This window comes from Bidens hawaiensis, unplaced genomic scaffold, assembly GCF_021521415.1.
Source record: "Bidens hawaiensis isolate Kalapana, Puna unplaced genomic scaffold, B.hawaiensis_p1.1 tig00004105_1, whole genome shotgun sequence".
Taxonomy (NCBI): domain Eukaryota; kingdom Viridiplantae; phylum Streptophyta; class Magnoliopsida; order Asterales; family Asteraceae; genus Bidens; species Bidens hawaiensis.
Window position 1 is genome coordinate 656,457 of NW_027491242.1, and position 144,179 is coordinate 800,635.

A 144,179-nucleotide genomic window follows, 5' to 3' on the forward strand; every position below is an offset into this window, starting at 1 on the left:
GTCTTATGAAAAGTGTCAATAAAGTTCGGAGTAAAATGGAGTCGGATCTAAACGGGTTGTTTCAAAAATAAGTGTCAATTGGGTTCGGGCCAAAAGTTTGTTCTAAGTAAAAAAATGAGTTCGGGTCAAAATGGGTCATTTTGAAAAAAAGTGTCGCTTTGGTTCGGGTCAAACTGGGTTCCGAGCAAAATGTGCTGTGGTCAAAACGTGGTGGTGGTATGCATTAAAAATGCACCTTGGGTGATTTTTGATCCGTATGAACTTTACCCATTCGACCCGTTTGAGATACAACCCAAATCAACCCATACGCTAGTAAACGGGTCTTTAATATCGAGTACAATCTTGTTGCAGAATCCATCTGATTGCTTTGTGAAGGCTGCAAAAAGTGCGGCTTCTGATAAACTCGAGGGTACTATCGATGCACTGTCATGGGGAAAAGTCCCTGCTCTCGGGACCGGTGGAAGATTCGACATTATTTTTTCCGGGAAGGTAAACATCATGTTATATAACATTAAATACATAAATGCATCATATCCTTAAAATGTTAATTTTTGTAATCATAATATTAATATATACATATCTTGTATGTTAATAATTTGACAGGAACATCAAACTGATAAACCGATAGACGTGTACAGTCTCTTAAGCAAAAGTATCGATACTCAAGAAGAGAAGACAGAGATGGTCGTCGAGTATAGTAATAATAAAAACAGTGATATTGATAATAATAATAACAATAATGTCATAATAAACAAAACTCCTGCCATGTTGTTTCCATATCCTGATATCGCTATAAACGGGAGTACGGATAACCTGAAAACGAAGTTGAAAGAACGTATATCGGCTGAAGATATTAAAAGGTTGTCCAAAGATTTGAAGCATATACTTTACAAGTAAGTTCCCGCTTTTAAACGTATTCATTTCAGCCGTGTTTGGATTTATATTAAACTCAAAAAACCGTTATATTTTTGTTATGATATAGGTATGATGTTAATCACAAGTTAAGCCAAGACGACAAGCTCGTTGCGTGGAAAGCTTTATTTTTTCACCCGCGTAGGGAAGAGAAGATCGGGATTGGACTATACGAAATAAAGGTAATTAAAAAAAAATCTCTTAAATTATTTTTTATTTATTTTTTTCGTGTTTTTATATTTTTATATTATTATAGGTCGGGCACCATGCGGACCATGGAAACACTCGATGTTTTGTGGTGGAGCGAATTGATGGAACAACGGAAGATTTCTCGTATCACAAATGCATACATCACGCATTGAAGTTGGTTGCGCCTTTTGAAGCAACGGTGTACGAGTCGAGGTGGTTGAACGGGAAAGAGTAACGTTTTGCGGGTCGTGTGTTGTTTAGTATCTATTCTTAAGTTTGTTATGTTTTATTATTGATGAATGTTGGAAGCTGGTGTTCTTCAGCTTCTTTTTGCTGCTTCCACTGAAATTTGTTTGCCGTTAAGAAGCCGGCGAGGAACTCTTAGTGGAAGTAGCAACGAGAAGCTTGGAACGATCAATAATTTCCGGTTTTTCTTGTTACCGCATATGTTGTATTTTGTTTTTTTTAAACGTGAACGGTAGTTATTGTCGTCGTTTTCTAGTCTCTATTGTCTCGATGAGCATATGGTTGTGGGCGAGGGGTATATCTGTCCACGTCATAATTACGCACAAAGTTAAATAATTAACCAACTATAAATAAGTAAATTATGTAAAATTTTACACAATGTATATAAAACAGTTAAGCAACTTATGATAGTTACATTACCTATATTTGTAATTGTGCACATTATTGCATAAAATACATTGACGTAATTCGAGTTGGTTCTTGGGTCCAAATATTACACTATGTAATTCTCGTATTTGAACCTGAAAAACCTGAACCCGATAAAAGATAATCTCGAACCCAATTCAAAGTAATTCTGGTTGGTTCTTGGGTCCAAATTCTGGGTTTCGGGTGAACCCGAATAAATTTTTTGTTTTAAAACCATATAATAATATGCCTATATCGAATGTTGTCATTCCACCTATTATGGACAAATTGTTTATTGTTTATTAATGTTTTCGATTTATGAATAAAAGCAACATAATCGAACACCCTAATCATGACATATTGAAGACGATTATATTAGTTTTGTTTATTATGGTTAGACTTTGTAAAATTTTACTAGTTTTTAGATTGTTTTACGATGTTATTTTTGTTTTGATATTGGTTATTTATGTTATGTGTGAAAAAGAGCATGTTAGCTTTTGTTTTTGTGTTGTAGTTTTTTTAATCTTTGTTTGTTTTTAAGGATACTCGAAAACCATTAACCCAACCTGAATAACCGACCCGAAAACTCGAAACCTGAAAAACTAATCCGAAGAGCACCTCCTCTGGCAGAAAGTCTCTGATCAAGATCAAGATATGTAAATATGTATAGGTAGGTACTCTCTACTCTAATTATTTAAATAAGCATGGATCAATATATGTAAATATCAAAATATGTATAGGTAGGTACTCTATACTCTAATTATTTAATTAAGCATGTATCATGTTCTATTAAAGAAATTTATGTTTCAACATATATGATGAAAACATGCAATACCTATTTGTTGATTCCTATTAAATTAAAGCTAATTGTGCCTAAAATTTAGGCAATCATCACCATTACTTGCTGTTTTTATTTCCTATTATGGAATTATAAGATCTTTTAGGTGTATTAGTGTATGATTAAGACAAAAATATTATTATTATTATTATTAATAATATTATTATTATTATTATTATTATTATTATTATTATTATTATTTGCTACAAGTCACATGTATCTTAGATCTTGTGGGTGTGTATAATTGATACCAACCATAGCAGTGCATTATTTCATCACTTCTTTGCCAAAGAGCAAAGGACAACTCACTATTTATTTATTTATTATTTATTTATTTCATGATACTATTATAATGTGATTAATATTGGTATCTTAGTGTTGAGTAGATCTCACTTACTACTAATTTAATTATACTGTACTTGCATGATTTTGTAACCATCAATAATTGCCTCAAGGCATGGGTTGATTACCAATTTGGCAATTTACAATACCATATAAATTGAGAATGCCTCACCCAAAAATATATGTATTACATCATTTATATATTTATTTTTAACTAAAATATAGCCCGTATAATAAACAGATAGTTAAGAAAATTCAATAGAAAAGTTAAATTTGATAATATACACAATAACAAACCTTATGAATTCATAAGATATATATGGTGATAAATAAAATTTTATAAAGGTCTATTTTTAACTTTGTTAGTATTCTATAAATGATAATTGTATTAGTCGGTATCCTGATTGATTACAATAGTTGAATAACATGTGAAATGATGGTTTTGTTTTAGTAGTATAGGTAGAATCTTAAGTTTTATGTATCGTAAGAGATATTAAACTTTAATAATATGCGTGTATTAATGTATTTGACAATGTCACCGTTTATTTCCACACAAACAACCAAGTCATAAAAAAACAACCGGGGTTAGACTCCGCTAGTAAAAAAAGCTTGATGAAGGAAAATAAGTTGAAATTAGAACTATCGTGGCACATTTCTTAACTTGGGCTTAGCGTCGGCCAATGAGTCAGAGCTGAAATTATTAAAATCCAATATTCATTATACTTATCAAATTAACTTACTTATAGTTGAACGTTTTGACGTTTACTTTTCGATCGTTTTAATAGTCCCGCCGCAAAGCATAAATCCAACACCCCCTTCAACACATATGTTCAATACCCCCACCCCCCTCCCCGCTCTTCTTAACACACCAGTTCCTATAAAACGTTTCAACGTTACCTTTTTATGTTTTAACGTTTCCACAGCAACGCGTGGTTTAATTCTAGTTATTAAAAAATACTTGAAAAATACATGAACAAATTTTTTAATTTCTCTAATTATGTGCAAAAAATGTGAAATAAACAAATAATTCAATAACATGACAACCACACAAAAACCCTTAACAAAGAACCACAATTGAGTTCGAAGATGATATCCATTTATGGTGGGGCCCACTCAAATTGTGGACGTACATCAATACCCAAAGTCTAATTGACATGTGTACAATATACTCCACCAAAAGGTGATCGTCTCTCATATGATTGATTACAAAGTCAGGATAATATATATATACTAAGATATATAAACAAGTTAAGATATATGAAATAAGATCTTTAATATATAAAATAAGCATCTTTAATAAATCATTAATTTTTTGTTTTAACGGTAAATATTACACCAGTTTTGTACACATGTTAATAGATATCTTGATATCATATATATATAGGGGAAGGTTAACGTATAAATGAAATTAACGTGCTAAACGTGAGAATCAAGTAGAGTAATTATATATACAAGTAGAGTAATTATGTAATTACATCATAGAGTAATTATTATAGAGTAATTACATAATTACTCTACTTGTATATATAAAAACTCTACTTGATTCTCATGTTTAGCATGTTAATTTCATTTGTATTTGATCCAAACCCTATATATATATATATATGGTTATAGAATTAACTAGACGCTAGTCAAGTTGTATATAAAGAGACTGGTGATTAATTGGATTGGAATATTCTATGGAGTTTTTGAAAAATTATATATAAGAGTTAATATAAATACTTCAAACTTTACATAGTATATATCAAACATAAACAACTATACATATATATAACAAATCGATGAGAAAAATCAATAAATGGGGTTAACGGGTTAAAACCAAGTTTCGGTTGCCTCAAAAAATTTAAAAGTTTTAAAAAATTATTAAAAAATAAAAAGTGTTTGGTTTGGACTGATTTGACCCGATTTGGGTTTGTTTTGGGCCGACTAGGTAAAACTACCGATTAGCTAAAAACTCATTGGCCTAGGGGCGCCTCGATTAATCCCAATCCAGGACCAGTTTTTACAACACTGGTTGCAAGACCTTTGGATGTTACAATAGTAGTATTATAGTCACTCTTGTGTCATTTATATGAGTACTGATTTGTCAGAGTCTGATTACTTCTCAATTTCTTATTTTTTAATACTTTTTTAAGACGATTTCTTAGTTTTTGCTATTTATGGAACTTGACTTTAAGACCTGTTAAACCCTTCTAACTTAAGGTGTTTAAAGGTTTTGTTTTTGTCAATGGATCACCACCCAATTAGTACTCTTTTCATACTCAGGTGTGTTTGGTTTACATTTTTTTTCTTTTTGAAAGGAGTTGGATATTCTCAGGGTGAAATCCTTCACATTTTAAAATGATCGTTGAAACTCTTTAAATAAAGAAATTCGTTGGAATTAATTCTATATCATTTGACATCCAATGCGTTACATAATTGAAATTCTAATTCCAACATAATCCGTGAACCAAACATATAAAGAAATGAATATCGTATTCCAGTTATATTTAACTATGTGAAACAAGCACACCCTTATAATATGTTATAGCACTTGACACAACAAACCCGACCTACTTAACCAAGAGAAACAACCCAACAAGTTGTTGTAAGTTGTAGCGGTCTACACATAATGTCTACGATTATGAATTCATGAGTAATTAGGTAGACGCTCTTCAAGTGAGTTACATAAATAACATGGGTTACGTGATAAGCAATTTAATGATGAGTGACTTCTTAGAACACCCCTTTTTAGTTAAATTAAAACCAAAGCCATATTAATATTAAGTGTCATTCATGCATCGTTCGGGATGGTGGTGTAAACCTCGTCAACGAGTGACATTTAGTCTTTGGGGGTATTTATTACACCAATGCTTTTGAATATATGATTTAAGTGGTGCATAAAGCATGAATTATAGCGTGGCATGTATTATAGGGTTTTGTGTGGCCTTCTTTTAATTTTACATGTTTACACTAAATTATTATTAGTAATGGACTAATGGTGAAAGTTTTGTCACTACATTATCTTTCACATCATCTTATCATTTTCAATATTGTGTCATATGTGCTCATCATGTGTAATTGATTCCTTAAAAGGGTAGAGACAAATTGAATGTGAAGTTAAAATAATTATTATGTAGGAACAATTAATTTTTATCAAATATATTTTTTTTAAACAGTCATTTGTATTACTGACAGGTTATCAACCTATCAGATCGTCCCCATTTTATCTTTAGGAAAAAACCAAACCACTATATATGAGAAAATCTACTGGCCCAACCTGAAATTCTATAATTTTTATAATCATAACTGAGACTTAAACTCAATACATTTTTATTTTCCTTTCTAAATTGAATTATTTAGATGTCTCACCTCAACTACTTTGAGTTAAGGATCATTGACACTTTATCGAGTATTTACATTAACTTCTATTAAAAATATTATTTACATTTACTTATACCATCTCCAACCAAAAACCTCAAAACACTTACAAATATGTTAAGTTAGTTGTCACAACATATTTTTAATCACAAAACAAAAACATTATTTTTCTTGCAAACCCAAACACCCTTATAACTCTTTTACAGTTTCTTATAATGACCACTATTTACATATACCTTTGATAATCAAGTCTTTTTTTTTTAAATATAAAAATCAAATTACTTATAAATAATTTAATCAACTTTAACTTATTATAATAAAAAATACTTTTTAGTAAAATAAGTTATATAAATTGAAGTATTGTACACAAAAAATAAAGCTAGTGTATAAAGTTATATAAACAAATATTTTTAAACATCACTTCATTTAAATGATTTCAAACTAGAACTAATGCAGTGTACAAACCAGTAAACATTTTTTTACAAATCCTGCTCGACCCGTCTCTTGCCCGAAGATGCCTCCTCCACGGGTCTTCATCTCCAATCGAGCTCTTTTATAGACAATGCCATCTAAGGTTGTTCATGGTCCAGTTTCAAATTTACTAAATGTCCTTTTCACGTTAAAATTTTAATGACTTGTATTTTAATTTGGATGATACCGAAATCTGTAAAAATAATGCAACCATATAAACAACGTGAGTATGGTTACACATGTTTCTATCACCATCTTTATAATATCAAATGAAATCAATATTCTTCAAACTAAGATCAACAAAACATTTGATAACACTAATAATTTCAAACCTGTTTTGGAGATGAATGTTAATTTAGAAAAAAAATAATATTTATCATAACAACTTGATCTTAAAATACTTTAATAATAAAATATAAATGACACATTCATATATTTGTCAAACTATGGAACCTATTCCTCTTCAACATGTTTCAAAGGTTGCAAAAGATTCAATTCAATATTAGGTGTATAAGTTTCAATGGAAGGTAATTTTGGAAAAACAAAAATTGACCGACATGACATCTAATTTTTGTTTTATAGTCTTGTGTTTTAATAATAGAGAATAATGACAATCGACATATGTATATTTTAGGTAAATGTAGCTGTTATTATTATTATTATTATTATTATTATTATTATTATTATTATTATTATTATTATTATTATTATTTTGTTCAAATGAAAGTATGAAACCCCACTTAAATAGTTACATCCACCACGATTGACCGCAGTCATTCAAATAACACGCATAAAATCATTAGACTTCTAAATTTATATGAGACTAACTTTTATTATAAAATTAATAGACTAAATAATTTATTAAATATTAAATTTTCAAAACAATATATAATTTAAATCAAAAGTTTCAGTCGTTGATTAACATAAAGTGAGAAAAGAATAAAAAAAATATATAAACTTAAATAACCAATTAATTGACCCCAAGATGTAGAGGCAAATGACCCTAAATATTATAATTTTATAATCCTAAAAGTTTATGGGCTTCCATGTTCCATGTTCACCAACAGCTTTTGGGTAAATCCCATGAACATAAAATCAAAAAGCATATAATCATGTATCTTCATTTTTCACTAAATATCTTATAAAATTTCAATAACGCTTTATTGTTATAATACTTAAACAAAACAGAACTAGAGATGTAAAAAAACCGGTGGGCAGGTAAACCGGTTTTTGAACCTGCCCACTTCAACAGAAAAAAACCGTTTTGAACGGACCTGACCCGACATAACTCGTTGGTTTGTTATCTCATTCACTCAATCCTGTTTATAATCTGATCCAGTTTGAAAAACACGAAAAAAATATCTTTTTTTGTCCCAAACCTGTTTATAATCCGACTAGTTTTGTACACCTTTAAACAAAACTTGCATAGAGGGGAAAAACCATCAAATAACAGTTCCATGAAGGATTTTAAATAATTTTCAGAACATTGGAAATTATTATAATTAAGTTGCCTTATTATTATTATATTTATTTTAGTTTTATCAAAATTTAATTTTACTAAACAATATATCTTTTTAAATGATCAATAAAATTTTCATTACTCCATAAACAAAACTAGCAAGATGCTAACAACATCAAAATACGACCACCTAACAACACAAAAAACTCATCTAGCGGACATATGCACAAACCGCCCAATTACGTTACAAAACAAAACTAAAATTAACGCCGAACTCTTGGATATATTATTCACATAAAGAAAGCTCAACGCTTTGATATCGGTTAGGATATCATTCATATGCGGCTCTTTACCATCAAACATCACGGAGTTTCTTGCCTTTCAACGACACTAGATTGTTGCAAAACACACCACATGAAATTTTCAATTTTTTTTTTGAACGGCCAACTAAGTAACACCGGGTACCCCGTACGCGGCCCTCATTGGCTAAAGGTAGCCCGAGCCGGCCACTACTCCGGACGGACGGAGCCCCTAGCGGTCCACCTGTTGAGGGATTCACTGGATAAAACCCAGCCCCCACACCCGCCGAACGGCACGACAGCGAGGAGCCGATAAAACCGGGTGAGATCAGGACTCGAACCCTGGCAAGCCAGGGTCATCCCTCATATCTCCCATATAAGTTGGTGATAGTGAGGTTTGATCCCCTACCCCTCACTTGTAAAGTGAATGCTCTCCCATTGAGCCACAACCAACTTATTATTTTCAAATTATAAAAATACAAAATAACTAAGAAAAATATTAATCTAGACCCTAATGCTGCCTAGGGGTGCACAAGCTGGTTTGGATTGAAACCAGTTTGGTTTTGTCAATAAAAGTCAAAACTAGTTTATAACCGGTTTCGGTTCGGGCTGAAACCAACTTCTTGACCAGGTTACGATCGGTTTCGTTTCAGGTTTTGACCGGTTCCGAACCTACGGTTTCAATCGGTTCCAAACTAGTTTCTACATAATCGATTTTAAACGGTTACGCTTTCAATTCGATTTTCACATCACTTTAGTTATTTTTCTTTAGAACGACGACTTTCTTGTATTTAGGCTACCGCACTCTCCAAATTTGGAGAGCCCCGATGCCCCACTCTGGCCAGACTATGTTGTTTTAACCGTGCCCACGCTGGCTTCAGAGTTTAGTTTGAACGTTCTCCCGGGAAATCATACCACCGACTGCCACTTGACAGCCATCGTACCACCACAAGAGCAGGACTCTCTAGCGTAACACACGGTGAGACGAAAACCCAGGTGAGCTCTGGGTTTGAAGTCTTAGCTCAATTCTTCATTGCCAAGATCAGTTTAGTTAACCGATTGTTTTGCCCACCTCACAAAATAATATAATAATAATATAATCTTTTATATATATATATGTTATAATATTAGCCCTAACTATAACAAGCTTAATATGAGACTTGGAGTTAACAAAAAACAATGGAATAAGGAAAATATAAGAATATGAACTTTTACTGATGCCTTAAATCTATCAAGATACATGGTATTTATAATATCAAAAGAACTGTTCCATATACTATTGGGAGGAGGGGACAAGAGTTAATAATTGGTGACAATAATGAAAATGTGTCATACACACAAAAGTGTCGGTGTTCATAACACAAAAGTGTTGGTGTTCATAACACTCCCCCTTGGATGACACTTTTTCAAAACTTCGGGGTCTTGAAGTACCGCCTCATTAAAAACTTTGCTAAAGAAAAACCCAATGGGAAAAAGCTTTAGCTAAGGGAAAAAGAGTGCAGTATATAGCTCCCCCTCAAATTGCAGGTCGTTACATTGTTCGTACATGGCGCATGCCAATATCATGAACATGTTTCCTGAATGTTGCTGTGGGAAGTGCTTTTGTGAAAAGATCAGCTGAGTTGTTGCTGGACTGGACATATCTCATTTCAACCTGATTGTCTTTAATAAGGTCTCGAGTATACTCAAAGTATCTTGGTGGTATATGTTTTGTTCTGTCACTTTTGATATATCCTTCCTTCATTTGCGAGACACAAGCTGCATTATCTTCATAGATAGGAGTTGGAATTCGATCTTTCTCTGGTCCACAAGAAATCAATATGTGTCGTGACATAGATCTTAACCATACACATTCTCTTGAAGCTTCATGCAATGCAATGACTTCAGCATGATTTGAAGAAGTTGCAATGAGTGTTTGTTTCTGAGAACGCCATGAAATCGCAGTTCCTCCATTCTTAAATACATATCCAGTTTGAGATTTTGCTTTATGGGGATCAGATAAATAACCTGCATCTGCATAACCAATTAACCCTTCTTTTGAATCGTTAGGATAAAATAAACCTAAATCAACAGTTCCTTTTAAATACCGAAAAATATGTTTAATGCCATTCCAATGTCTTTTAGTAGGGGATGAACTGAATCTTGCCAATAAATTAACTGCAAAAGAAATGTCAGGTCTTGTACAGTTAGTAAGATACATAAGTGCTCCAATTGCACTGAGGTATGGTACTTCGGGACCAAGAATCTCTTCATTATCTTCGCAAGGACGAAATGGATCATTGTCAACATTGAGTGATCTAACAACCATCGGTGTGCTTAAACGATTTGCTTTGTCCATATTGAAACGTTTTAAGAGTTTCTCAGTATAAGTTGACTGATGCACAAGTATCCCATTATGCATATGCTCAATTTGTAAACCAAGACAATATTTGGTTTTTCCAAGATTTTTCATTTCGAATTCTTTCTTTAAAAGAGCAATTGATTCATTAATTTCTTTTTGTGTCCCAATTAAATTTAGATCGTCAACATACACAGCTATGATCACATATCCTGATGTTGTCTTCTTGATGAAGACACATGGACAAATAAGATTATTTGTGTATCCTTTGCTTATCAAATAATCACTCAAACGATTGTACCACATCCTTCCAGATTGTTTCAGTCCATACAAGGATCTTTGTAATTTGATGGAATACATTTCCTTAGGCTTTGAGCTTATTGCATCGGGGAGTTTAAATCCTTCGGGAATTTTCATATAGATGTCACTATCTAGTGATCCATACAAGTAAGCTGTGACAACATCCATAAGGCGCATCTCTAAATTTTTAGAGACTGCTAAGCTGATTAAATATCTAAACGTAATAGCATCCATGACAGGAGAATACGTTTCTTCATAGTCAATTCCTGGCCTCTGAGAAAAACCTTGAGCTACAAGTCTTGCTTTATATCTTGTAACTTCATTTTTCTCATTTCGTTTTCTCACAAAAACCCATTTATATCCTACAGGTTTCATTGACTTTGGTGTAATGACAATAGGTCCAAAAACCTTTCGATTGTTTAGTGAGTTTAATTCAGCTTGCATAGCATCTTTCCATTTGTTCCAATCTTGTCGATTTTTACAATCATCTACAGATTTTGGTTCAGGGTCATCATTTTCTTCCATGATATCGCTTGCCACAGAATAAGAAAATATATCATCAATATTTTCCATTTCATCTCGATCCCACATTATATGTGATTTACCATAGTTTATTGACAATTCTTTATTGGAATCGTTTATTTCTTCATGAGGAAATGTTATATCATTTATTCTTTCCTGAGGGAAGGTTTTGTCAATCATTCCTTCCTTAGGGTCAGTATCCTTCTCAAAACCCTTTCTTTTTCGAGGATTTTTATCCTTTGAACCGATTGGCCTTCCACGTTTTAAGCGTTTTTGAGATTCATGAGGTGCATTATTATGGTTTTGCTTGCTTGGAATCTCAACTCGAGCTGGAGCATTAGCAGCTGGTATATGAGATTTAGTGACCCTGTTTATATCAGTAAATGCATCAGGTAACTGATTTGCAATTTCTTGTAGATGTATTATTTTTTGAACCTTTGTCTCACTTTGTTTTGATCTTGGGTCTAGGTGTAACAATGATGGCACACACTATGATATATCTCTTTATTGCTTTTTCATTTCTCCCCCTAATGACGGGAACATTGTCTCGTTAAAATGACAATCAGCAAAACGTGCTGTAAATACATCACCTGTTAAAGGTTCAAGGTATCTTATGATGGAAGATGTTTCATATCCAACATATATTCCCAACCTTCTTTGGGGACCCATTTTTGTGCGTTGTGGTGGTGCAATAGGAACATACACGGCACAACCAAAAATTCTAAGATGAGAGATATTTGGCTCATTTCCAGAAACAAGTTGTGTGGGAGAGTATTTATGATTTGCACTTGGTCTCACGCGGATTAATGATCCAGCATGCATAATTGCATGACCCCAAATAGAAACAAGGAGTTTTGTCCTCATTATTAATGGTCTAGCTATTAGTTGTAGGCGTTTGATCAACGACTCGGCTAAGCCATTTTGTGTCTGTACATGAGCAACAGGGTGTTCTACAACAATCCCCACAGACATGCAATAATCATCAAAAGCATGTGATGTAAATTCTCCCGCATTATCAAGCCTTACTCTTTTAATGGTATAATCCGGAAAATGTGCACGTAATTTGATAATTTGAGCAAGAAATTTTGCAAAAGCAACATTACGAGTCGATAATAAAGAGATATTAGACCATCTGCTGGATGCGTCTATTAAGACCATGAAGTATCTAAATGGTCCACATGGTGGATGAATTGGTCCACATATGTCACATTGAATTCTTTCAAGAAACATTGGTGTTTCTTTATCGACTTTTAATGGCGAAGGCCTTGTAATTAATTTTCCAAGAGAACAAGATGTACATTGAGGCATTTTATCTATTTTATGGATCTTTTGACCTTTCAGTGGATGCCCATGTGTATTTTCAATGATCCTTTTCATCATTGTGGATCCTGGATGGCCTAATCTGTCATGCCATAAGTTTATGATACCAGAATCGCAACAATTTTCTTTGACTGCCATATGTGCTTGAGGCACATTTATATATGTATAATGCAAACCAGAATGGATCATTGGCAATTTTTCCAATATTTGATCTTTGCTTATGATATGCAAATATTTTTCATTACTAACAGTCCTTGACTGAGTATCATATCCATTATGAAATATGTTTCTGAAACTCAACAAATTTCTTGTTGATTTTGGGGAAAATAAAGCATTTTATATTTTGAGCTTTGTAGCATTTGGTAATGCTAAATTAGCCTTTCCCACTCCTTCTATCAAGTTTGTAGGACCTGATATTGTATTGATGATCCCTTTTGTTGGTTTCAGTTTATAAAAATATTTTTTAGATCTAAGTATAGTATGCGTGGCTCCACTATCCGCTATACATATATCTTCTTCATTTGTTTGATCTTGTGCTCCGGTGATTTTCATTTTAAATCTTGAAAAATATTAAGAAAAAAAATAAGTGTATAACGAAGACATATGATATTTTAATAAGAACTTTATTTAATTGAAACACAAGTAGTACATGAAAGAGAAACTACATAATTAAAGATAATGAGAACACACTTAATAACTGCATCTAATTATAGTAGTCAAGCAACTTTGTTTCAAAGTTCTACCCCAAAGTCTTCAACGCTCAGCTCAGCATTGATATTATTAAAGTTATCAACATGGTTCACTTCTTTCTCTTTTCCTTTTAGAGAGGCTTGGTACAGTTCACACAGATGTGGAGCTGTGCGACAAGCCTTTGCCCAGTGGTTTGTACTTCCACATCTAAAACATGAAGTGCCATTGTTTTCGGACCTACCAGCTTCATTCCATTTATTTTGGTGGTTGGAATTGGTATTGTGTGGGACATGATAATTATTGGCTCTCTGGTTACGACCACGACCACGGCCACGACCATAAGAGTTATTGTTCCATTTGAATGGATGCTTACGATCATTAAAATGCCTTTTGTCAAAATGACCACGTCCACGTCCACGGCCTCGTCCTTGACTTTGTTCCCATTTATGATCAGAATTTTTATGAGAACTTTTGTGAGCAACATGTGCTTCTGGTATTGCTAATGAACCCGTGGGACGAGATTGATGATTTTTCATCAATAACTCATTATTTTTCTCTGCTACAAGGAGTAATGCATTTAGATCAGAATATCTCCTAAAATTCTGCAAACGATAATGTGTTTGCAAGTTTATATTTGATGCATGAAATGTGGAGAAAGTTTTCTCTAACTTTTCTTCCTCTGTTACGGGATACCCACAAAATTCTAGCTTTGAACAAATTCGGTATAAAGCAGAGGTGTAATCATTTACCCTCTTAAAATCTTGGAACCTAAGACTGTTCCATTCATCTCTAGAAGTAGGAAGTAAAACTTCCTTTAGATGACCGAATCTGCTTTTCAAATCTTCCCATATCATATATGGGTTATCATAATTAAAATACTCATGCTGTAGTAATTCATCAATATGTTTATGGATGAAAACATCAGCTCTTGCTTTATCCTGGTCAGAGCAATCATTGTGTTCTTGGATTGTGTCTAACACATCCATAGATTTTAAATGTCTTTTGACATTTGCTGTCCAAGACATATAATTTTCTCCAGAAATGTTGAGTGCAGGGAATTCGAGTTTTGCTATATTTGACATTTTGTTGCTAAACATAATAGAGCAAATAATAAGATAAATATTAGAATCCATATATATCAATCAACAATGAGATACAATACATTGGTAGAGCTATAAACATATAAAAGAAAAAGAAAATGCCGAAATCTTCAGATGGGAGATTAAAAATTAGAATGAGAAGTAGTATAAGCATTACAGTGACCAACAGCAAAACCGGGTGAATCATTTTGAGAATTTTATCTTGGATAAATTTAATAAGAAGAATGTTTGTTGTAAATGAAATGGGGTTAATGATTGGTTATTTATAGTGAAAATTTATAACCTTTTACAACGGTTATATTACCGTTTATAACGGTAACATTACCGTTTGTGTGTGTGTATATATATAATATATAATATTAATTATTTTAAAGTAAGATAATAAATAAGATATTAAATACAGTTTATTTTATAAAATATATATAATTAGTATGCACAATAATAAGAATAGAATTGTTAGTGTAAATAAATCTAACTTCTAAATGAGATATTAGTGTGCATATATAAATAAAAGTTAGAATAGTTATTAAATTTTAATAACAATGTTTATACACATTATTGCTATTACTCAGTATATTAGTTAGTATATGTATATGCATAGATATATATCTAATGTACATAATTAAAGAAGTGTTTATGATGCTTATGTAGATACCTTTGTGTCTATTACCTTTCTTGGTTAGGATATAAGCGGCTCGTGCTGATAACGTGTTATAATATTAGCCCTAACTATAACAAGCTTAATATGAGACTTGGAGTTAACAAGAAACAATGGAATAAGGAAAATATAAGAATATGAACTTTTACTGATGCCTTAAATCTATCAAGATACATGGTATTTATAATATCAAAAGAACTGTTCCATATACTATTGGGAGGAGGGGACAAGAGTTAATAATTGGTGACAATAATGAAAATGTGTCATACACACAATTGTGTCGGTGTTCATAACAATATATATATATATATATATATATATATATATATATATATATATATATAAATAACTGTATATAGAGTTCCATGAACCACCATCTTATTTTGGTTAAAATCAAAAGGTGAAATTTGAGAAGACAACAAAAAGATCAGCACCACCTCTTCTCTCCCTCCGATCCAACCTTCTGTCCACCTTTATCATTACCCTCCTGTGCCTGTGCACATAACAACACTACCCAAAAACCAGCAAATCTTAGCCTAAATATTTCAAATTACAGTCAAATCTCATCAACCCTTTTTGCGGATGATTAGTTAATAGTCAAATTTCGAATCTTTTTGATACACCCACTTCATCCTCTGTTTTTTAGAGATACCCAAATCATCTTTACCCTTTGTTCATGCTCATTCACTCATAAAGGTTAGGTTTTTATTTATTAATATTTGTTTGTTTGTGTCAAGGAATCATAAAGATTGATTAAAGATCATTGCTTTATTGTGTTTTAGTTAATTTTCTTGGATAAAAGATTTATGGGGTTGAGTGTTTTGTGTTTTAGAAATCATAAATATTGATTAAAGATCATTGCTTTATAATATTTAAACAAAACAAAATAGATTAAAGATCATTGCTTTATTGTGTTCTAGCTAATAATAGTGCAAATTGAGCTTCTGGGATTAATTTTCTTGGATAAAAGATTTATGGGGTTGAGTGTTTTAGAAATCATAAAGATTGATTAAAGATCATTGCTTTATAATATTTAAACAAAACAAAATAGATTAAAGATCATTGCTTTATTGTGTTGTAGCTAATAATAGTGCTAATTGAGCTTCTGGGATTAGTTTTCTTGGATAAAAGATTTATGGGGTTGAGTGTTTTGGGTTGTATTTGAGTTCTTGATTTGAATCAAGAAAATAGAATACTTGAAAAAGATTGTTACTTTGTGTGTGTGATGGATTTATACATAGTTGTAGTCTTTTTTATATTTTTGTATATATTTTTATAAATTTCAATGATTATGGATTAAGATTTTGGTTTTTTCAATCTTAGATAGAGGACAAAAGGCTGGAATTTGTTTATTTGAATCAAGAATTTACAAAAATAGAGTAAAGTTTGCTGCTTGATTGTATTCCAGTTTATTATATCTGAGTTCTTGATTTAAATCAAGAAAATATAATACTTAAAAAATAGTTTTTTGGATTTGGGGTTGTGATTGATTCATAGTTATAGTCTTTTTTTATTTTGCATAAAAATCTTGATTAATTTAATGTTTACTGTGTATGTTAGAAAGAGGACAAAAGGCTGAGGTGGCTTTTTTGGTTGAATTATTGATGTGTTCAAGGGGGTCTGAATGATCCATGTGATTCTTGGAAGCAAGTTGTTTGCTTTATGCAAGTTTTGTTTATTATGTATAAGTAATGGCGGTTTAGAAATCGAATGGATGTTCATTTAATTCTCGAATTGATTTTGCACCGGTTCGAGTTGGGATCTCGAATTGTTTTTATGGTTCAAACTAAATGCCCTTTGGTTTGTGATTATATTAATAATTTTGCTTCCTTATTTGGTTTATTCGCATTGTTCACGCTTAACCATCAATTCACATGAATTGTGTTTTGATATGATGATTACATGCCAGCTATTAAAGTATGCAATCACAACTCATTAAATTCAAGAATCTTATAAACATGCCTTATATGCTGCTAAAAGTGAATTATAAAATGCTAGCATTTTCGGGTCATTTTCTCTTGTAAATTTTATTAAATTTTTGTGCAGTGAAAGATGGTTGCTTTCGGGAAGAAGTTGAAAGACAGACAAATTGAAGAATGGAAAGGGTAAGCATTATGCAACGAGTTTCTTTAGAATATATCTTAACTTAGAAACGAAATAATTATATAAATGACAATGAAAATTGTTAAAATTGTTATGTTGCAGATATTATATCAATTACAAGCTCATGAAGAAAAAGGTAAAGCAGTATGCTCGCCAGATCGAGGCCGGAGGACTTGAACGAAGATATGTTCTCAAAGACTTCTCAAGAATGCTCGATAACCAGGTAAAACTGTAAAACATATCAAAATTTAACTTTATTTCACAAAGATATGTTCTCTCGTGTTTTTTTAATAAAGTTTTGTAATTTATTGTATACAACCTTGACCGTTTCATTCAAAAATGTAAATCTTTGAAAACATAATCTACTTTTTGTAACTTTATTTAACGGACAAACAATCTATAGAAACGTTGTACAAAATACCAACATTCTTATTTTGAACCGTTACCCGACCCGTCTGATCCACCCATTTTCGACCCGTTTGAATGCAGATTGAGAAGATTGTTCTTTTCCTATTGGAGCAACAAGGGCTGCTTGCAAGTCGGTTAGATGAGCTCGGGAAACAACAAGATGCTCTTCAAGAAGAACCCGATTTTGCAAAAATATCTGATTTACGCGAAGCGTATAGAGAAGTCGGAAGAGATTTATTAAAGCTTTTGTATTTTGTTGAGATTAATGCCATTGGATTAAGGAAGATTCTCAAGAAATTTGACAAACGGTTCGGTTATAGATTTACTGATTATTATGTCAAGACCCGAGCTAATCATCCTTATTCCCAACTACAACAAGTCTTCAAGCATGTGGTACTGTCCAGTTGTCCATTATGCCCCTTTCTTTATCTTTTTTTTCAATATTTTTATTTCATCTTTTTTCTTCTAATTAACATCTAACGAATTTGCAGGGTTTAGGGGCGGTGGTGGGGGCCATTTCTCGTAATCTTGCAGAACTTCAGGACCGACAAGGGAGCTACTTATCTATTTATGATCAACCCGCTCTTCCTCTACAGGTTTTAAAAATAGTTGATATATTAAATATAGTTACAAAAATTGTATTTTTTTAAATTATAATATAGGTTATGAATGATGCAATTTAGAAGGTTGTAACCGAAACACGACACAAAAATCCCGTTTATAAAATGGGCCGTGTGTTCTGGTTGACTTGTTTAAATAAACAGTCGTGTTCGGGTTGACCTGATTAACTCACCAACTTGTTTTTGACCTGTTTAACCCATATTTTTACAACACCACCAACTCGTTTATTTAAACCAGTCGGCTCGTTTATTTAAACCAGTCAGCTCGTTTATTATACTGTAAACCATAATATTCTATATTTTAAAAAAAATATCTTTAACTTATTTGCAGGATCCTGTAATCGACATGATAAAAGCAGCGGTGGACCGATTAAGTTACTCAACAAATTTCCTCACGTTTTTGGGTCAACATGCTCTTATTATGCAAGAAGAACTACCCGCGCCTTCAGAAGAGCCCGTTGATGATGAAAGATACCATTTTATGTCACTTTTATTGAACCTTGTAAACACGTTTCTTTACATGGTCAACACTTATATTATAGTCCCGACAGCAGATGATTATTCTATGAGCCTCGGAGCTGCAGCAACGGTTTGTGGGATTGTTATTGGTGCCATGGCGGTTGCACAACTATTCTCATCCGTTTATTTCAGTGCATGGTCTAACCGATCGTATTTCAAACCGTTGGTGTTTAGCAGCATTGTTCTTTTTATAGGGAATGCCATGTATGCAATGGCGTATGATTTTAACTCAATCACAGTGCTTTTGCTCGGTCGTCTATTTTGTGGGTGAGTTTTTTAAATAATTATTATTTTTATATAGTTGATATTATTTGAGGGTAGTTTTGTCATTTGTTATATTGTGATTACGTATATGTTTTTATAGTTTTACAAAATACAAATGACAAAACCACCCTCAGATAATATCAAATATATAAAAAATGTTTTGTGTATTATAATTTATCGTATAAAATGTTTACATACGGCTTTCGACATGTTTGACCCGTGTCTATAAAACTATGTTTTCTTTTTGACCAAAGCAAAAGTAATTTACATTTTTTTTTGTTTTTTTTTGTTATATTTGCAGTCTTGGTTCAGCTAGAGCAGTGAACCGGAGGTATATCAGTGACTGTGTACCTCTAAAAATCCGGATGCAGGCTTCAGCCGGTTTCGTTAGTGCCAGTGCTTTAGGAATGGCGTGTGGGCCCGCAATTGCTGGTTTGATGCAATTTAAATTCAAACTTTGGAACATGACCATTGACCAGAACACGTCACCTGGTTGGCTTATGGCGTTCGCATGGTTGTTTTACCTCATTTGGTTGTGGATCTCGTTTAGAGAACCCGCTCATCCAACCGAGGAGAAACATGTGCCCGAATCTACTTCTGGTATGTATTTGTTTTTTAGATTAAGAACACGTGAGTTTGGTAACGAGCCAAAGGGGGGGGGGGGGTCGGTTTGGACTTTGGATCAGTTTTGGACTCAAATCTTTTTGAAAACCTTGTGATTTCAGTTTTTTCGGTTTTCAGTTTTCGCAATGGGTTTGGTTTCCTTTCGTTTTTTTTTGCCATTTGGGCCGAATTAATGGCCCAAAATAATGAACGCTGGCCCAAAACTTTGAGCCTAATTTTTTTGTTTTGGCTAATTAATGATTTATTGATTATTACATTTTGGGCCTTAACTTTTTGGGCTACACAATTTATTATTTTTTTGAATAAATTAACATTCAAAATTAATTTTTTTTATATAAATTAACATTCAAAAATAAAAAATTATAATCTTTAAATTCAATAACAAAAGTTTTTTTTTTTTTTTTTTTTTTTTTCCGGTTTTTATGGGTTCAGTTGGTTAAAAAAGTCGGTTTGGATTTTGGAAAAAAAAACATAATACCAAACCGTCTGTTTTGGGTTGTGTTCTCTTATTTCGGTTCGGTTATGTCAGTTATTTCGGTTACACGTCAGTTATTTGGGTTTCATCCACACCCGCAATCACACACGCAAACAACACACCTAAAGGTTGACTTTTTCTTCTTGATTTTGACTTCAGGTCAAGCCAACAGTGACGTTCTTGAAAAGGGTGTGACTCAACCGTTGCTAATAAGCTCAGAGGCACACCATGATGAAGAAGATGACCCCGAATACGACGGTAGTGAAGAAACTTCCGAAGATTCACGGGCACCCGTTAACTCCATTGGAGCAGCATACCGACTACTCACACCTTCCGTCAAGGTTTGACTTTTGACACTATGTAAATATTAAGTTGACTTTAATAAGTTCGTTATTTAGCGTTTGACTTTGACTCCACGCGCGTTTCAGGTTCAACTGTTAATCTATTTCATGTTAAAATACGTAATGGAGATTTTATTATCCGAATCGAGCGTTGTTACTACGTATTACTTCCATTGGACTACCGGGAAAGTTGCGATCTTTCTTGCGTGCCTCGGGTTGACTGTTCTTCCGGTCAACGTTGTTGTTGGAAGCTACATTAGTAACATGTTTGAAGACCGGTAAGTTTCTTAGATTATGTTTTTTTTTTTTTTTCTCTTAATTTAAAATAATGTTTAATGTTTGACGTTTGTTTTTCGTTTCAGGCAAATTTTACTCGTATCTGAAATCGTGACTTGTATCGGCATTCTCATGAGCTTTAACGTCTTTTTCCAGTACTCGGTCCCACAATACGTTATTTCGGGCCTCGTTATGTTCGTCTCCGCTGAAGTACTAGAAGGTATATCTTAAATCATTTTATTCATGAAGTTGTATTATCTTATAGTAATAATATACATATAGATTTTAAGTTTTTATTGTCATATTTAACTGGCGGACCCAAGATTTTTTTTCATGGATAGGGATCGGGATTTTCGGGTATAAATATAAATAACACTAAAAGTTTTTTTTTTTTTTTTTTTGTTGTAATATGTTATTTAAACCGACGAATATGTTTTTGTTACATGTGTACTTCGAAAACCGACAAGAACATATTTTAATGTGTGTTTGTTATGATGGACACTAGGTGTGAATTTATCGCTTCTGTCACGTGTGATGTCGTCAAGGCTATCTCGTGGGACGTTTAACGGTGGATTACTATCAACTGAAGCGGGAACAATTGCTCGAGTCATTGCTGACGCTACAATCACGTTGGCGGGCTATTTAGGGGAGAGCAGCCTGTTGAATGTGACATTGCTGCCATCACTTGTGATATGCATAATGTCAATTGTGGCCACTTGTTTCACCTACAACTCTCTCTACTAATGGATGATGAGTATGTATTATTTTTTGACATTTATTTATATTCATTTGTGTGCATTCTTATGGGACTGATTTCTTTGTTATTAAATATGGGATCTTGCAGTTTTTTTTTGGGATTTTTTGTTTTTATTTATTTTTAGTTACATGCTTTAGTTAAGTTCATATTCTTGTGATTATATTAATAAAAACTATATTATATTAATTCTGTTAAATACTACTTTGTTGTTCACTTTGATGATAAGCCATTAAAAAGTAGTTATGTTTTATATTGTGATAAGTAAATAAATTTGTATAATTACTTTGTTTATCAGTTTATCGCCCATTCGCCCCCATCGAAGCTTTAGGAAGTATGAGATTGAGATTAAATCAATGTTTTATTTTGTAGTTACGTATTTTAGACTATGACGTTATTTGTTTTTTAAAACCACTTTAACAAATAAACTTGTAGGGTGGCTCGTTTGATAAGCGTTTGATTTTCAATGAAGTGCTCGTTGAACATATTTTCTTAATAACGCGAACCGATAGTTTAAAGTTTAAACGATATTCATTTGTTTTTATTATAATAGAAACATCAACTCTACTATTCACTTTCTCACTACTCCAAAACTTTACACTAAACACAACATTTATAAAGCCCAAAACATAACCAAAAAAAAAAAAACTATTATAAAAAGTTGACAACCCATATATCTTACCATCTCATAATGTAAATTTTATTTTAAAATTAAGTTCACATGTATATATGATGATACAATAATACAAGGGTACTAGCATAATAAATGTCACCTACATAATGTCTAGTTATCAACCAATCCTCAAAATATTTGGATGTATAAATATAAAAAATAAAATAAAAATTAAAAGTATAAATGTAACAAACAAATTTGGCGAAGGTTGCTTAGGACCCAAGGTGGCCCCGCCCCCTGTTTTTTTACGTATTAGTGTAAATTTACTCATTTTCGTCAAAAATATATTATACGTATTGTAAATTTAGCCGTTTTCGGTCGAGATCTTTTATACGTAGTGTAAAATTTAGCCGTTTTCTGCCGAAAATTTTTATATGTAGTGTAAAATTAGTCGTTTTCGGCCGATTTTTTAACGTAGTGTAAAATTTAGTCATTTTTGGCTGAAAATTTTCATACGTAGTGGAAAATTTAGCCGTTTTGGCTGGGGACATTTTTTTACGTAGTGTAATATTTAGCCGTTTTCAGACGAAATTTTTATACGTGGTATAAATTTTAGCCATTTTTGACCGAATTTTTTTATACGTAGTGTAAAATTTAGCAATTTTTTGCCCAAAATTTTTATATGCAGTGTAAATTTAGCCGTTTTCGACTGAAAATTTGAGCCCGGCCTCCTTCGTTTGTGAAATTTTGTATACATTTTGAGTCTCCCCCCAGGTGTCTTTGATTGGATGCACCCGGCAGATAAGTACACATTAAACATGAGGGCTAAAAGAGACTAGATATATAACAAGCTACTCACACTTCTTGAGTTTTGTTGAAAATATAGGAACTAACACTCAAACTTTTTGGAGTTTAAGATTGCAAATTTGATGTGTATGTGTGCGATCAAGATTCATTTATATAAAATTTATAAAATACAAGAAAATGTGTTTTGTTTTTGTGAGTTGGTGCAAAGATAAAGCCATCAATATTGTTGCTCTTCTTCTCCATAAAAACCCTATTCACTCTTCATCCTTCTACAACTCAACATTTGCATGCTCTCAACACATAAACACACATCTGTCGTGGCGGTTTTAGCGTGGCAAAGATTCGTATACGCTCTTCTTATTGGAGTTTTGCTGTTTCATAGATTGTCTTCTGCTCAAACAGGTTTTGTTTTAGTGTACAATTATATCCATTAGTTACCTAGATGATAACAAATGCTACAATATCATATTTACATTTAGTTATTTATAGATAAGTAAATTTGATCACAATAATCTCATTTTTCACTTCTTAATCTAAGTTAATTTTGTCATAAGTGATATTTTGATAATTTACATAGTAATTTCAGCAATGTGTATAAATAAATAAAATCTTTTTTCAGGATTATATTTATAGTGTTGCATATTTGGAAAGACAAAATATAAAGCAAATATATATACTACTTTCGGTTGTATTAATATAACAATGTGTTAATTTTGGAAATTATATAACTAGTACTAGAATGATTTTTTTTTTTAAAATATTATTTATAATTAAGAAACAATTTTATAGTAAAAAAAATAAGATCTTGGGTCTTACCAAACCCAGATAACTTTTAAACCAGGTTATAACATCTTAGTTATTTGTGAAACCTTTTTTATAATCAAACTCTAAGTATATTATAAATTTCATTACAATAAATAAAATTAAACCCAAAAAAATATATAAATAATAAAAACGAGTATCGTAAAACAGCCCCCGTAATATAGGGATAAAAACTAGTTATAAATAAATGGGTCCATATTTATTTCCAACTGCCTTTCATTTCATATTCAATGAAAGTACTAACCACTTTATTAACACGGTTTTGGGCCTTTCGGCCCTTTATTGTATTTCATCAATATTTAACATATGTTGTAGATTTTCTTGTTACATGTCCTATTATATTTCATTTATTAAAACTTATGAATATAAATCATGTACAAAATATGGGTATTAAAAGTTTTTTTATATAAAATATTCATTGATTAAAATTGTGTCACTATGAAAAACTTATATGAAATTGTAAAAGTAATGATATGTAATTTGTTCAATATGTATATGATCACAGATCCAGGGTACACATTTATGCACCAAGCAACCACATCACCAACAGTCTCATACTATGATTACATAATCATTGGTGGCGGCACCGCGGGCTGCCCGTTAGCCGCCACCCTCTCTCAGAACTTCTCCGTGCTCCTACTCGAACGTGGCGGTTCACCGTACGGAAACACGAACATCACGGACTTGGCCGCCTTCGGGGCCGCTTTATCCGATCTCTCCCCGACTTCGCCCTTTCACCGCTTTGTTTCAGAGGACGGGGTCGTTAGTGCCCGTGCTCGGGTTCTTGGGGGTGGGAGTTGTTTAAATGCCGGGTTTTATTCCCGTGCGGGCCATGATTATGTTCGTCTCGCGGGTTGGGACCCGAGATTGGTCAACGAGTCGTACCAATGGGTGGAAAAGGTGGTGGCGTTTCAACCGCCGTTGAAACAATGGCAATCTGCGGTGAGGGACGGGTTGGTGGAGGCGGGAATACGCCCGTATAACGGGTTCACATATGATCACTTATTCGGTACCAAGATTGGTGGCACAATTTTTGATCAAAATGGTCATAGACATACCGCGGCCGATTTGCTTCGGTATGCTAACCCGAGTGGACTCACCGTGTTGCTTCACGCACCCGTTCACTAAATACTATTCACGAGGCGAGGTACGTTGTTTTACTAAGGGTGTGCATAGGACGGTTCGGTTTGGTAACATCATTTCTTTTTGGGTATGAAATGTTATAAATTAGAAATATTTTTTTTCTAATGTGACATGTAGAAAGTGCAAAGCCCAAGGCCCATGGAGTGATCTTTGTAGATGCAAATGGGCTGAGTCACCGGGCTTACTTAAATAGAGGGTCCAGTAATGAAATCATAGTGTTCTCTGGCGCCCTAGGAAGCCCACAACTTCTAATGTTAAGTGGAATAGGCCCAAGAAGACATCTTCAGGCCCATAACATAACAGTGGTCTTGGACCAGCCCATGGTGGGCCTTGGAATGTCCGATAACCCGATGAATGCGGTTTTTATCCCCTCTCCTCAACCCGTTGAGGTTTCTCTCATTCAAGTCGTTGGAATCACTCACAACGGAACCTATATCGAGGCTGCATTTGGTGAAAACTTTGTGGGTGGAGCTCGAACTCAAGATTATGGAATGTTTTCTCCAAAGGTACAAACATACATATGCATTATTTGGTTCTCTTGATTTTTAACATAATATTGATTATGAAACGAACGTGTATAATTTTAGATTGGACAACTTTCAACGGTACCACCAAAGCAAAGAACACAAGAAGCCATAAACAAGGCGGTAGAGGCAATGCAATCACTCCCACAAAGTGCATTCGTGGGCGGGTTTATTCTAGAGAAAATTATGGGCCCAATCTCAACGGGCCATCTTGAGCTTACATCGCGTAACCCAAATGACAACCCATCGGTTACATTCAACTACTTTAAAGACCCTCGTGACTTGCAAAGATGTGTTGATGGAATGAAAATAATTGAAAATGTCATAGAATCAAACGCATTTTCATCATTCAGATTTGACTCTTTATCTATAGTAACTCTTCTCAACATGACAGAGAATTCACCAATAAATTTACTCGCCAAACACGCCAACGCATCAAGATCTCTAGAACAGTTTTGTAAGGACACTGTAATGACTATATGGCATTTCCACGGTGGGTGCCAAGTGGCTCGAGTGGTGGATCGTGATTATAATGTTATCGGCATAGACTCTCTTAGGGTCATTGACGGGTCAACTTTTCGTAATTCCCCGGGAACCAATCCTCAAGCCAAAGTTATGATGTTAGGAAGGTAATAAAATTAATTATAACATATGTATATAGTTAATATGTAATACCCATACTTATATATATAAATTAAACGAATATCAATAAAGATTAACATATTGTTACGTTTAAAAATATCAATGGATATATTAATAAGTTTTGAAATTTAAGTCAAGATAATATTATACCTAAAACTAATATCCTTCGTTACGAAAATCACGTGCAACAAAGTTAGAGATTGAATGGGATGTTAATCCTTTTGTTACACGCCCTTTTATTGGCCTATTTATACCCATAAAGCCTCCAATTTTCACCGATTAGCCATCTTCGTTCTTCTCCAAGTAAACCACCACACTAACGGTTGTTTTCGGATGCAACCATCACCACCGCAAGACCTAGCGCCACTCATTGGACTTAGCCCCTGCAGCCGCCGCTTGTCGACGACGTGTTGTACGACCACCCTCTCCGTCACCCGACTCGTTCTGTGCGACTGTTGAGGTAAAACTAACAATCCCTGCTTAAATCTTCGACTAAGGCTACGGTGATCATCGGTTCCGCCGACTGAAGTGTAATATGAAACTTTGTTAATAAAGGCAATTAACAATAATTATAAGTTATGAGTATACTAGCATTTAATCACAATAATTAATCTGACTTGCGTGAGTTTGCTATGAATATTGTATAAACTGTAACTACAACCTTAGGTGTTGTTGTTTGAGATAAAGAAGATGATTAAAATTAGAGCTTCATATAATATATAAAAGTATACACTTGTGTTAATACGCAAAGTTTTATGTAATGCATCTTTTGTTCGTACATGGTAATTAAAGAAGAGTCTTTTGACAAACTTCATATTATAAATAATATTTTGTACACAACGATTCGTACTATTTATTATTTTTAGTTCATTAATGAACCAAGTATTTATTATAAATTCTTTATAAAGCTTGGAATAATTAAGTTTAAATGGTATCTAAATTAATACTGGTACTTATTATACGTTATTTTAGTCTAGCCAATAGTATTATTTTATTAGTCATAATTTCATCACTCTTGTTATTCATTCAACATTATTAGGTTTTTGGGAAATAAGTGTCGAATTACCAACTGTTAGTAGTTTGATTATTTTATAAAAAGCCTTTGTCGCCGGAAGCCGATCGGTTAATCACACAATGTAATTTGAGTTCAATAAATCTTATGTGAACTATATACTATAATGTAGATTCTCAATCTAGTTGAAGACAACTTGATCTGTTTTGCTTTGTTTAAGGTACGGATTCTGTTTTTCTTCACTCATAGTATTGGTTCTAGTCCATTTTATATTCGATGTCCGTCACTTCGTAGTGCGGATTTTTGTTATCTAGTTCGGTTTATTCGTATGATATGGTTATATTAATTTTATAGCATGCAATAGGTTATATATATTTTGAATTCATTATTGCATGTTCCTGTTTAAATATCTTTTAGTTATACGACTTTAGTTCAGTACTCTGTTACCCGAGCATTTCTGACTTGTCGTTGGGGCGTCAACGACATGGCACTTATCGTGACAGTGCGTAATCAAAGTTCACGGCGTCTCTGAAAGTACTCATGTAGTACCTTGGCCACTTAGAGGCGTATAGATCGATCTTAGCTCCGACTCCTGACTCCTGACTCCTGACTTCTGTTTGAGATGGAACAATGTGTGCACGCCACCCACACCGTCTCCTTGGTGCATGGACTAGCTAGCTGTGTACCCCTCTGTTTAGGCTCTGGGTGCTTCCGTATTACACGACCTATTTATTTTAACATCATCGTCGTGTATTTTAGTAATTATATTTTGTTTCGCTATATTTCTGGTCCGTTTTGATATGTGTATACGCATTTGGTTAAATTTGAGTATATTCAGATTACGTCCCGATCGTGTGTCGGATTATGTTTCGCATCTAATTATAGTTCGGTCTAAAACGTGGTTTTATATTCGCAATAGTTTCAGTTTTATTTCAGTATGTGTTTTGTCTTATGTATGCCTTTACCTGTACTATTGTTCTCTCCGTTACTGGGCAATTTTTGGCTCAGCCGTATTTTCTTGTTTGTGTCTGTCTTATGTGCTAACAGGTAATTCGGGAAATCGGGGAGATCAGTGATGAGAGTAAAATGAAGCTCAAGAATAAGGACTTGATTTAATTTTTTTTTTTGCATTTGATAAATTTGACTTAGAATTTCTTTCAGTGTTTTTAACTCTTTTGGTTGCCATGGGATTCTTTTCATTTCATTTAAATGGTTTTTGTTTGGTCTATGATATCTGTAATAGTGACACGTCAGCCTGCTCCTGGTTGGGGTGTTACAATTATGGTATCAGAGCCCAGGCTCTTTCTTGTAGAAAACTTACACGAAAATAATTAAAAATGTGAGTTAATGGGTAGACGTCGGGTTAGGATTTTCCTTTTCGTCTTTCGCGTATTCCGTAAATCCTTATCGTTCAATTCATACGTTATCTTACTTTCAGATGCCTCCTAGAAGACGTGTTAACCGCCAAAACGGGAATGATGCTGGAAACGACCCACCTCTTGCGACCCTTGTCGCTAACGCCGTCAATGCGGCTATTGCTGCGGCAGTCCCTAACATCATACAACAGTTGCAGCAGAACAATGCCGGTGGCAACAATGTCGGTGGTAACAACGCCGGTGGCAATAACGCCAGTAGAAACAATGCTGGAGGTAACAATCCTCCTGTTGGTATTCATGTTTGGCTTGAGCGTTTTCAAAAGCAAAAGCCAAAATCCTTTAGTACTGCTAGTTCTCCAGTAGAAGCTGAGAACTGGATCGCGCACATCGAGAAGCTGTTTGAAGTGCTGGGTGTTGAAGATGTGTTTAAGGTTCGATTAGCTACTTACAAGCTCGAAGATGACGCTCACATATGGTGGAAGACACTGAAAGCTGCCCGTGGTGGAGACAATTATGCTGCTACACTTCCTTGGAATGAATTCCGTACTTTGTTTTACCAACAGTATTTCACTGATGCTGATCGCAGTGAATATTTGAGAGAATATTCTTCAATTATTCAGGCTAATGATGAGCCCATCGTTGAGTTTAAAAATCGTTTCAGTCGATTGGTTAGTTTTCTTGGCCCAACTGTAGGCACGCAAGAACAACAGACCAACCATTTCAAGTGGGCCATTTGTGACCGAGATAGGAAGTTTATCTTGAACCTCCGTTTTAATGACATAAATGAGATAGTTGATGCGGTTAAGAACCTTGATAATGATAAGAAACACCGCCAGAAGTCTTTTGATGAAAGTCGTAAGCGGCCAAGAGAAAATAATCAGGGTCAATCTTCTTCTCAGGTTGGAACCGAACAGTCCCTTGTACCCCGAGACCGTAGACAGCGTACTGATAGGAATTTCAACAATCAGCCACGAAATGGGGGAAATCAAAATCAGAATCATAGGCCCGCACAGAATAATATGCAACAACATCATAACCCCACCAGAGCTCAACCACTTAATCAACAAAACCGAAATACTCCTCTGTGTGGCACGTGTGGGAAACGTCATGGAGGTGCTTGTCGTCGAGCTGAAGGTCGTTGTTTTAGATGCGGAGATGCAGGACACATGATCAGAGACTGCCCTCAGCGGGACCCTAGGGCTAATACTAGGGAAGATGCTAGATCTGCTGCAGGAGGACGAGTTTTTACACTTACAGCTAATGATGCAGCTAATGCCCCAGGTATGGTTTCCAGACATTTACAAATTGGTGATCGTGATACGTATGTTTTATTTGATACTGGTGCGACACATTCTGTGGTATCACTCTTATTTGCTAAATATTTAATGACTATGCCTACTGCCTTAGAGTACCCTTTAGTGATATCTACTCCTCTGAGAGACACCACTGTTGTCTCTCACGTTTATAATGAGTGTCCAATCCGAATCAATTCAGTTATCCGTGCCGCAGACTTGTATCCTATGCATATGAGCGACTTTGATGTTATTCTGGGTATGGACTGGTTATCGCAACATAATGTTACGATCGAATGTCAGACTCGTCGTGTTTTATTTGGAAATCCTCAGTGTCCCGAAATTATCTATCAGGGGACCCAGCCTCGAAAATCTTTGAAAATTAATTCTGCGCTTAAGGCTCATAAGTTTCTATCGCACGGTTGTGCGGGATTTCTTGCTTCGGTTAAAGCTACATCTTCTAATGAACCCAAAATCTCTGATTATCCGACTGTTCGTGATTTTCCGGACGTTTTTCCTAAAGAATTGCCTGGACTTCCACCAGATCGCGAGGTAGAGTTTACTATTGATCTTGTCCCTGGTGCCGAGCCGATTTCTAAGGCACCCTATCGTATGGCACCTTTGGAGCTTAAGGAGCTCAAAGAGCAGCTACAAGAATTATTGGAACTGGGTTTTATTAGACCGAGTGTCTCTCCTTGGGGCGCACCGGTCTTATTCGTGAAGAAGAAGGATGGTTCATTAAGACTCTGTATTGACTATCGGGAGTTGAATAAAATCACCATTCGAAATCATTATCCCTTGCCTCGTATCGATGATCTATTCGACCAGCTTCAAGGCGCGAAATGTTTTTCTAAGATTGATTTGAGATCTGGTTACCATCAGCTTAAGATCAAAGATTCAGATGTTTCTAAGTCAGCCTTTCGTACTCGTTATGGCCATTATGAATTCTTGGTGATGCCGTTTGGGTTAACCAATGCCCCCGCCGTTTTCATGGACTTGATGAACCGAGTTTTTCGAGAATTTCTTGATAAGTTCGTGATAGTCTTCATCGACGATATTCTAATTTATTCTAAAAGTAAAGCGGAACATGAGGATCATCTTCGTATCGTACTCGAGATTTTACGTAAAAAGAAGCTTTTTGCAAAATTCTCAAAATGCGAGTTCTGGCTAAGCAAGGTAGCGTTTTTGGGTCACATTGTGTCGCCCGAAGGCATTACAATGGACCCGGCTAAAATCGAGGCAGTCACTAATTGGCCTAGACCTACCTCAGTCTCAGAAGTCCGTAGTTTTCTCGGCCTTGCCGGTTATTATCGCCGATTTGTTGAAGGTTTTTCCGCCATCGCCCTACCCCTCACGCAACTGTTAAGGAAAGGGGTTAAGTTCTCCTGGAATGATGATCGAGAGAAAAGTTTTGAAGAACTAAAGAAGCGATTGGTTTCTAATCCGATTCTTACACTTCCTTTAGGCACGGGTGGATACCAAATTTATAGTGATGCTTCTAAGAAAGGTCTCGGCTGCGTTTTAATGCAGCATGGTAAAGTCATTGCATACGCCTCACGACAGTTGAAACCTTACGAGGTTAACTATCCGACGCATGACCTCGAACTCGCTGCAGTTATTTTCGCGTTGAAAATCTGGCGTCATTATCTTTATGGAGAGACTTGCGATATTTTCACTGATCATAAGAGCTTGAAATATATCTTCACTCAGAAGGAACTGAACATGAGGCAGAGACGTTGGTTAGAACTTCTAAAAGATTACGACGCTATCATACAGTATCATCCGGGGAAGGCAAACGTTGTAGCCGATGCTCTTAGTCGGAAGAGTTCCGGAACGATAAATTCTTTTCAGCTGCAACCTCATATCCTCAATGATCTGGATAGATTGGGTATTGGTCTCCATTTTGGTGATACCAACGGATATCTAGCCAGATTTCAGATTGAGCCTGATCTAATTTCTCGAATCAAGAGTGCGCAATATGAAGACGGAGAAATTTGGGCAATTATACAGAATTTGGAGGTTGGTAAACAGTCAGAATTCAGAGAAGACGAACATGGCGTAGTTTGGTATGGGAAACGGTTATGTGTTCCTAGCGATTCCACCCTACGGGAGTCGTTGTTAGCCGAGGCTCACAGTTCACCGTTCTCAATCCACCCCGGATCCACAAAGATGTATCGGGATCTTCGTCAACATTTTTGGTGGAGCGGTATGAAAGAGGACGTGGCCAGTTATGTCAGCAGATGCCTTACTTGTCAGCAAGTTAAAACTGAGCATCAAAGAGCTGGGGGTTTACTTCAGACACTTGACATTCCGGTATGGAAGTGGGATGATATCTCAATGGATTTTATTACTGGACTACCTAAAACGTTCAAAAGAAATGATGCTATTTGGGTTGTAGTCGATCGTTTGTCAAAATCGGCTCACTTTCTTCCGATTCAAAAAGGATTCTCAGTCAGTAAGTTATCCGATATTTTTACTCGAGAGATTGTGAGACTCCATGGCACCCCCGTCTCTATTGTTTGTGATCGAGACCCACGTTTCACTTCGCGTTTTTGGAAGGGGTTGCAGGCCGCATGGGGTACTAGATTGAGATTCAGTACCGCGTTTCATCCTCAGACTGACGGTCAGTCAGAACGTACCATTCAGACACTCAAAGATATGCTTCGAGCATGTGCTTTAGAGTGGAGTGGAAACTGGGACGAGTATTTAAGTCTGGTTGAGTTTGCCTACAATAATAGTTGGCAGCTAGCATCGGTATGGCGCCATTCGAGCTTTTATATGGTCGTAAGTGTAGAGCCCCTAATTGTTGGGATGAGGTTGGTGAGAAAATTATTGAAGGGCCCGAGTTGGTACAGATTACAAATGAGAAAGTTACCATTGCTCGTGAGAAGCTAAAAGAGGCTCAGAGTCGACAGAAGAGCTATGCAGACCGACATCGTCGAGCTTTGGAATTTAATGTCGGTGATCGGGTATTCTTGCGAGTTTCACCTTGTAGAGGTGTTCAACGTTTTGGAATCAAGGGAAAACTTAGCCCAAGATTCATCGGACCGTTTGAAATTCTTGAAAGAGTTGGCGAAGTCTCTTATCGTTTGGCTTTACCACCTCAGTTATCTCATGTGCATAGGGTCTTTCACGTATCTCTTCTTAGGGGGTATAATTATCACCCGTTACATGTTGTTACCTATCCGCTCCATCAGATTCGCGAGGATTTAACTGTTGAAGAAGAACCTGAAGCCATTCTTGATCGTCAAGAACGCATTATGCGCAAGAAAACTATTCCATTCGTTAAGATTCTTTGGAAGAACCATTCTGAACGAGAAGCTACATGGGAAATGGAGGATACAATTCGTTCCCAATATCCGTATTTGTTTTCGTTTTAGTACCCCGTATTTTAGTTTATTTGGGTTTGATTTCGTACGAATTTGGATTTTGTTAAGTTTCACACTCTGTTTATCTGTCATGTTAGAAGACTCTTATGTTTGGTATGTTTGAAGTTTAGCATATTTGAGTCGTGTTTCGTATCATGATTTTGATCATTTTATACTTAGCAATTTCGAGGACGAAATTTTTTTTAGGGAGGTAGTATTGTAATACCCATACTTATATATATAAATTAAACGAATATCAATAAAGATTAACATATTGTTACGTTTAAAAATATCAATGGATATATTAATAAGTTTTGAAATTTAAGTCAAGATAATATTATACCTAAAACTAATATCCTTTGTTACGAAAATCACGTGCAACAAAGTTAGAGATTGAATGGGATGTTAATCCTTTTGTTACACACCCTTTTATTGGCCTATTTATACCCATAAAGCCTCCAATTTTCACCGATTAGCCATCTTCGTTCTTCTCCAAGTAAACCACCACACTAACGGTTGTTTTCGGATGCAACCATCACCACCGCAAGACCTAGCGCCACTCATTGGACTTAGCCCCTGCAGCCGCCGCTTGTCGACGACGTGTTGTACGACCACTCTCTCCGTCACCCGACTCGTTCTGTGCGACTGTTGAGGTAATACTAACAATCCCTGCTTAAATCTTCGACTAAGGCTACGGTGATCATCGGTTCCGCCGACTGAAGTGTAATATGAAACTTTGTTAATAAAGGCAATTAACAATAATTATAAGTTATGAGTATACTAGCATTTAATCACAATAATTAATCTGACTTGCGTGAGTTTGCTATGAATATTGTATAAACTGTAACTACAACCTTAGGTGTTGTTGTTTGAGATAAAGAAGATGATTAAAATTAGAGCTTCATATAATATATAAAAGTATACACTTGTGTTAATACGCAAAGTTTTATGTAATGCATCTTTTGTTCGTACATGGTAATTAAAGAAGAGTCTTTTGACAAACTTCATATTATAAATAATATTTTGTACACAACGATTCGTACTATTTATTATTTTTAGTTCATTAATGAACCAAGTATTTATTATAAATTCTTTATAAAGCTTGGAATAATTAAGTTTAAATGGTATCTAAATTAATACTGGTACTTATTATACGTTATTTTAGTCTAGCCAATAGTATTATTTTATTAGTCATAATTTCATCACTCTTGTTATTCATTCAACATTATTAGGTTTTTGGGAAATAAGTGTCGAATTACCAACTGTTAGTAGTTTGATTATTTTATAAAAAGCCTTTGTCGCCGGAAGCCGATCGGTTAATCACACAATGTAATTTGAGTTCAATAAATCTTATGTGAACTATATACTATAATGTAGATTCTCAATCTAGTTGAAGACAACTTGATCTGTTTTGCTTTGTTTAAGGTACGGATTCTGTTTTTCTTCACTCATAGTATTGGTTCTAGTCCATTTTATATTCGATGTCCGTCACTTCGTAGTGCGGATTTTTGTTATCTAGTTCGGTTTATTCGTATGATATGGTTATATTAATTTTATAGCATGCAATAGGTTATATATATTTTGAATTCATTATTGCATGTTCCTGTTTAAATATCTTTTAGTTATACGACTTTAGTTCAGTACTCTGTTACCCGAGCATTTCTGACTTGTCGTTGGGGCGTCAACGACATGGCACTTATCGTGACAGTGCGTAATCAAAGTTCACGGCGTCTCTGAAAGTACTCATGTAGTACCTTGGCCACTTAGAGGCGTATAGATCGATCTTAGCTCCGACTCCTGACTCCTGACTCCTGACTTCTGTTTGAGATGGAACAATGTGTGCACGCCACCCACACCGTCTCCTTGGTGCATGGACTAGCTAGCTGTGTACCCCTCTGTTTAGGCTCTGGGTGCTTCCGTATTACACGACCTATTTATTTTAACATCATCGTCGTGTATTTTAGTAATTATATTTTGTTTCGCTATATTTCTGGTCCGTTTTGATATGTGTATACGCATTTGGTTAAATTTGAGTATATTCAGATTACGTCCCGATCGTGTGTCGGATTATGTTTCGCATCTAATTATAGTTCGGACTAAAACGTGGTTTTATATCCGCAATAGTTTCAGTTTTATTTCAGTATGTGTTTTGTCTTATGTATGCCTTTACCTGTACTATTGTTCTCTTCGTTACTGGGCAATTTTTGGCTCAGCCGTATTTTCTTGTTTGTGTCTGTCTTATGTGCTAACAGGTAATTCGGGAAATCGGGGAGATCAGTGATGAGAGTAAAATGAAGCTCAAGAATAAGGATTTGATTTAATTTCTTTTTTTTGCATTTGATAAATTTGACTTAGAATTTCTTTCAGTGTTTTTAACTCTTTTGGTTGCCATGGGATTCTTTTCATTTCATTTAAATGGTTTTTGTTTGGTCTATGATATCTGTAATAGTGACACGTCAGCCTGCTCCGGGTTGGGGTGTTACATAATATGTGTAATGTGGTTTTTTTTAATATGTAGGTACATGGGTGTTAAGATGATGAGGGAGAGACATGACACCAATGGGACCAAATGATATATTGTTTCAAAAATTAAAGTTTACATTGTATTATTATGTGTTGCTTTTGGGCTTCTAAGAATATTGTACAACTTAACATTAATATGGTATAATTTTTATTTCATAGTTTTATAAATATGGTTGTTAAAGTTGTCTTGAAATAAAGGCTCTATAATTGAAAAGTTGTCTTGCCGGCCACCATAGAAAATGCAAGTATGGTTGTTAAAAGTTGTAAATCAAACCTTCAAAACTCAAATTTAAGATCAAGATATAAAGGGTAAAATGGTAATTATACATCAGTCTAACAGAAACATTTAATCCCGTTAGTTATTTAAATCCGTATTTAAAGAGATTGAAACTTGAGGACCGAACATGTAAATATCATACTTCAGAAACGACAGAAAAAATTTGACCCAAATCACATAGACCATTTGTGTAATTTACTTTTATTATTTTCGTTTCATTCGTTACATATCCATTTATCCAATTTGGATCAATACTAGTCTCTTTAGTCTTTATAACTTAAAACCTTGATTACACATATGTCGTGTCTCTCTTGTAACTCTCATCTTTTTATAATGCAAACTTGCTAATCTAATTTCGGTCAAACAGCTTGCTTACGAGCCTCCTCAACTCACCGACTTGTGAATGGGCTTGTCCTTTAAACGAGTATTACCAACAACTCCTACTATTTACTTTTTCATCAAACGTTGATGTGTGTTCTTTATCCGCGCTAACTCTATATATTAAAAAAAAAGTTGCTTGAATAACTCTATTTTAACATGATCTTTTTTGGCTTCAAAATAGTAGTAAAAATATAAAAATATTAAAATCCATTTGTTTTGTATTCATTTGATGGGGGTTAAAAGAGAGGCTTAGTTTTAAGACACATTTGAAAATTTTTAGATCAAAATCATAATATGTTCTTATCAAAATAATATATATAAGAATATAGGATGCCAATAGATCTATCTAATCTATATATTTGACTTAAGAAGACAAAACCACTTTTTGGTAGTTAATATAAACCACTTCATGGGGATAGTGGAGGCCTGCATTTGGGACCATTTCTATGTTAAATACAACCATACATGTTGTTGTCTTCATCGTCCTAATTGCTCAATGAGAATCGGTCAAACAACTTATGTTTTACATGACTAATCAAACCACATACACCTTTAGTTTATAAACTTACTAAGTTAGAATAAAAACCATGTGATTCAAACATTTGTGAATGCTTATTTTTGAAATTTAACATCCATTTTACTCATGACCTACAAAATATATAAAAAAAACACGTTAAAGTAATATGCTTAGTAATAATATCGATGCATTTCATAAATATTTAACATGTAAACACTAGTACCTAAAATGCACCGATCAATGCTTCTTATAAAAACAAATTATTCATATTATACGGGTTAAATAATGTAAAAAAAGTTCAATTTTTAAATATTTTTTTAAAACAAACTTAAAATTTTTAAAATAAAAAAGACATTTAATAGGAGAAAGACAGAAAACAAAAAATAGTAAACAAAATTAACGAAGAGCGACGCCGGAAAAAAGGATAATGATTTACCCACGAATGACATGTGACAAAAAAAAATTACTTTTTGTATTATATAGCATAGAGTATAAATAGATATAGATTTAGACTTTATTTTATAAAATTTTTTTTCATATTTAAACCTTTTATAATATTAAAATAATATTAAAACATAGACTTATAGTTAACGATTAGCTGTACTCATGTGCACAAGTAAAATGATACAAACAATGCAACATTATGATCACTTTATTTATAAGCCAACAACATCTTCATATCAATTACAAATAAACAATGACTTCACCTTGTAGAGAATGTTTTCGACGATGCTGCCCGAACAAATTATTCGGGCAGCCCAACGATCCCAACCCACAATCGACAACTTGTCAATCCAGGTACGATTTCATAGCTGCCACCACGCTTTCCCTAAACCCAAACACGCAATTCACTAACCATGAGTCCATACCACCTCTAGACCAATCATTTTCCAACTTGACACGTGCGTTCCCGAACTACCCGGAAACTGACCGGGCTGACCGGATACGCGAACATGAATATTCCCATCTTATTTTAACTAACCATGTTTGTCTAGATTATAATGGTCATGGGCTTTTTTCATATTCACAACTATTACATTGTGACACACATTTTTTCAATATTATTTACAAGTCAGTTAACTTGTATATGTATATTACACGTGGCGGTCACGGGCCCGAGCCCGAATTCGAAACTATGTTAAAGGAAAGGATCTCTAGATACATGAACATATCATCAAATGAATACTCATTAGTTTTCACTGCTAACCAAATGTTAGCTTGCAAAGTATTGGCTGATGCATACCCTTTTCAAACAAACCGAAACCTTATAACGGTTTACGACCACGAGAACGAAGGTGTGCAAGCCATGATCGAGAGTTGTCGAAGGAGGTCGGGCCGGGCCGAGCCCGCGGGCTTTTCGTGGCTCAATATGAGAATAATGTCGAAAAGATTGAGGAAAATGATTGTTTCCAAGAACAAGAATAAGAAAAAGAAAAAAAGAGGGCTTTTTGTTTTCCCATTACAATCTCGGGTTACCGGGTCGAGATACTCGTATTATTGGATGAGTTTGGCCCGAGAGAACGGGTGGGACGTGTGTCTTGATGCGAATGCGCTTGGAGCGAAAGATATGGATACATTAGGGTTGTCGCTTTTGCAGCCCGATTTCTTGATATGTTCTTTTTATAAGGTGTTTGGGGAAAACCCGTCGGGTTTCGGGTGTCTTTTTATTAAAAAATCGAGATCGTCCGTGGTTAAAAACTCGGCTATGGTCACCGGGTTGGTTAACATTGTTCACGCGGTTAACCGACCGTTATTCCTCCAAGAATCGAGGAGTATCGACCGAGGCAAAACCGTCTTGTTATCGTCATCGTCGTCGTCATCATCGAAACAAGAAATTGAAGAAATTAAAGAAAAAAAGAGGGAAATACGAGAAATCGAAGAAATTAAAGAAGAAAAGACAAAAATACGAGAAATCGAAGAAATTAAAGAAGAAAAGACGGAATTATCGTTTTTCGAAATATGGAAACGCGACGTGTTGGTTGAGATTAAAGAAAAAGCACAAAAAAACGAAGCGAGCACAAGTGGGGCCCACTCAGATATCGAGTTTCGAGGGTTAGATCATGCGGATTCGTTGGGTTTGTTACTAATAAGCACTAGGGCCAGGTACTTGGTGAACTGGTTAGTGAATGCGTTTGGTAATTTAAAGCACCCTCATTCTGAGGACGGGGTTCCTTTGGTTAGGATATATGGGCCGAAAGTGAGGGTGGACCGTGGGCCGGTTGTGGCTTTCAACGTGTTCGATTGGAAAGGCGAGAAAGTCGACCCGACACTTGTACAGAAGTTGGCGGGTAGACACAACATTTCACTTAGTTATGCGGTTTTAAAGAATGTTATGTTTGTGGATAAAAGTAGTGAAGACAAAAATCGGCCATTGACAAAAAAGAAAGAGGGGTTTGAGCTTGGGATACCGGTGGTAATGGCGACACTCGGTTTTTTGACAAATTTTGAAGATGTTTATAGGTTGTGGGCGTTTGTGTCACGATTCTTGGATGCGGATTTTGTGGAGAAAGAGAGGTGGAGATATATGTCGATTAATCAGACAACTGTCGAGGTGTAGGTTTAAGGTTAAAGATTTTATTCATTTTTTGGTTCGTGAGTTTAAACGTTTAAATCATATGTCAATATAACTTACAATTAATAACGAGCAACAAAATGCGCCTCCATTTGTTAATGTAACGAAACGTGTTCACGGTTTAGTTTTTTTTATCAAGAAATACTATGGTTTATAGTTTATACTTGTTAGGTAATTGATCAATATTTTTATACACGTTACTACATATTAATTGTTTATTAAACGTATCAGTATCATTATCATTATCATTATAAAACATTTCACTCACAAAAAAAATGAGTTTAGAGTTCAAATTAAAGATTACTATGGGTGAACATAAATAAGGTAAGATACGCAAAACACACGGGACCCATCACACCCGATCCTGTAAAACCCGTTTATTATCAAATAGTGCCGGTTCTCGAGCATAGCATATGTATTGAATCGGATTCTTGGTCAGGTCCAGTTCTAGAAGCGGATTTGAAGACCCAAGCCCGATTGTATAACAAAACATAAGAACTATCATCTATTCTCATTTCTGGTTCTTTTGTAAAGCTCAAACATCATGTTTAAAGATTAAAGACCCAAATCGACTGCAATACTAACAAACATTTCTAGGACCCGCGAACCGGCCTAGGACCTGAACCAAGTATTAACAGGGTCGGTTTCTGGCTTTTGTCTTTACCATCAACCGGTTCTGGTTCGGCTTTGGTTTCCGATCGGTTTTGACGGGTAAGACCTGTTTTATCACCCCTAAAGATTGTTTGGGCTTGATAAGGGAGCATTGAATTGGGCTGAATTTGTTTTGTGGTAAACCAAAGTGGGCCATGCCAGCCCATTTGCTAGCATGGAAAACGAGCTTCTTGACTCTTAATTATATTATAATTACTATTACATCTCTACAAAAATTTAAACACTAATGATTTTGAAAGTTGTTACCTACATTAACCTATGTGCTTGTTGCAAAGTAATATATACATGATCACAGATCACCCTGTGCATTGCTAGTTAACCTTTAAAAGTCGTTAAAAGACGGTGCCAGATTGTAATGTTAGGTTACGTGCTGATGAATAATTGTGATAACTTGGTGTGCATTGTTACTTTATCGATTAAAGTCCATCATCCGTTGATTTTCCATCATTCTCGTGTGTTGAACAACTATATGTCTATGTAGCATACTAGTGTAGTTGATTAAGCGGAATTACATATTGTACTAGCAAAGATGAATTACGATGAGATTTCTTGTTTCTTGACTCGTATATGGGTAGGTACTATGTTTTTTAATTAAATTTAATTACATATTTACAGTTTAGGTTAGATTCTTGTATTTTCCACAATCAAATGAAAAATGTAATACTAACCACATGCATATCGTGGAAATTAACTGGTTTTTTGAATAAGTTGAAGAAAATAATCAAGAATAAATATGGATATATTATTAGTTGAAAAACACAAGAAATTTGATGATAAATCCCTTACTTTGTCTTTCATCTCCTTATAGTTATCTTTAGATTTGTTTTGTTGTTGGTGACAATAAATGTAAATGTTATACCATTAAAAGATATGCTGAATATTGTTTGCATTTGTACATAAAATATTAATCATTTTTTTCACTTGTTCATTAAAAACTAATGCATTTTTGTTTAGTTATAAATTTTCCTAAGTAGAAAATAGTTACAAAATACGGGCTAACATGAGAGAGTTGTTGTTCAAAGAATACGAGTTTAATATGGGAGAGTTAGAGGGGTTTTAATTTTACCATAATAAAATATAATTCAAAAGTTAATCTGTAATAAAAAGAATAGCGCATAGGCACTCGATTTTCAAAATATATTCCAAAAGTTTACTAGTTTGCCGGTTTAAGCAATATAATATAACAATGTTAGGTTAAAACTTTTCATGTTATAATAAAATAATCCAGTTACAATAGAGAGACATGTAAACGTGCAACAAGCTACGTCGCCACATCGTTTTTAATGGAAAAACTGATCCTACTGAAAAACAAAGTTAAAAGTATTTTTTTTAATATGGGCCGTAAAATATAAAAAATCTCTTGGGCTTAAAACTGGTTTGCCGGTTTAAACTGATATTTTATTAAAAAAAAGCCGATTTGATATTCTAGTAAACCAACCAAAAATATCAGACTTAAAATACTGACCTGATGTGCGAAACCCAGTACCACAAGTTTAGCCGACGTTACAAACCGGTTTAAATTTATTATATTAAGTAGAAAGAAATATATTGGTTGAACACAAGTGGCACATGGACTTGACTTGTCGGCATTATGAGTCCAAACTGTACACTAAAAGAAATAATAAATAATTAAAAGTGAATAGAAAACTCTACAAAAATATCCAGATTAAGGCTAAAGTGACATATATAAATATCCTTAAATCTTTACAATATATAAAAGAATTTATAGGATGAATCATATTACATTTACAAATTAAGATGACTCCCTAAAACATACATTGAACAAACAATACATAAACAATATAATATAACAATTTTAGTATCGCATCTACGTCAACTTCATTATCAAATTCAGTACCACATTCGGTATCGGTTTTAGTATGACTAACCAGATTTATACCCCTTTGAAGAAACACTAACCGGACCCCGGGCAGATTACGGATAACCTGGGGGTTAGATAGATGTTTCCCACGAGGGGTTAGACCCAGAAAAGATGGTTCTTCTGATAACCTGCAAAACAGACACCGTGAGATTGTCACTGAGAAGGGGGGGTTCCTCCTTGTGACCACCCTCCGGCGTGAGAATCAGACTAGATTGCTCTTTAAATATAAATGTATATTAAGAGATTGCTAGAGCAGATATCAGGTATAATATGATGATAATATGATGGTAATGTGATAAGATATGATAAGATGAGATGATCATACCATTTGGGGTATTTATAGCCGAAGGTAGGTTTCCAAGGAGGTGTGGCCGGCTGAATAGTATTCCTGTTCCACCAACTGTGGCCTACGCACGTGCCCTGCTGGTAGTTGGTGGGTAGGCAGCGGCTGACAGTGACCAGGCCTGCTGTGTACTATTCCTTTTCCACCAACTGCCGGCTATGCACGTGGTATGACAGGAGTTGGTGAGTAGGCAGCGGCTAATAGTGACATACAGTACAGGAGCATGCTGCTCGCCATACTGTTGTCAATAAGCTGTCGTATCTTTAGTCAGATCTTTTGCCCATACCTCGTCAGGTACAGTACAGAAGATCTTCCCGTATCGTACGGACTGGCTTTTGGGCGGGAGTATTCCCCCTCCCGCCTTTGTGCGGGATTGTTCCCGGCTTTGCTCATTCCTTCAGGTGACACTGAGTGATTGAGAGCTAAGTGCCTTGTGCGTGTAGCCTTGCTGCGCGGGTGGCCTTCCCTGATGGCTTGTATCCGCAGCTGCGGGAACAGGCAGAGTCCTTCACCATTGGGAGGCATTTCCTGCAGGAACAGCTTGCGTACTGCGCGTAAGGACGTCACGTCTCTGAGCATGGTGGGTCCTGCGGATCCAGTTGGTTTCTGCGCAGACGTCCCTCTTCAAGGTGAGTCTTGCGGGTCCAACTGGGCTGTGCTGGGACCTACCTCTTCAAGTCCCCCCAGTCCAATGTTCTTCTCATGAGTGTTTAATAAAGTGAGGTGAACTTTTGGACTTAAGCAAAGGGTTTTGAAAAGGGTTTAGTTTTAAGGTTTTCCATGGGGATTCTTCCCGCGGAAGTCCTTGTCACTTGCAGAAATTCCCGACTTTCCTGCTTGATCTTTGGGTATGATGCGGGTAGGTCTGTAACCTCCTCGCAAGTCAGGAGCGTTGAGTCCCACTTGTGTGGATTCTCCATGAGGTTTTGGTAGTTTTCAACATAGTGATCAATTATGTTAAAACCACCAATTCCATCCTGGAGCTTCAAACAATGTAGTTCTCGACGTTCCCGCTATGCGGGGATGTTATTTCCGTTTCCGCAAGCATTGCCCAGAAGATCCTTCTTGGTTTCAATTCCCTGCGGAGCGCTAGGTATGTGAAGGGTTTTGCCTTGACACTGTACCCGCGCTCGTCTTACGGTTACTTTACTTCCAAGGTATTCCTGGCGTCAATTCCCTGCGGGTGCTAGGTATGTGAAGGGTTTTGCCTTAACACTGTACCCGCACCCGTCTTATAGTTACTTGGTTGCCAAGGTATTCTTGGCTTCAATTCCCTGCAGGTGCTAAGTATGTGAAGGGTTTTGCCTTAACACTGTACCCGCACCCGTCTTATGGTTACTTGGTTGCCAAGGTATTCCTGGCGTCAATTCCCTGCGGGTGCTAGGTATGTGAAGGGTTTTGCTTTAACACTGTACCCGCACCCGTCTTATAGTTACTTGGTTGCCAAGGTAAGGGGTATTTTCCCGCTTACTTTTGAATCTTTTTGAATTTTGAAATTCGAAGAGTTGGTGAAAGGATAAGAACAGTCCAAACCTCTGAAACGTCGTGCGACGGTTTCTTCTGACTGTGTCAGGACGTGCAGGAAGTTATGGTGACGTGACAGTACATGGTCATTCCAGACGCTTTTTCAGGCGCGTGGGCGCGATTTTTCGGGCGCGTGGCCGCGAAATTAATGGTACGCGTCATTTCAACAGCTGTTGCCAGCTTGCTTTTCGCCACGTGTCATAGTTTCATTGCACCTTCGATTTCTCTCTCTTCCGCATTAAATTCATCGCATTAATTGCGATTAGTATATAAAGGGGGAGAGGGTTCTTTGTAATCCACACTTTCACTCTTCTCTTCATCTTCAAAACGATTTCCGGCAATACTCATCTTTTCAGTCGAGCATTCCCTTGAAATCGTTTTCTTCTTTCATCTGCAAGATGTCTTCACGTGATCCGGTGCCTCGGTCTGACTCAGAGGCCGAGAGCGAGGAGGTGGCGGGGAACCCCGGTGGTGATAAGACCACCGCTCCGGAGGCTGCGACTGTCACCTCCGGAGAGCCCCGGATGACAATGGTGAGCGGCATGAAGAGGCCGGCTCCATCGGGTTCATCCCCGCCTGTCCGTACATTTAGGCTTAAGAAAACCCGTAAGTACAAACTTTCTTTATCTTTAACTTCATAGCTTAATATCATTAACACTTATCTTCTTTGTGCAGGCGTGGATGTTGACGCATTCCAGGGTGGAGCGCAGAGGAGTACCCCTCCGCCCATGACGGTAGGCTTGGTCAGCCTACCTGAGGCGATGACCCAGGCGGCTGCGCCTGCTTCCACTGGTTCAGTTGCTCACTCCGTTGAGCCGACTGTTCCAGCTGTGATGACGTCACCGCCGGCTGTCAGTGCCATTTTTACCGCATCTTTCACTGAGTCGGCGGTTACTTTTGCTGCGGATTCCGCAGCGGCGACCGCGGCGACTGTTACCATGCCGCCTCCGTCATCGGCCACGACGGCCGATCCTTCAGGTATGCCTGGGGCTTATCGCCAACCTCTGCCTCCTTCCCATCTGCCTGACCTCTTGGATGGATTTCCGTTGGGTTCAGGTGATGGGTTTGGCGGCTATCGGCCTGTTATTGACCCTACAGGTGCGTAGGGTTCTTTTGGCCCTTTTCATATTTTTATCATCTTTTCCTAACTGCTTTATGTTTTTTGCAGTGTCGGATTCCAATGAAGTGTATGTTCCACGATGGAACATCCGCCGAGGAACAACTCTTCGCACACCTGTGGAGTGCGTGGAGTGGGCTCGTCACGCTGCTCCCAGTGGTGCGTTGGGGGAAGCCATGGCTAGCTACCAGGAGGGTAGGCTAACCAATGAGCTTCGGGTTCTCCTGGCCCGGATGCAGCCGCGCGTCGAGCTGCTTTGTCGTGAAAACGACAAGTTAAAAGCAGCTCGTCTTCAAGAAGTAGCTCGGGCGTGGGCTGTCCGGGAGGAGAACGTAAAGCTTACCGCAGCTGCTGCGGAAAAGGAGAAGGCCTTCAAGGCCCTCGAGGTTGAAGTTCAGGCCCGGCTCGAGGCCCGTTCCAAGGCTGCCCAAGCTGTTAATGAACAGCTTCGGCTGGCTAAGGAAACTGCAAGGAACGCAACCGAGAGGGCCACCAAGGCTGAAGCTGTTGCTGAGCCTCTACGCGTGGAGAATGAAGAGCTTGAAGCCAAATTAGAGGCTCTCCAGCAGGCTCATGATGCCTTGGCGATGGAAGACGCCAAAAAGCTCCAGGAGATCTTGGACCAGAGGGGGGTGCTTGACCATACTGAGCGGAAGCTAAAGGGCGTCGAAGAGGCTGCGGCTAAAGAAGTGTTGCTTGCCAACCTCAACAAGAGTGAAGCCGAACGCGCCCGTAACGATGCTCAAGCTGCCCTCCAAGAAGCTCTGGTTGCCAAGGAATGGCTTCTTCGAGAAGCGTTGTCTCAGGTATGCTTTTCATGTCTTTACGCTTTTCTTTGTAAATAGAAAAGGTTCTGATACTTGTATATTTTCTTGTAGGTTGTGCATCGGGTCTTTGCTGATACGTCTTATGACGATGCTATGAGCGCAGCCCTCAACGCTTCTCACGAGGATGGGGAAAAGGCCGGCTTCCTGCTTGGTCTAGGGTTCGTTGAGAAAGGCATCCCGCCTTCCAACTTCCCTTTGTATAATGTTGATACTGAAGCTGTTTACGACCAAGCAGTGAATCAGTATGCCGCCTTCCCGCATCCGGTGGTGGAGAAGGTGAACCAAGTTGCTGCTGCTGATGATGGGCTAGCTATCCTTAAAGCTTTCCTTGAACTGCCACGCTCTACTGATGGTGCTGGTCCAAGTGGAAGTGGCCCTGAAGCCTGATCCTGAAGATCCCTTCCCACTGCTAGGATAGATTTAGCTTGTATAGATTTATTTTCTTGTAGGATGGTAGTTACCCGGCCATTCTTGTAATGAATATTATGAAATATAAATCTTTGTGCGGGTAAGACCGCTACTTTCTCTGGATTCCTTGCTTTATAAACGTTATATGACTTGCATACTTTAGTTTAAATTAGCAATTTTCCAAGTGTAGAATAAGTTAACCTTTGAACGTGGTAGATAATAGGTTGAAGTTTTGCTTCCTCTTTCGTGATTGTGCGGGTAGGACCGTCACTTGCACTTAGTAGGATGGCTAAACTTTACCTACGTCTGACCTGCGTGGAGGTTTTCCTCATCTTTTTGAAATTTCTAAGTATTTAGGATAAGTTAACCTTTGAACGTGGTAGATAATAGGTTGAAGTTTTGCTTCCTCTTTCGTGATTGTGCGGGTAGGACCGTCACTTGCACTTAGTAGGATGGCTAAACTTTACCTATATCTGACCTGCGTGTAGGTTTTCCTCATCCTTTTGTTAGAAATTCTCTTGAATAAGTTAACCGTTCGACGCGCGGTTGTCAATAGGTTTGGTTTCCTCTCATGATTTGTGCGGTTAGGACCGGCACTTTCATTTAGTTGACCAAAGTTTACCTATGACTGACCTGCGTGAAGGTTTGCCGTTTTTTGGGTTTATGCGGGTTTTGCCGCCTTCCCCACGCAACAACTTTCCACGTAATTATGCGGTGAAAACCGGCATATCCGTGTTGAATAAATTAACCGTTCGACGCGCGGTTGTTAATAGGTTAGTGTTCAGTTTCCTCTATCATGATTCATGCGGATAGACCAGCACTTTCATTTAGTGGGATGACTGAACTTTTCCCCTTCAACTGACCTGCGTGAAGGTTTGCCGTTTTTTGGGTTTATGCGGGTTTTGCCGCCTTCCCCATGCAACGACTTTCACACTTATGTATGCGGTGAAAACCGGCATCAGTGTTGATAGTTCATAAAGTATAAATGTAAAATCATCAGCGTCGATGTTCTAAGGAGAATCATTTCCATTAGAAGTGGCTCTGGGCCTTTACAAATTTGGAATTGATCTACATGCAAACTGTGTAATTGAGCTCCCTTCCATGTTGTTGGGATGGGAGTGCCATCGAGCCGATACCTGGTTCGGGATCTCGTTCTTTACGCAGCATGTAGTCTCCACATTGAAGCTGCAATTTTATTCGTGTTTTCCCCAGCTGGGGTTCTACACGCATCAGCCTGCTCAGCGTTCATTGCGCCACGAGGTGCGCGAGCGTCCAATCTCTGACAAATGCTTCGACCATATCCTTTACGTCTGTGCATTCTTCAGTGTTGTGGCCTTTTGTCCTGTGAAAGTCACAGTATTTGCTCCGATCAGCGTTGGGACGATGTCGGATTATTGGAGCCTTTGGCCATGGGAGCTCCTCAGTGGCGAATATCTCGGTGACGCTTTTGGTGAGTGGCGTCCATCTGGAGTTCTGGTTCGACCGTACGTTATCCCTTCCGCCTAACCGATGTTGCAAGCCGGATGAGGTGTCAAAGTTTACCCTTGACTGCCAAATGCCTAGCTTCCGCTTTTTGTTTAATCGGGCGGTAAGGACGTTGTCTTCTCTTGTTTTCTGGGTGTAGAGGTTTGTGCTCTGTGGGAGATCTCTACCCAGTTGCTTCTCCGTTTCCGCAAAGCGTTTAGCTGCTGTCATGATGGCATCCCATGTGGATGGCATGCCATCTTTACCCGTTAAGGTGCGGATGAGCTCTGGGTCGTTCGCGCCCTGAATAAAAGCAGCGCGAACAAGATCTTCGCTAATGTTACCCAGACTTAGCTTCTTTGAGTTGAAGCGAGTGATGAAGTCTGGCAAAGATTCATCTTCCTCTCGAATGCATTTCAGGATTGTCCATTGCTCTTCGGTATACTTTCGTTGTTGGCTGAAGTGTTGGCTAAACTTCTGTTGGAAGTCTGCCCAGTCGTAGATGTGGTTGACCGGTAGACGATCGAACCACGCTCTAGCAGCCCCAACAAGCGTCATTTGGAACATATAACACCACGTAGGTTCCGTCCAACTACTGACGGTTGCCCCCGCTATGAATCTGTTCAAATGATCGTCTGGATCAGATATACCATCATAAGTGCCGATGTTGGACATCTGTTTGGCACTTTTTGGGGCGATTGCTTCCGCAATGTCCCTTGCAAATTTGGACGTTCCCGCATTTGCCACAGTTGGTCTGAATGTTTTGGAGAAGTCACGTGGATTTCCACCTGTGTTTTTTGGTTTGAAGGCTTCTCCAAAACGCCTTCTCGGTTGGGAGTCCGTTTCCTTACGCTTCCCTTTTGCCCTATGGCGAGGGTTCGCGTCGGTGTCGGATTCCTCCGAGTCATCGTCCAAGTATTCTTCGAATTCGTCAGCCTGTTGGACGGAACGCAAGCGTTCGTCCAACTCAGCTTGGAATTCCTTCTGACGTGCCTCCGCCCATGCCTTAACTTCATTGAGTGTTTGGCGGGGGAGTCTTGTTCGTTTCTCTAACTGGGTATCGGTGAATCCCAGTGAGCGATTATTTACTGCACTTGCCCCAGCTTGGGTAACTGGGATAGTGTTCGTAAGAAATATATTATATTAAGTAGAAAGAAATATATTGGTTGAACACAAGTGGCACATGGACTTGACTTGTCGGCATTATGAGTCCAAACTGTACACTAAAAGAAATAATAAATAATTAAAAGTGAATAGAAAACTCTACAAAAATATCCAGATTAAGGCTAAAGTGACATATATAAATATCCTTAAATCTTTACAATATATAAAAGAATTTATAGGATGAATCATATTACATTTACAAATTAAGATGACTCCCTAAAACATACATTGAACAAACAATACATAAACAATATAATATAACAATTTTAGTATCGCATCTACGTCAACTTCATTATCAAATTCAGTACCACATTCGGTATCGGTTTCAGTATGACTAACCAGATTTATACCCCTTGATTTACTCATCCATTGTTGGGTGAAATAAAAACTATTAAGATTATGATTGTGTACTAAGATTATTTGTGTAAAATGATAAGGTCGTGCATGATTGACGAAACGATTGCTAAAGTTTTAGAGCTAATGTGGTTTCTAGAATGACGTGGTGCTATAGAGATATTGAATTATCGTGCCCATGTTGGGTTATGGTATATATTTTACAGAAATATTAAAAAAAAACAAAATCTTTTTTTAAGAGAAGTGTGGTTTATTTTAATAAGTTAGGTGAGATTGTCGTCTCAATACTTTATACGAGATGTGTAGCCGCACAAGGCCCACTAATACAAGAGGTCCATAGTTTTTTTTTAAATATATATTATAAATACACTTGAATATGCTTGATTATCTTTAGTATTAGTCTATTACTAATTATATATATGTGCGTATATATATATACTGTTTTTTTTTTACTTGCATAGGATCATGAGGACCCACGCGTTCTTAAAGACGGCCCTGATAACCATAGGAAAATCATGAGAGATAAATTGATGAGATATTACTCTATAAGTTAGGTGTGTAATTTGGGAGATTAATCTATGATATCATTTGGAATGCTTGTAGACCAAAATGAACAAGCTTCTTTCATAATACTGTCTTATGGAGTTTGATAGCTTGATTAATAATTTGATAATTGATAGCTTGACTAATAAACTCATATTATTATTTAATAATAGTTTAGCAATGGAGCTAGATATTTGTACAAGTTATTGTCACTAGATTAAGAACTTGATTGTTACTCCAATCTTGACTTTCTACATTGATATGCCAAATATGGTTGGTATAAAATGATGAAATGAATAAAATTTCGTTTCCAAATTTATAGTAAAAGTAACAGATACTTTCGATCATGTTGTAAAGAATTTATAGGTCCGCCACTATACATAAATATATATTCCAAAAGCATATGAATAGTAAAGGTTAAACAATTAGTTCGGTTTACATGACCGACTCCTAATAATAAACCAGATCAAACCATTAAAGCCTAAGAGTGCATATGAGCCGAGCTCGACCAAGTTTTTTTTTTCTAAAGCTGGAGCCCGATACGTTTAGACGTGTTTCAAGCTCGAGCTTAGCTCGTATCTTATTTATTAAATAATTTATATGCATTTTGAGAAAAACCTTAAACAAATCTAAGTTTGGCTTGAGCTCGGTTATGCACTTTATAAATAATACACAGAAGTCCAAAGGACTTTAAACTTAAAAAAATACACTAGGCTCATGAAGGCTTGACGAGCCTAAACGATTTCCCCATACAAGGCTCGAACTCGATAACTAAACAAACTTTATTTGATTATTTGAGGCTCGGGCTCGATAAGGATCATTTCAATGTTTTAATCGATCTGGTCACAAGTATCATGCAAGCCGTCCCTCTCGTTTGCACCCATACGTTAAACCATTAAACCAAATCATAAACCCAACCTTATGAATCTCTAACCAGCTTATTTGTCTCCATTATAACCGTTCAATCGGTTACAATGGAGATCATTAACACCCCATCTATGACAAATATAGTTAACTAAAGTAGAGGTGAGCAAATAAACCGGTTACCCGAATCTACCAAAAAATCAAACGAAACCGAACCGATTTTAGACTGATTATGTAGAAGCCGGTTTGGAGCCGATTAAAACTGTAGGTTCGGAACCGATTAAAACCATAGGTTCAGAACCGGTTTATAATTTTCTCCACCAAAACCGGTTAACCGAATCGACCGAAAAATCAAACCGAAACCTAATTAATTTGAAACCGATTATGCTGAAGCCGGTTTGGAGCCGATTAAAAACGTAGGTTCGGAACCAGTTTGCAATTTTCTCCACAAAAACCGGTTAACCGAACCGAAATCGACCAAAACTTGACAAAAACCAGTCAAAACCCGAACCAAAACCGATCATAAACCGGTTTTGATTTTTGTTAATCAAACCAAACTGGTTTTAAGTTTTAAACCGAATGATATACTTCAAAGGTTGATTATTAATTATTATTATGTTACTATGTTAACAGTCAACTAATATCTAGAAACGGCCCCCAATAAAGGCATAAACACTTTTAGTAAAATAATAATAATAATAATTCCTAATGGCAAAGATGTAAATAAAGAAAACAATGAGGGCAAAGTATTAAACAAACAGATCCATTGTCAGCAAGTTCTCATGACTGCTGTATATATATGTATCACCAACATGTAACGCCTCCTCATCTCATCTCTCTGATAATAAAAAGATTCTTAAATCAAATCAAACATCATTAACAACAACAGTTAGTAGTTGCTTGTTCCTTGTTTGATCTGTTGTGTTTTCTGTTATATTTGTTGTTTGAAGATTAATAATAATATAATAAACAGATGGCCCCACAAAATGTTGGAATCCTCGCCATTGAAATCTACTTCCCTCCTACTTGTATTCAACAGGTACGATATGACATGATATAATACGACACGGAGTTTGACATGTTATGTTTTTAAATAGTCGATATATTTAAGACATGTTTAAACTTGTTTTTTTTATTTCTTTTTAGTTAAAAATAAAATAAAAATATGTCATGTTTAGTGGATGTTATGATTTGATTTTATAATTTTTTGAACTTTTGATATTTGATATTTATTGTGAATCCTTGTAACGTGTTTCTACATTGGTTTGTGTTTAGAAAAAATGACACGATTGTTGTGTTATTTAAGAGTTTATTATTGTTTAGCATAACATAACATGTACTAGTATTTTATTGTGTCGTATCTGACATGCTATGACAACACTCTGTGTTATGGGAACGGATCGAATTCGTGATTGTATAAGCATAAAATGGTGTTTGCATAACAACGGAAAACGTAATAATTTTGGATTTGTCTAGTTATTGGAGAATTTGTTGTTTGTGTTTGGATTTAGAGGTGCAAATGAACCGAACTGAGCTTGACTGGGAGCTCGGCTCGTGAGTCATTTTTTCAAAATTGAGCTCGGCTCGTTTATTATTTACTAATTTGTATACACTTTTAATTATTTTTATATCATTTAAGAAAAACCTTAAACGAGCCTAAGCTCGGCTCCAGCAATGTGGAATTAATGCATAGAAGCCTGAAAGAGTTAAAATTTTAAAAAATATACTAAGCTCAACGAGCCTAAAAGATCTTCCAAAACAAGGGTCGAGCTCAGGCTTGAAAACTAAACAACTTTATTCGAGGCCCGGGCTTGTTAAGGCTCGGCTCTTTTCAAGCTTTTTATCGATCTGATCTCAAGTTAGCTCACAAGCGACTCAAGTTTGACTTTATTGTATTTGACCTCTTAACAAGTTACAAGTTTGATGTTTGGATCCAATTACAATATAAGTTCATACTTACTTGTGCTCATTTTTTGCATCATAAAATTGTTTTAAATTTTTTTATTTTTTTTCGCGACTTGAGTATTTCAAGCTCGGTTACTAGAAATGAGGTTTTAATTATTATTCGGTGATTAATTTACAGGATGTTTTAGAAAACTTTGATGGAGCAAGTAAAGGAAAGTACACCATCGGTCTCGGACAGGACTGCATGGCGTTTTGTTCAGAGGTTGAAGATGTCATCTCTATGGGGTTCGTTATTCGTACTCGTTTTTTTCGTATCCATGTTTTTTTGCATACATAAAAAAATGCATATTCTTCGGTTCGGTTTTGTTATTTTTTTCATGATTATTGGAAATGGATTTTTTTATTAATATTTAGTAACATGAATGTATATGTCACAAGTACTGATGCACTGATTTTCAGATTGACAGCTGTCAATTCACTACTAGAGAAGTACAAGATTGATCCAAAACAAATCGGACGGTTGGAAGTCGGTAGTGAAACCGTGATCGACAAGAGCAAATCCATCAAAACATTTTTGATGAAAATCTTTGAGAACTGCGGGAACACTGACATTGAAGGCGTTGACTCAACCAACGCGTGTTATGGTGGAACTGCAGCATTGTTTAACTGTGTGAATTGGGTGGAAAGTAGTTCATGGGATGGTCGATACGGGCTCGTTGTCTCCACTGACAGTGCAGTAAGTTTAAAATTTGTAAAAAAGTTTTTTTTTTTTTTTTTTTTTGTAAATGGTCAACTGCTAACTGAAAATCACGTTGACCAGGTGTACGCTGAGGGACCGGCTCGACCAACGGGTGGGGCAGGTGCGGTTGCTATGCTTATAGGTCCGGACGCACCTATTGCATTTGAAAGCAAGTTTAGGGCTAGTCATATGTCTCATGCTTATGACTTTTACAAGCCTGATCTTGCAAGTGAATATCCGGTATTATATTGATATTATCTATTTTTTAGATAAAACGGTTAACCGAATTGTGGATTTAACAACTGGACGTTGTGTCGTGTAGGTTGTTGATGGGAAGTTGTCTCAAACATGTTATCTCATGGCACTTGATTCTTGCTACATGGGATACTGTAAAAAGTAAGGTTTATGTTACTATACAAAATATATACTAATATGCATTCATACGCAATATATATATATAAGGGTAAGGATCCTAAGAGAACCATTTGAAAAATTGAGAGCTTTGAGAACCATTTTGGACCACTAAAAAAACCTCTAAAAAAATTATAAATTAAAAAAAATTAAATTTGAAAAGGTAAAAAAATCAAAATTCTTATATTTCATTCTGGTTTCATAATTAAAAAAAAACTTCGTATTATACACATGTGTATAATTTCATTTAATCTCTAGTTGTGTAATGTACACATATGTACATTATCATTTACCTTAAATTGTACATTTGTGTATAAGAAAACATGTATGTACATATATGTACATATTATACATATATGTATAATTTAGCTAAAAGAGGCGGTTTTTTTTTAATATATGAAACCGGGATGTTAAATAAGAATTTTGTTTTTTTACTTTTTTTTTCATTTTTGCGTTTTTTTTTGTTTTATGATTTGTTTTCATTTTTGGGTTTTTTGTGGTCCAAAATGGTTCTCATGGTTCTCAATTTTCAAATAGTTCTCACATGACCCTGATCCTATATATATATATATATATATTACTAGATGTATGACAAAAACTTTGCTAAGTATAGGTATGAGAAATTGCAAGGCAAGCAATTCTCAATGGCTGATGCTGACTATTTTGTATTTCATAGTCCATATAACAAGGTTAACTATTAAACAATATTCTTAATAAATTTGCAAAAAGTTTAAAAAAAAATATATTTACAACGTTTATTTGAAATTATGCAGCTTGTACAGAAGAGCTTTGCACGCTTGGTGTTCGATGATGTTGCTAGAAACGCCAGGTGACGACCAGATATGCTAGATTATTATTTTCTTTAATAATTCCCATTTACATTGTTATTCATTTATCAAACAAAGGTTGGTTGTTATTTGCAGCTCGGTTGATGAATCTGCCAAAGAGAAGCTAGGACCGTTTACATCTTTAAAAGGTGACGAAAGCTACCAAAGCCGTGATCTTGAAAAGGTGATTTTATAAATTTAGTTAAAGAGTAAATTAATAGTAAGGGGCATTTTGGTCATTTCACACCACTTAATAGAAAAGGTTAACTGTCCGTCCGTGTCAGGGACCATTTGTGTTACGTTTGAACTTGTAGCGTACTTTCTTAGGGACCAAAAGTGAAATATGAGCATACCAAAAGGACCATTTATGTAAATCTAACGAACCGATAATTTTACAGGCATCCCAACAAGTAGCAAAACCCGAGTATGACAAAAAGGTTCAACCGGGAACTTTAGTTCCCAAACAACTTGGAAACATGTACACCGCATCTCTATATGCTGCATTCGCTTCCCTCGTTCACAACAAGTCTACCTCTCTGGTATGTTACCACTTTTGACATATTTACCCTTTTAAAAAATCTCCATTTACCGACTCTCAACCAATAATATTAGGACGGGAAACGTGTAATGATGTTCTCTTACGGAAGTGGATTAACCGCCACAATGTTTTCACTACATCTTACCGAAGGAAAATCGCCTTTTAGTTTGTCAAACATTGCAAAGGTCATGAATATTGACCATAAGTTGAAGACAAGAACCGAGGTATTTGTTTGGTAACGGTCATATTTGATACATTATTATATTAACATGTTAACTGTGTGAATCAAGTAGTGTAACTATATATACAACATACTGTAATTATAGTGTAGTGTAAGATATATAATTACACTGCTTGATTCGTACAGTTAGCACGTTTTTTAGTTTTTACGTTAACTTTCCTCATTAACTATATTTGTGTAGTTTGAGCCTGAAAAGTTTGTGGAGCTAATGCATGTGATGGAGCATAGATACGGTGGTAAGGATTATGTGACGAGTAAGGACACGAGTCAACTTGCTCCGGGCACGTATTATCTTACTCATGTTGACTCGAAGTATAGGAGATATTATGCGAAAAAGGAGGAGATTAAGGTGGCCAACGGTCATTGAAGGTAGCGAGTTAACGCAGTATGGTATGGTTTTGGTTATATGTGATTTGTTGTGTTTTGTTATTTGATTAGTGTTGATGTATTTTTAATCTATATTTATTATTATTATTATTATTATTATTATTATTATTATTATTATTATTATATCCATCGTTGTTGTTCGTGAAATCGTATGGGTTGGTTGGTTTTAGATTAACGGGTTAAAAATCGATGATTTTGAATGTTAATCATATACTTATCCGTGTTAAAGATGTTTATTAAAACGAGATAAATAAATTAAATATGTCAACTCAAACACGACTTGTATATTAAACAAGTTAGACATGACAATTCAAAATTTGATTATACTGGACGGTTTATAACCAACTCATGAAGAGTGTACTTAAATGTTTGATTCTTAAAACTGTTTTATTCACTTATTAACAATAATAACATATATATATTACTTAACATGTTGAAATTAAAATAAATAAATAAAACAGATAACAAAAGGTGTGGTTTTTTAAAGTTAATATAAGAAGACAAAGGTTAATAAAGTTATTAAATTTGATGGTCCTAACCAAGATTGGATCTAAGATTTGTCATGTGCCTAAGGACATTTGTTCTATAAAATAGAGTATAACTTTTATTAATAAATAATGAAAATAGTTCTTTATTATATTTATTTATATAAAATGAAACAAAACAAAAATAAATTTAAACATGGTGATGATTTGAAAAAGATAAATAATTATTAAACAATAAATGGATTATTCGAAAATTCTGCAAATGAAGGTGCTTTTAAACGTTACATGACATGTCTTTGAATGAATACGTGACATACATTGCGCATTTGCGCAGAAGGATTTTAATAATGTTAACATGACTAAAAAAATCAAACCACAATTATCAAACAGGAATGTTTTGAACCATAATTCTTACATGATCATTGGTCAAGATATGGTTTTCATTTAATAAAAAAATAATAATAATAATAATAAAAAAATAAATAAAGTTTTTAAGTACCACACATCACATGGTATATTCTATATACCCTACATGAATAGACCTTATAAAACTAATAATATAAAGATTTACTAATAAGAACAAACACACATCACATAATGCAATCTTTTAATACAATCATACTATCATCAAAATTAACAAACATGAATTTTCTATACAGCACTCATGGATATCAACAAATAACAAAACATAAAAATGTGCTTTTTTTTCAAATTTAAATTTAAAAAATTAAATCAAATTGTGAGGTTTTCTTGAATGGCAACAAAAGTGCCCACAATGTTGCCACCCATATCTGGGAAATTTGGGCAGCCAGGAAGAGGCTTCACCTGACCGGTTCGGTCAACTTCGACTGGATATTTGAGAAGGTGACCCTTCATGTCGGTCACTTCATCGGCTGCATACTGGTTCCAGTTTTGTTCACTCAGTGATCTGACCCGCCACACACAGTCGAGGCTCTCGGGTACCTCAAAACAGCTTTCAAGTCCACCGATATGCTCCGCCCATAGGGACATTCTGTACCCGAATATCTGCACAAAAGTTATGTTATGCTTTAGTAAAAACAAACGAGTAAGACGCAAACTAGGGTTGCTAAACGGGTTGACACAAACACAACTCGTTGAACCAGAAAAAATTGTTATTCGACTTTTTACAATACTTTAAAATTCTAAATTAAAATATTGTTTTTTTTTTAATCTTTTTGAAGCAATCATGTTTAAGCTATGGCAATTCGTTTTTAAAATTTTAAACTTTGGCATAAAAATTGTACAAATAGTTAAAAGTTATTACATAAAGCATATTAAATTTGGCCAGAAACATGTTAAGTGACAATAATGCCCTAACAGTCTTGCAAAATGCAAAATATATTTTACGAGGTGTTAACATGTAATAGGTTTAAACTGTTAATTTTAATAAGAATTCAAGGGCATTTTTGTCATCCGGCATGTATTTGGTCAAATATTGGAATAAAGAGTACTCATTATAAGAAAAAAGTTGAATGCTTTGATGACTTCCTCATAAGTTATCCCTAAATAATAAAATTTTTCTAATCATATGCCAACACGCTAAATAATTTTGACGCTTCTAATTAAAATAAGAGAAAGCAACAATACCTGCCCGCGTGGACTACGACGCCTGTGAGCCCATGTATGAGAAGGCTGATATGCACCCATTGCGATTTCAGTGTCTCGAGAACCTTCTAATGAACGCTGGTTGATGTTTGCAGATCCCATTATCACAAACTCATCGTCCACTATCATTCCTTTCGAGTGTACATATATCATAAACCGTCGATTCTTCTTACTAAGCATCTTTGTAAAAGAAAGAAAAAAACACGTTAGTTGGACAAAAATCAAGAAAACAGTAATATATATAAAACAAATGTGAAAAAATAATATAACTTACTTGAGGGGAATTTGAGACATTAGACCATATTCCATTTGAACTCGGTTTCGAACCATGAGACGACTCGCGAGTGCCAAGACAGAAAAACACCAAATAATCTTGAGGATCATACACAGTTTCAAGCCCAACCTCTTGTAATGCCTTGTAAATCACTTCATACATCATTTGCATTGTCTTACTCTGCCCAAAATAACCATTTTGTTCACTATTGAATTTACATTTTGGTAAATATTAGTTTCAAAAAGACAGTTATATAACTTAAATTACCTGCCAAAACAGAATCCTTTGAGTTGAAATACTTGTCGGACTACCCTCGGGCCACATTGGAATCACAATATATGCAGCAAACCTCTCATGGGCTCTTATTTTACTCGCAATCTTTAAAGCAATTTCCATTGGTATTAAATTGTTTGCACCTGCAAAAACACATTCATTTTTAATAATCTAATAATAATATTATTAGCCTCCATAGATTGGCCTACATAGTTGATATTTCTTACCCAAAGTTTTGTGGTTACTCCAATTAAACGAAGAACCGATGAAGTATTGATTTTCAATATATATAAAATGTTGAGCCGCACGAATTGCCTTCACATATGCGGTATAGAATGTATGCTCATGTCTATTAGCACATTCTTCCCGCATACCAAATTCTGTTGCAGTATAGAAATATATTAATATGCGACCCACGAAAAATTCTAATTAAACATACTTTCTTTAATACCTTGTAATACTTAGTTCAAAAATTTTAATTACGTAGGTTTGTTTAATTTTTTTATGTTGTTGTCTACATTTCGATGTCATTCTATATTGAAAACCGAGCTGTATGCAAAATAAAGTAATGTTTGGTCTTGTAAATAAAAAAAAAGTTACTTTAATTTTTTAATACAATTCGGTTTTCAATAAAACTTACATGAGAACGTAAACAAAAAAAAAACTGAAGAAAACAGCGAATTTAGAATTAAAAAAAAAACTAAATACAAGTTACTGAGAAAAATCAAATCAAAATACAATTTGTTTCCCATCCCTGCGACTTACCTAGCTTTATAATCAGGCTTATAAATCACCTACAAATCTATAAATACATTTAAAAACCCATTTTTCCAGCTCAAAAATATTCAAAACTGCCATACCTTGAATGTGGCCTCCTTCGGGTCTTTAGGAAAACCTTCAACAGAATTGGAGTCAATTGAACGGAAGACCTACATATTGTTGAAAGAAAATACAAAATAAAAAAATTAGTTACACATTATACCTTTTTAAAACTATTTAATTAAAAACACACCTGAACATGCCAACCCTCAGGATCTTGTTCATTTGTACAATGAGCATCATCAATTCCTACAATTTCGGGAATCCGTTCTACTATGAGCAACGCATCATCAACCGTTTTCTTCATTTTACAAATTCCTTGTAGATTTGAAGCCCTCCGCCATCTTTCCTCAAAGTTTTGAAGCACATCGTATGCAGCGGGACCCTCGATTCGACTATGCAAATCATGCCATGGTTGTCTAGGACAACCCTTGGTGGGCCCCTATAACCAAGTAATATGTAGGTGAAACTAAATGGATGTAGAACCAAACAAACACATATGGTAACCGAGTGAAGTGCTTACTGTGTAATTAGGTTGGTGATAATCATCTTTATGCAAAGTTTGTAATGTGCTAAATATGGGATGTGATGGAGTATCATAACGGCCCACGCATAAATCAAGACCTCCAACAAACGCCATTATCCGTCTTCTATTATTACCCGCATCGACGTCCACTATAACCGTTTTCTGATGATGGGTATAGATCTTTTCTGCCTCCTGCAACCCAAAGTCATTCACTTAATTAAAATTTAAAACACAAAATATCAAAGATAATGGGTATGTTATCTTTTATACATATTAATAATATCAAACCTGTTTCTTGGCCCAACTACGCCCCTTTCCCGCAGAGCGAGGGCATAGTAGTACTTTCACAGAAGAATGCTTGAAAAAACGTCTAGTTTCTTCATCGTTGGTGTGCATGACTCCTTCCTGCATTAGTTCAACAAATTATGCAATTTAATATATGGAATGCAAATGTGACCAAATATGCATGACAAAAGAGGAATAAGATCAAACATATTGTCCTTAAAGTTCAAACTTTATATTACTCCTGTTGAATTGCATTATCATTATTGAAATTTTACAACCAAAAGTAGCATTTGTATCCATTTTATGATAAATAGAATAAACTGGTTACTATATAGTTTGAATGCAAATGTGACCAAATAATGCAAGTACGAAAAAAACTAAAAAGGAATTGTTTCATATATATATTCTTCTAAAAGTTCAGTACTTAATACATATCCCGTTAAATTTTATAATATCCGTGTTTACAACACTAAAAGTAGCATATCTACCCATTTTATAATAACTTAAATAAACCAGTCACTTAATAGATGGAATGCAAAAGTGACCAAATATGTAAGTATGACAAAAAATGAAAATAATTTCATATATATTCTTCTAAAAGTTCAAAACTTTATATATATCCTGTTAAATTTCATAATACCATTTTTTTGCGTTTTTACTACACTGAATGTATCATGTCCATCAATGACATAACGAATAAAATAAACCAGTTACTTACTTAACAGATGGAAATCGAATGCAAATGTGACCAAATGTCCAAGAATGACAAAAAAGGAACAATTTCATGTAGATTCTCCAAAAAGTTCAAAGCTTTATATATACATCTGGTTAGATTTCATAATATCATTTTTGCATTCTATCCATTTTATAATAAAAGTAGTATATCTATACATTCTAGTGAGCATAATTATCTGTTTTAATAATAGATAAAATATAATACTCACTTATAAAAGTATGTACCCTAGATAAATGATTAAAAGAACAACGTTATTACTTAAATCATCTCAACAGAATGTTATAAAGTACCGAATATCTTAGAGCCATGAAAGAATATATATGCAATACAAAATTTTGAACCTTTTAGGATAAATATTAAAATTTCCACATAATTGAACGGCACGTACTGTTTTTATTCCCAAAATGCTTCTAGAAGTAGGATCATCCCATACAAGAAGAAGCACTCTTGCACCTTCTGAAGATTTAGCTTTTAAAAGATCCCCTAAATAACTATCTTTCGCACCGTCACCATTACGAACAAGCTGAATGTTAGGATTAAACGCACACACGAAACCGAACACGACACGAAAGCAATAAACGAACACGAGGATTTAACGTGGTTCGGTCTAAACTGACCTACGTCCACGGGTGGCAACTAGGTATATCTTTATTGAGTGACCAATATTACAAGTACATAATGTTGTTTATATAGAGACTGAACTAGGGTTAGTAAATTATTATGCAAGAAATCTAAACCGGGCCGGGCTTGGGCCCGACCGCCCACACCCGTCTCCTCTTTTGACTTCATATAATAAACCGGGCCAACAAGGCCTACGAACCCAACAATCTCCCACTCGGAGGCCTTGAGTACTCTCGTCTGCACTCCTGATTGTACTTCTGTAATCTGAACATTAAACTTCTTCTAGTTGCCACCGCCTTCTCATCAATTAACCAGAAGGCCCGTTGAAGCTCCCCGGAGCTCCAACACGTCAGTCATGGCTGAAACTGCCCCTGACCCGTTCTCTGTCCCTACCGGCTCCCACTGAAACAAACTACCGGATCCCGAGATACTCTGAGAACAAACACTCTCCATATTCAGCAAGTAATTCATTGGAGAGACTTTTACAGCTGGAATACTGGTTTTCTTAATCCACTGTCGACCTGGAACTGTAACTGAAACACGACCTGTGCTCCCACTGTCACGATGTCCCCCAACTGATTTAACCTTCCTAGCTCGTTCATCCTGAATCTTCACTTTGGCTCTGGGTTTGTTACTTGCAAAACGAACCTTCTTCTGCCCACAAGATTCTGTGAACCGGACTTTGTCTTTCACCAAAACTGGATCCACTCCTTTCGGTGACATATCGACCATATACAACGAACCCATTTTCTTGCCACGAGCAACCACGAGATTCCCTTTGACTACTTTCCACTGCCCATTCCCGAACTTAACATCGTGCCCTTGGTCATCCAACTGCCCAACTGAAATCAAACGTTTCTTCAAACTTGGAATAACCCTCACGTCTTTCAAAGTCCAAGAAGTACCGGCTGAAGTTATCAAATCAACGTCTCCCATACCCGTAACCTCTAAAATATCATCATTCGCTAGTCGAACCTTTCCAAAATCCCCAAATTTAAGATTCTTCATCGTTTCACTACAGTGAGTGGCATGAAACGATGCACCAGAATCCATCACCCAAGCATCAACGCTACTCTCAACACTACAAACCAAAGCCTCATCACTACTGACCCCGTCATCTGTGTCGTCTTCTGTAACGTTCACCTCTTTCTTACCATTCGGACACTGATTCCTGAAGTGTCCTTTCTCTTTACAACCCTAACATTCAATATCCTTACGAGTCTTAGACTGACTCCTCTTCCTGCTCCCACTGCCTCGCTGTTTTCCCCTACCTCTACCTTCTGTGACTAACATATTGCCTGATGATTCACCTGAACTTCTGCGTCTTGAATCTTCTCCCAGAATCAGATCTCGAATCCCATCGAAAGTAATATTTGTAGACGAACTACAAACTGCAGTCACTGTTTGCGACCAACTGTCGGGCAAAGAGGATAATAACAAGAGGCCTTGAACTTCATCATCAAACTTAATGTCAACTGACACTAAGCGGGACAAGATCGAATTAAGATTATTGATATGAGTTGTAACTGACCCACCCTCTTTCATTCTTGTTGTCACTAGCTCTCGGATAAGATAGACTTTATTCGCTGCCGAAGGCTTCTCATACATGTTGGATAGTGCGTCCATCATACCACGGGATGTGGTTTCTTTCATGACGTTAAACGCCACATCTTCCGACAACGACAATGTAATACAAGCCCTAGCTTTCTTGTCTAACTTCTTCCAATCTGCTTCTGACAACTTTTCTGGTTTTTCATCCTCAAACACTACATCCAAGTCTTTCTGACAAAGTAGTGCCTCAATCTGCATCTTCCACCAACCGAACTTCTGTCCGTCAAACTTCTGTATCGAAAACTTTCCGTCATCTGCCATGACAATGACTAAAACGAAAAACTGGATAAAACAGAGACAGACACAGCAACACGAGCCTGAACTTAACGACTGTTCTACTGAACTCTGTTAAAAATCAACCTATTTAAACTGCAGCGGAAATACGAACTGTAAATCAGAAACTGAAATTTTAAACTGAAACGATAAAACCTGACAAACGCGGTTGGCAACTGGTTATCCGTTTCTTTAACGCTTCTTCTGACTTGACAACTGTTTTTCAACAAAAAAAGGATCTTGATTCAAACATTCATGTCTCGTACTATGCTTCACCGGAGCTGATCAGCGATAACAGGTAATCAGGCCGGCTTCACTGCTCGGCTACCACACTTATACTTCGACCACAAACCCGTAACGGCAGCTGGTTACTCAGTTCTGTCGGCTAGACTGCCCGACACGACTTTTAGCGGTTGATGCTTCTTGAATGACGATCGAACAAATCGGTAATAGGGTGGCACTACTGCCGGCAAACCCTAATCGAACTGATGACCAACAAGACGAACCCGGTGACCGCTGGGTTAATTTGGCGGCTGCCAAAAAAACGAAACCCTAGATCAACCCTATCTTCTGCAACTCAAAAAACAACAAGCGTTGGCTTACGGTGGTGTATGGCGGTGGATTGAACCCTAGTCGCGATCGTCGGGCTGGGTTTAGTGGCGGCGAAACAGCGGCGGCGTAAACCCTAACGACAATCGGAGAACCGTAGCGGCGGCGGAACCCTAGCGCAGTAGGGTGGCGGCGGCTGGATGGTTTGGCGGTGACTCGGCTGGTTCACGTGTTCTTCGTGTGATCCGAACCTAAGCTCTAGATACCACTTGTTAGGATTAAACGCACACACGAAACCGAACACGACACGAAAGCAATAAACGAACACGAGGATTTAACGTGGTTCGGTCTAAACTGACCTACGTCCACGGGTGGCAACTAGGTATATCTTTATTGAGTGACCAATATTACAAGTACATAATGTTGTTTATATAGAGACTGAACTAGGGTTAGTAAATTATTATGCAAGAAATCTAAACCGGGCCGGGCTTGGGCCCGACCGCCCACACCCGTCTCCTCTTTTGACTTCATATAATAAACCGGGCCAACAAGGCCTACGAACCCAACACTGAACACTGTGAAAAACAGACCACCCCGTAATATAGATCAACCGTCTTGCCTGCTTTATAGCCTCACAAATATCATGCCAACAATCACCGTTTTGATATTTCAAACCATCATCAAGATCCGTACTTGGAAGGTGTCCCTCGTCCACATGAGCATCTTGATAAAGTGTCACTTTACCCCCTCTCCTAAGCGGAAAATAAGTACCCGCCACACCATTAGAGTTATGATCAAGTGGCACTTTCGCCATGGGCGTGTACTGAATCGATAAAGTTAACACCGCGTCACGCTTACACGGTTTTACACTTTCGTTTAAAACCGGGAAAGTACCTTCAACAAGTGACCCGGAAGCCAACTGCTCAACCGGCACACCAACTGCCCCTATGATTTGTGAACCTACAACATCACTATCTTTTACAACAAACTGCACCTCGGCAGAATAATGTGCAACCGGCACATAAAAATGCTGCATCCAAACAGGGTTTTCACTATTACTTATAACAAAGGTTCGTGCGATCACGGCGTTAGCAATCGAAACCGTCACATAAGGGTCACTTGTTTCCTTTACAGGCTTACCATCCTCTGTCTTCTTCCCTCCACCAAAAGTAGGCACTATACCAAACAACTTGTGAAACTTGTCCATGTTTGGCAGGTTTTTGGCCTCTTTCACCCAAATATCCAAATTCCCATGCAGTAACAGAACTGCGAGAGACGAGTTGGAGGTCTTGAATGGAAGAACTTGCACGCTTTGTCCATGTTGTGATCCATCATACCCTACTTCAGCCATATCATTACCCAATTCACAAGATGTGTTAAAATCAAGGTTTTCAAAATCTTGACTTCATTAAGACATTTTATCCAAACTTATATCTCACATAATCCCACCTTTGAAACTAATCAAATTCGATTAAACCGAACCGCTCGAACACAAATTGGACAATCAATAAGCCCTAATCAATACACAGTCCCCAAAACCTGTTAAAAATCAAGATTTTATAAATCTTGACTTCACTTAGACATTTTATCAAACACCTTGTGAGCAGACTTAAATCTCACAAAATCCCACCTTGGAAATGAACCAAACTCAATAAAATCAATACCCAATTTACAAGACTGGTTACACTAAAGTGTTTCGAAATCTTGACTTCAGTTAGACATTTTATCAAACACTTGGTGGGCAGATATAATACTCGCAAAATTGAAGCTTTAAAAGGTGAATTAAATGCGAAGAAGAAGAAGAAGAAGCAGCTAGGTTGCTTCGATTTGTTGCTTACTGAAGACTGATGCATGGTGCAAATTGTTTTGGCTCTGCTCAATTATTCATATACAAACATAATAAAAGATATTATTATTAGGTGGCTGAGAGCAACATGTATATATCAAAGAATTACAAAATGACATAACTACCCCTTTAACTGTTTATTAATATTAACCGTCAACTGAAATTAACCGATGACCCTATAATCGCCAAACCGAATTAACTGATAACTGAGATTTTTAGTTTTATGTACGTCTATGATAAGATACCGAAGATGAGTCTGATATTTAGACGCGATTGAATTGTTTTCAGGAGACAGTAAAATGAGACTCGTACATAAAAAAAACCCTGTTTTTCTAGTTTAGAAGCTAATACAGCGGACAGAAAGAATAAACTACGGTTTTCGTCTTTGTGGTTTATTCAAATTTGTCATTTCAGTCCAAAAGTTTAAAACTTGCTATTTTTGTCCCTAAGGTTCCATTTTTGTTGCAATTTTCGTCCTTTTAGTTGACATGTTTTGGAATGAAATAACATAGTTTTAACAAACCAAATTGATGAAGATCGCAATGAAAACGAAAGCTTATAGACGAAAATTGCAATATAATGTAAATGAAACATTAGGGACGAAAATAACAAATTTTAAACTTTTGGACTGAAGTATCAAATTTAAATAAATCACATGGACGAAAACCAGAGTTTTATCGTAAGAAAGAGTAAGAAATGAAAGAAAAGAAAAAAAACACATATTTAGTTTTCTAACCCAAAATAAATAGAAGTTTATTTATATATATTTGTAAGTTTTATCAATTAGCTCAGTAAATTTCAACTATCACACGGTATATTCTATAATACCCTACATGGTTACATGAATTAAACTTATAAAACAAATAAATAAAGATTTACTAATGCAATCTTTTAATACATTAAAAAAAACACCATAACATTACAAAATACTTTCTACAACAACACCTGATAATCATTATCATCAAAATTATACAACATAAAAATGTGACTTTGTAAATTTTAAATTTAAAATCAAATTGTGAGGTTTACTTCAAAGTCCACAAAAGTGCCCAAAATGTTGCCACCCATATCTGGGAAATTTGGGCAGCCAGGAAGAGGCTTCACCTGACCGGTTCGGTCAACTTCGACTGGATACTTGAGAAGGTGAGCCTTCATGTCGGTCACTTCATCGGCTGCATACTGGTTCCAGTTTTGTTCACTCAATGATCTGACCCGCCTCACACACTCGAGGCTCTCGGGTACCTCAAAACTGCTTTCAAGTCCACCGATATGCTCCGCCCATAGGGACATCCTGTACCCGAATACCTGCACAAAAGTTATGTAATTTTTCGCATAAAAATTATGTAACACATTTTAGAAAACTGAAAAAGAAAACAAATTAAACAAATCAGTTAAACGGGTCAACCTGCAAACCAGTCGGGCTGACACGAACATGACCTTTTATTTTGACACTTCTAATTAAAATAAGAGTGAGCAACTATACCTGCCCGCGTGGACTACGACGCCTGTGAGCCCATGTATGAGAAGGCTGATATGCACCCATTGCGATTTCAGTGTCTCGAGAACCGTCTAATGAACGCTGGTTGATGTTTGCAGATCCCATTATCACAAACTCATCATCCACTATCATTCCTTTCGAGTGTACATATATCATAAACCGTCGATTCTTCTTACTAAGCATCTTTGTTATAATAATAAAAAAACGTTAGCTATACAAAAATCAAGAAAACAGTAAATTATATACAACAGATGGTGAAAAAGATAATATAACTTACTTGAGAGACGTTTGCAGCATTAGGCCCTTCTTCATCTGAAGTCGGTTCCGCACCATGAGACGAATCACGAGTTCCGAGACAGAAAAAAACCAAATAATCTTGAGGCTCGTACACGTTTTCAAGCCCAACCTCTTGCAACGCCTTGTAAATCACTTCATACATCATTTGCATTGTTTTATTCTGTCCGATAATAACCATTTTGTTTATTAATGAAGTTACATTTGAGCAAATACAAGTCTCAAAATGACAGTTATATTAACGTAAATTACCTGCCAAAACAGAATCCCTTGAGCTGGAATAGTACTCGTAGGTTTACCCTCTGGCCACATTGGAATCACAATATACGCCGCAAACCTCTCATTCGCTCTAATTTTATTCGCAATCTTTAAAGCAATTTCCATTGGTATTAAATTGTTTGCACCTGCAATAACACTCATTCATTTTTGCTTCTTATATGGAAATATAGTTTAGGTTTATAGGTTAAAAATAATACTTCTTACCCACAGTTTTATGGTTACACCAATTAAACGAAGAACCGATGAAGTATTGATTTTCAATATATATAAAATGTTGAGCCGCACGAATTGCCTCCACATACGCGGTATGTATGCTCATGTCTATTAGCACATTCTTTCCACATAACAAATTCTGTGGCAGTGTAGTTAACTATTAAATACGGGACCCGCAGAAACTAAAGGCAGCAAACGGGTAAAAAAAACTGAAAGAAAAAGGTCAAGCGGGTTGGAAGTCACCCAAAGTGTACTGTTAATGCATAAAACCCCGTAAATCATTTTATTTAAAAAAAAACTAGTTTATTATTGCGTTAAATATTAATTTTGTAATCATATTTGGCACACTGATTGTTTATAAAAATGTAAAACATTTGGACAAAAAGTGCTTCACGTTAACTCGACTGCACCTATTATTATTTATTTTGATCACACAATAGTAATCAAGTTTTTCAAAGTCGCTCAAAAGTCTTTTTGTTTCTGTGAAGTCACTCAACTTTCATTAGGTGTTCTAATATTGCGTAATCTTTTTATAAATGTTAAAAATAAAGCTAAAAACAGGCATACCTTGCTTGTGGCCTCCATGGGGTCTTTGGGAAAGGCTCCTTTAACGGAGTTGGAGTCAATCGAACGGAATACCTACAAATTGTTGAAACAAATAACATCAGATAAATAACAACTTTTAAAGTTGTTTAATAACTAACATACCTGAACATGCCACCCCTCGGGATCTTGTTCATTTGTACAATGAGCATCATCTATTCCTAAAATGTCAGGAATACTTTCTATTATGAGCAATGAATCATCAACCGATTTCTTCATTTTATGAATTCCATGTTTCTTTATTTTATGAATTCCATGTGGCTTTGAAGCTCTCCGCCATCTTTCCTCAAAGTTTTTAAGCACGTCGTATGCAGCGGGACCTTCAATTCGACTATGCAAATCATGCCAAGGTTGTCTAGGACAACCTGTGGTGGGTCCCTATAACCAAACACCGTGTAATTAATTACAGTTATTCACATATAGGCATGTAAACGAACCGAACGTTCCGTGAACAATTCACGAACCATTAGGCGGGGAAGTTCGTTTATGTTTGCGTGTTTAATAAACAGACGAACATGAATGAAAAAAATAAACATGAACACATGTCTCGTTCGTTCATTTATGTTCATGACTGTTTGTTTACATTTGTTCATTTAAGTTCGTTTATGTTTGTTAGTTTAAGTTTATCTAAGTTCGTTCATATAAGTTTGTTAATATATTAATTTACATTTCTTTGGCCCATTGCAACTTAATCTAGTTTTAACTTTTTTTAGGCACAGCACATTGTTCTTCACATAACTGTAAACTGGTTTAGCTAAGTCATGTTCGTTCATCTATGTTCAGTTATGTTCTTATGTTTACGTTCATGAATCGTTCGTTTATACTATTAACGAACATGGACATGTTTATTTTCTTAACGAATGAACACAAACAACCAAACAAAAAAAACCCGTTCGTTTAGTTGTTCATGTTCAATCGTTTGATATGTTAAAATTAAACAAACAAACATGCTCCGCTCGTGTTCATTCAGTTTGTTTACAAGCTTATCCACATATGGTAACTGAGTGAAGTGCTTACTTTGTAACTAGGTTGGTAATAATCATCTTTATGCAAAGTTTGCAATGTGCTAAAAATGGGCTGTGATGGAGTATCATAACGGCCCACACATAAATCAAGACCTCCAACAAACGCCATTATCTGTCTTCTGTAATTACCTGCATCGGTGTCCACTATAACCGTTTTCTGATGATGCGAGTAGATCTTTCCAGCCTCCTGCCACCCAAGTTCATTCACTTGATTAAAATACAAAATATTAACGACAATGGGTATGTATTCTTTTATACGAATTAATGACATTAAACCTGTTTCTTGAGCCAACTACGTCCCTTTCTAGTAGAGCGAGGACAAAGTAGTATTTTTACAGAAGAATGCTTGAAAAAATGCCGAGTTTCTTCATCATTGGTGTGCATGATTCCTGGCTACATACACATGGAATGCAAATGTGGCAAAAAAAAAAATAAATTCATATATATATATTCTCCTAAAAGTTCAAAATTATATATATCCCGTTAGATTTCATAAGATCATTTTTGCGTTTTTACAACACTAAAAGTAGCATATCTATCCATTTATAATAAAAGTAGCATATGTATTCATTATATAAGGTTGGACCAACTAAGAAACGACGTGTTTCCGGAAAGTTTAGGGGTGGCTATATATCGGATAAGATAAGAGAGGGAAGATTGAGATGGTTTGGACATGTGAAAAGGAGACAGATGGTGGCTCCTGTTAGATCAGTGGAAAATGTTACTATTAATGGGAGCCTGGGAGGAGGGGTAGAGGTAGGCCCAAATTAACTTGGGACGATAGGATTAAGCTTGATTTAGGATAGGACTTCCTGGAGACGTAGGAGTAAACTTTATGTTACTTATGTATGACAAGTTTAAACTTTATGTTTGATGTGATTTTTATTGTATATGGTTGCTTGATTGCACTACAAGAATTCTCGTATTATTATTACCTTTACATATATGTATATACTATTATAACAATTATTATTCTCTTTTATTTTGTTTTTGTTTTTCCTCTATGATATTTTAGAGTTCTTGTAAAAATATATGGGTTTTTCTTATATATATACATATATATATATAGGGTTAAGTTACCGTACAATAATCCTTAACGTACGCAAATTACGCTCAAGCCAAAAACAAAACGCTCAAAGCCAAAAAATACAAAAACGCTCAAAGCCATAATACGCTCAAAATGATTTTCGTGAAGAAAAGTAAAAAATTGATCGATTAACGATCCAAATATGTTTTTTTCGGTGAACCGATGATTAACTGGATATATATTGATGATTTCGAGATCTTGTGATGTGATTTCATGGATCAACATCATGAATATAGGTATTTTTATACGTTAATGTACATTAAGGATCATTGTATTCTATACTGGTTTTTAGAGCTGAGGGTCTCCTTGAAAGCAACCTCTTTGCTCTCTGAAATAGAGGTAAGGTTTGCCTAAATCTCACCCTCCTCAGACCATACTAATGGCAACTTATTGCAATTAGTGGGATTTTTACTGGATATGATTGATTGATTGACCGATCCATAAATAACAAATAAAATAAATCAGTTACTTATAAAAGTATGTAACCTAAACAAATGATTAAGCACGCTATTACTCTAAATCATCTCAACAGAATGTTATAAAGTAGCTAATATCTTAGGCACTTACTGTTTTTTTCCCCAAAATGCATCTGGAAGTAGGATCATCCCATACAAGAAGAAGCACTCTTACACCTTCTGAAGATTTAGCTTTCAAAAGATCACCTAAATAACTATATTTTGCACCGTCGCCATTACGAACGAGTTGAACAGTGTGAAAAACAGACCAACCCGTAATATAGATCAGCCGTCTCGCCTGCTTTATAGCTTCACAAATATCATGCCAACAATCACCGTTTTGATAATTCAAACCACCATCAAGATGCGTACTCGGAAGCTGCCCCTCATCCACATGAGCATCTTGATAAAGTGTAACTTTACCCCCTCTCCTAAGCGGAAAATAAGTACCCGACACACCATTAAAGTTATGATCACGTGGAACTTTTGCCACCGGTGTGTACTGAATCGATAACGTTAACACCGCACCACGCATACAGGGATGGCCACTTGCGTTTAAAACCGGGAAAGTACCTTCAGCAAGTGACCCGGAAGCCAACTGCTCAACCGGCACACCAACCGCCCCTATGATTTCTGACCCTACAACATCACTATCCTTTACGACAAACTGCACCTCAGCAGAATAATGTGCAACAGGCACATAAAAATGCTGCATCCAAACCGGATTCTCATTATCACTTATAACAAAGGTTCTTGCAATCACAGCGTTAGCGATCGAAACCGTCACGTAAGGATCACTTGTATCCTTTACATGCTTACCCTCCTCTGTCTTGTTCTTCCGTCCACCCAATCTACCAAAAACACGACCGAGTTTGTGGTGATGCATGTCCATGTTTGGCAGGTTTTTCGCCTCTTTCACCCAAATATCCAAATTCCATGAAGTAATAAAACTTTAAGAGATTCATTCGACGTCTTGAATGGAAGAACTGGCACACTTTGTCCATGTTCTGATCCATCATACCCCACTTCAGCCATATCATAACAAGATCAAAAACCCCTGATCAATCAATAATATCCAATACACAAATTAAACTGGTTAGAATCAAGTTTCTAAAAATCTTGACTTCACTGAGACATTTTATCAAACAGTTGGTGGGCAGAATAAAATCTTACAAAATTCGATAAACCGAACCCGATAGGAGATATCAAAGACCCCTGATGAATAATGAATACCCAATTGACAAGATTGTTTAAAATCAAGTTTCTTAATTTCTTGAGTTAACTGAGGCATTTTATCAAACAGTTGGTGGGCAGATATTATTCTCCACAAAATTGGACCTTTGAAGGTGAAATGTATGACAATGAAGCAACTTGATTGCTTGCTCACTGAAGACTGATGCATTTTGGGTCTGCAGAATTAATTCATTAATTATTATTATTCATTCAAACATAAATAATAATAGATATTTGTAATTAAGCAGGCGGCTGAGAATAACATGTATGGCTCTGGTTAACAAGGAAGGATTTGAAAAGATGGATAACCAATAATAAAATTCTTAAATGTTCTCCGTAAGTCTCCGTAAAACTTACGGAGACGTGACATTTAGGTACGCTTAATAAATAATGAATGTCATGTGTATGATGTCTGACACGAGACGTGATATTTCAAATTTAATCCGTTAGATTCGTGAAGTTTGTTACTAAAACCGTCTTCTTGAAAATCAATGGTAGGTGTAATTGGATATTCAAACATTTTCAAAATCTCACGGAGAAGATTGTTTTCAAAGAGACGATTTTTGTTTCAATATTCAGGGATCTGATGGATTTTGTTTGAAATCTCACGGCTCGTGTCAGACGTTAGATAGGTGGCATTATTTTATTGGCTACCGAAAGCCATCGGCACGAACCCAAATGTCACGGCTCCGTGAGCTTTGAGTTGATGGAAAAGACTATTTTTCTAGTTTAAAGGTTAATTCAACGGACGGAAAAGAACAAATCCAAAAAGAAAAAATAAAAAAGAAAAAGGACAAGAAAATTAAAAAAATATGATGAAACCATATTTAGTTTTTAAATCCGAAATAAATAAAATTTTACTTTTTTAAGTTTTATCAATTACCTCATCAAATTTCAACTAACACATATCACATGGTATATTCTATATGAGCGGGTACTAGTACCGATTTTCTCAAATTCTTGGTACCAGTACTGATTTTCTCAAATTCTTGATATCGGTACCCATACTTAATCTTTACCCCATGAATAGACATTATATAAAGATTTACTTTAAAGAACAAACCCATGTCACATGATGCAATCTTTTAATACAATAAATGTATATCAAAAATACTCTCCATAGCATTACAAAACACTCTCCACAACAACAGCTGATAATCTAATTCATCAATTTTTATATCAAACACAATCTTTTCTATAGAGCAAATAAAACAATACATAAAAATGTGATTTTTTTTTTCAAATTAAAAATTTAAAATTTAAATCAAATTGTGAGGTTTTCTTGAACGGCCACAAAAGTGCCCACAATGTTGCCACCCATATCTGGGAAATTTGGGCAGCCAGGAAGAGGCTTCACCTGACCGGTTCGGACAACTTCGACGGGATACATGAGAAGGTGAGCCTTCATGTCGGTCACTTCATTGGCTGCATACTGGTTCCAGTTTTGTTCACTCAATGATCTGACCCGTCTCACACACTCGAGGCTCTCGGGTGTCTCGAAACTGCTTTCAAGTCCACCGATATGCTCCGCCCATAGGGACATCCTGTACCCGAATATCTGCACAAAAGTTATGTTTTTATGTGCATGAAACATTAGTAGTGACAATTTCAAACGGTTTACTAACGAATGATTCGATACACAAACACGACACACGTATTCGCGTGTTGATACTAACACGGTTCGTTTAACTAAAAAAAATTAATAATTTAAGTTTTTGCATATTAATACTTTAAAATTTTAAATTTACATATGATTTTTATCTTTTTGAAGCAATTATGTTTAAGCTATGTCACTTTGTTTTTAAAATGTAAAGTTTGGCATAAAAATCGCTCAAATAGTTAGCGTATTATATAACACATTTTAAAAAACTAAAAAACAAACAAATGGGATAAATGGGCCAACCCAAAAAACGGCCGAGCTGACACGGACACGAACCGTTTAGCTAAACATGTTCGAGGGTTCGACCCAAAACTACATACTCACTTGTAAGATAAGAGAAACCAACAATACCTGACCGCGTGGACTACGATGCCTGTGAGCCCATGTATGATACGGCTGATACGCGCCCATTGCAATTTCAGTGTCTCGAGAACCTTCTAATGAGCGCTGGTTGATGTTTGCAGATCCCATTATCACAAACTCATCATCCACTATCATTCCTTTCGAGTGTACATATATCATAAACCGTCGATTCTTCTTACTAAGCATCTTTGGTATAAAAATAAAAAAGAAAAAACGCGTTAATTATACAAAAATCAAGAAAACAGTAATATAAACTATTAGATAGCACAAAAGGTGAAAAAGCTAATATATCTTACTTGAGGGGCATTTACGGCATTAGACCCTTTTTCATCTGAAACAGGTTCCGCACCATGAGACGACTCACGAGTTCCAAGACAAAAGAAAACCAAATAATCTTGAGGCTCGTACACGTTTTCAAGCCCAACCTCTTGTAAAGCCTTGTAAATCACTTCATACATCATTTGCATTGTCTTATTCTGTCCATAATTATTATTATTATTGAAGTTAAATTTAATAAATACAAGTCTCAAAATGACAGTTATATAACTTAATTTACCTGCCAAAACAGAATCCTTTGAGTTGCAATACTTGTAGGGCTACCCTCGGGCCACATTGGAATCACAATATACACAGCAAACCTCTCTTTGGCTCTTATTTTATTCGCAATCTTTAAAGCAATTTCCATTGGTATTAAATTGTTTGCACCTGAAAAAAAAAAGAAAAAAAAAACAGGTTTTTTTTTTTTGCTTTTTATATGTGGAAATATAGTTTTTTATGGTTAGTAATAAATTAATAATATTTCTTACCCAAAGTTTTGTGGTTACTCCAATTAAAAGAAGAACCAAGGAAGTACTGATTTTCAATATATATAAAATGTTGAGCAGCACGGATTGCCTTCACATACGCGGTATGTATGCTCATGTCTATTAGCACATTCTTCCCGCATACCAAATTCTGTTGCATTATAGAAAAATATTAATACAGGTATTGCGAAAAACCGAAAGATGGCAAATTCTGTTGATTTGGTCAAACGGGTAAAATTAAGAAAATAAATTGAAAGAAACATGTCAAGCGGGCTAAAAGTCACCCAAAAGTTCAAAACTGCCATACCTTGCTTGTGGCTTCCTTCGGGTCTTTGGGAAAGCCTCCTTTAACAGAGTTGGAGTCAATCGAGCGGAACACCTACACGTTGTTGAAAGGAAGAAAAAATAAAACATTTAATTACACGTGATAAGTTTTTAAAATTGTTTAATAACAATTAACAAACACACCTGAACATGCCAGCCCTCGGGATCTTGTTCATTTGTAGAAAGAGCATCATCTATTCCTAAAATTTCGGGAATCCGTTCTAGTATGAGCAACGAATCATCAACCGTTTTCTTCATTTTACGAATCCCTTGTGGCTTTGAAGCCCTCCGCCATCTTTCCTCAAAGTTTTGAAGCACATCGTATGCAGCGGGACCCTCAATGCGACTATGCAAATCATGCCATGGTTCTCTAGGACAACCCGTGGTGGGTCCCTATAACCAAGTAAGACGTAAGTGAAACTAAATGCATGTAAACGAGCGGAACGAACACAAACGGAGAATGTTCGTGTTCATTCCTTTAACTTTAACCGAACAACTGTTCGGACACGAACAACGAAATGAACATGGTTTTCTTGTTCATTCGCTAAGAAAATAAACATGTTCGTGTTCCTTTATGTTCGTTCGTTAACAGTATAAACGAACGAACATAACTGAGCTAAAAGTAGTTAAAAGTAATGTGAAAACAACGTGTTGGGCCACATACAAGAACGTAAACAAACGTACAAGCGAATTTGCATGAATGAACGTAAGCAACCATAAATGAACAGACGAGAAATCTGTTCATGTTCGTTCGTTCAACAGATTGACCAAAACTTATTGTTCATGTTCGTTCATTTATCAAATAAACGAACTTCCCACCAAACGGTTCAAGGCCTAAAAGTGAAAGTAACGACAAATTATCCATATATGGTAACTAAGTGAAGTGCTTACTGTGTAATTAGGTTGGTGATAATCATCTTTATGCAAAGTTTGCAATGTGCTAAAAATGGGATGTGATGGAGTATCATAACGGCCCACGCATAAATCAAGACCTCCAACAAACGCCATTATTCGTCTTCTGTAATTACCCGCATCAGCATCCACTATAACCGTTTTCTGATGATGCGTATAGATCTTTTCAGCCTCCTGCAACCCAAATTCATTGACTTGATTAAAATACAAAATATTAAAGATAATTAGTAATTTGGTATGTATTCTTTTATACAAATTAATGACATCAAACCTGTTTCTTGGCCCAACTATGGCCCTTTCCAGCAGAGCGAGGGCATAGTAGTACTTTCACAGAAGAATGCTTGAAAAAACGTCGAGTTTCTTCATCGTTGGTTTGCATGACACCTTGCTGCATTGGTTCAACAAATTTTGCAATTAATATACGGAACACAAATGTGACCAAATATGCGTGACAAAAGAGGAATAATTTCAAACATATTCTTCTTAAAGTTCAAAACTTTATATTAATCCAGTTGAATTGCATTATCATTTTTGATTTTTTACAACACTAAAAGTAGCATTTGTACCCATTTTATAATACATTCATGATGGAATGCAAATGTGACCAAACATGCAAGTATGACAAAAAGGGAATTACTTCATATATGATATATGTATTCTTCTAAAAGTTCAATAATTATACATATCCTGTTACATTTTATAATATCACAACACTAAAAGTAGCATATTTATCCATTTTAGAACAACTTTAAAAAAAATAAAAAAATTAATATATATTCTTCTAAAAGTTCAAAACTTTGTATATATCTAAAGTAGCATATCTCTCCATTTTATAATAAAAGTAGCATAACTATCTGTTTTAATAAATAAAATAAATCACTTACTTATAAAAGTATGCACACTAGAGGTCTAGATTAATGATTAAAAGAACAACGTTATTACTTTAAATCATCTCAACAAAATGTTAAAGTACCTAATATCCTAGTGCTATGAAAAGATGCATACAAATACGAAATTTTGAACCCATTTAGGATAAATATTAAATTTCCCCGTAATTAAACGGCACTTACTGTTTTTATTCCCAAAATGCTTCTAGAGGTAGGATCGTCCCATACAAGAAGAAGCACTCTTACACCTTCTGAAGATTTAGCTTTCAAAAGATCACCTAAATAACTATCTTTTGCACTGTCGCCATTACGAACAAGCTGAACACTGTGAAAAACAGACCACCCCGTAATATAGATCAACCGTCTCGCCTGCTTTATAGCCTCACAAATATCATGCCAACAATCACCATTTTGATACTTCAAACCGCCATCAAGATGCATACTTGGAAGGTGCCCCTCATCCACATGAGCATCTTGATAAAGCGTAACTTTACCCCCTCTCCTAAGCGGAAAATAAGTACCCGCCACACCATTAAAGTTATGATCAAGTGGCACTTTCGCCATGGGCGTGTACTGAATCGATAAAGTTAACACCGCATCACGCTTACACGGTTTGCCACTTTCGTTTAAAACCGGGAAAGTACCTTCAACAAGTGACCCGGAAGCCAACTGCTCAACCGGCACACCAACTGCCCCTATGATTTGTGAACCTACAACATCACTATCTTTTACAACAAACTGCACCTCAGCAGAATAATGTGCAACCGGCACATAAAAATGCTGCATCCAAACAGGGTTTTCACTATTACTTATAACAAAAGTTCGTGCGATCACAGCGTTAGCGATCGAAACCGTCACATAAGGGTCACTTGTAACCTTCACCGGCTTACCATCTTCTGTCTTCTTCCCTCCACCAAAAGTAGGCATTCTACCAAACACTTGACCTAATTTGTTATGAAACATGTCCATGTTTGGTAGGTTTTTCGCCTCTTTCACCCAAATATCCAAATTCCCATGTAGTAATAAAACTTTAAGAGATGCATTGGAGGTTTTAAATGGGATAACTTGCACACTTTGCCCATGTTGTGATCCATCATACCCTACTTCAGCCATATCAAAACAAGATCAAATTCGATCAAAGAGCCCTGAACCTGATCAATATCCAATACACAAAAAAATGGTTAGAATCAAGCTTTTCAAAATGTTAATTTCATTGAGACAATTTATCAAACACTTAATTCTAACAAGATTGCACCTTGTAAATGAATCAAATTTGATAAAACCGAACTTGATCGGAGACGAATAAGACAATCAAAAACCCCTGATCAATACCCAATTCCCAAAATTTGTTAAAACCAAGTTTTTAAAAATATTGACTTCATTGAGACATTTTATTAAATACTTGGTGAACAAAATTAAATCTCATCCCTTGAGAATGAATCAAATTCGATAAAACCGAACTTGATCAAGATGAATTCGACAATCAAAAACCCCTGATCAATACTCAATTCACAAAATTTGTTAAAATCAAGCTATTCAAAACCTTGACTTCATTTGAGACATTTTATCAATTATCAAAGTATCAAACACTTGGTGAGCAAAATTAAACCTCAAAAAACTCCAACTTAGAAATGAATCAAATTCGAAACCGAACAATCAAAAAACCCCTTATCAATACCCAATTCACAAAATTTGTTAAAACCAAGTTAAAAAAATCTTGACTTCATTGAGACATTTTATCAAACAGTTGGTGGGCAGGTTAAATCCTCACAAAATTACACCTTTGAAGAGTGAATCAAACGCAACCCAGATGAGCAAATAGATCTGTATAAAACTGAAATGGGTCAATGTAGTGAAAAAATAGGTTCTTGATAGCAGACACAAGCTGAATTTTGAAAGAATGAAACTTTGTGCTTCCATTTAATGCTTATATTATTATTAATATTAATATTATTGACGTCTGATTGAATCCTGTAGCCAGTCTTTTTGGGTCTGCCGAATTATTAAAGATTAATTATTAAAGTAATAAAGCAGGCAAGACGGCTGAGAAGAACGTGTGTGTGACTGGTTAAAGAAATGAAAAATTGTAAGAAAGTTTGAAAAAAACTGAAAATGAAAAATGAAGACTTTTTGTTTTGTTTTGATGCTTGTTTGTATCGAATAAAATGTGATGTTTATTTTTGTCTTAAGAATCGAAATTCTGGCATAAACGAATCCGAAAAGTACGATGAGATTTACGGGTATAAAAGGGTTTGGTCAGTTTCGGGTTAAACCCGCAAACCTGTTTAGTTTAATAAGTCGGGTTTGATTGATTGGTTTAACCTGACGAGTTTACTGGTTCATTTCTTATCATATTTTTTAAAAATGATTTTTATGTAATAAAGTAATTTGATGAGGTATTTATGTCAAAAGTTAATGATAAGAAGATAATTAACATAATAGTTTATAATTAGAATAAGTGTTCTATATAAATTTGTATTTTTTTAAAATGTAAATATTAGGTATCAATACGTGAAAACAATTAAAATAAAGTAAAATAACTTTCCGGTCAACCGAGTTGTATTCATGCCAACCTGTGAATATTCAGGTCGTGTTTGGATTCGGGCCAAATATCTAGCTTTGGGTCAGGTTGGACCATAACCTTTATGATACACAAATTAGATTTAAAAGTTTTACTTCATGTATCATAAAGCAATTGTCTTTTATCATTGAGGCTTGAGATCTTTATGGTCTCAGGTTTGAAACTTGACTCAATGAGAGTGTTTCTACAGTGATAAGTTTTTTCTTAGCTTGATAGTGTTCGTGATTGAGTCAAACCTGTAATATCAAAATCAGTATGAACGGTTGACATCCTGTGTAAAATAAACCTACATTAAATTTTCTCCTTATTTGGTTTCTTCCTACTTTGATAAATTTTTACACTTTTAAAAAAGGAAAATAATTTAGAAGTTACATTAAATTTCCCTTACTTTTTTAGATTTTATAAATTCATGAACTTTATAAAAATAACATGGATTAAAGTAAATTTACCTTTTAAACTTGTATTATTTAACAAAGATACTCATGTGTCATGTGATTAGTTTAATTTCACTTATTAATTTTCCTTGTTAGCTTCAATAATAAAAAAACATTGCTCATGTTTGACATGTTGACGAAATCAACCAATATATTAACTAATAATAATGACCTACCTATGTAAGTCCTTTGTTTATAGAAGATCGATTAAATCAATGTACAATAGAATGTGATTTATGTATTTTAAGAAGGGTCTTTATCGTGAAAAGTTACAACGCAACAAGACGTGATACGTGTTGTAAAGTAGGGTGCATATAGCAACACCTAATTTGTATACTTTGCGTAATCTATGTTTAAATTACAAATAGAAATAGTTTGACATTGACATAAGGGAAGGCGTTAGCCTCGAGCGAACCTGACTTTTCGTTGTTTGTTTTACTGTGAGCTTATTTAACCAAACAATGTAAACATTGAAAAAATCCGTGACATTTTTAGTTGTAAGATGAAATTTGTTGCTCTTAATGTTTTTGTTTTACTTTCTATCTGTTTATAACTATAACAAATGTTATTAAGTTAACGTACATGTTAAATATAAGTACGTTTTTCTTGTTTTTATTAAAGTGTATTTAATAGTTTGACCCGTAATTAAAAGAATTTGTGGAAATGACAAAATGGCATTGAAAGTGTCAAAGTGGGCCTTTTGTCATGTAAAAAAATATTATTTATTATATTTAATATATACCTTAGACATATGTTGTGATTACGTACGTTATGATCTGTGATCATGGGTAGGGGCGGATGAGGAACCATGGAGCATCGCGTCAGGTATCCGTGGTGTGATTGTGGTGATGGTAGCCGTGGGATTTTCCACGAGCATGAAAGAGAATGTGCGTGAGGGTTTCAAGAAAGGATATCGAACGAGCATCTGGTTTTCAGTTCAGTCCGAAAGTGTTACTAACCAAACCTAACCGAATCGCACACCCTAAAATCAAGAAAGTGTTACTAATAATATCTTATGATGAGAATGATATTATGAAAAAGAACACATAATATTTCATTTATAGATCAAAATATATATACAACTATACAACTATACAAACATCATAATAATTTCCATTTATTGTGTGCTTATTTTACAAAATACAATTTGATATAACCAACATATAATTCAAAAACACACATAAAATCTAAATATGAAGCTTCATATTGTGAGGTTCTCTTGAATAGACACAAAAGAACCTACAATACTCCCACCAACATCTGGAAAATTTGGGCACCCGGGCAGCGGTTTGACCTGCCCGTTTCGGTCAACCTCTACCGGGTACTTAAGCAAATGAGCAGTCATATCTATTACTTTATCACCTGCATAATGTTCCCAGTTCCGCTCTCCCAAAAACCGGATGCGTCTCACACACTCGAGGCTTTGTGGTTGCTCGAAACACCTCTCGAGTTCGCCAATATGTTCTGCCCATAGTGACATTCTGTATCCAAATATCTATACAACATAAAAGTAACCAACTTTGTATCAAAAAATCTTTAATGTATCATATATATATATATATAGCCAGACGAAATTTAAACTATCATATATACCCATTACCCAAGCCAAGTTCAGAATATCGTACATAACATTCTCTAATGATAAAAAACGCCACGTTCGTCAATTTTAACTCATTTCATGAAAATGTTCAAGATACAACAATTCAATCTTTTATTTTTCTCACACCTTAAAATTTTAGTGTACTTATTTTTATTATAATTGTTAGTGCTATATTTATAACTAGTTTGTCCATAGACTTTTGTGATGAAAATTAAATAGTTTTAATAAATGTTATTATCTATTAAAAATATGGAAAATGAGATTACACATTTTTTAATAGAAATATATTAATAATAAAAAAATGATCTAATTATAATAAAAAGGCAGGTAAACAGGCGACAAGCTGCGCCGCAACCTACTTTTGAGTGATAAAACCGATCCTATTGAATACAAAGTTATGGTTCTTCGCCGTCGATGAGTTACTGTGCATATATGATATTTAGTAAGTTTTCTAGGGGTAAATGTGATACTTGGAACTGGATTTGGGTATATATATGATATTTAGGAAATTTTTCAGGGGTATATATGGTATTTTAATTTTGGTTTGGGTATATATATATGAATTTTTTTCATTTGACTGAAAAGTCAAAATGACATTCTCCCATTTGACTTAAAAGTCAAAATGAAATATGAAAAATTATAAGTTAAGTTAAAAGTAAAAGTACAATCTTTTTGTGTAGAGGGACAAGTTACCTGTCCAGCTGGACTAGAACCTTTGTGAGCCCATGTATGATGAGGCTGATATGCACCCATTGCAATCTCGGTGTCTCGGGTGCCTTCTAACGACCGTTGGTTAATGTTTGCAGTGCCCAGTAACACGAACTCGTCATCAACTATCATCCCTTTTGAGTTTACGTGGATCATAAATCGTCGGTTTGCTATACTAAGTGCCTATATAATCCACAAAAATATAAATAAATAATAATAAAAATTCACTTGTAGTAATGTTATATTGTTATGCCTCATAAAGCAGGCGGGCCGGGTCAAATGCAGGTCAGAACGAGCTTTGACCAATATGAGTATGCGTCAGAATGGGCAAAAGTTTTTGGGTAGTGGTTTATCTCAAACGGGTCAAATAAATTTTTTAGCTGAACGAGTCAAATGGATCAAAAAGGTAAAATAAAAGTGACTTGTATTTGACCTGAACCCGTTTTGACCTCTAACCCGATCGGGCCCACCACACGTCTATATGATTATTTTTCAAAAAATTAAGGAAAAAATAAAGTACTTGAGGCGTATTCGTGGCAAACGAGACTTTCCCATTTGAATTTGGCGGCACGCCTTCATACGACTCACGAGTCCCAAGACAGAAAAAGTTCAAGTAATCTTGTGGCTCGTATTCGTTTTCGAGCCCGGTTTCTTGTAAAGCCTTGTAAATGACTTCATACATCATTTTCATTGTGTTATGCTGCAGAAATAAAAATGTTACAACACATTAAATAGTCATAAACTATTAAGATAACAACACAAGATGCATAACAAAATGAACCAACCTGCCATAACAGAATCCTTTGAGTAGCAGAATTTGTTGGAACACCCTCAGGCCACATTGGAATTACGATATATACAGCAAACCGCTCGTTTGCTCGGATTTTACTAGCAATTTTAAGAGCTATTTCCATTGGTATTAAATTGTTTGCACCTACAAAACACATATAACTATATAAGTTCATTTTAATTACAAAAATAACTTTTATAAAAAAATTTGGTTTACTTACCTAATCTTTTGTGTGTAGCCCAGTTATATGATGATCCAAGAAAGTACTGATTTTCGATATATATGAAATGTTGCGCTGTACGAATGGCATTTACGTATGCAGTATGTATACTCATGTCTATTAGCACTTTTTTACCACATATGAGATTCTGTAACAAGTTAAATAACAAATGGATACAAGTCATAAGTTATAACCTTTTATGTATCTTTATTCAGAAAACATAAGTTTTTTAAGGGAAAATTACAAACATAATCAAATTTGACCAATTTTTTTTAAAAAAATAGACCATGAAATTTACTAATTTAGCCTCCAATCCCAATAGACATTCAAATAGAGCCAATCAGGATTTGCCACGCACCTCAAGACGGCTAAAAATATGAAAGGCGGCTAAGCCTTAGCCATCACTCTTTGGACTCTAAAAATCATGAAAAGTAACTTCAGATCAATCGGAAACTGTCACGTGTCTAAAGCAGACTAAACATATACTACAAGTCTAAGCCACCTTCTCCTTTTTTAGCGGCTAAAAAAGGAGACGATGGCTAAGCCATCGTCCATTTTTTAGCCTACAACAAGGCGACTAAGACTTGTAGGCTAAATTTAGTCGGCTTTAGACACGTGGCAGTTTCTGATTGGTCTGAAGTCACTTTTCATGATTTTCAGAGTCCAAAGAGTGACGGCTAAGGTTTAGCCGCCTTTCATATTTTTAGTCGTCTTGGGGTACGTGGCGAATCCTGATTGGCTCTATTTGAATGTCTATTGGGATTAAAGGCTAAATTAATAAATTTCATGGTCTATTTTTTAAAAAAGTTGGTCAAACTTGATTATTTTTGTAATTTTCCCATTTTTTAATCATAGTTTTAAGTAATATTTACCTTGTTTTTAGCATCTTTTGGATCTTTAGGAAAGCCTAAGCCTTTAACCGAGTTTGAATCGATTGAACGAAACACTTGAACATGCCAACCTTCAGGATCTTTTACACTTGTGTAATGAGCATCAGTGATGCCTAATATTTCTGGGATTCTATCAAGTTTAAGTAAAACATCGGAAAACTTGGTTATTTTCGATAGTCCACGTGGCTTTGAAGCCCGTGACCATCTCTCCTCAAAGTTCTGCAGCACGTCGTACGCTGCAGGACCCTCGATTCGACAATGCAAATCATGCCATGGTTCTCTTGGACAGCCAGTTGTAGACCCCTAATGAGAAAATAAAATAAATAATAAGACAATTATCACATTTTTTAGTTAAGTTCGTTTTTCGTTGGTTTGACCATTTTAACCAATTTAGTTCAAAATGCGACATTTAGTCGTATCATCCATCGTGCTCTCGTTTTTTAACCATTTTCGTCCCTGATACCAACTCTGTGTTAACTATAACAAAATGACCAAAATACCCTTCTTTATTAAATAAAAACAATACCTTTCCATAATAAAAAACTTGTCATTGAAGGCTTTTTTAAAAAAAATTATCTAGTTATTTAAAATATAAGTAACTAAGCTTTTTTAGTGTCTTTTAGACTTTTAATTAACTGTTGTTTTATCATTATAAACTAATTAAAAATAAATATTTTAAGGTTTTTATTGTTTTTTATTTACGCATTATTTTTTAATAAACAAGGGTATTTTGATCATTTCATTAAAACTAACAGAGTTAGTGTCAAGGAGTGAATGATTTTAAAAATGAAAGCACAATGGCTGATATGACAAAAATTCTCATTTTGGACTAAACTAGTTAAAACAGTCAAACCACATGAACGAAAAACGAACTTAACTCTTTGATTATAAAGATGATTTATAGAAAGCTTACGGTATAGTTCGGATTATGATAATCATCTTTATGCAAAGTGTTTAATGTGCTAAATAATGAATGTTCCGGAGTATCATAACGCCCGACACACAGATCAAGACCACCAACAAACGCCATGATTCTTCGTTTAATACCAGCATCAGCATCAACTATAACTGTTTTTTGATGATGTGAATATATAGTTTCAGCATCCTGCAAACAAAGGTTAAACATATAGTTGAATATATAAGAAATGTGTTTAAAGATTATTAAAGATAGTAACTAAAATCCAACCTTTTTCGTCCAACTACTCTTTGGTAGCGAACGAGGACAGAGTAATACTTGCACTGATGAATTCTTGAAAAAAGCCCGAGTTTCTTCGTCGTGAGTTTGCATAACACCTTCCTATATTTTGCCAAAAAAAAAAAAAAAAACAACAACAACTGTTTAATATTAACATGTAAAGAAGTAGTAATAAAGTTTATCATGCAAAAAAGAGTGATTCATAGGTTAAACATTTGAAAGGTAAAGATTTAGGTGCAGTTTTTTTTAAGAGATAAAATGTCTGCAAAAGAATATGTGGACCAAAGGTCTGTAGTCTGTAATAAGAAGTTTATTTGTTTTTTAACTTATGCAGGCTGCTAAAATAAACTGAAATTTAAATAATAATTATACAACACTGAAACGATATTTATTAAACCACAATAACATTTTTTTAAATCATTGATTTCGACTTTCAAATACAATAAAACCTAAAGACTAATTTCAATCTCATCGCGAGAAAAATAATGTTGAAAAAATCAGTTTATTTTAGCAGTCTGCAGAAGTTAAAAAAAATAATCTTTTTATTACAGACTGCATACATTTGCTCCATATCTTCTTTTACAGAGGTCTGCAAACAAACTACACGTTATGATGTGAAGAGAGATCCCCAAAATAAACATTTGACAGTCAAAGTCACTAAATAAACTTTGACTTTTCATTTTTCAAAAATAAACTTGTACTTTTTCGTCCAGAACGTGACACAGGGGACGTGACACGTGGATCCTTAAGGCGAAAAAGCAATTTGTCAAAAGTTCATTTTGTGTTTCCCTAAAGTACATGAACTTTATGGTTGACTTTTAAAAGTCAACTTACCGTTTTATACCCGAAAATACTTTTTGAAGTAGGATCATCCCACACGAGAAGCAACACTCGTACACCTTCATCCGACTTACTCTTAAGCAAATCACCCAAAACGCTATCTCTCGCCTTTGCACCATACCGAACAAGTTGAACTTTATGAAAAATAGACCAACCCGCGATATAAATCAACCGTCGCGCTTGCCTAATAGCGTCACAAATATCCCGCCAACAATCTTGTTGCACATACTTCAACCCGCGATCAAGTTTCAAATTCGGTAACATATTATGACTAACATCAACATGTGCATCTTGATAAAGTGTAACTTTCCCACCTCTTCTAAGCGGAAAATAAGTCCCGGGCACGCCTTTAAACTCGCTAGCGGACCCCACACCGTCGCGGTAAATAACCATTTTATCCACTGGTGTATATTTAATAGACAAAGTTAATATTGCACCAGGTTTGCATACTTGACCACTTGCATTCAATATAGGAAATGTACCCTTTATTTCACATTTTTCGACTAATGTTTCGGCTGGGATCCCGACCGCGCCTATAAGTTGTGACCCGACAACATCACTATTGAAGAAACACTAACCGAACCCCGGGCAGGTTACTAGTAACCTGGGGGTTGGAGAGATGTTTCCCACGAGGGGTTAGACCCTTGGAAGATGGTTCTTCTGATAACCTGCAAAACAGACACCGTGAGCTCGTCACTGAGAAGGGGGGGGGTTCCTCCTTGTGACCACCCTCCGGCGTGAGAATCAGACTAGATTGCTCTTTAAATATAAAAGTATATTAAGAGATTGCTAGAGCAGATATCAGGTATAATATGATGATAATGTAGTAAGATATGATAAGATAAGATGATCATACCATTTGTGGTATTTATAGCCGAAGGTAGGTTTCCAAGGGGTTTAGCCGGCCCAACACGCTACCAACTGTAACCTATGCACGTGCCCTGCCTGTGAGTGGTGGATAGGTAGCGGCTGACACAGAGCAGGCGTGTCGTGCACTCTTCCTCTTCTGCCAACTACAGGCTAGGCACGTGGTATGGCAGGAGTTGGTGGGTAGGCGGCGGCTATTGGTCACAGTGCTGTGGCGTGCTGTCTGCCATGCTGCTGTCAGTGAGCTGTCGCATCTCTGATCAGATCTTTTGTCCATACCTCGTCAGGTACAGTAAAAGATCCTTCAGTATACGGACTGGCTTATTTGGGCGGGAGTATTCCCCCTCCCGCCTCTGTGCGGGATTGCTCCCGGCTTGGCTCATTCCTTCAGGTGACACTGAACGATTGAGAGCTAAGTGCCTTGTGCGTGTAGCCATGCTGCGCGGGTGGCCTTCCCTCATGGCTTGTATCCGAGGCTGCGGGAACAGGCGGAGTCCACCATGGGAGGCATTTCCTGCGGGACCAGCTTGCATACTGCGCGTAAGGACGTCACTTCTCTGAGCATGGTTGGTCCTGCGGATCCAGTTGGTCTCTGCGCAGACGTCCCTGTTTAAGGTGAGTCTTGCGGGTCCAACTGGGCTCTGCTGGGACCTACCTCTTCAAGTCCCCCCAGTCCAATGTTCTTCTCATGAGTGTTTAATGAAGTGAGGTGAACTTTTGGACTTGAGCAAAGGGTTTTGAAAAGGGGTTTTGTAAGGTTTTCCATGGGGATTCTTTCCGCGGAAGTCCTTGTCACTTGCAGAAATGCCCGAGTTTCCTGCTTGGTCTTTGGGTATGATGCGGGTAGGTCTGTAACCTCCTCGTAAGTCAGGAGCATTGAGTCCCAGTTGTATGTATTTTCCATGAGGTTTTGGTAGTTTTGAACATAGTGATCAATTATGTTAAGACCACCAATTCCATCCTGGAGCTTCAAACAACGTAGTTCTCGATGTTCCCGCTATGCGGGGATGCTATTTCCGTTTCCGCAAGCATTGCCCAGAAGATCCTTCTTGGTTTCAATTCCCAGCGGAGCGCTAGGTATGTGAAGGGTTTTGCCTTAACACTGTACCTGCGCTCGTCTTACGGTTACTTTACTCTCAAGGTATTCCTGGCGTCAATTCCCTGCGGGTGCTAGGTATGTGAAGGGTTTTGCCTTAACACTGTACCCGCATCCGTCTTACGGTTACTTGTTCACCAAGGTTCTTGGCTTCAATTCCCTGCAGGTGCTAGGTATGTGAAGGGTTTTGCCTTAACACTGTACCCGCAGCCGGCTTACGGTTACTTGTTTGCCAAGGTTTATTTGGCTTCAATTCCCTGCGGGTGCTAGGTATGTGAAGGGTTTTGCCTTTACACTGTACCCGCATCCGTCTTACGGTTACTTGCTTGCCAAGGTTTATTTGGCTTCAATTCCCTGCGGGTGCTAGGTATGTGAAGGGTTTTGCCTTTACACTGTACCCGCATCCGTCTTACGGTTACTTGCTTGCCAAGGGGTAAGGGGTATTTTCCCGCTTACTTTTTAATACTTTCGAAGTTTGAATTTTGAAATTCGAAGAGTTGGTGAAAAGATAAACCTCTGAAACGTCGTGCGACGGTTTCTTCTGACTGTGTCAGGACGTGCAGGAAGTTATGGTGACGTGACAGAACATGGTCATTCCAGTCGCTTTTTCAGGCGCGTGGGAGCGATTTTTCGGGGGCGTGGCCGCGAAATTACTGGCACACGTCCTTTCAACAGCTGTTGCCAGCTTGCTTTTTGCCACGTGTCATAGTTTCATTGCACATTTGATTTCTCTCTCCTCCGCATTAAATTCACCGCATTAATTGCGATTACTATATAAAGGGGGAGAGGGTTATTTGCAATTCACACTTTCCACTTTCATCTCTTCTTCTCAAGTAATTTCCGGCGAATTTTTCTGTTCAGTAAAGCTTTACCCTGAAATCTCTTTTCATCTTTCTTCCACCATGTCTTCTTATGATGCTGATGACCAGAAGACTGCTGGCGAATGCCAGTGCTCTCTTCCTGTCGATCTGTACCAGTATATCGTCAGGAAGTTCATGCTCGAGTCTCTCGAGCCTGAGTTTCCTGAACCCCACCATACTGTGTACGATGCCCCTAGTGGCAAGATCGGGGTTTATGCTGCATTCTTTGTCTACGGGAACCTTAGGTTTCCGTTGACAAAGTTTGTGTACCGTGTCCTAGAGAGGCACGGTGTGCACCTGACAGAGGTGCACCCCATGGCCATTGCCAAGGTCCGGCACTTTGAGTGGGTGTGCCGGATACTGGGCCTTGAGCCCCTCGTTGATCGCCTGATGACCTTCTATACATGGAGGTGCATCCAAGGGTGGTACACTCTTACAACCCGTATCAAGGGTTTAAAGATTTGTACCACCGAGCGGAGTCTTCGCTCATGGAGAAGAGAGTTCTTCTTCATATCCGCTCGCGCCATCCCCATCGCCATGAAGTTCAAGAATGGCCAGGCGCTTCCGAACCTTCCCGCCCTCAACTACGAGGAGGCGGAATGGTTCTCGAAGATTTCCCGGGTCCAGTCCCCGGTTTTCCGTTTTCCGGAGTCGGCGATGGTGATGTTGGGGATGAGCCGGGTGTGGAAGGCGGCGAATGCGGATAAGGTTCCGATCGTCCTTGAATATGGTTCGAACTCTGTCCCTTATGGTACGTCTTGTTTCATTTTGCTGACTTCGATTTTTACTAACTTTCTTGTTGATTTCAGAGGGGAACGATCTTCAGTCGCTCCTGAACCCGCGGGAGGAAGATGGTCCCGCGCGGATGGGTACTCGTGCTCTGGACGAGAACGAGTTGCCCATCTTAGAGCAGACCGCGGGTCGGTTCGTGGAGGTTTACCCGCCAGGCCAAGAGATCCTGAGCCACCGACGGCCAGGTAAGCCTATCTTCTACCCTGAACCTCTCAATGCTGTGCCTGCTGCTGGAGTTCATGACATTTCTTCTTCTGAGGAATCCGCAGAAGGTCCTCCACTGGTGCGGAAGAAAAAGGCTGCCGTCGGGAAGGGCAAGGAGAAGGTGGCCTCTACGGCCGACCCGGTAATCCTATCTGACTCGGAGTCAGATAATGCAGAGGTGGCGGGGAAGCCCGGTGGTGAGGAGACCACCGCTCCGGAGGCTGCAGGTGTTACCTCCGGGGAGGCAGCGACGACGACGGTTACCGGTGTCAAGAGGCCGGCTCCATCGGGTTCGCCCCCGCTCGTCCGTGCGTTCAAGCTCAAGAAACCCCGTGAGTACCCCCATAATTCTTGTCTAGATTTGTTGTTTCAAATAAATTTTTCTAACACTTTTGCTTGTGCAGGTGTGGATGTTGACGCATTCCAGGGTGGAGTTGGAGCAAGTATTCCCCCGCCAATGACGGTAGGCTCGGTCAGCCTTCCCGAGGCGTCGACCCAGGCGTCTACGCCTGCTTCCGCTGGTTCCAGCCTTCCTGAGGCTGTTCCAGCTGAGAAGGTGTCTCCGCCGGCCGTGAGTGCAATTTTTACAGCATCTTTCACGGAGCCGGCGGTTACTGTTGCTGAGAAGGTGGCGCCAAACATGGCTACCACAGCGGCTGCCACTATACCTGCGCCACCGCCACCGACGGCCGGACCATCAGGTATGCGCCAGGCTTCCCGCCGATCTATGCCACCTTCCCGTCTGCCTGACCTGTTGGATGGATTTCCTTTAGGTTCAGGTGATGGGTTTGGCGGCTATCGGCCTGTTATTGACCCTACAGGTACGTAGGGTTATTTTTTTTTTCCTTATATATTTTTATCATCTTTTCCTAACTGCCTTTGTTTCTTTTGCAGTGTCGGATTCCAATGAAGTGTATGTTCCAAGATGGAACATACGCCGAGGAACAACCCTTCGCACCCCTGTGGAGTGCGTGGACTGGGCTCGCCACGCTGCTCCTCCTGGTGCGTTGGGGGAAGCCATGGCTAGCTACCAAGAGGGTAGGCTAACCAATGAGCTTCGGGTTCTCCAGGCCCGGACGCAGCCCCGCGTCGAGCTGCTTTGTCGTGAAAACGACAAGTTAAAAGCAGCTCGCGCCAAAGATGTATCTGAAGCGCGGGCTCTTCGGGAGGAGAACCGGCAGTTGGCCGCTGCCGCAGCCGAGAAGGAGAAGGCATTCAAGGCCCTCGAGGTTGAAGTCCAGGCGCGACTCGAGGCCCGCTCCAAGGCTGCCCAAGCTGTGAATGAACAGCTTCGGCTGGCCAAGGAGACTGCGCGAAACTCAACTGAGAGGGCTGCCAAGGCTGAAGCTGTTGCTGAGCCACTTCGCGAAGAGAATGAGCAGCTTAAATGCAAATTAAAGGCTCTTCAGCATGCTCATGATGCCTTGGCAATGGAAGACGCCAAGAAGCTGCAAGAGATTCTTGACCAGAGGGGGGTGCTTGACCAAACCGAGCGGAAGCTTAAGGGCGTCGAAGAGGCTGCCGCAAAGGAAGTATTACTTGCCAATCTGAACCAAAGCGAAGCCGAACGCGCCCGTGACGAAGTTCAAGCTACCCTCCAATGGCTACTTCGAGAAGCGTTGCCTCAGGTATCCTCTTTTTTTTCTCTTTTCTACTTGTAATTAGAAAATGTTCTAACTTGTAATTTTCTTTTGTAGGTTGTGCGTCGGGTCCTTTCAGAGACCTCTTACGACGATGCAATGAGCGCAGCCCTCAACGCTTCTCATGAGGATGGGGAGAAGACTGGTTTCCTGCTTGGTCTAGGGTTTGCTGAGAGAGGCTTTCCGCCCTCCAACTTCCCTTTATTCAATGTTAATACTGAAGTTGCTTATGACCAAGCTGTGAACCAGTATGCTGCCTTCCCGCATCCAGTGGTGGAGAAGGTGAATGAAGCTGCTGCTGCTGATGATGGGCTAAACATCCTTAAGGCTTTCCTTGGGCAGCCACGCTCAGACGGTGCTGGTCCAAGCGGAGGTGGCCCTGAAGCCTGATCCTGAAGATCTCTTCCCACCGTTAGGATAGACAGCTTTGTATAGATTTCTTTTAGGCGGGTAGTTACCCAGCCACTGTTGTAATACATCATTGAAATATTAATCTTTTTGCGTATAAGACTGTTATTTCCTTCTTTGGGTTCCTTGCTTTATAAACTTTATGACTTGCATACTTAGTTTAAATTAGCAATTTTCCAAGTGTTCAGAATAAGAACCTTTGAACGTGGTTGATAGTGGGTTAAAGTTTCGCTTCCTCCTTCGTGATTGTGCGGGTAGAACCGTCACTTGCACTTAGTAGGATGGCAGAACTTTACCCTTATCTGACCTGCGTGTAGGTTTCTCATCTTTTGAGGATAAGTTAACCTTTGAACGTGGTTGATAATAGGTGTGAAGTTTTGCTTCCTCTTTCGTGATTGTGCGGGTAGAACCGTCACTTGCACTTAGTAGGATGGCAGAACTTTACCCTTATCTGACCTGCGTGTAGGTTTTTCTCATCTTTTGAGGATAAGTTAACCTTTGAACGTGGTTGATAATAGGTGAAGTTTTGCTTCCTCTTTCGTGATTGTGCGGGTAGAACCGTCACTTGCACTTAGTAGGATGGCAGAACTTTACCCTTATCTGACCTGCGTGTAGGTTTTTCTCATCTTTTGAGGATAAGTTAACCTTTGAACGTGGTTGATAATAGGTGAAGTTTTGCTTCCTCTTTCGTGATTGTGCGGGTAGAACCGTCACTTGCACTTAGTAGGATGGCAGAACTTTACCCTTATCTGACCTGCGTGTAGGTTTGCCACGTTATTGGGTTCGTGCGGGTAAGACCGCCTTCCCACGCGACGACTTCACGTAATGTGAATGTCGTCACCAGTGTTGGATAGTTTTAACCGTTCGACGCGCGGTTGTTGACAGGTTATTATTCAGTTTCCTTAATGATTCATGCGGATAGACCGGCACTTTCATTTTTGGGTGCTGAACTTTTTCCCCTTCAACTGAGCTGCGTGAAGGTTTGTCACGTTATTGGGTTCGTGCGGGTAGGACCGCCTTCCCATGCAATGACTTCACGTAATTATGCGGTGAAAACCGGCATATTAGTGTTCAGAAAATTATAAATGTAAAATCATCAGCTTCGATATTCTTAAAGAGAATCATTTCCATTAGAAGTGGCTCTTGGCCTTCTCTTTACAAATTGGAATTGATTACATGCAAACTGTGTAATCGAACTCCCTTCCATGTTGGGATGGGAGTGCCATTGAGCCGATACGCACCTGGTTCGGGATCTCGTTCTTTACGCAGCATGTAGTCTCGATTTTGAAGCTGAAATTGGTTCGTGTTTTCCCCAGCTGGGGTTCTATACGCACTCGCCTGCCTAGCTTTTATTTCGCCACGAGGTGCGCGAGCGTCCCATCTCTGACGAATGTTTCGACCATGTCTTTTACGTCTATGCATTCTTCGGTGTTGTGGCCTTTTGTTCTGTGATAGTCACAGTACTTGCTCCGATCAGCATCGTGACGATGCCGGATTACTGGAGGCTTTGGCCATGGGAGCTCCTCAGTAGCAAATATGTCAGTGACGCTTTTGGTAAGTGGCGTCCACCTGGAGTTCCGGTGCGGCTTTACATTATCCCTTTCACCCAATCGGTGCTGTAAGCCGGATGAGGTGTCAAAGTTTACCCTTGACTGCCAAATGCCTTGCTTCCGTTTTTTGTTCAATCGGGCGGTGAGGACGTTGTCCTCTCTCGTCCTCTGGGTGTAAAGGTTTGTGTTCTGCGGAAGGTCTCTACCCAGTTGCTTCTCCGTTTCCGCATAGCGTTTGGCTGCTGTCATGATGCCATCCCATGTGGATGGCATTCCATCTTTACCCGTTAGGGTGCGGATAAGCTCTGGGTCTTGCGCGCCCTGGATGAAGGCTGCGCGAACAAGATCTTCGCTGATATTGCCCAAACTTAACTTCTTTGAGTTGAAGCGAGTGATGAAGTTTAGCAGAGATTCATCTTCTTCCCGTGTGCATTTGAGGATTGTCCATTGCTCCTCAGTATACTTTCGCTGCTGGCTGAAGTGTTGGCTAAACTTCTGCTGGAAGTCTGCCCAGTCGTAAATGTGGTTAACCGGTAAACGATCGAACCAAGCCCTAGCAGCCCCCACCAGCGTCATTTGGAACATGTAACACCACGTGGGTTCCGTCCAATTGCTAACGGTTGCCCCCGCTATGAACCTGTTCAAATGATCGTCTGGATCAGATATGCCGTCATATGTGCCTATGTTAGGCATTTGTTTAGCACTTTTCGGGGCGATTGCTTCAGCAATGTCCCTTGCAAATTTGGACGTTCCTGCATTTGTAACGTTTGGTCTGAACGTTTTAGAGAAGTCTCGTGGACCTCCATCTATGCTTTTTGGTTTGAAGGCTTGTCCAAAATGCCTTTTCGGTTGGGTTTCCGTTTCTTTACGCTTCCCTTTTGCCTTATGACGAGGGTTCGCGTCGGAGTCGGATTCCTCCGAGTCATCCTCCCAGTATTCGAATTCGTCGGCCTGTTGCACGGAACGCAAGCGTTCGTTCAACTCAGCCTGGAATTCCTTTTGTCGTGCCTCCGCCCATGCCTTGACTTCGTCGAGAGTCTGGCGGGGGAGTCTTCGTTTTTCAAACTGGGTATCGGTGGATCCCAGTAGGCGGTCATTTACTGCACTTGCCCCTGCTTTAGTAAGTGGGGTAGTGTTCGTAAAATTTACTTCACTTGCTCCGGCTTCGGTAGCCGGAGTAGTGTTTGTAAAAACTGTGTTGCCGGTATTCCCCCCAATAGCTGGGGTTGTGGTTACCGGAATTTCTCTAACCATCTTTTGTATAAAGTTTTGAAAAACTGGAGAAAATTGTATTTCTAGCTTTATGCACGGATGACGCCAATGAAGAAACACTAACCGAACCCCGGGCAGGTTACTAGTAACCTGGGGGTTGGAGAGATGTTTCCCACGAGGGGTTAGACCCTTGGAAGATGGTTCTTCTGATAACCTGCAAAACAGACACCGTGAGCTCGTCACTGAGAAGGGGGGGGTTCCTCCTTGTGACCACCCTCCGGCGTGAGAATCAGACTAGATTGCTCTTTAAATATAAAAGTATATTAAGAGATTGCTAGAGCAGATATCAGGTATAATATGATGATAATGTAGTAAGATATGATAAGATAAGATGATCATACCATTTGTGGTATTTATAGCCGAAGGTAGGTTTCCAAGGGGTTTAGCCGGCCCAACACGCTACCAACTGTAACCTATGCACGTGCCCTGCCTGTGAGTGGTGGATAGGTAGCGGCTGACACAGAGCAGGCGTGTCGTGCACTCTTCCTCTTCTGCCAACTACAGGCTAGGCACGTGGTATGGCAGGAGTTGGTGGGTAGGCGGCGGCTATTGGTCACAGTGCTGTGGCGTGCTGTCTGCCATGCTGCTGTCAGTGAGCTGTCGCATCTCTGATCAGATCTTTTGTCCATACCTCGTCAGGTACAGTAAAAGATCCTTCAGTATACGGACTGGCTTATTTGGGCGGGAGTATTCCCCCTCCCGCCTCTGTGCGGGATTGCTCCCGGCTTGGCTCATTCCTTCAGGTGACACTGAACGATTGAGAGCTAAGTGCCTTGTGCGTGTAGCCATGCTGCGCGGGTGGCCTTCCCTCATGGCTTGTATCCGAGGCTGCGGGAACAGGCGGAGTCCACCATGGGAGGCATTTCCTGCGGGACCAGCTTGCATACTGCGCGTAAGGACGTCACTTCTCTGAGCATGGTTGGTCCTGCGGATCCAGTTGGTCTCTGCGCAGACGTCCCTGTTTAAGGTGAGTCTTGCGGGTCCAACTGGGCTCTGCTGGGACCTACCTCTTCAACTATCTTTAACAACAAACAACACTTCAGTTGTGTTATGTGCTACTAGAACATTAAAATCCTGCATCCAAACGGGGTTTTCGCTGTTATTTATAACAAACGTTCGACCAATCACAGCGTCTGATACAGATACTGTCACGTACGGGTCACTCGTGCCAGATAAAGTGAACTTTTTATTAAATGCATCCATGTTAGGTAACTTATTGGCTTCTTTGATGCATATGTCTAAGGTACCGTGGAGTAACACGGGTTTTAACGAGGTACCGGATGTGTTAAACGGAACGACTTGGACGCCTTGCGGATGCCGGGATCCTTCATCAGGTGAAGCAGCCATGTTTAAACTTTAAAGCCAAATATTTTTGTATAATTTTGTATAAGTTTAATTAGGCAAAGATTTGGAATTGAGACAATGGTTGATGGAATATGTGTGTTTAAAATACTTTAAATAGAAATGTGACATTAGGAAAAAGTTAAAATTACGTTGTTTGCAATGCATGTTGGCTACAAAACATTCAAATTCGGAATGTGGTGGATACCGGGATGTGCTTTGGTCGAGTCGGTTTTGGGCTAAAACCGAAATGTTAGTTTTTATTTTGGGTTTGGTTTTTTCTGTTTACCATTTCGGCTTGAAAATATTCATGTAATAAAGAGTTGGGGGAAAATAATTAATTTGGGCGTTAAAATACTTTTGTTAGTTAATAATTAATTGATTATCAAACATTTGACGAAAATGTTTGGGTTAAACTACATATTAAGATATTATAAATTAGATAAATTTTAATATAAAAAAGTCTATGAGTTCGGTTAGTTTTTTCAGTTTTAGTCAACACACAAAGTTCATTTTTACAAACGGTAGATTTTTGTTGGGGGTATTCATGGTTCGATTTGGGTCGATTTTCGACTAAATCCATACCAAAACCGAAACTTTGGTGAATTTGAAAAGAGTTCGGTTTCGTTTTATGTTCAATTATATTCGGTTTCCGTTCATTTGAGCTCAATTTCGGTTTTATCATTTGAGCTTTAAAATTTTGAAACAAAAATTTAATTATGAATTTGAGCCAAAATCACCTTTTTAATTAATAAGTAAAAAAATTTAAGTTACTTAATTATTACTTAAAATTGAAAAACGATAAACATTTATACTTTTCGATATTTTTGGTTTTTATCACATAAAAAATCAAAATCGAACTGTAAGTTTGATTTTTACAAAAATATAAAACTAAACCGTCGGTTTTTAATGGTTTAGTTTTTTCAGTTTCATGCACACCCTAATTATTGTTTCATTCAGTTATATTCTTGGTTTGATTTTTCCAATTTCAGGTTAATTTTTTCAGTTTCTAGCACAACGCTAGAATACGAAAAAAGGATAAAAATTAGTGGGAGCGATTCTATCTACAATAATAATTGAGATGAATGTGCCACGGCTTGGAATATTTTGGTTGGCAATTTGGTTCGAATTTGAAGTGTGTTTATTCTTGGTAATGTCACAAAATAACACGTGGCTCATGGTTATTGGAGGATAGAGATTATACGGTGCTAGAAACAAGGTTTTTATTCGGCACCAAAATAAAAGAAAAACAATAATTCCTTATAAGAAATGTCTACTGTTGTTTCACTTTCAATCCTTAAAAAAGGATATTAGTCTAATACCCGGATGAGTCTTTTTGAAACGAGTTTTTAAACGTTTATACTGATTTTTGACGTTTTAGGTCTGGCTCACTCAAGAACAACATCGAGGAAAATAATCACTGTGAAAAAGCCTCATTGAGTCAAGTGTCAAACTTGAGACATCCCAGTTTTAATCGTCACCCATATGTCATTGAAGTATTGGACCAGGAGGCCAACTGCTTTAAAAAATAGTTGAAATAAGAAAAATAACCAAATTATAACACTAAAGTGATGTTATTCGCATGGAATAAATGAGATCCTCTAAATATTAACTATTTCGCATGGGGTGCGGAGATTGATAGGATCTATAACAAAGAAGCTTTTGGAATTTCGGAGGGTGGAGTTAATAGAAGTAAATTGTCCTAATTGTGATCTAGTGTAGGAATCTTGGTATCGTTTATTGATAACGCGCATGGAGTACGGAGATTGATAGGATCTATGACAACTGCCAAGTGTGTTTGCGGTTAAACATAAAAAGGCGATACAAGCGATGTTCTTGATAAAAATTTGGAGATGTACAAACGATGACATTATATTGGCGTAGATGTCAATATGGTGGAAATGATAAAGGATGATTCTAAGTTCAAGATGCAACATCATATCTTGGTTTTGAAGAAGTTAATGGTCGGTAATTAGTATGCACTTAACATCACACATCGACCATACCTTCCGATCCTTTCATTATCATATCACGCTCTTACGCTTAAAAGTGTATTCGTTGTTCCCTATTAAATCAAAAATATGTTTTATGTCATTAATTATTAATGATTCCTTTTCGATTGTATTCTCATATTTTGGTTTGCCCTTTTAGACTCTCATACGACAGCATTTTCGCCTATGGATATCACAATGTGCCTCTTATAACAAAGAACATAACATATTATTCTTTTTTCACAAGTTCATAAGACATCTCACAAGGTCACTCAAAGAAATTCCATCATCCAAATAACTTTTTACGGTGTTAAATTCTTTGTTGGATATCTGATTTCAACAAATATCGACCCTTTTTATTATAATTTTTGGCACACATTAGATAGCCCTAACCATCTATTTATATTAAGTAACTTTTATAAAATGCAAACACAAGTGGATATATTGAACATCTAATGACTTCATAGACCGGCAACCTAAAGCTTTTAAATAAGAGATGCAAATGCCAAAAATGATTTCGCAGTTCTTACTTAAAGTTACACGAACATATATATAAAGATTCAAATAAGAATCACATAGTTTACCCAAAACAATTTATAGAACTAACTAAAACATATATTCTTAATTTAATATATTTTTACAAAGTTTAGGCTTTACTTAATAAAGATCAACTCATATAAATTAAAGGTTTAGCATTTGCTTTAATACATAGTTGTCAAGTTTTTAGTTTCTTGTGTAATTTCTTATTTGATCATCTTTACTTATCACAAATGACTTTATTTGTTAATATAGCATATGATGTGACACTATACTTGCTATTTTCATTAAAAAGAATAATAATTATATACTAGTAATAAAAATACATACATATATGAAATCAACTAAAGTATATTTGTTAATAACAAAACATTTTAGGATTAATAATAAAGTTATATAATCGAAAACTGTTCATATACAATTTCATAACTTAGTTGTGATTTGGTTATGTTTATATATATGTATATATGAAATTGAATAACTAAACTCTAATTTAAACTCAGTTTTTTTATTCTTATTTTTCATAAATAATAAAAAATATCACCTTTTATTTTCCTTCTCACTTTATAGTTTATTGACAAGTTTATTTGATCCAAATACGTAACTCTTCTAGGGCCCATTATACCCAAACACATTTTTGGTTTCTACATTTGTTGACGGTTCTAGCTAGGGCCCATTCTGCCCGTCTATGACCCGAACCGACCTTAGACAATGGGGCCGGTTAGCGGGTCTTAGACTCACCATTTAAAGGGTGGGTCCGGTTGGTTTTGGTGGGTAGGATATGTTGAACACTTCTACATACAGTTACGTAAAGAACAACTTATCGTAACAAAATAATAAGATATAGTCTAATCATATCGTAATTAAAGTCTTAATTAGCGAAATCACAAATCTTAATCGAAACAAACCAAACCCAAAAAGTTATACAAAGAACAACTCTAATGATCACGACATTAAACGAAGATGTGTTAGAAAATCAATCATATAAGCATTCGTTACGACTAGTTTTGCCCTCCATTGTTTTTGGTCACAATATATTTCATATTAAACCTAATATCATATATCCGCATCAACACATATTTATATCTTTATATATATAAAAAGATTTCGTCATCCGCCTTCTTCTATCGCTTACGCTTGGACTTGAGAGCTGTCATTGAATTGGAGTTGATATGCCAGTTTCTTTTCCTTTGATTGATAAACCAGTTGTTAATTTGCTTTAGTTGTAGCCCCGTCTCTTCCACCAGTTTTGCCTTATCGTCTTCCTGTCAAAACAATAGCATTATAAAATATGTAAGCGCGCATATAACAAACAAAAATTACTCGATTATATACGAGAATATGGTACAAATAGGTACTAACGTGACAAATGTACAAATAGCACCTAAGTTATTTACGCTATAGTATTTCTTAGGTAAAGTAATTATTATTATTATGCTACCACAAAATGAAGTAGCGTAATAAAATTTACTCTAGGTCAAAAAAACTAAAGCGTAAGACCATATAATATAGTGTTAATATAATTACTCTAGTATAATAATGTATATTAAATAGGTAAAATGGAATAGTTATAATTACAGTTGGGTAAGGCCACTTTGCATGTTGTTTCCACCAATCTTTCAAAACAGAAGTAGTGTCCCCGGGTAATTTTCCGGCCCGTCTCTTTCGCAGTATCTCCTCTCTTACATCCTCGATTTTTGACCTGAATCCCTGTAAACAAATATGGTTTAAATGCTTGTATGATGAATAGTTGATCGTAGATGTGACAGATTTAACTTATTTACTTACAAACGAGTTGATTTGCGTTATGTTTTAACATTATGTAACATGTCAAAGACACAAGGTTTTTAATAGTTAATAGTTTAATACCAACCTGTTTAAGTTCAAATTTTAATTCTTGACGGACTCTTTCCATTAGAGACCGTTCAGACTCGGTAGGAAGAAGAGGACCAAAACCCATCATGTCGTGGCTAACGTCAACACCACCCGGTTGATCCAATGAGAAATCCATCGGCATCTCATCCTCGTCATCCGACATTGTCGCTCCCGACCCTTCTCCAAGTGTTATTCCTAGATACAAGTTAAATAAATCAAGTAACTAAATATGCAAAAATATTTAAATTCTTACACATTATTGGTTCTAGATATATATGGGGTTTTTTAGGACATGAAATACTAATGTATGCATATAAAAATAATATTGAATGTACTAGTCTTAGTGAAAGGGAAATTTGTTCATATTCGACACATCTGACAGATCTTTAGTACTAACAACTAAAAGATAATATTTTTTATTATGTGGGAAATAATTAACATCCTTTGGTATAACTGCATGCAGTCTACTCTACATTTGTGCTTTACCAAATAAATCTTTAAGTTGTAAAATATTTTGTAGTTATCTATAAATCAATTGTTTTCATGGATATTAAAAAAACTAAAAATTAATATAACGTTTTACAGACATGCATAACATTTTATATTTCTGTAGGCTTCTTCTAAAAAATAACCTAAAAATAAATTTAGAAATAATACAAGAAGTTAGGTTGATTAAATTCCTGAATTTGTTCATTTGTAATTTTGAAGTTAAATATTTAAAAACTAAATGCTTGAATGATAAAACTAAAAAAGAACAAATTTGCTACCCTTAAACTATTCCTACAAAACATTATCCGGATTCTAATTCTTAAAATAAATAAATAAATATATAAATAAATAACCTTAAAATATTTCTTTGTCATTTAAAAATGACAATTCAAATGATATTCAAGCTTAGATATTATAATATATTCTACTTTGGTGACACATAAATATTCCTAAGACTAAACCCAACCAACATTAAAAACCTTTTCTATTATATTATATAATATATTATATTTGGTTAAAATAATTTAAAAACATATAGGTGGTTAGGTGCTGTTGGTTTTGTTGTCACTCTTTGTTCCAATGTATCCTTCATCAACCAACTAACTCAACGTTCCTTCTACTCCTAACCATTTATGAATTAAAAAATATATAAAAAAATATAAAAATAAATCAATTGTCATCAAAATAATAATAATTGCAACAACAACAACAACAAATTCAATGAACCTCCCAACATTACACCCACCCTATAATATCCTGTTATTTCTATTTATTAATATATTTTCATCAAAGTAGTAACCTTGAAATTTGTATCTTTTTTCATCAAAGTTTACTTTTCACAAGAAAAGAATTAGTACTTCCCGGGACCCAAATCAAAACATATACATACAAACATATAATAATATATTATTATATATGTACAGAGAGAGGTGTATATACCGGTGAGGGCTTGTAAATTGTGTTCAATCTCACGGCTGGCCATGACAGCCTCAACAGCATGAACTCTGACATGTTGTTGAAGTTGTTCTTTGAATGAACATAAAACAACCAAATACTGTGCCTGTTCATAATATTATTATTTAACTAATAATTAATCACCAGAAAGATAAATAAATGAAAAAAACAAGTTTAATATGTTAGAGAAATAGGCTTAACATGTTATTGACATATTGTTACATTATCTCCTTTGATTTCACGCCATCAAACGACCGTCTTGAAAAAAATAAAAAGTTTGAAATATTTTGCAGAACAACCGTTTAAACAATATCTGGACTGTCATTCTGAGTATAGACGGATCAAACTTTGACAATTATTGCTTAGAACAACCGTTCTAACAATATACAGTCAAACTTAATTTGAAACTTTTTTTTTGTTAAAACGGCCTCTCAGAAGCTCGTTTCGACAAAAGAAAAGTCAAACTTTGAAAACTATTGGTCAGAAAGACCGTTTGACAGTATCCAGACGATTATTCTGACCAATAAACTGTCAGAAAACGTTGGATTTTTTTTCTGAAATAGTCGTCCGACCTATATCCAGACAACCGTCGTGTATAAACAACCCACAATAATAGTAAACCAAAAGGCTAAAATCTTGAAATATAAAGATCAAAAACACATACTAAAAAGTGATCAAGTTCTTGGCGATCATGTGGTGACAAAGGCTGGTTATGATGGTCTGCGATATACAACCGGAGAACATTATGCGCCTGTGACAATTGTGCATCAATAATTGGCAGCTGGTCTATAGGAGTAGCAACCCGGAGACAAGCAACATGAGCCGAAAGTAGTTGTTCGTAAAGCGGATGGTTTGTTATCTCCGCCTTGATGTTTCGGGTGATCTGATTACCCGAAACATCACTAAACACTCCTCCAATTCCTCCACTACTACTTCCCATCATGCCTAAACCTTGTTCTTGCATTGTTAATAATAATAATAACAATAATAATAATAATAATGATATTGTTATACAAAGATATTATTAATTTTGTTAGTTTCACTCTCTAGAAATAGAAATATGAAATGTGGGAGTGGATTGAGATGATGTGAAGAAAAGGGTTTAATTTGTTAGGGTTGGGGTGGGTTAACTTGTACTTTGGAGAGAGGTGGCTGGTTTGATGTGTATGATGACAGTCTTTCTCTCACTAGAAAGTGTAGAGAGAGAAGGAAAAAGGAGGGTATGATTGCAGATCTTTTGTAAGAGAGAGAGAGAGATGATCTTATTGGGATCAGAGACAAGAAAACTTTCTGGCCTAGTTATGTGAAGTCACATATATTTAAGCATAAAAAGAATTTATCATTTATTTTATAGATTTTGAGATAAACTAAGGTTGATGGTTGATAATGACTTACTGGTAGAGTGGTCACGTAATGGACGAAGGGCGAAATTCGGCGAACAAGGGCGCAAACACCGCCCCCGCCCCGATGAATTGCGGCGATAGGGGGCGTGGGGTTTTTCTCGCCGGCTTTGTATGTTTGTTGTGTGTGTATATTATTATTATATATGTGTGATATATATATATATATATATATATATATATATATATATATATATATATAAGAGTTCAAATAAAAAATAAGTGTTTTGTGAAAAGTGTGAGAAGAGCTTTAAAATAAAACAAACCATCTAAATATGACAATATACAATGTAAATATGAAACAATATAATTATTTAGAAACTACCAATCTCAACTACTAGATCATAGATCCAAGGGCCTAGATCTATTCTTATTTTTCTCACAAAAATATTGTTTTTTACATTAACCATACCCTATATATATATATATATATATATATGTTACAACACCATTACACCCTAAAAACAAAAACCTACAATTTGCTGACTGGACGCCACATGACGCAATTTGTCTCATTTTGTAGCCGCTCCACTACACATAGCCTAAGAGAAAATTTTGATGTTTCACGTGACTCAGGTTTGGAATTTTGTCCTCCCCTAACATTCGGTGACACCAGGTGATGATGGGAGATTATTAAACTGAACGAATTTTATATCACCGCACTTTTGTGCCTTCGGGCAAGTGTTCACGAGCGTTGGTGCGTTAGATGAGGGTTTTTCCTAGGGGCTGAAAGACAAGTGTATACCGATGTAGTAAAGCGTTAAAATATGAACTGTTGACATTTTGTCTTAAGAATCTAGAATATTGGGTAGTTCCAAATGTTGTTAAAAAGAGAAGGTTTTGAATTGTGATAAAGTGAGAATGAATTATAAAGAAAAAATTATTAACTAAAAAGATAAAAGGCTTTTATTTCGTTTTTTAAGTGATTTTTCTTTTCTTATCAATTTATGTGATTTGATAAAGGAAGAGACAGATGGATGATATTTGTCAAAGAGAGCGGATAATCACTCCATAAAGAATTAAAGATATGTGTATATGTATGGATGTAGGCCCCAAAAATAGTTGTTAATCAAATAAAAGATTGATTTTATAAGTAAAATATAATTGTTTATGTTATATCTAGTTTGCAAAGAAGTTGAACTTTTTTTTTCAAATAGTTATCTTGTAAAGGATAGATATATAATCTTATTAACGTATATAACAGGTAAAAGTATTTAGTGATCAACCAAATTTTATTCATTTTTTAACACATATAAATATTACATGTTACTATATTATCTCTCCAACTAGAAAATAAATCACTATCAAAATTTGGGTTAAAGAGATGAGAGAGATGTGACATGAAGAGGGACCATAACATCAATAAATATTAATAGGTTTATTAAACATCATCAAATCAAACATCAATAGCTTTCATGCTAAAACTTCTACCACAACCAATCTATCAAACTCATAATAGTATTAAATGTTTTTTTTTTCTTTTCCAAAATACACATATTAAGATGTCTTAAAATATACTTCATAATTCATTATCTAAAGATTAGCGAGTTCGATCTTATGAGTGCTTTGATGAACAAAGAACACTTTTCCTCGCATTGGCAAAATTCGTTTGATTTTTTTTAATGTTTTTTTTCTATCTTAATAAGTTAAGGTTTTTTTAACTGATTTAATTTTATGTAGTAAACAAGCTATTTATGAAACTGTAAGACTTCAAAGGTTCATAATATTATGCTCCACGTTTTTATGGTGCGTGGTGGCCATTCTATAAACTTTATTATTATTTTTGGATTAATTTTACAGGTCCTGCATTTTCTTTTACTTCCATTTCTTATATATCATGAGTTATATCAAATGATTTTGTTCAATATTTGGTTGGTAAAAGTAAGTATTAATTCAAGTACTATTGTTACACTTATTATTGTTCTTATGTTTTTTTTTTGAAATTTAAATATCTTCCATTAAAAAAAACAATCAAACGATTACAATGAAGTGACAGGCTGACAGGTAAACGAGCAACAAGTTACGTCGCAACCCACATTTTAGATACCCAATCCTAAAAACTAATTAAGTTTTATGTTACAAAAATATATGAAATCTAATAAGTATTTAACAGAAGACAGGTTAGAGATTTCATTATCAAACTTAGGATATGTCACACTTACTTATTTTATTACCATTTGAATATTTATGTAGGCTTTTTTTTACCTATTTAGATAGGGTACTTGGCAACTCCTGGTCGGGTAGAGTTTAAATAGAAGAGAAGGAGACCTGAGTAGCCGAGTAACAAAGTGGGTACACTGCCGTCGAAAAAAGGATTCCCAATGGGTTCCTTCGAGTATCCATAAGTTGTTGTTTCCCTTTGGTTGGATCTACCTCGGGGGAAAGGGGTGTTCAGCTCCGTGAGCGGCTAGAACACCCCCCCCCCCCCTGCCCCAAACAAAGTACTCAAATAATATATATTTGTTTAAAGTGTTCTTAACACGTGTGAATGTGAAATGCGATAAGTTATTAGCATGTGACACGTGTCTTGGAGCAAGATATACACAAGTTGATATAGATATGCATCATAATTACACATTGATAAATAATTACGACAAAGTTTACTATGGCTTTATAGCCTAGTGGCATCTTGGTGGTGGAATAAGGCTTAGGGACCATAAGGTCCTGGGTTCGAATCCCACAAGGGGGTTTTCCCAAGATTTATTGGGTTTACTTCTGAATTGGTGGTTAGGCATTATTGCCTAGTGGAGATGGATATGATCGCGTGGTTCTGCTGGTGACACGATGATACTCCAGTGGTCCGTGAGTATTATAAACTATTACGACAAAGTTTGTGTTTATTTTTTTAAACAACAAGTTTTTTCTGTCAAAAAATCCTTCGAACTTTACACTTTCAAGGTTTTAAGCCCACAACCTTACATTTATAAGAAGACATCATATCACTATACTTATAGATCAAGAGTACTATATTTAATTGTTATAATGTTCCTTCATTATAATTCACTTTTAAAAATATGGAATTGATGAGGGGCCACATATAATTAAATAAGTTGGCAAGAGGGTTGAGCTGTCACATTGCGCCTCCTTGGTTGGTGCTTCTTATTCCACACATTTTTTATTTATTTCTACGTCACTCAAAAACACTTTTAATTAATTATTTTTCATTTTATTTTTTTTAACTTACCTCTAATGTGTATGAAATAAAGAAACTAAAATTACTCCCTTGCATATTATGATTATGCAATGCTCTCTTCAAGAATTTCTGAAAATTCAAGGGTCCAAGACGAGTAGAAAAAATAAATGGATTTTTTTGTTTGCTTTAATTAACATTCGATAAAATAACTAAAATACCAAATACACGTCAATTTCTTTTTTATGGCATATTACGACTATATTTTATGTGTTTTCTTTCGTTTACTACCACAAATGCACTAAAACCGGTCAAATTCTTGTATGTTGCAACACAAAGATTTAATCTCACTAGTTTATATTAATAATGTTACATAATACTACTTATAAGCCTCGGTATAACAATTTTACTGACTGAACAAGTGACCAGATTTTATAATGAAATGGATAACCACAAACGGCAAAAGAAAACTTCAATCACACAAGCATTTGAAACAAACCAACCAACTGACACCATGAGAGGGTAAGCTTATAAACTAATTAAGTAATAATAATAATAATTAATATTAGTTTATATCCTTATTAATTTCTTAATACTATAATTATATTTTGGCTTGGTAACGTTGCGTTAGGTGCAAGGAAAAAAAGGCATATTTCTGGTGAGGATGTTACTGGTGGCATCAAATGTAACCAGATACACACTTTTTTTTCTTCTTATTAATCTAAAATAAATTAATTAAAGTATAATTCCATGAGATTCTGGATTTTGTCTATAGTTATAAACTTTTATCCTATTTTGATTTTAATATAAATAAATGAGTAAATTACACTTTTAGTCCCATAAAGAAACTACAAGAAACGTCGATCGTTAAAAATCATATGTATGTACTAAGATATTAAATCTTAATAATCATTCTTATCCAAAAAATGAGTCGTAAGTTATAGTAACTCAATGTGTTGATAAAGAAAGCTATCATCTTTGTCAAGAAAGAGATTTTATGTTACATAATTTGTCTTTATAGATAAAAATAAGAGTAGACATTTTTTATATATTGAAAAAAAAAACTTATTTGATTATTCTCCTCGTTATGTATATTCTGTGATCACTTGATATAGACCCTTTTTACACTTGTGCAAAATAATATTAACACTTTTTTTATTTAACAAAATTATCCACAAATAATTGTTTTTAAAGTTAACTGCTTTTAAGTTTTAACCTCAAGACGTGTCAACAAAAATCGGATTTTATAGCTTGATGATGGAATTAGATTTGACGAGTTATTAATATTAAAAAAGATTCATATATCTTTAAAAGCTTCAATGACAACTCAAAACGTCATTTGTCCCACTTACATAAAGGTGAAAACATGATCTAATATGCATAGATATAATATATGGCTCGAATAATGACATCCATAATTGTTGATGTTATCGTTTTCTTAAATAATACTAGTAGCTTATGCGAATCGTATCTAATATAGTATCATTGTGAATTTGTGATCAACTAGTCGAAAAGTTTTGTTTCCATCACTAAATAACTCAACTAGAAATGGATGTTATATTTAGAAGTACACAAGACCCATTTCCCACACACCAATTTGTCATGACCAGTACGACTCGTATAGGCATAGAGATGTCTGACCTATTTCGTTACATGCGTTTATACGAGACGTATAGGCCATTATGTCTCGTATAGAGCCTTATACATATACGAATCTTATAGACACCTAATTTTATATGTTGTCTGAGATTCTTGCCTCGTTATACTTCAAATGATGTTGCCCGATTATCATATAAATAAAAACAAAAATTAGGGTATGTTTTGACTTAAAAGTTATAATATACTTCAAATGATGTAGCCTAGTTTGTTATAAGTTTTTTGACTTGAAATATATATAAACAATAAATGTACGACTCGTATAGACATGACTTGTGTAGGTGCCTATATAACTATATACGGCTCGTATAAGCCTATATACGAGTTGTATGATTTACTGGTCAGCATCTCTTGACACGCTCAACTATCTATAGACCCATATAAACCTATATAAGTCGTATAGATGGGACATTGACATCTTTATAGTGCATACTATTCTTAATAACAAAACCTAAACGTTCATTAATTGCAAAGAGTGTGCGTCATGAAATCGACCATTATCATGATAATAAAATGATATTTTTATTCACATAAATAATTTGTTCAATCAAATCAGATCATACGATTCTTTCTCATTATTGTAAAAAACAAATGATTGATTTGACACTAATACATCACATCTCATGTCACACTCACATCATGATTTAGACATTAACGAACCAAAAAAAAAATAGTAGATAGATATTGTGATGCCAAACAATATATGAGACTAATCACATCTTAAACATCTAGTTTCAAGCTCCTAATTAGAAACAACTATAGCTAATATAATATCTTCATATATGATTTGATTATCTAGGTGCGTAAACCGATCAAGCCGGCAAACCGTGTGACAACTAATCATTCACCTTCGGTTTCAAAACCAACCAATTGTACTAGGGGTGGTTTTTGGCATACTCAAAACTACCCGAGTGACATAACAAGCATTCTTCTTGCGCCGGTGTTAGCAAACAAGCCGATGCAGTAACCCAATAGTGCCCCGAGTATGCTTAAGCTCCGTACAACTAACAATTCTATACACACCATGTTGATTTGATATTATACGGATGTATAGAAAGTGAAACCCAAAAGTTAAATGGCTGTTTAACTAGAATAGTCAAATACTAAACGCGTCATTAAACCGGAATCTCCAAAACTAAACACCCATTTAATTGGATCTAAATGTCCATTTAACTAGAACTATCAAAACTAAACGCTCGTTTAACTAGAATCTTGAAGCCAAAATAACGTATGAGTAAATCAACTAGCTTCCATGAACTGAAAGATTGTGGGTTTTGAGTTCTAAATAGAGCAATTAGCAATATGATCTAAATCTAGAAAGAAGGCTAAAAGCCTAATATAAGCCCATATAGTAGGCCACATAATAGAGAGCCCAATACAATAATGCAAAACTTGTCACAAAAAGGCCCTCTAGGCCTCTAGGATTTATAGGGACATCAAGTATAGGTGTACAAATCGGGTATTTTCACGAACCAGAACCAGATTCTGGTATGCCGGGTATATTACTGGGTTTTTATCTAGTTTTGATCGGGTATTTGTGGAACCGTTTCCAACGGGTCCTAGTCGGGTCTGATTCCGGGTACGATTTTTCTGAGGAACCTAAACTTTGTCCGTACCCGCAGGCTGGGTCGTGTCCAAAACCGGGTTTTTTTTCACCTCTAACATCAAGTGAACTAAAATAACTTATCTTATGATACTTTGTTTTTATAGTTCTATACATAACAAAAAAAAGTAATTTAGGAGCAAGGATAGAAAGTATATAAGTCGTCGTTCTAAAAAAACTGTTAACAAACCGACCCTAGATGCAAAACTTATAACGGTAGGTTTTCAAAAACCTTTAACCAAAAAGTTTTGTTTTGGTTCGGTTGGGGCTCAAAATAGAACAAAACCGCTCCATACACACCCAAAGTTTATCTCGTCACTCTTTTTACAAAGACCATAAACACACCACAGGCAACATTAACTCGGTAAACATGTGATCTAGTAAACCGACCACCGGCCACTATGTCTTCAACCCAAACCCGTTTGTTTAATGTGAGCCATTTTGGTTGTAACCATGATCAAATAGGCCAAAGCCAATTATTAGAAGTGATAAGACCACATTTATTTGATTCTATAAATGTAGTCAACAAAGATAATCCAAAACTGACAAGTGCAAAATAAACCGACCCCCAATGTTACCACTAGTGACACATAAATTATGAGAAGTATGAATAATGCATCCTACTTTTGCTATTTAATCTAAACTACCATTGTTTTTCTCATTTTAACTGGCCTACTTTAGCAGCTAATGCATATTTTTTCAATCATCTATTCTAATAAAATAAAATAATCGTGGACATATAGCAAACTATGGTTACTGATGACACTTTTTAAAAATAAGCTACTTCTTGATCAGTTACTCTTATGTATTGTATCTTTATATAGTATTTTAGTTGTTGCAATTTGATAATAAGGATTAGAGTTATCAACACATGGCCAACAAGAAAGTAGTTACTTTCTTGGCTTACAATTAGTAGTGAGGTTATTTTTGGGCAACAATTAGAAATGAGGTTATTACTCAATAGTTTAATTCATAGCAGTAGAGTAACATGACTAAAAAAGATTAATTTTATATTAGTTTAATAAATTTTCAAAATAAGTTTAGGTCAATGAGTCTTTGGCTCTTTCAGTAAAATGAGTTGGGGTCGATCGTACGAATGTGATCAGAGTACGTACTGTGTTTGGGTTAAAATGAGTTGTTTTAAAAGAGTATCAATTTTGTTCGGGTTAACAGGGGTTATGATTAAAAGGAGCGGGTCAAAATGGTTTCTTTTAAATTAAAGTACTTTCTAACTCGAAAGACAAATTCATTATTCATGTATATTTAGTTTTTATGTTAATGTAAACGAGCCAGTCGAGTTCATATTTAGTTTGAAATAAGTTCAGGACAATGAGATTTTTATTTTCATGTGTTTCCTTTGTCATGGGCGATTTTCTACTACATATGCCCACTTAATAAATTTGTGAGGTACTTTTTTCTATCCACCTTATTATATTTTTCTTAAATAAAAAGCTTTACTTTCTAATTATATTTTCCTTAGGGTGAAATCTATATATTTACGTTTAATTGTGTAATAAAAGGAGTTTATGACTAGCATGTTTGAAAGGACATATTTTAAATTGCTAAAAATTGCTTGTGTATACAAACGCCTTTCGACAACTTGGTGTTAAACTGTTGTTGTAGATGATTGTTTTGGGTAATTTAGCATCACAGGTCTAGAGAATCGATTACAAACAGTTTTAAGTTGCTTGGTTGATGTAGTTTACGGTTGTGCGGATATAACTTTGGTTAAAAGTAAATTGACAGGTCAAATGTTATAGCATAATCAAACATCATTCAAAAGTGTATGTTCATACAATCTCTATAAGGTATGTTTTTGGCTTAACATATACTTTTTTGTGTAGAGAGTTTGATAAACTTTATTACCTAACCTTGATCAAAGTATATTATTTTAATTTTGTAAAATTTAACATTGTGTGCTTTTAAATAGATATAAAATGGCTTTATGACTTTAATTATGAGATTGTTTAATGGCATATTATGACTAGTGCTTATTTAAGGAATCAAACTTAGGAAGTCGATTATACTATTAAAAACTAATTTTCTTTATGTTCATGTTTTGTTGATTTATTACTTATTAGTTGGTATACATGATTATAAGGTAGATTGAAAAATGGCATTTTCTTTAGCTTTTAAATATTATTGACAAATAACATTCTATTAAGTTTTTAAAATTGTTAATTGATGCTAATTATTTATTTCAGATTTAAGTGTGCACAAGTTAGATAAAGATGAAAAATCTATGGATATAACTTTAAATATTGTGTACAAAGATTTTTTTTTAAATTTGTAATTTTTTTTTGAAACGACCAACTAAGTAACGCCGGGTACTTCGTACGCGACCCCCATTGGCTAAAGGTAGTCCGAGCCGGCCACTAGTCCGGACGGATGGAGCCCTTAGCGGTCCACCTATTGAGGGAGGATAAAACCCGACCCCCACACCCGCTAAATGGCACGACAGCGAGCCGGTAAAACCGGGTGAGATCAGGACTCGAACCCTGGCAAGCCAGGGTCATCTCTCATATCTCCCATATAAATTAGTGATAGTGAGGTTTTAACCCTCTATCTCTCACTTGTAAAGTGAGTGCTCTACCATTGAGCCACATCCAATTTATTTTTAAATTGTAAGCACAATTTCATCTTTGTATAAATAGTATAGCTAGCTATTAGTATATACGTGATCCATCTTTTCCACATATACTATGTACTCATTGTTATTTTTCTTATTCTTATTATTTAATATTTGAGTATTTTGGGTATTATGTGGCTTCTAAAGCTAGTAAGTAACACAACAAAACAATAATAAAGTTGGAGTAAGATATACAATTAGGAAAAAAAGAAGAAAAATGGAGTTTGCCATGTATAACCTGACCATCATCAAAAGCTATGTATATAGAATAAATCTTTTTTATTTGATTTTTATTTTTTAACATTTCATTATCAAAAGCATGCCACTTCTCATTTCATTGGAACATATAGGAACAAAAGCTTAGGAAGTACAAGGCAGATGAAAACTTTGTAGAAATATGATCCAATGTTCGAACCATAACCTAAGAGAATTCGAACACTAATTATATCTTTTAAATATCTTAATATCTTTCCAACGAGACTCCATATAGAACGAAGGATGGTCCTGTGTGTAGACTCCGCACTTGAAATAATGCGATGTTCCACCGCGTCCACGTCCCTCATGCTTGAGGACCCCATTTATGTAAACTTTAACGTTGTTTCGTTCGACATCATGGATAACATTTAGACGAAACCATCTATTATATAATTTAGAAAGAATCATAGGATCCTTGTAATAAAAAAGACTGGTATTATACACTCTAAGCATTGCGGTTGTAGCATGTGGGGGTTTCGACCCAAACACTTGCATGATGGACACCCCTCTCGTCCCGCAAGGCACATACCCATATGCTTCGAACTGCCAGACACCCGAAGAGTAGTCATAACCCTTTAAACAAGACCAAAAAAAAATGAAACTATTTATTAGTCTATCTGAAGTGACATGTATACAGGGGCGGGCCCCATAGAACCCATCAGGGTCCCGCACACTAATGTTTTTTAAAAATTACTAAGATGCGGTATATTAAATTTTGTAAGGACCTCTGTAAAAAATATTGTGAACCCATACTATTAAGGCTGAACTGGTTTAATGGAAAGTCCTTTGTTTTTCCTTTGAAATGTTGAAGGTTTAAGCCTCACCATACTCTATTTTTGTTGTTTTTTTATCGCCATACAACATATGTAACGGCAGCATGGGTTTTGCATATTCTTTTATTATTTATTTTGTGTATGCATATTATAATTAACCATTTATCTGTGTTAGAGTTAGTATTCATGTTTGGTCATGTATGTAAGATCATATGTATAGCTTACGTTTATGTTTTTCGGGTATGAATAAAAATGAACTAAAAGTCTACGTTCTATTTAATTTCTAATCAAAATTCTCTCTACTTACACATTTCCAATGACACCATATTTTCGTGTTTTATTATGTTCATTGCCTCGACCCGACACGACCCGAATAACGACCAGCCCGAAAATTTTATAAACCGAAAAAATTGGGACCTCATTGACAAAAAATCTTGGGTCCACCACTGCATGTATATATAGTTAACATGCATATCAAAATAAAGAGAAGATTTACTTGAATGCGAATCTCAGAGCGTGCACGCATGTTGCTGGTTATTGAGTGAGGTTTGTCAGTCTTGATCACCCAAAGCTTGTGAACACCTTTGGAAAAACTATATCTTTGCTCGAGTGGGACATCATAAGGCCTTTGGATTTCGAAATTATAGTGATTAAGTGGGAGTGATACAAACCCTAGGGTGGTGTCAATGGGTTCACACCCTATGGTCATGTATAGAGGTGCACAAATCGGTTTTTTTAAAAAAACCGGTTCGGTTATTAACCGGACCGGTTTTTTGACGTTTACCGGCGTCTTCCCAAATCATGTAGTACATCCCCATTTCAAGGTCGGTTTGGGATTGGGATTGGGCAACAGCTCTTAACGAGTCATGAATTTGGGAAGACGACCCGTATTTTGTAAGGTAAACATCATACATGTTAGACAAGGTGGTGTTGAAAGCATTCTTTAAAGTTTAGTTATAATAGGGGTTTTGATCGTCGTTTAACTCTAGCTCATCACAAATTTTTTCTATTAAAGCTTCAACACCACCAACATTTATGCAAGGGTTTAACGCAGCAGCACATGTCAAAACAGCGGGTAGTTGTTGAAAATATTTTCTAATTTTTTCTTTCATTTTTACACCCATATCAAAATAAGGTGCACCCCTACAATGAAGTTCACTCAACTTTGTGCACATGACAGCAATTTTTGGTAAAGCAATGGGGCTTGTTGGATAGTAAACCCCGGATAAACTAGTTGTGCAAGATTTAAAAATTTGAAGGACCTCCGTAACGATCTCAATCAATAACCAGTTTCTAGGATCGTACGGTGCACATTTACCCCTACTTGACATTATTTGATGAAACGCAATTAGTGATTCTTTTTGTTGGATGGCTTTCTCAAACATATCACAAGTCGAGTTCCATCTTGTTGGACAATCCCAATTGGGCCCCAACCATTGACAATTAGCTTCATCACAAAATTTTTTGTATCTTGAAAACGTTTTATTGTTGCTAAAAACATCTCGTAACATTCTTTTAAAATTGTTTCTTTGCGTTTCGATCACGTTTAACCCATCTTGCACGGCCAAGTTGATAATATGTGCAATGCATCGGCTATGAAAAAACGCTCCATCACAAATAGGTTTATACTTTAATTTTAAATGGCCAACCGCGGCCGTATTGTTGGACGCGTTATCAAACGAAATTGAAAAGATTTTATGTTCAATCTTGTATTGTCGAATGACTTTATCCAAGAGTTTAAAAATATTTCTACCCGTGTGCGGGTAATCAAACAATTGAAACGCAACGGTTCGTTTCATCATTTGCCACGACTCGGGGTCAACCCAATGAGCCGTCACACAAATGTATGAGTCGCGCGAACCATTAGGTACCGACCACACATCCGTTGTTAAGTTTACACCAGTTTGTAAGTTTGAAAAGTATGAAATTAGTTCGGATTTAGCGTTTTTCCAAGCTTTAAGACAATCTCTTCTAAGGGTCGAACGACTTACGTGTTGGTAGCGTGGTTGAACATACTTTTGCATCATCTCCGTGAATTGAGGGTTGTCGAAGTGGTTGAAAGGAAGTGTATTTTGAATCACAAAGTTTGAAAACTTTTGACGTACCGCTTCAAGGTCGTACGTAAACACCGTTCCTTGATTCGTCATCTCCGGCTGCGAACTACTTCCCGATTCGTCCTTCAAGGCCTTGCAAAAGGGCCTTTGTACATGCGCTTTTAAAGTGGAGTTTGCATCTTTGCCATAAAACTTCAAACAATGTTTGCATCGAGCTTTTTGGCTACCGTTAGACATTTCGCATAGGTCGAAATGTTGCCAAACATCTTGGTTTCGTTTCGTGGGGATGACCCGAACGACCGTTTCTCCCGTGTTCGAGGCACCCATGTTGACGGATGAAGTAGCACTTTGGGAGGCCATGATAATCGACTACGAAATAAGAGCGTATGGAGTGGTAATGTGGTATAATAGAGCGTGAGATAACAAAATAATCGCGTATGAAATAAACGTTTAGAGCGTTTGGAGCGTTTGGAGTTGTATAATCGAGTGTGTTCTAACCAATACCCAACCTAAACTATATATAGATGTTTGTGGGGGTAGAATGGTAAATAAAAAAAAAACGGTCAAAAAACTCAAAAAACGGCTATATAGCCGTTTCTCAACGGCATTAAACCGGTTTTTAACCGGTTAACCGGTTACTAAAAAACCGGTTAACCGGTTTTTCTAAAACGGTCATAAACCGGTTTTTTAAAAAAACCGGTTAACCGGTTTTTTAGTAACCGGTTAATTAAAAAAACCGGTTTTTTTATAACCGGTTTCAAAACCGGTTTGGGCTCTAAAAAGTATAACCGATATACAAACCGGCGGTTTGTAAACCGGTCAAACCGGTTTTTAAAATAACCGGTTTCTGGTTTAAACCGGCAAACCGGTTCGGGGACCGGTTTTTTTAAACACCTCTAGTCATGTATATGAAGAGAGAAATACATAAAACACATAGCTCAAAAGATATAGGAGAATACATTTTTTTTCTTAGCTCTTTAGATGGTAATGGTTATGGTGATATATATTGATAGCATTATCATTTAAAACTTTTATTTAGTTTTTATAAAAAAATATTATTCCCCAAGATTGTAATATAGTCATTTACTATCAAACACATATTCTGACAGACAATTAATTAAAATAGTTAAAAGAATCAACTAAAAACTAAAAGGTTAACACCGTCTCTTTTAAAAAATTGTTACTGTTAAATTTTTTGTTGTCCATTTATTGTTTAACTTGACTTGATTTAAAGCAATTAATTTATATATATACACAACTAAGGTTAGACGGTCGTGTACAACACATGTTAGAAACAAATAAATTTATTCAAACTATATAATTCGAAATATAAAAATGTTTTTATATGTGTTTTATGGTATACTAAAGAGTTAAGTATATTTTAGTACATGTAGTTTGTTCAATTACACAACTTTAGAACCGTTTTTGAATTTATTGTAAATAGATACTTCACTTTTCTAAAATTTGTCATTTTAGTACATTTTTTTAACATCATCTATTTTGTCTGTTAAGTCAGGTAATTTGGTAACTGCGTAATTTGGTTACATTTGTTGATTCATGAAGGGCTTAAAAAAGTAAGGAATAGTAGAATTGAAGACAAGTTTAAAAAACAAGTTCGTAAATTTACATTTGTAAGACCCGATATGTGAGTGTCTATATTCCAGTTAATTGCATGTTTAATTATTCAGATTTTAACCCAATATGTGAGTGTAGCTTTGTAACCCGAACTGACAATATGAACTGATATTATTGATAGTGATAGTTGAAGAACATATGGACATGTGCTGTTGTGCGCAAGTAAAGGGTTGCGTACTTGCGTTTAAACCTTTGACCCATTTAAGTTTAACTCATTTTTAATGTAGGTAAGTTTTAAAAGTTTCGGTAATGACAAAACCGAAACCAAACACAAAATCTACTTTTAAGAACCATCAAATCAAATTGTCACATTTTTCGAATTTTTGATTATTACGGTTTCATGCACACTGTAAAGGACGAGATCACAAATAGAATTAAAAACCGACAATTTTGAAAAGAAAAGACCCACAACTGTATGATTAATGGACCCCTAAATAATGAAATTAGATGAATAGAACACAAATAATGAAATAATGCATCCTGCTTTTAATTGGCCTACAGTATGGCACCTAGTGTTGTTTCATATAGAAGGTTATGATTTAATAGATACTTTCTCTACCACACGATCAAATTTTCACTCTGATATATATATATATATATATATATATATATATATATATATATATATATATATATATATATATATATATATATATATATATTATATAACCTTCTCTAAGGTTGTGTTTGTTTTTGCTTATAAGGTCTGCAAGGAGCCTATGTTTGCGGGCGCGCAGACATAAGCTTTTGAAGACTCTTTGTTTAAATAAAAAAAGATTTGAAAACTGTTTTTTTGGTTTTACAAAAATAAGTTTTTTTCACCATCTTCACATTTCTTCACACTTCTTAACATCATACCAAGTACCCACACCCAATGTCCGACACCACCACCTACCCACCGTCCGCCACCACCACCACCACCATCCACCGTCCGTCGCCACCACCACCCACCACCACCTTCCGCCGCCACCACCACCACCACCCACCGTCTGCCGCCACCACCACCGTCCACCACCACCACCACCACCCACTGTCCGCCACCACCACCGTCAACCACTCACCACCACCACCACCGTTAACCACCCACCACCACCGTCCATCACCACCACCACCCCCGTCGGCCACAACCACCGTCCACTACCTCCACCACCACCCACCGTCCGTCGCCACCACCACCACCCGCCACCGCCACCACCCACCGTCCGCCGCCACCACCATCCACCACCACCACCACCACCCTGCCACCACCTTAGTCCACCACCCATTGTCGGCCACCATCACCGTCCACCACCCACCACCACAACCGTCCATCACCACGGTGGTTCACCGCCTACCACAATCGTCTACCACCACCCACTTCCATAGTTCGTACACCACTTCCAATTATTTTAGCAGTCTACAAACGTTAAATGACTTTTATCTATTGTAATATATATGATATGTAACTAATTTTTAGCTTATGCAGACGATATCCAGTTTATAAAACAAACAGTATTATATTTTCAGATTGCAGACCTTTAGACCACATCTTCAGTTGCAGACATTAAATCAGATGAAATCAGATTGCAAACAATTTTTATCTTCAAAAACAAACAACACCTAAAACTAAACAATTGTAATTTTTCTCAAAATACAAGTTTTTAATGTATTATGTTTAGTGCTCTTCAAGTATGCTTTGGAGAATTATGCAATTAGAGAGGGTATATGCCAATTAATATTTCATGATGGAAAATACAAGTCATAACTCTCCAATCTATTCAGTCGATATCGCTGATATATCAGGGATATATTGGTTTATCGGTCATTGGCGATATATAAATCAGAATATCGGTATCGATAAAATCAATGATATTGACCGATATTGGACTAATTTTTGACCGATATATCACCGACACTACCGATTTTAGTGTTTTAACTCTTAATTATCAATTTTTAGTGTTCAATGTTAGTGTTTTAAATCTTAATCAATTCTTGTTTTTCTAAGATTGTTAGTGTTTTGCAATTTGCAAAAGGTTAATTTGTTCATGGTATGAAACTATACTGAATTATTAGTGTTAAATTGCTATATATATATATATGAATTTTACATGATATTAAAATTAACGAAATCCCACCGATATCTCACTGCAATAACCGATATCTCACCGATATCCGATATTTTTCCGCAGTAACTACTTAGTCTTCAACCTTTGTAATCTCAAACCAGTCTCCCTATTTTTTAGCATGCGAAAACCTCATTCTTCCTTTAACGAACCGAATGAAAACGCAATAAATCAATCTCCATTATTGAATGAAAAAACCCAACCCAAACAATGTCTCCATTACTATGGAAAAAACCAAAATTAATTAATAAATAATTGAACCAAAAACTGATTATAATGAACATGTCTAGCGTCCCATTCTCTCCATGAAATGTGGTTGGTTTGGATAATGTGAGTTGTAACTTTATACCAAATAAACAAGATAAGGGCAACAACGTAATTGTAAGTCTTTTCATTTCTTCTGCTTTTTTTTCCGTTCTTTCCATACGTTAACCTAGGAACGCAGTATAAGGCTGTGGAGTTACTTAACCGAGTTTAACGAGTAATGCCTGTTATAAAAAGAAAAAAATGTCACTAGATACACCCCTAGTGATCATGTACTAGGCTTCCACCATTGAAGACAGGTCAACTTCACCAAACATTCAGGTAACCTTCCTTTAAAGTTTAAACACCACTCTTCAACTCACTTCACGCATCTTACTTCTTACTCTTTATTATTATATATGTCAATAATCCTCACTATGTGTGCTCATTGTGTGTGTAGAAACAAATGGCTTCTTTAATATATTCATCATTTCTGCATAAGAGTCATCAAAACACCATTGTTATCAAGAACAATACAAGAAACTTCAAGAACAATCAAACCCTAGTTCCTGTTAATAAATATCACTACTTATTGCTTCTTTTTTTTTCTTTTTTTTTTAATTTTCTTTATGGGTATTCTTGATTTTTTTTTATTGAATAAATTTTGATTCTTTTTTAAATATAGGTGGCAAGATTGTTTGGACCATCAACATTTGAAGCACCAAAACTGAAGGTGTTGTTTATAGGAGTTGATGACAAGAAACATCCTGGGAAGCTTCCAAGAACATATACACTTACACATAGTGATATAACTTCTAAATTGACTCTAGCAATCTCTCAAACCATCAATATTTCACAGGTAATATTATTATGTTAATTTTTGTTGATGAATTATTGATTTGCTTTTGTTTGTTAGTTGTTTAATAAGTTAGTGCATTATGAAATAGAGGATTATTGTACTTTTCTTTAAGAAGGGTCAATCGTTTTAAACGTTGCACTCGAGTTCTGTACTTCTAGCAGTTCTGAGTTCATGTTAACCACATAAACTTTTGGTCATTATTATTTATTACTTTTAAGAAAACCTCTAATATTTACAAATCTAAGTTATGGTTTTACATGGTAAATCAAACTATTGAACAAAGTTGATTTGATCATCAAATTCAAATATAAAAATCAAACTGTTAAGATTATCTGTGAATTATTGGGTGGGCAAAATTGAAATTGCACTAATTTTGACGTTATTGTACTAATCTCGTGAAAATTCGTTGAAAAATTTAACAGAACAAGAAAAGGTAAATAACTATATTGCGGCAGAATTGCGTAAGAAAATAAAAACATTAAAAATAGAAAACAATATTTTATCTCATAAGAAATGCATAAGAAATATGTGTAGAAAATGTGTAAGAAAGTGGTAACAAAAGTTCTAACTATTCCTGTAAGAAATGCGTTGGAAATTTCCAACGACATATTTTTGTAGGAAATGTGTTGGAAACAGTGATTCCTACGCATTTCCAACGGAAAGAGACGTAGGAACTTGAACAATTTTCTAGTAGTGTGGCGGAAGGTTAATCATGCATCATATGGTGGCGTTGATAGCCGAAAGACAAAGATACATGCACCAATCGACGGGGTTCCGATGGTTGAATGTTATGTCCTTTATGTCCAAGGCTTGATGCAAAACTCCTATTGAGCCCGGGGTCTCATCGGAAGCAGTCTCTCTATTTCTAAAAGGTAGAGGTAAGACTATCTACATCTTACCCTACTCAAACCTTACCATAGCTTTGCTATTGGTGGGATATACTGAGTACGATGATGATGAAACTGTTAAGATTAATGGGGAATAAGTTAACGTATATTAAATTAACGTGCTAACTGAGCGAATCAAGTAGTGTAATTATATATACAACTAGTAAAATTATGTAATTGCATAGTGTAATTATAATACACTATAATTACACTATGTTATATATATTATTACACTATTTGATTCACACAATTAACACGTTAATTTAATTTGTATTTGATTCAAACCCTAAAATCAATAATATGTACTAAATTATATTTCATAAAAAACACATTTTGTTTTTCTCGGTCATGTTATAGTTATAAATGTCTACTTTAACATCAAGCAAACTCATGTCAAGGTTTGCATAGCAAATAATCATGCATGTAAAATGTGTCTTCACATTTGTTTTATTAGGATCCTAAGACATATTTTTAACGAAAAAGGTCACAAGTTTAGAATCTGCGCTAGACCTCCAAAATTGTTGAGCCATGCATGTCGATGATTTTGCAATTAAGCGGTGACTGTTTTATCTGATTATGTGTTTACAGTTGCAAGGTTGGTATAATAAATTATATAGAGACGAAGTGATCGCGGAATGGAGGAAAGTGAAAGGGAACATGTCTCTTCATGTTCATTGTCACATCAGTGGTGGCCATTTGCTACTTGACTTGTGTGCTCACCATAGGTTCCTCATCTTCACCAAAGAACTCCCTTTGGTAATTATTTAGTAATCCCCTTTACAAGTATTAATTAATCTTTAGCGAGCGTAAACACTCTTGTATATAATCATCGTTAGGTACTAAAGGCGTTTGCTTATGGAGATGGGAATTTGTTAAAGAACTACCCGGAGTTGCAAGAAGCTTTAGTTTGGGTTTACTTTCACTCAAATGTTCGAGAATTTAATCGAGTTGAATGTTGGGGCCCACTTATGGAAGCGTCGTCATTGTCATTGAGATCCTCCATTGTAGATGGGGGGTCGAGCAATTGGGAGGTACCAAAAACATGCCTAGAAGAATGTTCATGTTGTTACCCGTCGACGAGTTCAATCCCTTGGTCTCATGATCTTGTGAAGAATCAACATGGTGATGAGACCAACAAGTGGTTGTAACAAAATTTTTGATTAAGGTTCTTTGATTTGGTTTATCTGTGTGTAGACTATGGTGATGAAAAATGAAATACCAATAATATTTTTAACAAATTTAAGTTACTATTTAGTAAAAATGACGATTTACTATTACATGATGGTGTCTAGCTCCTAACTAAAAGGATACGTTCAGACAGTTAGGGGTGTGTAAGAAATCGAAAGTATAGATTCGAAACCCAAGAAACCAAAAATCCAAACCCAAAAAACCGACGGTTTGGTTTTATGTATTTGTAAAAACAAAACTTACGGTTCGGTTTTGGGTGCGCATGTAATAAAAACCGAAAAAAACCGAACATAACTTCAAGATTTTTATTTTTTATTTCAAGTAATTTATAACAATTTAATAAATATGCACCTTAAATATTTTTGGTTAATGTACAATAGTGTATTAGTTAATAACTAACAAAATATTTATACCTAAATTCATTATTTCGGCCAATTTTTTTTCGTGCTAAAATTTTTTAAGCTCACATAGCAAAACCGAAACTGAACCGAACCAAAACCAAAACAGAAACTGAAAAAACCGAAACTGAATGGTTTCAAAAGGCTAAAAGCCGAAGTTGTTTGGTTTTACCCAAAAACCGTTTTATGTACACCCCTACATTCAGTTGTTTGAAACTTGAAATTGTTAAAATTATATAGTATTCTAAAGCAGAACATTAACTATACAATAAACCAAAAAAATGCAAAGTTTTCTTATTATTAATTGAACAAGTTTGATCCTTACGTATGAGAACCAATAACACAAATGATCATACAACTTAAATAGCAAAAAGTCAGTGCCCCAAATTTTATAAACATATTGAGGTCGACTGATTAATGGAAGTTAACATTGCCTTGGTATGTCAAGCCAACATTCCAATTAGCCGGGGCGACATTGTACCCTGTTATGGTCTGTTTGGTTGTGAACGAAGTTAGTCTAAACGACAGAGCTTGACCACGAAGTGTCGCAAACGCTTGATACGACGCTCCCCAATTATGGCTCATGCTTATCCATCCCGTCTTGGTTCCTTTAACCCACATGCTCTTGATGTCACCAGCGCCACCAACGTTCATCACATACACCAACAACCAGTACCCGTTACCTTGGAACGAAAACCTAAGACCGCCTTTCTTCACACAAGGTACCCTACGATACATAACGGGTACAATGCCCGCTTTCCATTTGGCTATTTTCATGAAAGCGGGTTTAGCCATGTCAAAATGGGTCCTAGGCGGGTTGCACCATCCACCATTGTTGGAATCCTTGGACCAATTTGGTGGGCATAGGTTTGTGGCCGTCACGGTCGCTATGCCTTTTGAACACCATGGAGATTGGACACACCGGATTTGGTAACATTGTCCACATGCGTAACCATTGTTAAACATCGTTGAGCTCAACGCGGCCGTGTTTGTACCGTATCCATTAGTCATCAAGTTACCGTATCCACAAGCACCACCTGACATAATCCAAAGACTCGTTAAAAAAAATAAGGTTCATTAGGGGTTTGCATGGTTCAGTTTGGGTCAGTTTTACGCTAAAACTAAACCAAAAACCTAAATTTTGGTTTTTGAGTTTTTGAAACCGTTCGGTTTCGGTTTGGTTTTGAATGTTTCGGTTTTTGTCATTCGAGCTTGAAACTTTTAGGCCGAAAAAAAAGTTGGCTGATAATAATGAATTTAAGTATAAGTAATTATGTTAGTTATTAACTAATTTATTATTACAGATTTGGCCAAAAATATTTGAGTTACTTATTTATTAAATTCTTATAAATTACCTAGAATAAAATATAAAAATCTAGAAATTCGGTTCGTTTTTTTTCAGTTTTTATAACATGCAAAACCAAAACCGAAGCCGAACCCGTAAGTTCGGTTTTTACTAAAAAATAAAACTAAACCGACGGTTTTGTTTTGGTTTGACTTTTTCAGTTTAGATATTTCGGTTTTTTTCGGTTTCTTACACACCCCTAGAGTTCATGACTCGAATATGTAAAAAACTTGTTTATATTTGAATAAAACATGAGTTGAACCTCTAAAAGTTATTGTCGGACAAGAGAAAAACATTTTGTTATTGTATTTTATAATAATAACATGAATTTTAACGTAAGAAAACATGAATGTTCATATGAAAACATAAGTATTTTTCTAAAAATAACAATATTACTTAGAATTGTTTTATTAGTTTAACAATTCTACCTTTTATAATTAGAAATTGACACTCTCATTGCATCTATATATCTATGTGTGTATACATTTTAATTTCATGTATACAAAAATAAGTAGTACCCATGGTTGAAGACGCGGACTCGTCTCCATAAAACGTGGCATGGGCGAGAGTCCATGCGCTTGGACGGTACACAACCGGTGCTTGTGCACGAGGGACAGGAGCATACGCAGCTCCAACTAAAACCGATCCAAACATGGTCAATAGCGCGATAACAAGGAAGAGGCTAACATTTTTGAATGATGAAATGAAGCCATTGTTGTGCACTTGTGTTATTGCCTATTGATTTGAGTATTGACTTTGAACTTAAAGATATATTTATAGGCTCACAAGTTGTGTTTGTGACCCTCACGAAGAGTTGTGTTTTTTTATAAGTCAACTTTGACTTGTTTTTATTAAATCAAAATATGAAGACTTGTACGAAGTAAAATTTAGTGACAACGTGCGAGCAGGTTTTAATGTTATTATAATGACAAAGCATAGGTTGTTGGGTGACAATATCCATAAAAAAGATGATCCAAAATGGGCTTATGTTACTTTTCAAAGTAATATTATAGCGATCATAAAATTATATTTGGTGATTAAGAAACGTAAAGTTTAAGTAATCCAACTTCGTACTATTTATGATAAAGAAACAAAAATTGCCATAGTAAGTGTATTTTTGATTATATCAAAACATTACATGACAAACGACACACAAATCGAATATGTATAGACAAGTCACACACATGTAAACGGGTTCATGCGTGAAATCATTTTCTCGTGCAAGGCGTAAGGAGTCACTAGCTATGCGACATGAGTATTTTGGATGATTGCAGATATGTTTTGTATGATTACGCAATATAGTCATATAGTTACACAACGTATACTGAGGTTCTTTTTTTATTAAGGGAAATCATATTTAGTATAGGATTACTTTGCTTGATTGGAAATTTGGAATACTATGCTCAACATAATAAGACTAAAAGTCTAACTTATGTTCTTTTGAATAGTGAACTATATAAAAGTCAAAACAATTATAAAATAAAAATGGTTTAAGTAGATTTAATCCAAGTAAAGTCAACAGTAGACTTTCCGTTTTTCCCTTTTAATCACTTTAAGCCTTTAACTATACATTATTATTATTATTATTATTATTATTATTATTATTATTATTATTATTATCCAAATAAAGTCAACAGTAGAGACTTGCTTATAGTGGGGTGCCGATCCAGTCGATCCTTGAGAAAATAAAGGTATTGAGCTTTTTTTTTTTTTTAAATTAAAAAATATAAAAAAAGAAAAAGATAAGTCCTATTTAAAGGATTGGTATTGGTGTATAAAACTTGTAATTGGGTGTTTTAATTTATCAATATTTTTTTATTTGGTGATTGATACTTGTATTAACGGCTAGCGGTTTGCAAGCTTTAATATATTTTCTTTGTTGGTCATTCACAATTAAAATTATTATTATTATTATTTGGCTGGTGATGAAATGGTAAGAAAGAAGTTTTGTGTTTCATGTAACCCATGTTCGATTATTACACCCATCATTTAATAGATGACGTTCATTAAACTGAACGTGTTTTATCTATCGTGCCTTTCAGTGAGTATTCACAGACGTTAGCCTTAAGATCGAGTTTTTACTGGATCGGAAGACGAGGGTTTCCGGTACGGTGATAATAGTTAAATAAAAGAAAAGTAAAAATATAAAGTTAGGGAGAAAGGGGGCAAATAAATCAAAATTAGGGCACACTTTATCCACTCTCCAAATCCACTCACTCACGCTATCGTTCGTTCGTTCGTTCGTTCTTCACAAAAAGGTAATGATAATAATAATAATAATAATAATACTTGTTAATTCTGCAATCTGTTAATTTCGTTTTCTGCGTCAACATGTCCGTTCTGAATTTCATCACATTTCGATGTGTAAGTTGTGTTAGTTTTCACTCGAACAATTTGATGAAATGTGTTGCTTGTTGTTTGAATTTGATTGATGTGTTTCACAGTTTTACCTGCAATGCCGTTAAGTACGCTATGTGTTGTAGTAATCTGTATAGGTGTTGATGCACAGTTATCTGCAATTTTGCGTTAAGTTAGGGTTTAAGTGTTGTTTAGGGATGACTGAGCAGTTTTCACAGAGTACTGGTACTGTACGAACACAAGCAGTAGCGGTTCTGGATATCGTTTTTCATGTTTGCGGCACCGGTGTATGTAATTTTCAGTTTTATACATACGTATACACATTTTTATATGAGATTTCCAGTAACACACACACAAATACATATATTTGAATTAGTTTAGGGTTTAAGTGTTGTTTAGGGATGATCAGTTTCTACAGAGTACTGGACGGAACATAAGCGGTAGCGATTCTGGTAGTTTTCGTTTCTCATGTTTTCGGCATCGGTACCGTTCGATTTTGGTACTTTTAAATTTTAATAATAGTGATTGTAACCGAAAAATTTAGTACTAGTATTGTAGAACTCACTAGGCGCGTATATATATGTATTCATATTTTCATTTTCATTTGTAATTTTTATTTTTATATATACATACATATACACACACACATAATTTTATATGTAATTTTCAGTAATATACACACGCACACACACAAATACATATATTTGAGCATTTTACTGAATATTGGCACCAATACTCGTTTTTCATGTTTTTGGTTTCGGTCTATTTAATAGTACCGGTACCAACTGAAAAAATCGGTACAAGTGTTGTAGAACTCACTAGGCACGTATATTCACATTTTTATATGTAATTTTCATCTTTATATATACGTGCATACATACATATTTATATGTAATTTTCAGTATTATGCACACACATTTTTTTATATGTAATTTGCAGAGTTTGGCTGGAAATTTGGTTCGTGTAGACCTGTCTAGGGGCGATTTGGACAGACTAGCGACTAATTTGGCCGTCAAGTATGTTATGTGTTGGTAATATGCAGTAGTTGTACTTGTATAGTTGTATCTATATGCGTGTTGATGTACAATTACTAGCATCAATTTATGGTTTAAGAGTTGTTTTAGTATAATTTATTCCGTCATTGTAGAGGTGCAAATAGTGAGAAACTGGTAGGTGGTTAATAACAGGTATAGGAGAAACCGGTTAGTAACCGATGGTTAGGAACTGGTTAGGGTTTTCACATCGAAACCTCTCAGGAACCGGTTAACGAACATAGGTTAATACGGTTAGTGTTAATAAAGTTAATTTTAATCGGTTAAGGTTAATTTCATTTGGGTATTATTGGTTAACCAGTTAATAACCGAACCGAATTGGTTACATAGGTTAGGGATTTTCCACTCAAAAACCGGTTTTGACCGAACTATGCCCTGTTCATGTTCATTCGTTCGTTATATGCCTTTAATAGTAGTTATCAATGGTCTAAAACTATTAAAGGTTATACGTTATCGCACAAATTTACCTTGTTTTAATTGAATACTTGACATTATAGTGATGTCAGTTTATCTTTCATTTGAATGCTTGTTTTACTCTCTTTATGATATCAGGAAACAAAAAGGCCATGTCTGTTGATAATTCTGTTGTTGATTCTTCGGTTACCGATTGGAAGCTTGATGTGGAGAATAAGAACAATCAAGTTATTTTTCCGAACTTAAATCACTTCTACAAATAATTTTATTATGATCTATGATATGTGGAGTTGGTCACACATGAAAATTGCCAAGAGTTATAACAAGTATCATCTGTCTAATCTCACTAAATACAATAAAATTTGATCATCTTTTAAATTATTCTTTTAGTAGTTAAAATGAATGAGCTAGAATGTTGTTATAGAGAGCCCGAATGAGAAAGTAGACAAGGATGCATATCGTTCTGGTGCAGAAGATCAAGACCATTCATGTGAACAAGTTGGAACCTCAAACACAAATAAAAGAAGTAAATCCAGTGATACTAGATACTTTATCATAAAGAGTTTAAACCTTGAAAATATCCAATTATCAATTCAGAGAGGAATTTGGGCCACTCAAGTGATGTACGAACCGATCTTAGAAGAAGCTTATCATGTAAGTTCATTATTCTCTATGGCTTCGTGTCAATATTTTCTAAAACGTGAATGCGCGTGTCTTGCAGAATTCTGGTAAGGTGATATTAATATTTAGTGTCAATATGAGCGGCTACTTCCAAGGGTATGCGCAGATGATTTCATCGGTTGGTTGGAGACGAGACAATGTTTGGAGCCATGGTTATGGTGGAGGCAAGCCGTGGGGCCGCAGTTTTAAGGTTAAATGGCTGCGTTTACAGGACTTGCCTTTTCAGAAAACACTTCATTTAAAGAACCCTTTGAATGACTACAAACCGGTTAAAATCAGTAGAGATTGCCAGGTAAGGTTTCATATTATACATACATACAGTCACACATATATACACACACATATTATTTGTTTCAGGAGCTACCTCAAGATATTGGAGAAGCACTTTGTGAACTGATAGATGGAGAAAGTGGAGTGGATGAAAACCAAACCTTTTGTGGTTTACAAGATACGGGCCCCATGCATTTAGGACCGTTGTTGTATCCTTCATTGTATTACCAGCATACTTCACATCAAAATCCGTTTATTAACCGAAGTGTTGCTGATGTGGATACTGGTAGTGATGGTTCTGTGTTATATGACGGGTGGGATATGTCTGCAGAAAGAAGCCTACATGCTAATACTCTTACTGATGATGATATTCTGGAAATGGTATAATAATATAATTATTTTATACATTTAATTTTCCATAGTTTTTGATGGTCTGAATGTCTGATTGTTCTTGCGTTTATGCAGACATATGAAGAGTACCTTGAAGCTCATGGCAGAGGCAACCGGATTTCACATCAATCGGTTAGTCACTAAACTAGTTTAGATATACATTTAGTAAATATTATTTCCATGTCATATCAGTTAGTAACAAGATGATTTGAACAGGGGAACGAGTCTTCTCGAAAAAGCCGAGATTCATCTGTTAGCAAAGCGAATGATGATGACTCGTAAGCATCTTCCTTTTTACTTTTAAAAAATCGTGAATTTATTCTAATTATGCTACGGCTTTACAGTTATTCACGGTCTCGCTCGAAGAAGAGGAGTCGTCATCACGATGGTCATAGTCATGATGATGGTCATCATCATCGTTCGTCCCCGAAATGATATACAAATAGGATGAAAGAAGTAGCTTTCTTATATTTCATTGGTTGGTGGGTAGTGAAGTCATGTGACAGCAAAGGAAAGATAATGAATATGTTATACAGTTATGTAAACTGTAAAGTACTTTCTTTAATTGATAATATTGTAAACTGAATATGTAAATACATGTTCGACTCGTTAGTTGTTATACATTGGTAACCTTCGGTGGTAAGTAATTTGTCTATGTTGCCATTTATCAAAATACCGTCAACGTTATAATATCTTTCATCTGTATGCATTTGATGATGATTGTATATTATTCTATTCAATGGTTGCGTTTTAAACTAGGCAGACGTTAAACAAGCATGTTGACGGATCGTTCAAACACATCGAATGTGTGTCATATAGGTTGTATGGTCGATACGGGCCGTATGAAAGGGAGAAAATAAGACTTTTGGAAAAGATAATAATTGTCAAACCATTCATCATAAAAGTGATGTTGACATAAGGAATTGAATTTAATGTGAATAATATAATATCTGAAAGCAGATTTATCAGATTCATTTCTAATGGCTTCCTCAAACACTAATATAACAGTAACACAACAATATCCGTACCCGTACCCGTGCCACGTCAATCCATCCGGGTTTGTTTCTGTTAAGCTTTCTGGTAAAACAAATTATGATCGGTGGCGGGAACAGATGATGTGTCTCATACAGAGCCATGATATGCAAGGTTTCATTGATGGTCGGTATAGAACACCCAGAGAACCGAACTATGAGGCGTGGAAACGATCGGACACACTTGTCAAAGGATGGATGTTCGGTTCGTTAAGCGAAGAGGTCATGGATACTGTTGTTGGGCTTCACACTGCAATGGGTGTATGGAACAAGCTAAACAATACTTATAGCACTCCACCAACACCCGCTTCAAGTTCCAACGCCGCTGCTGCCACAAATAAAGGAAAAGGTATGCGGTTGGAGATTTGGGCAGTGTTTTATCGCCCAAATCGAACTCCGGGCCAGGCTATATGTACACCACTGACATATTATCCACACGTCACTGATAAGTTATATTGTCCGTGTAATGTGTTCCACATGTCATACGGGCCGTGTAAGGTTATATGGTGCGTATGATGTGAAAATGTCAAATATGTTATACGGGCCGTATAAAAATCATCATCATCATCATCGTACTCAGTATATCCCACCAATAGCAAAGCTATAGTAGGGTCTGAGGAGGGTAAGATGTAGACAGCCTTACCTCTACCCCATAAGGATAGAGAGGCTGCTTCCGGTGAGACCCCCGGCTCGATAGTAGTTTTGCATCAAGCCTTTGACATAAGGCACATAGCACTCAATCATCGGGACACCGGCTGATCGGTGCATGTACCCTTGTCTTTCGGCTATCAACGCCACTACATGATGCCTGATTAACCGTCCGTCACTTTTAACGTTATTTTCACGAGATTAGTAAAATAACGTCAAAATTAGTGCAATTTCACTTTTGCCCACCCGAGGGTTCACACATATATACATCATATGTGCGCACCGCAAGCAGGGCTAGCCGTATAAAAATAAAATAAGGTTTTATATGAGTTGTTATACCAATCATTTAAGGCATTATGCAAAAGTTGTATGACTCGTATAACTTTTCCTAATTGACCAATGTAACTAGGGGTGCGCAAAGGTCACTTATTCGGTTTGGGTCGGTTTTGGCCTCGAACTGGACCTAAAACTGAATATGGTGTTCGGGTTTTTGAAAACCGTTTGTTTTTTTTCCCGGTTTTAGCAATGAGTTCGGTTCGATTTTGTCGGTTTTACCATTTGGGCTTGAAGATTTTAGGCCCAAAAAGTGGCCAAAATAATGAATTTGGGTCTAACTTTTTTGTTAATTAATAGTTTATAAATTTCTTAAAATCGGTATTTCACTGTTCGGTTTTTCTGGTTTATTAGAAAACATAAAATTAGAGCAGTTTTTTTATTGTTTAGTTATTTCGGTCATGGTTTGGTTTCGTGCACACCCCTATATGTGACCGTGGTGTTCCATGTCATAAGTTATATGACTGATTGACTGGTTATACACCCGTATAATAAGTGGTAGTAGTGTATCCATATTCTTTTCTTGTGGCACTAGATCTTGCAGAGTACATACCGCTGTACCGAGCCATAATCGAAGGTGACTGGGAAACAGCCCGAGAACATTTCAACAAAGACAACAACACATTAACCGCCAAACTAAATATAGCAAGCCATAGAGCACTCCACATCGCGATATCTCAAACCGAAAACATTCAGTTTGTTAAAAATCTTCTAAATGAAATAAACCCGAACTCACTTCCATCAATGGTAAACAACTATGGACAGAACCCGCTCCACTATGCTGCAATGGTCGGGAACACTGCGGCTTCGAAAATGCTTGTGGAACACAACCCGCATTTGTTATTCGTTCCAGACCGAAAGGAATACTTACCGATCCATAGAGCGGTTTTTAGTCCGCATAAACTTACTTTCATGTATTTGCTTGAGGCTTGCAAGCAACATGTTGGGCTTTCACAACAAGAAACATATCATAATCCCTTTGAAGGCGGGAACGGCGCTCTGCTTCTTATCGGTGTAATTAATCAAGGCATTCTTGGTGAGTTTCCATCCGTTCTTGATATAAATATTAACTTTCAAGCGCGTATATATTTTACGTAAGTTTGTTTACAATATAGATTTGTTAGAGGAGCGTATAGGATTTATACTACATTATATAGAAAACATAACATGAATAAGAAGAACACAACATGGGATTAACCTTGAAACACGAACTTGTATTATATGAACAACGTTTTTACAAGATACCACACATCGGCGCCTATTTATGCACATCGTTATGGCGGTTAATTAACCACCTTGACAGTTATATAACTACTTGGTAGTATAAACTAACTTATAACCGTTAATAACCGTCAAATATATACATCAAGACTCCCTAACTTACAAATGTTGCATAAATGACCCTAAACTATACTTTATACTAATTACAAATTTGACCCGCAACATTGTATCAAACTTGTTCACACAACTAAGGCCAACACATTATTTACGTCTATCTGCCTTTTTATCGTTGCTATCATAGTATTCCTCACCCCTTTGTGTTATCGGTAGTTTACTACTACTCCCTCCGTCCCATTATAAGTGTCCAGGTTTGAAAAACACAAAGTTTAATATGGATAGAATGATTACTTTTTTTTTTCTTACCAAATGACAATAATACCCTTGAAAAGTGGGTCCATCAATATTGTTTATTAATGTTAGTTGTGTGTGTTTAAGGGTAAACTTGGAAAATGACTAATAAATTTTGAAAGTGGACACATGTAATGGGACAAATAAAAAAGGAAATGTGGCAACTTATAATGGGACGGAGGGAGTATTATTTTTGTACTTTTTGTGTTGTTGCCATGTTTATTCACTATGCAACATTTGTGTTATTCTGATTATATGGATATTATACTTTACATGTTGAGATAATGTTTTTGAAGCCAGGGTCTCAAGACTCTCAGCGAGAGTGGTTTACCCTCATTCTAACCTCCCCCCCTCCCCCACCGTAGGATTTGACTAGGTACTTTTTTTTGTTATTTACAGACGTAGCATATGACTTGATTAAAGAGTACCCTGACACGGCTAGAACAAAGTACAAGGACGTCGATACTCCATTAATGTGTATCGCGGGAAAGTTGGACTTATATTATACTGGAACACGATACAACTTCTACCAAAGATTTGTATATTCTTGTCAGTTTCTTCACTTGCTCTCACTACAATCTAAATAATAAAACTATAAAAGTTATGTTGATATCTATGTTTGATCATTTCGTTATTTTGTTTTTTTAAGACGTGAGGATACATAACGTCGTTGGAAATACTAATAAGGCCCAAGATATCGAAAACCAAAAGATATACAAGAATAAAGTTGTCTCAAGATGCAGCCTCTACACGGGTTTGCTTTCAACTTTACAGATCAACCGCCTCAAGGAAGATAAACTAAAGCACAACACGGCTCTTATGTTACTAACACATATATGTGAAGAAGTTAGTAAAACAAACAAATACAATGATATGGGAGACCATTATTTCAAGGCAACTAATGCTGCAGCAGTAAACGATACGCCAGAGGCGATAAAAGAAATGGTGAAGTATTTTCCTCAAGCAATTTGGTCCAACACAAACGGTTATTACATTATTCAGTTGGCGATAATAAACCGTACTGAAAAGGTTTACAACTTGTTGGTACATGAGATGAATATTAATATGTTTTTACATAAAGTAATGAAAGACAAAGATGGAAACAACTTGTTGCACTTGGCTGCACAGTTGGCGCCTATACACAAACTTAATGTGGTTTCCGGTGCTGCGCTGCAAATGCAAAGAGAGTTACAGTGGTTTCAGGTAAATCTGTTTAGAAAAATAATGGCTTGCTCGGAAAAAAACTCGCGACTTGGTTTATACACGAGCCAAAATTTTAATATGTAAAGTATAACTTAAATTCATATTATAAAATATAAATTTTGTCGTTTATTAATCCAGGCCTGTTAAAGTTGGGATTATGAAAAACCAATAATCCTTAAATATGCATTGTATTATGTTAAAAGTATTTTTTTTTACTTTATGTATATTGCAATGATATAAGATTAACCATTCCTAAATAGTAAACTAGTTGTCTCGAGCGTTTTACAAGTAGAGCTTGAACAACATTTTAGATCGTTTAGATAAACAGACCGAGCCAGCTAGTCTCGTTCTTTAAATGAGGTGAGCCCGGCCATTACTCAACTCGGCTTGGCTTATTTACATCCCTGATTTCAAGCAGGGTTGTGCACGAAACCGAAAAAACCAAACCGAAAAAAAACTGACGGTTTGGTTTTATGTTTTTGTAAAACCAAACTAACAGTTCGGTTTTGGTTTTGCGTGTAATAAAAACCAAAAAAAAAAAACGAACCAAATTCCTAAATTTTTATTTTTTTAATTTTTTTATTCAAGTAATTTGTTAAAATTTAATAAATATGTAACTCAAATATTTTTTGTCAAATGCATAATAGTCTATTAGTTAACAATTAGCAAAATTATTTATACCAAAATTCATTATTTTTGGCAACCTTTTTTTTCAGTCTATAATTCTCAAGCTCAAATTGCAAAAACCGAAAAAACCAAAAAACCGAAACCGAACTGAAACCAAAACAAAAACCGGAAAACGAATCCGAATAGTTTCAAAATACCCAAAAATCGATGTTTTGGTTTTCGGTTTTGTTTTAGCCCAAAATCGCACTGAACCACACCACGCACGCCCCTAGGACTTTCAGGTGATTTAACACACTGTAATACACATCAATGCACAAAGTTTTTAATCATTAACATGTGAAACAGTAATTAAATGCATTACAGGAAGTCGAGAAATTTGTAGAACCGAAGTACAAGGAAGCAACGAACAAAAGGCAAGAGACGCCTATAATGGTGTTCAGAAGAGAACACAAGGAGTTAAGAAAAGAAGGCGAAGAGTGGATGAAAAAAACAGCAGATTCATACACGATCACAGCTGCACTTATTGTCACAATAGTCTTTGCAGCCGCGATTACTGTACCTGGTGGCAACAATGATCAAACTGGAAAACCAGTTTATTTAACAAGATCAAGTTTCATAATATTCGCAGTCTCGGATGCACTCTCATTGTTTACATCCACCACTTCTTTGTTGCTGTTTCTGTCGATTCTCACTGCTCGTTATCGTGATGAGGATTTTCTCTACAAGTTACCAAAAAGATTAATACTTGGCCTTGTGATGTTGTTCTTGTCTGTGACTTCACTTATGGTGGCATTTAGTGCAGCTTTGTTTATTGTTTCTGGGCAGGAAAAAGAATGGATTTTGATCCCGATAGCTGCATTAACGTGTCTTGCGATTGTCTCATTCGCAGCGTTACAGTTTCCGTTGCTTGTTGAGCTTGTTTCTGCAACTTATGGTGGTGGAATCTTTGCAAGAAGCTAACTGTCATGTAAAAAAGTATATTCGTGTCAAATTTCGAATAGTAAACGCTTTCCTTTTTATGATTCCAGTTATATTATATAAATCCGAAGCGTTTACTAATTTTGCAAAATTTTATACACACATCCAAACACAATTTCAACAACATTTTAAGACAATTTAACGTGATTTATGGGCGATTCGATAACCATAAGTTTACAAATTTTGCAACTACTCATGGACTTGTGTTTTGTTTTTTTATGTCCATAAGCGTCGTCCCAAAATGGCAAAGCCGAAAGAATGATTCGTCACACACATTAGCCACCCTCATTTTGGGTTGAGGCACTTCACACCGCTACATATACCTTCTAAACGTCCCAAAATGCCGCTTTCGTTTTCACTAAACGGGGCTAGCCACGACTGGTGGGATTTTGCTTTCACTAAACGGGGTTATCAGGGCCTCGTGGGAAGATTAAGGAGGAGAGTCCCTCATTCTAATATAGTTTTACTCGTTGTGGTTTCCATTTGTTCGTTGGAGCTTCCATTTGTTCGTTTGATAAGTGTAACTTTTTTTTCACTGAACGGGGCTAACGGATATTGTTGGGCTTTTTTTTTCACTGAACGGGGCTATTAGGGACTCGTGGGATGATCAACGGGATGAGCCCCTCCTTCTAGTCTACTTTTGCTCTTTGTGGTTTCCTTTTATCATTTGAAAATTGTCACTTATGTTTTCCCTTAACAGGGCTAGCAGCGACTCGCGTGAGTTATTAATATTATGAGTAGGGAATGGATTTGATACGGGTTAAGGTAATCAGTTTTGATATATAAATTTGGAATCCTGCATTGTCACATAAAAGTATCTAATTCCACCATGTTTGTGTTTGTAAGATTGTTACTGATAAAAATTAAATTATTTTCAATAATATTAAATACTGTAATTCAAAATTCTTGGATAAAGATTATTTTGAGTACCTATTTTGACCTCCGTTAATAATTATGGATTCTTTTGTATGCATTTTGTTCCTAGAGCTATTTATACAGAACTTAGATATGTGACTCATTCATATGTGTGTTTAGAGGTGCATAAATCGGGTTTTTTTAAATACCCAAATTCGGGTATGGAACCGGGTTCGGGTATAATCGGGTATTGGTAAAAACTGGGTCGGGTTCGGGTCCGGGTATTGCCTCTAAAACCCATGCCATATGCATCGGGTTCGGGTCGGGTATAGACCCGGGTATATTAAAACCGGGTATTTGAATACCCTATTTTCGGGTATTTGAAAAACCCTATTTGTGGGTTTTTTTTCGGGCTTTTTACCGGGTATTTTTCGAGTATAGATTGGATTTTTTAAAAGGTTGCACTTTTAGAGGTATTTTTTGGGTATTTTAAGGTATTTTTCGGGTATATATCCTTATTTAAGCTATTTTGAATCATCCGTGTTGGGCCATCAAAGAAGGCACAAGAAGGCACAAGTGCGGAAAATTCTAAAGGGAAAATTCTATAGGGTGGCAGTTAGACCTGCAATGCTATATGAAACCGATTGTTGGGCCATCAAGAAGGCACAAGTGCGGAAGATGGAGGTAGCAGAAATGAGAATGCTACGTTGGATGTGTGGGCACACAAGGCTAGACCGAATAAGAAAAGCTGTGTTTCGCGAGAGATTAGGGGTGGCGAACATAGCAGACAAGATAAGAGAGTGGAGATTGAGATGGTTTGGACATGTGAAGAGAAGACAGACGACGAATCATGTTAGATCCGTAGAAAACATTACTATAGAGGGGAGGAGGGGTAGAGGACGACCGAAATTGACTTGGGATGAGAGGATTAGTCATGATTTGATAGACCTAAACCTCTCCGAGGACATGGTTGAGGATAAGAATTCGTGGAGAAATAGAATTAAAGTTAAGGATTTTTAGGGAGAATTGAATACCATAGGGCTTAGACTTAACTTATTTATGTCACATACCATAATGGTATTTCTCTTACATATATTATTATTTTTATAATTATTATTAGTTTTTATATAGCTGTTATACTGTGATCTTATTATTAATATTATTATTATTAGTAGTAGTTTTTATATAACTGTTAAACTTTGATTTCCTTTATTTTGCTTCATACACATGTACTTAGAGCCGAGGGTCTCTCTGGAAGCCACCTCTTTATTCCTTTGGATAGAGGTACGGTGTGCCTACATCCCACCCTCCCCAGACCCTACTTATAGTTTTGCTGTCGGTGGGACTTTACTGGGTATGATTGATTGATTGATTGATTAATTGAATCATCCGTGTATTACACGGGTTCTAAATCTTGAATTAGATAAATAATAATTTTGCTACCTGTGATTACAAAGCCAATTTTATTATCATAACAATCTAAATCTGCATGATTTTTCTTTATAGTTCAAAAACCAATTCAAAAAATTATTATACATTATATCGTGCAACTTTATATAAGAATTAAAGGGAATTAAAAAGATCTAAAAGTGACAAAAGGTGTAATGAGTATCAAGTGATTTCAATCCGAATTGTCTCATAAATAATATCATAACTCATAACAAGGGTCCCAACAACAGTAAATTTTTTTTTAGATAACTATATTTCATAGAAACATCTAAATGATTTACAATGAAGTGGCAGGTAAGCAGACAACAAGCTGCGCCGTAACCCCTTTTGAATAGCAAACTCAATCCGACTAAAAACAAAGTTTTGATTCTTATGGGCTGATACGTTACTATACACAACTTTCTGAACCCTATTCAAAAAGTCCACGTCATCCGGAGCTAAGTTTATTTACGGTTGATTGTTTGTGGCTGAATCAAAGTTAACATCCACTTTTTCATTTTTACTTAGTGTTGTACTAAAACTAATTCACCAAATGTAATGTTTGTCCTTTTTTTTAATAGAACATTATAATATATCGACAAATTAAGAACATGTAATTATATTACTCTTTGGTCACCCCATACGGAGTATTTAGATTTAAAAAAAATATATATATTCCTCTTAATTTGGCTTCCCGCTCTAAAAGAGGTAACATCTTATATATGCGTGTAAAGTTCGTTTGTTTAACTTTAACCGAACAAATGTCGTACATGATCACAATTGAATGAACGCGTTTGTGTTCCTACTTTATATTATGATGTACGGTTCACGAATAAACATAACTAAACAAAGATACATAGATAAACGAACATAAGTTAGCTAAAACCGAATGAATGTAAAAACATCCATAAACAATAATATTTAAATTATTAAACATGTTAGATTAAGCAAAAGAATTTGATAAACGATTTATGTATAAGTTTAAGAAACTTAGGTTTTTGGTTATCAATCTTTACCATATATATTTTGGCATAATATAACTTGTTTCCCAAGCAACCCACTAAAATATTCCTTGTATATTCCTCATATTATGCTAAAGTTTAGTATATAATAATCTAAACCTTGTCTTTTAATTTCATATCATTTATACAAAACCCTAGTGTTTAAACCCTAGCAAAACCATTCAATCCCATGGCTTTCAGTACCATCATTCGAAGATCTGCTCCTTTGGCCGGCCGATTATTGGCCGGTCAAAGAAGCTTCCACTGCGGTGGTGGCGCTTTGCGTATCGCCACTTGTAAGTTTTTGGCTCCTTGGGTTTCTCCAGTTCGCTATTCGACGTCTACTGCTGTCACCCAAATCAGTTCCGATGGCTCGTTCCTACAAGTTATCGATTCGGAGATCGATTGTTGTGAACAAAGCTATGAAGAGGTTTGATATAAAATAATTTTTCTTGTTTTCAGTTTTTGATCTATGCATGTGTTATTGTAACTTTTTTTTTAATAATATTCATGCATGCATGCATTGTTTTTGTTCTAATGTTGATTAGCAACTTGTACGTGTACTTTTTATTATATATTGGGGTGTGTATGGCTTGGTCTGGGTCGATCGGTTTTGGGCTAAAACCAAAATAAAAACCGAAACTCAACCGTTTGGCTTTGGTTTTTATAGTGTTTGCCATTTGAGCATAAAAATTATATGCCGAAAAAAAAGTAGGCCGAAAATAATAGATATAATTTTGTTAATTCTTATACATTTGACATAAAAATATTAGGGTTACGTATATAGTTATTAAATTCTTATTGATTATTTAAAATAATAAATAAAAACAAAAATACAGAAGTTCGGTTTGGTATTTTCAATTTTTATAACATGTAAAATCAAAACCGAACCGTAAGTTCAGTTTTTCCAAAAACATAAGACCATTTGGTTCGGTTTTTTTGGTTTGGACTTTTCTGTTTATCTGTTTCTTGCACACCCTTGATAATTAATATCCTCTAATTGTCTTGAAAGCTTCATTATTTGATGAATTTAGCGGTGTCCTCTGGGTTTGTTTTTCGGGTTTGGGTTTTTCGTGCCAGGAATCTTTCAAGTTTCAAAGTTTTAAATATGAACTCAAAACCCAAATAAAATCTCTAATGGTTTTTTCAGGTTCGGGTTTTGCGTGTCTGGTTACTTTGGGTTTGGGTTCTGGTTTTTTTCATGTTAGGATAAATTATGATATGTTTTTGTAGGCTGAAGGTGTTCCTGAGGTCTTTGCCTTTCAAGTTACCGATAATCTCGGTCAACCCGAGAACTTGGAGGCGAAACAATCCTTATTAAAGTCCGGCCATCGGATCTTTTTACGGGTGAATCTGATTATGATTCTGATGATGATAATGATAATAAGTTGAGCAGTCAGTCTACTCTCCCCATGGTTGTAAAAGTGTCTAAACCGGGTGCACCCGGTTTAGAAATCGGTATCTCTGTGACCGGTAAAGAGGTCGTCATCGATAGTTTGACGGTCAATGATCCTGAGTTGACCGAAGGTCAAGAACCTTTTGAAGGGCCCGCGTTTGAGTAAGTTGTGTTTTTATGTTTTCGTAAAAACTGAATTATTTTTTTTCGGTTTTGGTTTTACGTGTGATTAAAACCTTAATCGAATTGGATTTGTGGTTTTCATTTTTATTAGGTAGTGTAAATCACAAATATATAAATGGGAAAGTGAATATGGGGCTGTTAGGCATCTAAGCTTAGATGCAAAACCCATCAAAACTACGTCGTTTTGATTAAATGTATTAAAAAATATTAATTTTACCATTATTCTTTCCTATTTTCTCTCCATTAGTTTTAAATGTTTATCCAATTTTCTTAAATGTCTCCATTTACCTTGGTGTAGTCTCAACACACTGCTTACAAAATTCTCTTCATTGTAAATTGATCAAAAGTCTTCCTTTGTTTAATATGGACAATAAGAATTAAAATCACACTACGTGTATTTACAATTTTGAAATTTACATGTTACTAAGCAGAAAATTTAATATAACATATTGTAGATCTTCATTTAGAAATGAATAGAAACTTTGAATTCACAATTTCAATATGCAGAATGTCGTCTAATGTTTATTATTTGTATTCACATAAAAGAGGTGAAAAATGATTCTCACCCAGATAATCAAAGAATTGTTTTTGTTAAATTAAGGAAAATTGTTAGTTCTATGGAGTGTAGACGAGGCCATGAGGGAACATTTTGGGTTTTAGATTATTGCTTTCATTCGTTTACTTTTTTGAAGGTTTTTATGGTGATTTGGAGCAGACAAATAGATAATTATGGCATTCAAAATGGAGTATTAACAATAAATAATAAGAATATAATTAATTTTAAGATACATTTAATCAAAACGACGTGGTTTTGATGGGTTTTGCATCTAAGCTTAGATGCCTAATAGCCCCATATTCACTTTCCCCATATATAAAATATATAATAATTAATTAATGAAGGAAAAGATTTATGCCCAAATTCTTTATTTTGGGACTATTTTTCTTTCAACTTAAAAATTTCCAAAAAAAAAACCTGGAAAACTGAAATCGAACTTATTCGGTTTGAGCCCAAAACCGAACAAACTCTTTTTAGTCTAAAGTTTTAGAATAAAAAACAAAAGTGATATTAATTTATCAACAATCTTTGTTTTGATGACCATTAAGAATGTTTTATGTTACTAGCTATGTATATACTTTTAAATTATGTGTAGTGAGTTGGATGGCAAAATACAAGAAGCATTCCATAAGTATTTGGAGGCGAGGGGTATAACAGCAAGTGCTACAAACTTTCTGCATCAATATATGGTGAACAAAGAACATAGAGAGTATGCACACTGGCTTAAGAACCTTCAGAAGTATGTAGCAGCATAAATCTTAATTATCAGCTAGTATTGGTTTTGGATGGTGGTTTTGGACAAATTATTATAATATTTTTCCTTTTGGGTTTGAGAATATCTATGAAAGTTATTATGATCATTTGAGAAAAGCTACTTATTTAGTAATGTTATTATATGGTTCTTCTATATAAGTGTGTACTTCCTTTTATTGTGCATAACTAGACTAAAATTGGTTGTTTACTTTGTTTTAAAGTGAACACAATACTTATGTATATGGACCCTATGAAGCAAAGTTGTCTCTTTATGATCATCTACTACGTGTGATGACTGATGAACAATGTTTTCATGACCAAACTGTCCGGTCTAACCTTATGTATCCTTATGTATAATGAAGAGGTATGTACCCGCCTTAACATCGAGCGGGGCGGGTCAACCCACAAGATATAGACAAGAGGCTTGAAATCAAGATATCATGAAGGCACAAAGCCAAAACCTATGCGCATAGCGCATATCACATATGCTCACGCATATCACATATGCTCACGCGTATCACATGCTCACGCACCATATATGCTCACGCATATCACATCTGCGCGTGGCGCATATCACATGCTCACGCATCATATATGCTCACGCATATCACATCTGCGCGTGGCGCATCTGCGCGTGGCGCATATTACATATGCTTGCGCATATCACATCTGCGCATGAAACATCTGCGCGTGAGAATAAAGAGAAGACCTCGCGCATCCTCAGGATAGGCGCATATCACACATGCACATAATCAACCTCGTCCTTATCCAAATCAGGATAAGGACAACCTTGATTGTGCTCGTCAGACAACCTTCCAGAAGGTATCCTTTAAGGAATAAGAATATGCTGGTGTTGACAGCTGCCAATGAAAGGTGGACAACTCAGCAAAACCCATGTGCTACCACGTGATTGCACATGGGTCAGGTGAAATACCTGGGTCAGAGAATAATCAATGAAAAAGCACCAGGTGTCCTAAGGACACGTGGCGCAAAGCAATAGGAGAAGGCCAAAAAGGCCCTAATGGGATCTGAGCCCAATCATTGGAAACCCTAACACTATAAATACCACACCACCTCCACAAGGGGAGGTAAGCAAGAAAATACATTCCAATTCCTTACTCACTCTCAGATTATTATTATCTTCTCCTACAATCTCTTATTCTCACACCGGAGGGTTACCCCAAAGAGGACCCCTCTGTCCTTTTCTGAGGGGTAAGTTCACGGTGCTGCTCGTTTTGTAGGTGGAATAATTCATACTCCGGAGAACCATCGGTGAAATAGCATACTCATACCCGAGGAAAGTTGATCGTCTACCAGTGAGCCGATCCACGTTTCTTCATTGGCGCCATCACCTGTTACAACGGCAACAAAATCACCATCTCATCAGTTCTCTCTGAAAAACTTCACCATGGTTTCTGGTGTTCGAAACAGCGATCAAGTTCTGGAGGATATTGAGCTTGAGGATGTTAATGAGGGACATCAGTTTCTAAGGGTGCCGCGTGATTCTGCGCGCACCACCAGTAACCATCCCTTCATCACAACTCCTCATAGCCAGACTGAAACTCCTCCAGACGATCTCACGTTCCAAAATCTGACTGGAGCGAAACAAAAAGGACCAATGGGTCCAGAA

At 36.0% G+C, this 144,179-nt stretch overlaps 11 protein-coding genes and 5 pseudogenes across 22 annotated transcripts in view; 9 read left to right on the plus strand and 7 right to left on the minus strand.

Moving 5' to 3' along the window:
• LOC143625487 (DNA-directed RNA polymerase IV subunit 1-like) overlaps window positions 1-1,562 on the plus strand; it is a 9,889-nt gene extending 8,327 nt beyond the window's left edge. For both annotated transcript variants that reach the window (XM_077095805.1, XM_077095806.1), the window contains 4 exons: window positions 352-489; window positions 604-893; window positions 983-1,094; window positions 1,169-1,562. In XM_077095805.1, coding sequence (XP_076951920.1) covers window positions 352-489; window positions 604-893; window positions 983-1,094; window positions 1,169-1,336 — 708 coding nt within the window. In that variant the 3' untranslated portion in view covers window positions 1,337-1,562. The remainder of the gene's footprint in view (window positions 1-351; window positions 490-603; window positions 894-982; window positions 1,095-1,168) is intronic.
• Window positions 1,563-15,854: 14,292 nt separating this feature from the next.
• Window positions 15,855-21,926, plus strand: LOC143625488 (SPX domain-containing membrane protein At4g22990-like). 6 transcript variants are annotated; one of them, XM_077095812.1, is made up of 12 exons: window positions 15,855-16,145; window positions 16,773-16,833; window positions 17,502-17,554; window positions 17,655-17,775; window positions 18,042-18,353; window positions 18,452-18,556; window positions 18,912-19,366; window positions 19,665-19,963; window positions 20,622-20,803; window positions 20,891-21,081; window positions 21,166-21,299; window positions 21,585-21,926. In XM_077095812.1, exons 3-12 carry the CDS (start codon window positions 17,502-17,504, stop codon window positions 21,821-21,823), a joined length of 2,091 nt encoding a protein of 696 aa, XP_076951927.1. In that variant the 5' UTR covers window positions 15,855-16,145; window positions 16,773-16,833; the 3' UTR covers window positions 21,824-21,926. The 6 variants fall into 6 exon arrangements, with proteins under 6 accessions (XP_076951927.1, XP_076951926.1, XP_076951925.1 ...); XM_077095811.1 differs by having other exon boundaries at window positions 16,773-16,828; XM_077095810.1 differs by lacking the exon at window positions 16,773-16,833 and having other exon boundaries at window positions 15,855-16,065; window positions 16,097-16,145; window positions 17,496-17,554.
• A 1,367-nt stretch (window positions 21,927-23,293) lies between these two features.
• On the plus strand, window positions 23,294-36,005 carry LOC143625489 (protein HOTHEAD-like; annotated as a pseudogene). The gene is made up of 5 exons (XR_013152281.1): window positions 23,294-23,655; window positions 24,581-25,226; window positions 25,340-25,724; window positions 25,806-26,371; window positions 35,951-36,005. The product of XR_013152281.1 is annotated as a protein HOTHEAD-like (transcript).
• A 2,123-nt stretch (window positions 36,006-38,128) lies between these two features.
• LOC143625398 (uncharacterized) lies at window positions 38,129-39,798 on the plus strand. Its single transcript, XM_077095735.1, has one exon. The coding sequence runs from the start codon at window positions 38,218-38,220 to the stop codon at window positions 39,685-39,687; it is 1,470 nt and encodes a 489-aa protein (XP_076951850.1). The 5' UTR covers window positions 38,129-38,217; the 3' UTR covers window positions 39,688-39,798.
• Window positions 39,799-51,739: 11,941 nt separating this feature from the next.
• On the plus strand, window positions 51,740-55,918 carry LOC143625501 (hydroxymethylglutaryl-CoA synthase-like). The gene is made up of 11 exons (XM_077095821.1): window positions 51,740-51,903; window positions 52,948-53,054; window positions 53,229-53,505; window positions 53,590-53,748; window positions 53,831-53,904; window positions 54,533-54,608; window positions 54,693-54,748; window positions 54,843-54,930; window positions 55,145-55,285; window positions 55,359-55,508; window positions 55,707-55,918. The coding sequence occupies exons 1-11, from the start codon at window positions 51,838-51,840 to the stop codon at window positions 55,890-55,892; spliced, it is 1,380 nt and encodes a 459-aa protein (XP_076951936.1). The 5' UTR covers window positions 51,740-51,837; the 3' UTR covers window positions 55,893-55,918.
• Window positions 55,919-57,059: 1,141 nt separating this feature from the next.
• Window positions 57,060-65,871, minus strand: LOC143625493 (phospholipase D gamma 1-like; annotated as a pseudogene). The gene is made up of 12 exons (XR_013152283.1): window positions 65,585-65,871; window positions 64,553-65,417; window positions 61,325-61,459; window positions 60,204-60,320; window positions 59,913-60,107; window positions 59,583-59,831; window positions 59,431-59,499; window positions 58,798-58,950; window positions 58,565-58,713; window positions 58,298-58,477; window positions 58,006-58,203; window positions 57,060-57,423 (listed from the first exon to the last, which is right to left on the minus strand). The product of XR_013152283.1 is annotated as a phospholipase D gamma 1-like (transcript).
• Window positions 65,872-66,737: 866 nt separating this feature from the next.
• Window positions 66,738-72,449, minus strand: LOC143625490 (phospholipase D gamma 1-like; annotated as a pseudogene). The gene is made up of 10 exons (XR_013152282.1): window positions 71,403-72,449; window positions 70,025-70,141; window positions 69,741-69,935; window positions 68,829-69,101; window positions 68,688-68,759; window positions 68,112-68,259; window positions 67,881-68,032; window positions 67,612-67,791; window positions 67,320-67,517; window positions 66,738-67,141 (listed from the first exon to the last, which is right to left on the minus strand). The product of XR_013152282.1 is annotated as a phospholipase D gamma 1-like (transcript).
• A 1,338-nt stretch (window positions 72,450-73,787) lies between these two features.
• On the minus strand, window positions 73,788-78,874 carry LOC143625492 (phospholipase D gamma 1-like). Of its 2 annotated transcripts, none has more exons than XM_077095814.1 (11): window positions 78,718-78,874; window positions 77,656-78,617; window positions 76,857-76,973; window positions 76,565-76,759; window positions 75,818-76,066; window positions 75,657-75,728; window positions 75,353-75,500; window positions 75,103-75,251; window positions 74,843-75,022; window positions 74,535-74,732; window positions 73,788-74,081 (listed from the first exon to the last, which is right to left on the minus strand). In XM_077095814.1, the coding sequence occupies exons 2-11, from the start codon at window positions 78,583-78,585 to the stop codon at window positions 73,788-73,790; spliced, it is 2,532 nt and encodes an 843-aa protein (XP_076951929.1). In that variant the 5' UTR covers window positions 78,586-78,617; window positions 78,718-78,874. The 2 variants fall into 2 exon arrangements, with proteins under 2 accessions (XP_076951929.1, XP_076951930.1); XM_077095815.1 differs by having other exon boundaries at window positions 78,728-78,871.
• A 2,814-nt stretch (window positions 78,875-81,688) lies between these two features.
• LOC143625353 (phospholipase D beta 1-like) lies at window positions 81,689-87,285 on the minus strand. The gene is made up of 9 exons (XM_077095702.1): window positions 86,725-87,285; window positions 85,882-85,992; window positions 85,609-85,800; window positions 84,678-84,998; window positions 83,806-83,953; window positions 83,581-83,729; window positions 83,316-83,495; window positions 82,781-82,978; window positions 81,689-81,982 (listed from the first exon to the last, which is right to left on the minus strand). Exons 1-9 carry the CDS (start codon window positions 87,121-87,123, stop codon window positions 81,689-81,691), a joined length of 1,992 nt encoding a protein of 663 aa, XP_076951817.1. The 5' UTR covers window positions 87,124-87,285.
• Window positions 87,286-100,094: 12,809 nt separating this feature from the next.
• Window positions 100,095-103,612, minus strand: LOC143625399 (homeobox protein knotted-1-like 7). The gene is made up of 5 exons (XM_077095736.1): window positions 103,271-103,612; window positions 102,592-102,712; window positions 101,162-101,358; window positions 100,867-100,998; window positions 100,095-100,553 (listed from the first exon to the last, which is right to left on the minus strand). The coding sequence occupies exons 1-5, from the start codon at window positions 103,568-103,570 to the stop codon at window positions 100,413-100,415; spliced, it is 891 nt and encodes a 296-aa protein (XP_076951851.1). The 5' UTR covers window positions 103,571-103,612; the 3' UTR covers window positions 100,095-100,412.
• A 9,712-nt stretch (window positions 103,613-113,324) lies between these two features.
• Window positions 113,325-117,127, minus strand: LOC143625400 (citrate-binding protein-like). The gene is made up of 3 exons (XM_077095737.1): window positions 117,001-117,127; window positions 114,549-114,751; window positions 113,325-113,852 (listed from the first exon to the last, which is right to left on the minus strand). The coding sequence occupies exons 1-3, from the start codon at window positions 117,065-117,067 to the stop codon at window positions 113,463-113,465; spliced, it is 660 nt and encodes a 219-aa protein (XP_076951852.1). The 5' UTR covers window positions 117,068-117,127; the 3' UTR covers window positions 113,325-113,462.
• Window positions 117,128-120,502: 3,375 nt separating this feature from the next.
• Window positions 120,503-122,988, plus strand: LOC143625401 (protein STAY-GREEN 1, chloroplastic-like). Its single transcript, XM_077095738.1, has 4 exons — window positions 120,503-120,657; window positions 120,772-120,945; window positions 122,421-122,588; window positions 122,669-122,988. The coding sequence occupies exons 1-4, from the start codon at window positions 120,553-120,555 to the stop codon at window positions 122,978-122,980; spliced, it is 759 nt and encodes a 252-aa protein (XP_076951853.1). The 5' UTR covers window positions 120,503-120,552; the 3' UTR covers window positions 122,981-122,988.
• Window positions 122,989-123,790: 802 nt separating this feature from the next.
• Window positions 123,791-125,476, minus strand: LOC143625402 (expansin-A7-like; annotated as a pseudogene).
• A 2,539-nt stretch (window positions 125,477-128,015) lies between these two features.
• Window positions 128,016-130,559, plus strand: LOC143625403 (uncharacterized). Of its 2 annotated transcripts, none has more exons than XM_077095740.1 (6): window positions 128,016-129,241; window positions 129,309-129,560; window positions 129,626-129,919; window positions 130,004-130,060; window positions 130,145-130,206; window positions 130,273-130,559. In XM_077095740.1, the coding sequence occupies exons 1-6, from the start codon at window positions 129,209-129,211 to the stop codon at window positions 130,361-130,363; spliced, it is 789 nt and encodes a 262-aa protein (XP_076951855.1). In that variant the 5' UTR covers window positions 128,016-129,208; the 3' UTR covers window positions 130,364-130,559. The 2 variants fall into 2 exon arrangements, with proteins under 2 accessions (XP_076951855.1, XP_076951854.1); XM_077095739.1 differs by having other exon boundaries at window positions 130,014-130,060.
• Window positions 130,560-130,908: 349 nt separating this feature from the next.
• Window positions 130,909-136,375, plus strand: LOC143625354 (uncharacterized). The gene is made up of 5 exons (XM_077095703.1): window positions 130,909-131,308; window positions 132,437-132,976; window positions 133,969-134,118; window positions 134,219-134,772; window positions 135,763-136,375. The coding sequence occupies exons 1-5, from the start codon at window positions 130,909-130,911 to the stop codon at window positions 136,357-136,359; spliced, it is 2,241 nt and encodes a 746-aa protein (XP_076951818.1). The 3' UTR covers window positions 136,360-136,375.
• Window positions 136,376-139,841: 3,466 nt separating this feature from the next.
• Window positions 139,842-142,668, plus strand: LOC143625405 (uncharacterized protein At2g39795, mitochondrial-like; annotated as a pseudogene).
• Window positions 142,669-144,179: the final 1,511 nt, after the last annotated feature.

Coding starts and splice junctions, on each gene's coding strand:
- LOC143625488 (XM_077095809.1), top strand. CDS start 17,502: ATGGTTGCTTTCGGGAAGAAGTTGAAAGACAGACAAATTGAAGAATGG. Junction 17,555..17,654: donor CAAATTGAAGAATGGAAAGG/GTAAGCATTATG, acceptor GTTATGTTGCAG/ATATTATATCAATTACAAGC. Junction 18,557..18,911: donor AACCCGCTCTTCCTCTACAG/GTTTTAAAAATA, acceptor ACTTATTTGCAG/GATCCTGTAATCGACATGAT.
- LOC143625398 (XM_077095735.1), top strand. CDS start 38,218: ATGTATATTACACGTGGCGGTCACGGGCCCGAGCCCGAATTCGAAACT.
- LOC143625501 (XM_077095821.1), top strand. CDS start 51,838: ATGGCCCCACAAAATGTTGGAATCCTCGCCATTGAAATCTACTTCCCT. Junction 51,904..52,947: donor CTCCTACTTGTATTCAACAG/GTACGATATGAC, acceptor ATTAATTTACAG/GATGTTTTAGAAAACTTTGA. Junction 55,286..55,358: donor ACAACAAGTCTACCTCTCTG/GTATGTTACCAC, acceptor CAATAATATTAG/GACGGGAAACGTGTAATGAT.
- LOC143625492 (XM_077095814.1), bottom strand. CDS start 78,585: ATGGCTGAAGTAGGGTATGATGGATCACAACATGGGCAAAGTGTGCAA. Junction 75,729..75,817: donor CCGAGGGCTGGCATGTTCAG/GTGTGTTTGTTA, acceptor AACAACGTGTAG/GTGTTCCGCTCGATTGACTC. Junction 75,501..75,656: donor CGAAGGAAGCCACAAGCAAG/GTATGGCAGTTT, acceptor ATAATGCAACAG/AATTTGGTATGCGGGAAGAA.
- LOC143625353 (XM_077095702.1), bottom strand. CDS start 87,123: ATGGTTATTTACCGCGACGGTGTGGGGTCCGCTAGCGAGTTTAAAGGC. Junction 83,730..83,805: donor GGCTACACACAAAAGATTAG/GTAAGTAAACCA, acceptor TGTGTTTTGTAG/GTGCAAACAATTTAATACCA. Junction 81,983..82,780: donor GTTCTAGTCCAGCTGGACAG/GTAACTTGTCCC, acceptor TATGTTGTATAG/ATATTTGGATACAGAATGTC.
- LOC143625399 (XM_077095736.1), bottom strand. CDS start 103,570: ATGCAAGAACAAGGTTTAGGCATGATGGGAAGTAGTAGTGGAGGAATT. Junction 101,359..102,591: donor CAATTTACAAGCCCTCACCG/GTATATACACCT, acceptor ACTTGTATCTAG/GAATAACACTTGGAGAAGGG. Junction 100,999..101,161: donor TAAAATTTGAACTTAAACAG/GTTGGTATTAAA, acceptor ATTTGTTTACAG/GGATTCAGGTCAAAAATCGA.
- LOC143625400 (XM_077095737.1), bottom strand. CDS start 117,067: ATGTATTCTCCTATATCTTTTGAGCTATGTGTTTTATGTATTTCTCTC. Junction 114,752..117,000: donor CTTCATATACATGACTAGAG/GTGTTTAAAAAA, acceptor ACATGACCATAG/GGTGTGAACCCATTGACACC. Junction 113,853..114,548: donor GCTCTGAGATTCGCATTCAA/GTAAATCTTCTC, acceptor TCTTGTTTAAAG/GGTTATGACTACTCTTCGGG.
- LOC143625401 (XM_077095738.1), top strand. CDS start 120,553: ATGGCTTCTTTAATATATTCATCATTTCTGCATAAGAGTCATCAAAAC. Junction 120,658..120,771: donor ACAATCAAACCCTAGTTCCT/GTTAATAAATAT, acceptor TTTTAAATATAG/GTGGCAAGATTGTTTGGACC. Junction 122,589..122,668: donor TCACCAAAGAACTCCCTTTG/GTAATTATTTAG, acceptor AATCATCGTTAG/GTACTAAAGGCGTTTGCTTA.
- LOC143625403 (XM_077095739.1), top strand. CDS start 129,209: ATGTACGAACCGATCTTAGAAGAAGCTTATCAT. Junction 129,242..129,308: donor TCTTAGAAGAAGCTTATCAT/GTAAGTTCATTA, acceptor CGTGTCTTGCAG/AATTCTGGTAAGGTGATATT. Junction 130,061..130,144: donor ACCGGATTTCACATCAATCG/GTTAGTCACTAA, acceptor TGATTTGAACAG/GGGAACGAGTCTTCTCGAAA.
- LOC143625354 (XM_077095703.1), top strand. CDS start 130,909: ATGGCTTCCTCAAACACTAATATAACAGTAACACAACAATATCCGTAC. Junction 134,119..134,218: donor CCAAAGATTTGTATATTCTT/GTCAGTTTCTTC, acceptor TGTTTTTTTAAG/ACGTGAGGATACATAACGTC. Junction 134,773..135,762: donor GAGAGTTACAGTGGTTTCAG/GTAAATCTGTTT, acceptor AATGCATTACAG/GAAGTCGAGAAATTTGTAGA.